Below are 121896 nucleotides of genomic sequence, written 5' to 3' on the forward strand. Positions count from 1 at the left end.
CTAAGCGGCAAGGCATTCGACCTTTCGCCCCAACGACGCCAGCGAACCGCGAAATGAAAATTTTATCGGCGCATCGAACCAGCAGACGAAATCTCCCGATATTACTTAATAACGAGCCACGATGGATGAGAACGCCGGACGTTTGCAGCTGCGCGGAGAAATGAAAAGGCCGCCGTGAATTAAGTCTCGATCGTCGTTTCTCTATCCTTCCGTGTGCTCCGATTCAGAAACGTTCGCAACTATATAGAATTTTTCTGATTTGCATTTGAACCATATGTACGGTAGATTCTTAAGCAGTTTTTTATTCAGCTTCTATAAAACTGATATTAACGAAATATTACAATTTACAAATTAGAAGTTAATTATTGATTTTCTCATAGGATTGAAATAAATTCGATAATAGAAGAAATGGAATGTTTGCAAATGACAAACCATCCGATTATATCGTTAGGTTGTCGGAAAAGTGTCTTTCTTTCGCAGACACGTGTTTTACAACAATGCATCTTTATACAAACATGAAATCTATCTAATGTTGTGATCTTTATCTTGATAGAAGAAAATGGATCATACGTAATTCGATAAAATAATATAAAACGGAAAATGTTGTGCATTCATTATTTCTTTATAAAACGAAAGAAACTTTCCGGACGACCTAATATTCAACATATAACTGTGCAAAACAGTCTAAAATCTATAATTGAAATTTGTCAATACATTGTCAATACACTGATACTGTTTAATATCCATATCTTTTCATCCCTCCAGAGATACTACATGATACGAGTTTTTATATTCTCCTTCTTTTTTTTGCAAAAACACGAGTAGATAATTATATTTGCCCGTTTCTAAAAGAAACGCATTATAATTTCCTAAATGGAAGAACAGACACGTTTTGCTTTAATGCATGCTGCAATTACGGCTCTTTCATAACGAGATCACTTCGGCTGTTAACGTTCCGAGAATTATATAGGTGACTCGTATCGCGTTTTTCCCGTTCGTATCTCAAATAATCGGTAGAATACAATTTCGTGGCTGAGCGACGAGCGACAAAACAGGATACGCAAAAACCTGCTCGTTAACATAATTTTCAATCGGACGTATAAATCAGTGACCATCCTCCATTCGCCTGGCCTCATCGCCACCAGACCTTATCGAAATCAATGGGTATTTTGTATCGGAATTAAACGCGTGTTATTTGCCTGTGACTGATAATTTAATTTCGCGGTTTCAGCTACTTTATGTTGCGATTCCTATAACTCGATGCTCGTAAACTTTCTCCTAAATGTCGGGTAATTTCATTACACACGTCGAATCTCTCGCTGAAAAACAAGCAACACGATATCCGATTATTAATATGGTGAAACACAATTATACAGTTTCACGCAATTGAGTCAAGCTACAACTCTGAAGGGATAGAAGACGCTATGTTGTAATAAAATAATATATTCGCTACAGAGGTGGAGACGTCTCGAAGATTTTCAAATCAGACTTGTGGCCTTTTCGATGCAACTAAATATTTTCTTACAGATTTTTCACGATAAATGCGTCGTGTTCGTCTCTATAAAAAATATATCAAGGCACTTAGCTTGAAAATTCACTAGTTTAAAAGGTACTTTGCAGAACTTTTCACGGTACAACAGATGTACGTAAATTTGAATTTTAAAATTTAAATCGCAATTTAGACTGACATAAGAATAAATAAAACAGAAGGATTAATAACACGGGTAACAGAATTGGTTAAAGCAATGCTCGAGGCACATGATGGATGCAAACGAGAAGAAATTTAACGTTGTTCGATGTCACGAAATCAGCTGATGATCTCTTAAAATATATTTTCCAAAAGGTATTTTTATAATTTTCCAATCATTTCCAAGATTTATCTGATTTTTTGTAAGTTTCGGATACTTATGAACCGGAAGGTATGTCGATGTATCTCAGTGTTCCTCTGCTACGTAATTTCGATGGATCGAAATTCGTTACAGGAGCGTATCGTAAATCTGTTTCGCGGTGGTTACGAGTCGAATTGCAATCTCCGCGAAAAATAAAATGTTGCGGTAGACAGAGACGTTCTGTTGCTTTCGATTATAGGAGAACGTCCGCGTTTTTCGTTCGGCCCATAAATCGCACGGGAATTGGTAATTGGCTTCCAATCGAACACGGAACCAACGCCACAGGGCCAAACGGATTCCAAATTTATTTTCTTCCCCCACGCTTCTCTGACCAACGTGATTTTCTTTTCTATTTCATATACATATTATGTATTTTGGCGATTCATGGAAAAGCTGCGCCAACAAAATCGTGTGAATGAAATTAATCGAAAATAAAAATAAACTGTTTGAAAGTACTAAGATCAGAATAACAGAACAGTCATTCGATAGAAATCAAATTTCCTTAAGTAAATTGCCAATAATCTTTGAATTGGAAGATTCTTAAGAAACGACAATAAATTTAGAATCAACAATATTATATATCTCTATATTCATTCATGGGAATTAAACATTTCTATTTGATAAATAGTCTAAAACTTGCATACAGTATTGTATATTCTTTGTCAGCGGAATATAAAAGGCAGAATAAAGATATAAATAATGTATCAGCTGTGTGGTACATAGTAGAAAATTGACTTGTTATAAAAGGATACTGAGAAAAAACAAGGATTTTATTTTATTTTCGCGCGAAAGCTTCCTTTGTAAAAAAATTAATTAAAAATTTCGCTCTACACTTTCCGCTTATTTCCCGACAAAGAATAGCCGCTCGTTCTTTGTGCGTTGTAGATACACGAGAAATAGAGAAACTCGTACGAAAGAATCGCAGGACGTTCGTCGATAGATACAGAAACGGAGAACGGTTTATGGGTACGCGGTGACGGAAAGAAGCGTGGGCGACATGGTTTATGCAGACGCGTGGAAACGCTGAAAACGCATAAATATGTTGGTAGACGCGAGCAAAGAGAATACGTGCTCGGCGGAAACCAAAAGCGCCACGTTCACGTCACGATTCTCGCATTGCCTCGTCTTCCTGTCTCTTCTTGCCAACTACCTTTCACCGTACCGATTTACGAAACTTCGACTTTAATTTATGAATTAAATGTAGGTGTCCCACCGCTAATTTTTTGCAATGATTTTCCGTTACTATGTGTCACGATCACGCTTAATCGTTACAATTTTCGTTACAATTTTGAAAGCAAATTGAAACCGTGTAACTAACCCGGTAGATATCCACTGCAGTTTCAAGAAATTTTGATAACAAGAGATCATGGCATTATGTTGATAAAAATGTTTAGCATTTTTTTACATTGTTATTATTGAGATATGTATAATTTTGTGTGCTAGAGTAGATTGGCCGCGTAGTAGTTACACATGTATATGAATATGAGTGTGTGGAGTAATGTGGTATGGAAAATGGTGTGACAAAGAAAGTGACATGGTGAGACTGAGACGCGTGCAAATGTATATCGACGAAGATCCTGGAAATCGTTTATTAAATAAATCTAAAACTATTTTAATATGAATTCTAAGTGTAACATTAGTATTCCTTTACTTTTATTTCGGCAATTAAGATCCACAATTCTCAATAGTTATATTCGTTGGAAAGTTAGTGTAACAATCTGATTTGGAAATCAACGAGAGTTTCAAAAGAATCAAATATTATCTTGAAAGGTATTATTGAAATTTTGTTAGGAAATATAGTGATATTACTTTACTTCAAAAATGTCTATAGTATACACTCGATCTTTCACGAGAATCTAGTATAAAATTTGACCGCGTGAAAATGATGCGATGCTAGAAAATATGATAGAATCTATCATTTATCGTAATACACGAAGATCGGTCCACGTAGAAGCAATATAAACACGTCGGTCGTAAAATACGCGAGTATTCCGTACGTGCTTACGCGGACACCAAAAATGGCCATTTCGTGGCTGGATTCAAAGACCACAGTGTGAGATTGGCCTTATCTACGTGGCCAAGTTTCCAAGGTCGATTTACAGAGGTCGAAGAAGAGGTTACTTCCCTTCGCCGCAACATTCCGCCCATTACGACTCGTAAAACAGTCGAAAGGGATATTAAAAGAATTTACATGAGAAACTGATCATAATTCTTCGGTATTACAGGCAATAAAGATTTTCGAAATCGAAGCTCTATTCGAACATAAAATCAGACCAGTGGCAAATATTCGCACGGTATCAAGATCGAGCTAACTATACGAGCGATTTAATCGTCTCTAACACCATCGATGTTCTAGGTATAAACAATTAATAATTATAAATATAAAATATATAAAAATATATAAATATATAAAAATTATAAAACGTTTCTCCGCATGTGAAATCGAAAGCTGTGACTACGTAACAAATGTAGATGTCAATTTATGTTTTTATGAATACATACATACAGGATGGTTCAAAAAGTTGGTCAAACTTCAAGAACACGTAGTACTCATCAAAAGGAACAAAAGTGTCTTAATAAACATGGGATCAAATATCATGAGTTTCGGAGTTAAAAGACGTTAGCATCAGTCAAGTGGATACTATCCCTGTTTACACAGAGGTATATCTGTACAGATCAGTACTGTATAGTATACTGTATAGTATAGATATATAATTCTTATATTACATAATCTTACATAATACATACGAGAGTATCTGTAATTATATCGTAGAACTACATGAAATTGTAGATCCCACGAAAGTACTTTTGAAATTGTTTCATTTTTGTTCGACAACAAATCACGATATACAGTTGTTCATGAAAATACGAACACGTGTAGAAACTTTTTTGAGTATGTGTATTACGTATTTTAATATTTATAGTCGGAGGTGTACATTTTTAGATTTGAAATTTCAAAATGTTTTGTATAATATCTACAACAAACGATATGCGAGCCTTTCAGGAGTCATATGAGTCACGTCTGTAAATTGAAAATTGAATAAAAAATGACGTTACGAACACTGTTTCTCAAATTTGTCTTGGTGTTATCTATGTCTTCTACCAATTAACGAAGTATAGTGGTAAATTATTTGTTTCTTAAGGATTGAATCTTAATCATATATTAAAATTATGAAAGATATGTAAAGAAATTAAAAAGCCACTAAAAAGTAGAGTTAATCATTGGCTTCTGAAAGGTTCATATATAAAAGTTGTCTATGGTAACCGTCCGCACACTTTCTAAGTTGGAGATATTTTTATCTACTTTTACTAAGAGTTTTTATTTATTTGAATTTGTACTACGCGCTACTGAAAATTGCTTCCAATTCTATGAAACAGCCTGTATGTAAATGTACACAGATGCAGATAGGGTACGTTTAGCACGAGCATGGGCGGTGTGTTTCTTTTCAACTTCGCTACTTAACGGAAGCCCCTCGAGCGCGATTCTTAAAGGGACACTCCGAAGCGAGACATTTGTTCTGAATTCGATGCCTTCCTGCCAGAACTTCTTACAATGAAACGCTTCACTATGACACCTGTTCGGGGTAAGTAGGTCCCTTATCTCGAAAATTTTTTACGTCGACGTAAATGGCTCGTGTTTGGAGGATGGTAAACTCGGATAGTTAACCCTTACGTTGTGATGGTAGAGTCACGCGATGATAAAGATATGCCAGAATTTATACCTATCTTCTCACTTTATTCGGTGTAAGTATTCTTAACTTGAGGATTTTTTACTTTTATGTGAATGATTCGTTGAAATCGTATTTTTTAATCATATTTTTTTTCCTTTTGCATTTGTATGACATATATTCGTATTTATATGTATTGAGAATTTGATGGTGACCTGCTGATTTGAAATTTGAATGTTAATATCTAGTTTTGTATCCACTATGTTACTCGAAATTCTGACTAAGACCTGAAACTATTTCGTAAGATCATTTGTATCATCAGTAACGTGCATGAAATGGAAAAATGTATTAGAAGAGCTAATAGTAAAGAATGAGTTTTTACTGTAACATGAATAAATGAGTACTTTATATTTTACTACGAATATTTAATATTTCAACAATATTGAAAAATATAAAACGACGATCGAATGTAAATTTATAGAATATAAATTTCGTTCGTGGATATAACAGGGAGAATAGAATTATTCAATTTTCGTTATGTTCATTGTAATGTCGATAAAAGGTGAAGGTAAAAATACAAAGGACTTTTTACAGATTGCTGATTTATTTCAGGTTTGACGATTAAATCTGATATTCACTGAATATCTGAGATATATTTAACAGGAAACAGGCATTTCAAGTATTTTATTAATTCTTTGCGATGGAAATTTTGCTTGTTTATGAAAGAAAAAAATTATTCCGTCTGCGAGTGTCCAGAAGAGATATAACAAATTACAATAGAAGTTCCATATGTCGTGCGTTTTCTTCTCTTAAAATTTTATCTGTTTTCAAAACAGCTGGACAAGTGCTCGCTTTTACACTGCGTTGGTAGAATATAGTGGTGTGGTCAATTCATATTTCATTTATACTTTTCAATCTGTACTCCAAATTCCACTGTCCATCCTTGAATCTTTGATGTAATACTTATAATTTGAAATGTCGTTTAAGAACGTATGTCGTAAGAACATATTAGATTTATATGTTTAATAATTAATTGTTGAACGATGGTATATGCTTAGAATTAAGTTATGAAAATTGATAAATTGTTATAAAATATTATGACAGATCATCAAAGTAGGAAATGTTTGTAAAAGAATACCGAAAAATCAATAATTATTACAAATTGAAATATTATGTAGATTCTTTCTCTTTGGGACTCTTGATCACTGGTCAACTTCATCTTTGGCTATTATAATATTATAATATGTTTGTCATAAACTGGTATTGAATATAGATTAAAACAGTTTTACATCAAAAAGTAGTACCAAAAAGTAGTACCAGAAACGTACATTTAATTTCAGCTGATAAAAAATATAAAAATTATAGAAATAATTATTATAATAGATTATTGGAGGTGTCAATCTACAATAAAAATTAAAAAATTATTAAATTCGATTGTGTTAAAATGAAAAAACCAACTTTTAAGATATCAAAATACCGTTACCGTTCGATTGACATTTAAACACAATGTCATATACATGCCAGCGGTATATAAAGAACACACTACTCGCGCGCGAAATCATTTGCCCTATACCTCCTCTACTGTGAGCATCGAGAAAGAACCGTTTCGAATTAAATTATCAAATTAAAACATTTAAACTATTAAGCTATAACAGTCTAACTATTTACTAACAACATTTAAACCACTAATTCCTAACATTTAAGCTAATAATTTCTAACATTGAAACTATTAATTTATAACATTGAATCTATTAGTTAACAATATTTAACCTGTTAAATAACAACATTTAAACTATTAATTAACAACAATTAAACCATTAATTTATAACATTTATACCATTAATTTATAACATTTATACCATTAATTTATAACATTTATACAATTAATTGATAACATTTAAACTATTAATTAACAACATTCAACTTATTGGTAATATTTAAACTATTAATTTATAACAATTAAACCATTAATTAACAACATTTATACCATTAATTAACAACATTTAAACTATTAATTTATAACAATTAAACCATTAATTAACAACATTTAAACTATTAATTAGGAACATTTAAACTATTACTTAAGAACACATAAATTATTAATTAACAACATTAAAACTCTTAGTTAATAACATTTAAGCTATTAATTTATAACATTTAAATTATTAATTTATAACAATTAAACCATTAATTAATAACATTTAAGCCATTAATTTTTAACAATTAAACTATTAATTATCAACATTTAAGCCACTAATTTTTAACAATTAAACTATTAATTTATAACATTTAAGCTATTAATTTTTAACAATTAAACTATTAATTTATAACATTTAAACTATTAATTAACAACATTCAACTTATTGGTAATATTTAAACTATTAATTTATAACAATTAAACCATTAATTAACAACATTTATACCATTAATTAACAACATTTATACCATTAATTAACAACATTTAAACTATTAATTTATAACAATTAAACCATTAATTAACAACATTTAAACTATTACTTAAGAACACATAAATTATTAATTAACAACATTAAAACTCTTAGTTAATAACATTTAAGCTATTAATTTATAACATTTAAATTATTAATTTATAACAATTAAACCATTAATTAATAACATTTAAGCCATTAATTTTTAACAATTAAACTATTAATTATCAACATTTAAGCCACTAATTTTTAACAATTAAACTATTAATTTATAACATTTAAGCTATTAATTTTTAACAATTAAACTATTAATTTATAACATTTAAACTATTAATTAACAACATTTTAACTATTAATTAACAACATTTAAACTCTTAGTTTATAACATTTAAACTATTAATTTATAACTTCTGAGCCATTAATTTATAACATCTAAATCATTAACTTAATATTTGTGACCGCGTGCAATGCGATCTGTAGAGTCAGTGTTTGTTACGCAATAGTTTCTTTTCAATATTTTAAAATCACGATAGTTTTGATTATATTCGATCGAATAATCACACGTGACAGTAATAAAGTTTTATTAAGAAGAGTTGTACGCGATATTAGAGTACTTGTTGGCCGATTATAATTTTAGCGGTCGTGGAAGCGTAGTCTTATTTTACATATTTTTGAACATTCGTTTCCGGTATTAGAGTCAGTGCATCTCTCAAGAGGACAATAAAGCCACTGCAGGAACTGAAGAATGTAAGTAGTTTGATTTGTTGTGTTTCAATTTGTTCAAATTTTTGTATTATGTTTAAATTATTGTTGATTACAAAATAAAAATGATCGATAATTTAGAAAGCTATAAATGTTTTTTTTAAATAAAATAAAGTGTTAAAGTATTAACATACGATTACAATAAAATTTTCTCTGATATGCATTGAAAATCACTGAATTCTCACTACTTATTACGGTTTATTAGAATTTCAATCTTTATCATTACTAAAGCTAAAAATTTAATAAACTTCCATTTTTCATTATCTCCAACTTTTTAAATAATCAGCAATCACTCATCATGTTTTGTTCTGTAACAGATTTTTCGCAACTACCATTTCCACCATTGGACTTCCAACGGTTCCTGCCTGATCTTAGACTTCCTGATGATATTCGCTGGGATATCGCAGCATCCAGGGTAACGTCCTCTGTTTCTCCGCATCGAACGGTGAGTCGCATGCATTTTTGTTCCTCCGGTCACTCAATCATGTCGTAGGATGAAAGGTCCGAATCGGCACGGGTGACCGGTTGTATTACGTAGAATATTTTGCGAGCATAGTGACCGCGGGTATTTTTTATACCCGTGAGTAGTAACATTCTTTTTTTAAATTTATTAGTTTAGGATAGGTCTTCTTTCACAGCGCGATTATAATAATTAGTTTAAACATATACACTTGAGAATATATTCGTGTTATTTCCAAATATGCATGTTAATATTCCGTATGAATATTTGCAAATGGCAAATATCTACACGAATATATCTGTTTGACACAAATATACTTGATCGTAAGCAATGAATTCATCGTGACAATATTAAGTCACGTTCGTTTATTTCACTTTGACTAGAATTTAAAATATGAGTTAAAATTCATTTTTTTCCGTACAAGAATGTGTGAAATTTTACGTGCAAGAAGACACTTCGCGACAGGCAGATTTTTTAATCAAAGCAATAATTTTGAACACTGCTTCTGCACTTTCGAGTATATGCTTTGATAAAGAGATCGCCTGAGATTATTTCTTTCTTAGTAATATATTTAGAGTCAATTATTCCATTTGATCGAGTCTCAGTCTTTTTCAAGTAACGCTACCTTTTTGCAATATTAAAGTTTTGTTCTAATTTATTAAATTAATAAAGTAGAGTTACTTAGTTACTATTAAATTAATAAAGTTGATTTAATCAGAAACGATGTAGTAAAATATAAAATGAAAGAACGTTAGTCCGTTAAATAAAAATTACACAAACTAATCATCTTTTTAGATCAGGATTTTCAGGTTTAACCCTTTCCGTGCCCATTGTCAGGATCTCATTCACGTGCCCAGGTGCTACTTGAATGGGAGAGAGACATTGGGCACGATGATCTAGAATTAAGTAATGTAATAATTGATCAGCGACTGACGATGTGTTAGTGTATCGTGCACGACGTATTTTCCACATTATGTGTGTGTGTTGTTAGGCCGTGGAATTGCGTCGCTTTCTCTCATTCGTTAAAACTTCAAATATTAAAAATGTCGAGACATATATCGATTCAATTTACGTCTCGATACAATCGCAATTTGTGATAATATCATCCACACGATTAAGTGTAACCACGCATGTAATATTGCCGTAAATTACATATATAATTCCAAGTTTACTTACATTTATTTTAACAATATCATTTCCTCAGACGTGTTTTATCGTGTTTTACGCAATGGTCACTAGCCTTCGTCAGTCGATTTCAGGAAAACGGTACGTACCTTAGAGTGTGCATGCTGTGTGTTAAGCTCGGGTGTCGGAGGCGTCCCGGGACGTCCTCTCTAGTGTAGGACCTTTGCGCCCGAGCGTTTGTGTGAGAACCGTGGAGCGATTGTGTTGGTGTGCCTGTTTTGCCATTTTTTAAATATAGCGCTAGGTAGGATAGGTAGTATACTTTCTGGTATGACTGTTAATTATAAGTAGATAGGGCCGGGCAGGTTGGCACAGTCTCCGGTCGGGTAGGCGCGTTTTCGTGTGACCAACCTGTTTCTGGAAATTTATTTGGAAAATTGACGGTGAAACTGGCACGAGTAGAGCATGCTTCGTCTCTGGTTTTGCCTGTCAATTTTTCGAATTTCGCGGTCGCGGTCGCGAGTAGGTTCGAAACGAACGTTTATTGCTCGAGCACGCACATGCGAGTGAGCAACGATCACCGCTGTGATCGTTGGTCAGTCCATGTGCACTTCAATCAGCTTCCGCGGTTTATATTTTTATTTTACTTTTGTAAGTTTTTTTTTTTTGTTTGCGATTTAGAAGTCTCGAGCTTAGATTTAAGTTTCAGCGGGCATTGCGCCCGAAGAAAGAAGAGGCTATAAGCCGAAGAGGCCCGGCAAACTGCCACTCAAGAGGGCAACTACTAATGGCTCCCTATCCTCTGGGTCATCCAGAGCATGGGAAGTCATTATTGTTACTACTTTGTCACTATGCTCGCTTTTAGTACTTGTAGTAGTAGTGGTAGTACTAGTAATAGTAGTAGCAGTAGTAATTTTTGCTTTTTTGGCCGATGTATATGTCGGTCCACCGTCCCATTGGACGCGGTTTTTCTTATTAGTGTCGCGGGAAATTAATTACGGGTTGAATTAGAGTTACGAAATAATATCGCGGCTTTCTATTAGTGTGGCGAGAGAATGATTACGGTTTGTATTAGAGTTGCGATAAAATGATAATCGGGTTTGCTTTAGAGCTGCGAATTACGATATCGCGATTGTCTTTTGCAATTTTTATTATGGACTTTTAGAATTTTTCCTGTTTTCTATTGTTTAAAATTAGATTATAAAAGTGTTAGTTTTCAATTAATTTTATAGTATTGCAAGTAGCAATACCGGAATATTTTAGCTTTTTCATATAGTAAGTAGTAATTTTTATTAAATTCATTTTAAGAGTTAGCGTTGCGATATTGTACCATCGCGAGTTCTATTAATTTTTCCCTTTAGCGTTGCGATAATGAATGATCGCGTTTTGCTAAGTAGAGTTGCGTTTACGAAATGCCTAAATGCCCTCCGACTGCATTTGTTGGACACTGTTCCTGGATCACACGTACAGCTACAAGAGCTGTACAAGTGTGATCGTTCATCGGCAACCTCCTAAATGGTTGCACTGCGATATGCCCACCCTCCACTCGCGATTTTTCTTATTAGTGTTGCGACAAATTAATTACGGGTTGTATTAGAGTTGCGAAATAACATCGCGGCTTTTCATTAGTGTAGCGAGAAAATGATTACAGTTTGAATTAGAGTTGCGATAAAATGATAATCGCGTTTGCTTTAGAGTTGCGAATTACGATATTAATCATATTAATTAATCCCAAGACAGATACCTATGTTAAGTGCATTGTGAGCCCATTCTGCACAACGATACTTATCCATCTTGGGACGAAAAATGAAAATCTCTTCTCTCTTGATCCCCACGCTTACCACACAGGAAAAATTGTCCTCTCGATTTATCGGTTCGCGATTGCTCAGTTCTTTCAAATTATCGTGTGGCGTAGTCGCTCGCGCGTATTCCGGTTGTGTGCGAGTCAACGTGCACTGGACAACTCTTTGGATTCGTAAGTAGCCCCAAGGACACCTCTGTCTTGGTGACCTCTCGACGACTGTTCCATTTTTGCATCGGATCGCGGCAGCTGTCGTCACACCGGTGATGCTTGCGAATCTGCAGTCCTGTCGATTGGTACTTCGGTACTCGGACAGGGACCTGCAATTTCACGTCCTCCGTAATCCTGTTCGGCCCCGCGGGGTGAACCCCACTGTTCAGTTGGGGTATTGCCATCGTAATCCTGTTCAGCGGTCCCTCCCCGTGAGTGGACCTCATTGTTCAGTTGGGGCCTCTTGCCTTCGTAATCCTGTTCAGCGGTCCATCCCCAGGTTCCACTTGTTCAGTTGGAGTGTGTTAAGTTGCTGGCCTATGTGCTGGATCCACGGCTGTATTACCAGTGGATCACTGGCATCATCGGTCGGCGCCATCGACCGCGACTCGTGTAAGTTTCGAATGGCGAAACAGGAATCGAGTTACGGTCAATTCTTGGGCTTTCCGCTGAACCTCGGGGTGATCTCGTGTACGGGGGTACGTCGCGTAGGTTTAACATTTAAGCAATTAATTTATAATATCTAAACTATTAATTTATAACATTTAAGCTATTAATTTACAACATCTAAGCCACTAATTTACAACATTTAAACTGTTATTTTATACATTTAAGCCATTAATTTCTAACATTTAAACTATTAATTTCTAACATTCAAACTATTAATTTATAACATTTATGCTATTAATTTACAACATCTAAGCCACTAATTTACAACATCTAAGCCACTAATTCATAACATTTAAGCTATTAATTTTTACATTTAAACCATTAATTCCTAACACTCAAACTATTAATTTATAACACTTAAGCTATTAATTTATAACAGTTAAGCAAATAATTAACAACGATTAAACTATTAATTTATAACAATTGAAACATTAATTGGCAACATTTAAAACATTAATTTATAAGAATCAAACCATTCTTCGAGGAATCAGTAAGTCTCCCGCTAATAGCCTAATACATCGATAGATTTAAGGAAGAAATACCTAACCGCGATTACAGCCAATTAGATCATATTATTTGCTACATAATTAATAACTGTATCACGCATTGCGATGCAGGCGGGATTGGAGAATAAAAGAAATTTTATGTTACAACTATGACGAGTATATTTACTCGTTTAACGTGAGAGGAACTAAAAAGGTATGTTAAACAAGCATTAAATAAGAATTTTAAGTATCGCAAACAGTGATGTAGGTGTTATTCAAGAAAAAAGAACATTTTATTTTTTAATTAGCACGAGTAAATGAACGAATATCGATAATATAATATAACGCTTAATATGAATGTTTTCTGTCTGATTATTTAATACCTTAATTAATTTCACAGTAACGTTATCGACTGCCGTTAGGCTTTTTTCCCCCTTTTCGTTCAAACTAATTGATAGTAGAAAACTAGTATTAAAGAAGTGTGAATTTAGTCTTAGCTTGCAGAAACTATTAAAATGATAAAAAAGGATATCGTATTAAATCGTTAAAGACGCCAATTTACGATAAAAATTAAGAAATTGTTCAATTCGATTTTGTTATAATGGAAAAACCGCCTCCTGCTATGTCAAAACATCGTTACCGTTTGATTAACAAACCGACACCTTGCCAAGTTATATAAAGAACACGAAAGTCGCGCGCGAGCTCATTTGTGCCTGAAATTCCGGAGAGTGAACATCGAAGAAGAATTTAAATATAAGGTAAATAAAGAAAAAATATCAAATAACAACATTGTAAATATTAATTTATAACGTCTAAACTATTAATTTATAACATTTATGCTATTAATTTATAACATTTAAGCCATTAATTTACAGCATCTAAGCCATTAATTTACAACATTTAAACTGTTATTTTATACATTTAAGCCGTTAATTTATAATATTTAAGGAATTAATTTATAACGTATAAACTATTAATTTATAACATTTATGCTATTAATTTATAACATTTAAGCTATTAATTTACAACATCCAATCCATTAATTTACAACGTTTAAACTGTTATTTTATAACATTTAAACTATTAATTTTTAACATTTAAACTATTAATTTATAACATTTAAGCCATTAATTTACAGCATCTAAGCCATTAATTTACAACATTTAAACTGTTATTTTATACATTTAAGCCGTTAGTTTATAATATTTAAGGAATTAATTTATAACGTCTAAACTATTAATTTATAACATTTATGCTATTAATTTATAACATTTAAGCTATTAATTTATAACATTTAAACTATTAATTTACAACATCTAAGCCATTAATTTACAACATTTAAAATGTTATTTTATACATTTAAGCCATTAATTTATAACACTCAAACTATTAATTTATAACATTTAAACTACCAATTTCTATCATTTAAGCTATTAATTTATAACGTCTAAGCCATTAATTTATAACATTTAAGCAAATAATTAACAACGATTAAACTGTTAATTTATAACAATTGAAACAATAATTGGCAACATTTAAAACATTAATTTATAAGAATCAAACCATTCCTCGAGGAATCAGTAAGTCTCCCGCTAATAGCCCAATACATCGATAGATTTAACGAAGAAATACCTAACCGCGATTGCAACCAATTAGATCATATTATTTGCAACATAGTTAATAACTGTATCACGTACTGCGATGTAGGCGGTATTGGAGAATAAAAGAAATTTTATGTTACAACTATGACGAGTATATTTACTCGTTTAACGTGAGAGGAAATAAAAAGGTATTTTAAACAAGCATTAAATAAGAATTTTAAGTATCGCAGACAGTGAGTAGGTGTCATTCAAGAAAAAAGAACATTTTATTTTTTAATTAGCACGAGTAAATGAACGAATATCGATAATATAATATAACGCTTCATATGAATTTTATCTGTCTGATTATTTAATAGCTTAACTTATTTCACAGTAACGTCATCGACTGCCCTTAGGCTCTTTTCCCTTTTTGTTCAAACTAATCGATAGTCGAAAACTAGTATCAAGGAGGTGCGAATTTAGTCTTAGTTTGTAGAAACTATTAAAATGATAAAAATGGATATCGTATTAAATCGTAAAAGATGCCAATTTTCGATAAAAATTAAGAAATCGTTCAATTTGATTTTGTTACAATGGAAAAACCGCCTCCTGCAATGTCAAAAAATCGTTACCGTTTGATTAACAAACCGACGCCTTGTTAAGTTATATAAGGAACACGGAAGTCGCGCGCGAGCTCTTTTGTGCCTGAAATTCCGGAGAGTGAACATCGAAGAAGAACATACATATCAGGTAAGTAAGAAAAAATATCAAACAACAACATTGTAACGAGTAATTTGTAACGTCTAAACCATTAATTTACAACACTTAAGCTATTAATTTATAACATTCAAGCCATTAATTTATAATATTTAAGGAATTAATTTATAACGTCTAAACTATTAATTTATAACATTTACGTTATTAATTTATAACATTCAAGCTATTAATTTATAACATTTAAACTGTTAATTTATAACATTTAAGCCATTAATTTATAACATTTAAGCTATTAACTTACAACATCTAAGCCACTAATTTACAATATTTGAACTGATATTTTATACATTTATGCCATTAATTTATAACATTTAAACTATTAATTTCTGACATTTAAGCCATTAATTTCTAACATTTATACTATTAATTTATAACACTTAAGCCATTAATTTGTAACTTTTAACCTGTTATTTTATATATTTAGCCGATAATTTATGACATTTAAACGGTTAATTTATATCATCTAAGCCATTAATTTATAACAATTAAGCTATTAATTTACAACATATAAGCCACTAATTTACAACATTTAAACTGTTATTTTATACATTTAAGCTATTAATTTATAACATTTAAGCTATTAATTTACAACATCTAAGCCATTAATTTACAACATTTAAACTGTTATTTTATACATTTAAGCCATTAATTTATAACATTTAAACTATTAATTTATATCATCTAAGACATTAATTTATAACATATAAGCCATTAATCTAAAACAAGTACTCCATTAATTCTTAATAGTTATACCAATAATTTATAACCACATTCTCCCATTAATTCAAAGTAATTATGTTCTTAATTTATAACAGTTGTACCGTTACTCGGGAGTAACTCTACATCCATTGATTGAAATCAATACCATCAATTCGTAGTGAGTGAATTAATGATTTATTTTGTTTTATTTTATTAACGGAATCCATCAAGTCTTTGAAGTGCTATTTTATTTCTATATAGCATTATCTTTTAATTTTAAATACAGTATTTAATCTCTCATTTCATTATTTCGTATAAAACCTGTGGTAACACAGAGTTCAATTTTAAGATATAATTTTCCATTTCTGCTGAAAATCAAGGCGACAACACCATATTCATGGAATCAAGGAAGCAAGTGCAATTTAAAAGAAGGCAACGACATCTTATAATTTGTCCATACGCGCTACAATTGGTACCTCGCATAGTTTCGTTTCTTCGATGATAAGTACAAAATTCAAGTACGATTATGCGGATCCACGTACTACAGCTATTCCAATTAATAAATTTCAATACACGCCACTTCTTTATTATAAAATAATTTTACATCTCTGCTTCCAATGCTTAGAAACTCTTTATGTAAATGGGACCCGAAAGTAGTTACCTCCTCGTGGTGGGTCCCGGTAATTGGTATCGTTTTCCAAATAATAATACACCAAGTACTATTTTGAATATTAGTATTATTATTTGAAAACGATATCAAGCTAAAAACTACATGAGTATAGTCTGCTCTTGATCATCCAAAATAGTTTTGGTGATCTAGACTGGACTAATAACCCCCCGCGGGGGCACCGTGGGACATCGTGGGACATCGCAGGACACCGTGGGATGCGAGCGTTTTAGCCTTAATTAATCATAAGATAGATACCTATGTTATGTGCATTGTAAGCTCATTCTGTACAAAGATACTTATCTATCTTGGAACGAAAAATAAAGATCTCGTCTCTCTTGATCCCCTCGCTTACCACACTGAAAAAATTGTTCCCGCGATATATCGGCTCACGGTCGCTCAGTTCTTTCAAACCGTAGCGTGACGTACTCGTTCGCGCGTATTCCGGGTACGTGCGGGTCAACGTGCACTGGACAAATCTTTGGATTCGTAAGTCGCCCCAAGCACACCTCTGTGGTTAGTAACTGCTCGAAAACTGCCCGTCGTTTGCCTCGAATCACGGGAGTTGTCATCGCACTGGTGATACCTGCGACCGCAATACTGTCCGATTGGTACTTCGGTACGCGGACAGAGACCTGCATTTCACGTCCTCCGTAATCCTGTTTAAGTGAAAAACTCGCGGGCGGGGGGACCCCACTGTGCAGTTGGGGTAATGCCTTCGTAATCCTGATCAGCGGTCCATCCTCGTGAGTGGACCCCACTGTTCAGTTGAGGCCTCTTGCCTTCGTAATCCTGTTCAGCGGTCCCTCCCCGGGTACTCACTTGTTTCAGTTGGAGTGTGTTAAATTGCAGGCCTGTTTGCTGGGTCACTAGTATCATCGGTCTTTGCCATCGTCCGTGATAAGATCCAGACTACTTGACAGGTATCGAGAGAAGGTCAATGATTGGGCTTTCCGCTGAACCTTAGAGTTATCTGGTGCACGGGAGTACGTCGCGTAGGTTTGTTAGTTCTTTCGAGTGATCGCGATCTCGTTCGTTTCGGGCGCGCCGCGATTTTTTCCTTTATCCTCTGATACATCGGGCATCTTCTTGTTTTCCCATTTTTAAGGGAAACTTATTGAAATCACGTTATATAACTTTTCAATATCTTCAATATCTTATAGCGTCGCAAAAGAAGAACGTTAAACAGTTTAGTACAGCGACTCGTATGTCCCTTCTGCAAGACACGAAATGGTATATACAGTGTCAGTAGCTTCATTTTCTTCTTTTCGTTCCAAGTTAGATAAATGTGTCTTCGATACCGAATGCTGCCAGTAGGCATGCGAATTATTGTATAATATTTGTACTGATCGATGTAACCGTTGTGTGGGAGATAGATGTTGCGTTACGTATGCTTTGTTCTACGTTTGTAAAGAATCATGTAAGCGCTGCGTTGGAGATATGTGTTTCGCAGTTAGACTACGAAACAACTATTTCTTTACGCAGGCCCATGGTCAAGTAGAGTCAAAACTGGACATTCTGCCAATAGGTTGAATGTCGAGGTCGATGTGTAGTTTTAAATAACCCATGGGCGGGTCTCGTGCGTAGTCACCTCCTCGTGGTGAGACCTGGTAATTGGCATCGTTTTCCAAAAATTAATCAGTCGATTAATCTTAGGAAAACGATACCAAGCCAAGAACTACGCAACAGTAACGTTTCGATCATCAAAAGCCTCTAAAAGCATTTTGGATGATCCACACTGGACTGCACTATTAATTTATAACATTTAACCCATTAATTTACAACATTTAAGCTATTAATTTATAACACTTAAGCCATTAATTTGTAACACTACATCCAATTAATAAATATCAATACACGCCACTTCTTTATTATAAAATAATTTTACATCTCTGCTTCCAATGCTTAGAAATTCTTTATGTAAATGGGACCCGAAAGTAGTTACCTCCTCGTGGTGGGTCCCGGTAATTGGTATCGTTTTCCAAATAATAATACACCAGGTACTATTTTGAATATTAGTATTATTATTTGAAAACCATATCAAGCTAAAAACTACATGAGTATAGTCTGGTCTTGATCATCCAAAATAGTTTTGGTGATCTAGACTGGACTAATAACCCCCCGCGGGGGCACCGTGGGACATCGTGGGACATCGCAGGACACCGTGGGATGCGAGCGTTTTAGCCTTAATTAATCATAAGATAGATACCTATGTTATGTGCATTGTAAGCTCATTCTGTACAAAGATACTTATCTATCTTGCAACGAAAAATAAAGATCTCGTCTCTCTTGATCCCCTCGCTTACCACACTGAAAAAATTGTTCCCGCGATATATCGGCTCACGGTCGCTCAGTTCTTTCAAACCGTAGCGTGACGTACTCGTTCGCGCGTATTCCGGGTACGTGCGGGTCAACGTGCACTGGACAAATCTTTGGATTCGTAAGTCGCCCCAAGCACACCTCTGTGGTTAGTAACTGCTCGAAAACTGCCCGTCGTTTGCCTCGAATCACGGGAGTTGTCATCGCACTGGTGATACCTGCGATCCGCGATACTGTCCGATTGGTACTTCGGTACTCGGACAGAAACCTGCATTTCACGTCCTCCGTAATCCTGTTTAAGTGAAAAACTCGCGGGCGGGGGGACCCCACTGTGCAGTTGGGGTAATGCCTTCGTAATCCTGATCAGCGGTCCATCCTCGTGAGTGGACCCCACTGTTCAGTTGAGGCCTCTTGCCTTCGTAATCCTGTTCAGCGGTCCCTCCCCGGGTACTCACTTGTTTCAGTTGGAGTGTGTTAAATTGCAGGCCTGTTTGCTGGGTCACTAGTATCATCGGTCTTTGCCATCGTCCGTGATAAGATCCAGACTACTTGACAGGTATCGAGAGAAGGTCAATGATTGGGCTTTCCGCTGAACCTTAGAGTTATCTGGTGCACGGGAGTACGTCGCGTAGATTTGTTAGTTCTTTCGAGTGATCGCGATCTCGTTCGTTTCGGGCGCGCCGCGATTTTTTCCTTTATCCTCTGATACATCGGGCATCTTCTTGTTTTCCCATTTTTAAGGGAAACTTATTGAAATCACGTTATATAACTTTTCAATATCTTCAATATCTTATAGCGTCGCAAAAGAAGAACGTTAAACAGTTTAGTACAGCGACTCGTATGTCCCTTCTGCAAGACACGAAATGGTATATACAGTGTCAGTAGCTTCATTTTCTTCTTTTCGTTCCAAGTTAGATAAATGTGTCTTCGATACCGAATGCTGCCAGTAGGCATGCGAATTATTGTATAATATTTGTACTGATCGATGTAACCGTTGTGTGGGAGATAGATGTTGCGTTACGTATGCTTTGTTCTACGTTTGTAAAGATTCATGTAAGCGCTGCGTTGGAGATATGTGTTTCGCAGTTAGACTACGAAACAACTATTTCTTTACGCAGGCCCATGGTCAAGTAGAGTCAAAACTGGACATTCTGCCAATAGGTTGAATGTCGAGGTCGATGTGTAGTTTTAAATAACCCATGGGCGGGTCTCGTGCGTAGTCACCTCCTCGTGGTGAGACCTGGTAATTGGCATCGTTTTCCAAAAATTAATCAGTCGATTAATCTTAGGAAAACGATACCAAGCCAAGAACTACGCAACAGTAATGTTTCGATCATCAAAAGCCTCTAAAAGCATTTTGGATGATCCACACTGGACTGCACTATTAATTTATAACATTTAACCCATTAATTTACAACATTTAAGCTATTAATTTATAACACTTAAGCCATTAATTTGTAACACTACATCCAATTAATAAATATCAATACACGCCACTTCTTTATTATAAAATAATTTTACATCTCTGCTTCCAATGCTTAGAAATTCTTTATGTAAATGGGACCCGAAAGTAGTTACCTCCTCGTGGTGGGTCCCGGTAATTGGTATCGTTTTCCAAATAATAATACACCAGGTACTATTTTGAATATTAGTATTATTATTTGAAAACGATATCAAGCTAAAAACTACATGAGTATAGTCTGGTCTTGATCATCCAAAATAGTTTTGGTGATCTAGACTGGACTAATAACCCCCCGCGGGGGCACCGTGGGACATCGTGGGACATCGCAGGACACCGTGGGATGCGAGCGTTTTAGCCTTAATTAATCATAAGATAGATACCTATGTTATGTGCATTGTAAGCTCATTCTGTACAAAGATACTTATCTATCTTGGAACGAAAAATAAAGATCTCGTCTCTCTTGATCCCCCCGCTTACCACACTGGAAAAATTGTTCCCACGATATATCGGTTCACGGTCGCTCAGTTCTTTCAAACCGTAGCGTGACGTACTCGTTCGCGCGTATTCCGGGTACGTGCGGGTCAACGTGCACTGGACAAATCTTTGGATTCGTAAGTCGCCCCAAGCACACCTCTGTGGTTAGTAACTGCTCGAAAACTGCCCGTCGTTTGCCTCGAATCACGGGAGTTGTCATCGCACTGGTGATACCTGCGACCGCAATACTGTCCGATTGGTACTTCGGTACGCGGACAGAGACCTGCATTTCACGTCCTCCGTAATCCTGTTTAAGTGAAAAACTCGCGGGCGGGGGGACCCCACTGTGCAGTTGGGGTAATGCCTTCGTAATCCTGATCAGCGGTCCATCCTCGTGAGTGGACCCCACTGTTCAGTTGAGGCCTCTTGCCTTCGTAATCCTGTTCAGCGGTCCCTCCCCGGGTACTCACTTGTTTCAGTTGGAGTGTGTTAAATTGCAGGCCTGTTTGCTGGGTCACTAGTATCATCGGTCTTTGCCATCGTCCGTGATAAGATCCAGACTACTTGACAGGTATCGAGAGAAGGTCAATGATTGGGCTTTCCGCCGAACCTTAGAGTTATCTGGTACACGGGAGTACGTCGCGTAGGTTTGTTAGTTCTTTCGAGAGATCGCGATCTCGTTCGTTTCGGGCGCGCCGCGGTTTTTCTTTCATCGTCTGATTCATCGGGCATCTTCTTGTTTTCCCATTTTTAAGGGAAACTTATTGAAATCACGTTATATAACTTTTCAATATCTTCAATATCTTATAGCGTCGCAAAAGAAGAACGTTAAACAGTTTAGTACAGCGACTCGTATGTCCCTTCTGCAAGACACGAAATGGTATATACAGTGTCAGTAGCTTCATTTTCTTCTTTTCGTTCCAAGTTAGATAAATGTGTCTTCGATACCGAATGCTGCCAGTAGGCATGCGAATTATTGTATAATATTTGTACTGATCGATGTAACCGTTGTGTGGGAGATAGATGTTGCGTTACGTATGCTTTGTTCTACGTTTGTAAAGATTCATGTAAGCGCTGCGTTGGAGATATGTGTTTCGCAGTTAGACTACGAAACAACTATTTCTTTACGCAGGCCCATGGTCAAGTAGAGTCAAAACTGGACATTCTGCCAATAGGTTGAATGTCGAGATCGATGTGTAATGTTAAATAAGCCATGGGCGGGTCTCGTGCGTAGTCACCTCCTCGTGGTGAGACCTGGTAATTGGCATCGTTTCTCAAAAATTAATCAGTCGATTAATCTTTGGAAAACGATACCAAGCCAAGAACTACGCAACAGTCCAGTTTGGATCACCAAAAGCCTCTAAAAGAATTTTGGTGATCTAGACTGGACTAACAACCCCCCGCGGGGGCACCGTGGGACATCGTGGGACATCGCAGGACACCGTGGGATGCGAGCGTTTTAGCCTTAATTAATCATAAGATAGATACCTATGTTATGTGCATTGTAAGCTCATTCTGTACAAAGATACTTATCTATCTTGGAACGAAAAATAAAGATCTCGTCTCTCTTGATCCCCTCGCTTACCACACTGAAAAAATTGTTCCCGCGATATATCGGCTCACGGTCGCTCAGTTCTTTCAAACCGTAGCGTGACGTACTCGTTCGCGCGTATTCCGGGTACGTGCGGGTCAACGTGCACTGGACAAATCTTTGGATTCGTAAGTCGCCCCAAGCACACCTCTGTGGTTAGTAACTGCTCGAAAACTGCCCGTCGTTTGCCTCGAATCACGGGAGTTGTCATCGCACTGGTGATACCTGCGACCGCAATACTGTCCGATTGGTACTTCGGTACGCGGACAGAGACCTGCATTTCACGTCCTCCGTAATCCTGTTTAAGTGAAAAACTCGCGGGCGGGGGGACCCCACTGTGCAGTTGGGGTAATGCCTTCGTAATCCTGATCAGCGGTCCATCCTCGTGAGTGGACCCCACTGTTCAGTTGAGGCCTCTTGCCTTCGTAATCCTGTTCAGCGGTCCCTCCCCGGGTACTCACTTGTTTCAGTTGGAGTGTGTTAAATTGCAGGCCTGTTTGCTGGGTCACTAGTATCATCGGTCTTTGCCATCGTCCGTGATAAGATCCAGACTACTTGACAGGTATCGAGAGAAGGTCAATGATTGGGCTTTCCGCCGAACCTTAGAGTTATCTGGTACACGGGAGTACATCGCGTAGGTTTGTTAGTTCTTTCGAGAGATCGCGATCTCGTTCGTTTCGGGCGCGCCGCGGTTTTTCTTTCATCGTCTGATTCATCGGGCATCTTCTTGTTTTCCCATTTTTAAGGGAAACTTATTGAAATCACGTTATATAACTTTTCAATATCTTCAATATCTTATAGCGTCGCAAAAGAAGAACGTTAAACAGTTTAGTACAGCGACTCGTATGTCCCTTCTGCAAGACACGAAATGGTATATACAGTGTCAGTAGCTTCATTTTCTTCTTTTCGTTCCAAGTTAGATAAATGTGTCTTCGATACCGAATGCTGCCAGTAGGCATGCGAATTATTGTATAATATTTGTACTGATCGATGTAACCGTTGTGTGGGAGATAGATGTTGCGTTACGTATGCTTTGTTCTACGTTTGTAAAGATTCATGTAAGCGCTGCGTTGGAGATATGTGTTTCGCAGTTAGACTACGAAGCAACTATTTCTTTACGCAGGCCCATGGTCAAGTAGAGTCAAAACTGGACATTCTGCCAATAGGTTGAATGTCGAGGTCGATGTGTAGTTTTAAATAACCCATGGGCGGGTCTCGTGCGTAGTCACCTCCTCGTGGTGAGACCTGGTAATTGGCATCGTTTTCCAAAAATTAATCAGTCGATTAATCTTAGGAAAACGATACCAAGCCAAGAACTACGCAACAGTCCAGTTTGGATCATCAAAAGCCTCTAAAAGAATTTTGGATGATCTAAACTGGACTGCACCGTGGGACATCTTTGGACACCGTTGGACACCGTGGGATATGTCTTGACTATCTCGAATCCATTCTGAGCCCATTCTGTACAATGATACTTATCTCACTTGGAACGAGATATAAAAATCTATTCTTCTTTTCCACTGAATCTTGCAGTTATTTTGTGCAGAAGAGTGCGTCACGTGAGTCCATCGATTCTTTTGACAGATCCCGATGTATGAAATTATTCTATTATTTCAAATGAATTTTGAACGTATTATCTTATTGTTTCAAATTGAGTTATAACGTCATAAACTTGCAAGTTGGTAACAGTTATATTTAAATACCTCGAAACAAGGTTTCGCGCGTGTTTGTGCAATATTCTTTAAGTATATTTAAGTGGCGAACTTTTGAATTCTTTCAAATGTTTTCCAATATTTATAACACAAGACTATAGTATACTAGTGGAATGTATATTTCGTATTCTAATAACGAAAATTCAGAGTATATATTCTAATTGCGAACAGTATAATTCTTGCAAACGATTGCATTGCATTCACGATATTCGTAAGCATTTGTTCGCTACCGAGAAATATCTCACAATTTTCAACTAAATAATATTTTTCAAACTTGTTCCATTTACTCAATAATAATTTTTAAGTGTAAAAAAATAGCAGTATTTTCTAAATAAACGTTCGATAGGAAAAAGAAGAAAATTGTCGAAACGACGTTTCGCTTCTTCCTCACCACCCCCCCTCCCACCCGCCCTTAAACAACCATCATTTCCACCACTGGACTTTACACGGTTCCTGTCTGATGTTAGTCTCCCAGATGATATTCGCTGGGATGGCGCAGCATCCAGGGTAACGTCCTCTGTTTCTCCGCATCGAACGGTGAGTCGCATGCATTTTTGTTCCTCCGGTCACTCAATCATGTCGTAGGATGAAAGGTCCGAATCGGCACGGGTGACCGGTTGTATTACGTAGAATTTTTTGCGAGCATAGTGACCGCGGGTATTTTTTATACCCGTGAGTAGTAACACTCATCTTTTCAAATTTATTAGTTTAGGATAGGTCTTCTTGCACAGCGCGATTATAATAATTAGTTTATTAATAATTAGGTTAAACATATGCACTTGAGAATATATTCGTGTTATTTATAAATATGCATGTTAATATTCCGTATGAATATTTGCAAATGACAAATATCTACACGAATATATCTGTATGACATAAATATACTTGATCTTAAGCAATGAACTGATCGTGACAATATTAAGTCACGTTCGTTTATTTAACTTCGGCTAGAATTTAAAACATGAGTTAAAATTCATTTTTTTCCGTACAAGAATGTGTGAAATTTTACGTGCAAGAAGGCACTTCGCTACAGGCAGATTTTTGAATCAAAGCAATAATTTTGAACACTGCCTCTGCATTTTCGAGTATGTGCTTTGATAAAGAGATCGCCTGAGATTATTTCTTTCTTAGTAATATTTTTAGAGTCAACTATTCCATTTGATCGAGTCTCAGTCTTTTTCAATTAACGCTACCCTTTTGCAATATTAAAGTTTTGTTCTAATTTATTAAATTAATAAAGTAGAGTTACTTAGTTACTATTAAATTAATAAAGTTGATTTAATCAGAAACGATGTAGTAAAATATAAAATCAAAGAACGTTAGTCCGTTAAATAAAAATTACACAAACTAATCATCTTTTTAGATCAGGATTTTCAGGTTTAACCCTTTCCGTGCCCATTGTCAGGATCTCATTCACGTGCCCAGGTGCTACTTGAATGGGAGAGAGACATTGGGCACGATGATCTAGAATTAAGTAATGTAATAATTGATCAGCGACTGACGATGTGTTAGTGTATCGTGCACGACGTATTTTCCACATTATGTGTGTGTGTTGTTAGGCCGTGGAATTGCGTCGCTTTCTCTCATTCGTTAAAACTTCAAATATTAAAAATGTCGAGACATATATCGATTCAATTTACGTCTCGATATAATCGCAATTTGTGATAATATCATCCACGCGATTAAGTGTAACCACGCATGTAATATTGCCGTAAATTACATATATAATTCCAAGTTTACTTACATTTATTTTAACAATATCATTTCCTCAGACGTGTTTTATCGTGTTTTACGCAATGGTCACTAGCCTTCGTCAGTCGATTTCAGGAAAACGGTACGTACCTTAGAGTGTGCATGCTGTGTGTTAAGCTCGGGTGTCGGAGGCGTCCCGGGACGTCCTCTCTAGTGTAGGACCTTTGCGCCCGAGCGTTTGTGTGAGAACCGTGGAGCGATTGTGTTGGTGTGCCTGTTTTGCCATTTTTTAAATATAGCGCTAGGTAGGATAGGTAGTATACTTTCTGGTATGACTGTTAATTATAAGTAGGTAGGGCCGGGCAGGTTGGCACAGTCTCTGGTCGGGTAGGCGCGTTTTCGTGTGACCAACCTGTTTCTGGAAATTTATTTGGAAAATTGACGGTGAAACTGGCACGAGTAGAGCATGCTTCGTCTCTGGTTTTGCCTGTCAATTTTTCGAATTTCGCGGTCGCGGTCGCGAGTAGGTTCGAAACGAATATCTGACATCGGATCGACTATCAGATTGTATGTACAGTTATTGTTATAGAATTATCAAAGTGGTTAAAATAATCAATTGATAGCGAAATTTATAAAATTGTGATTGTATATTTTATAGATTTACGATATTGGGATTTGAATGATTTTTTGTAAAATATATGAACAAAAATATTTCTGCTAGATATATTGTTTTCAATTTTTCATTCTTTTGGTACAAATATCAAACTCGTATTTTGATGGCCTGTGATTCCATTCCTGAAGGGAATTCGTTTCACCCATTAAATGTTATAACAAATATTTTATTTTAGGAATATTACATATCTTTTCATTTCACGAATTCTAAACTTTCTGCAAATATTTACAAACTCCCGGAAATGCAAAACTAAACCAGCATCTAATTACATATAACATCAATAATAATTCTTCAATGTTGCCACTATTTAATTTTCCGGTTATTGTACGAAGAATCATCTGCATTAAATAAATAAACTGTTATGTTTCTATTAACCGCGATAGGTATTTTAACATATTAAAAAGCAATTACTTCGATAACACTGTTATAAACAAACATATAGTGCAATAATATCCGGAGTATTGTAATGTTCGAATATTAATAGAAATCGATGTACATTAACGTCCATAAAAGATTCCTAAAGTTCTTTTACGTTTTGCTTCTCAAAAATCTACCTGGAATTCGAATACATGAGAAGCACGTCGAGAAAGTCCGCTCTTTGCATTCTATGCAACGCAGGCTTTTTAAGTGCACCATCTTTTTGGTGACACGTTCGACGTGTAGCCAAGAAAATGCGGTGCTTCGAGTTTATACCAGCGAATTCATCGGTATCGTCCTCAAGCAGCAAGCCAGACAATGGAAACCGTGGAATATTCGTCGCCTTAGAAACAATGGCACGCGCATTTCCCCGACCACTTCAACGAAATACAAAGGTCGTAGCGATTCTTCTTTTGCATATCAGCGTGACTCCTACTTATTGCATACCTTTCAACACGCCATGAAGAAATAATATTGATAAAGAGAGACGAGAACCTTTATTCATCCACTATTATGACGTGTGAAGCGATTGAAAAGTAGTCTCGAGAATTCTACAGGTGTGTTTTCGAATCGAACGAGTTTCACTTGATATTTAATGTTCGAATTATAAAACGATATGTACGAGACACTTTAGTGACGTTTAATTTGCATGTGTATTTAAGCATTTAACGATTCCTTAAGCTTCATATTTTCTACGAGATCCATCGATATCCTGATACCATTAATCTGCATCGATCGTTGCCACGTTATTGGAAGATCTATGTTTTCGAATATATACGAAAGATTTACGAAATGCACGACAAGCAAGTAAACAGAAGAAATAGAAGTATCGAAAGAATCCAAATACATTGCGAGCTGAATGATACGTCGCTAAAAACTTTTTTACGAGGCTTCTCCCTCGAGCTAGCTTTCACGTTGGTAGTATGTCAAATTGCGCGCGAAAACTGTCGCGAAAATGCGTCGCAACAGCCTCGTAAATCTCGGGTATCTACGTGTTTCGTGTGTACTCGCATCAAACAGCTCGTGGAATCGTCGGAAACGAGCAGAACGTTCTTCTCTGCTATGATACGTCTTTTGAACTTAATTGAGTCAATTACATGTCTAATTCTCATAAACCTTCATTAACTTTCGTTTATTCTGTGATATCATATTTCACTCTGTATTCCTAAATACACGTGTTTTTCGTGTTATTATTTTTCCATATTAATACGATGCATTAGTATTATAACAATATAATTTCAAATTAAAATGCAGAAATTCTACACGGAAAATGTCATTCTTAACTTAAGTTGTTTAGCTAAAATAATAAAACGTCATAGAAAAATTTATATTTTCTAGTAAAAAATAAGGAGAAAAGAAATATTCTACAGCCATTTATATTAATTAGAGATATAGATTAACGAAATTTCAGGATTAACACGACTATGGGATAATCGAATTTGTGAAGTCGATTGGTGAAGTTGAGAAAAATATTGAAAAATATTTAACAACTACGCGTCGATTACATTTTTTCAAATTCCTCACTCGTGATTATTTTTTTATACCTTTTAATGTCGCCGCGAGAATTTTATTAAACTGCAACACGTAAAAACTTTCATTTTATAAGGGAACACTAAATGCACATTTTTTGTTCTATATTATTTTATTGAATTATGTATGATCCATTTAGTATGTTCCATGATTCAATAAAATAATATAAAACAACAAACGTTGTACATCTATTATTTCCTTCTAAAACGAAAGGAACTTTCCGGACAACCTAATACGTATAACTGTTATTTAAGAGATGGATAATTTACAATACTAGTGTGTTTATGGTTGCCGCGTATAAATTGCGACATGGTTCGTAAAACTTGAAACGGAGAAAGAAACTGCCGTAACAGGATCGCTGGTAGAACTGTCGGTAAATCAATGTACATGTAGATTAAAGTGTAATGGGGGATGAGTAGTACAAAAAGAAAGATAAATAGAGCTAGCCAATTTAAAATTCCAGTATTTCAACCGTGAGACCATTACAAACTTCACAATTCAAAATCTTGTTCGTTAACATAATGTTTTTCCCAAACACGAGAGAAGGACCGATCGATTCAATTAATTAAGTCGAACAAGGATCTTGCGGTATTCTATTCCCTCATACGCCGTATGGGATCCGACGATAAAACGGGATCGCGGTAATTAATTGAATGGCTGCAGGCTTGCGGGCATGTTGTAAAATTTATTAGGCCGACCAGCTGAGAAAAAATGTTGCCCTCCCCTCCAAGGAAATTTTTCTCCCGATTAGCCGGCCAGGATTTTATTTCCCGCACTGGATTCGTGCCAGGATTTCGGAAAACCTCGGCCTGTCGTAAAAATACTCGGAGTCGAAGCCGAGCTTGTCCAGTACGAATTTTATCGGGACGACCCACTGACCCATATCCCACGGAATTTCTCTTCTTCATCGAAGATCTACCTTGTAGAGTGAAGCCAACGAAGAGATGGAGCAAAAACGTTCGTCGACTAGATGTGATTAATCATCCTCGGAAATCTAACGTGTAACGCGAGGCCTTTCTCTACGCGAATGTCCACGTCGACAGGCTAAAACGAACGAGAATGTCTCCCCTTAATGCCCCGGCTATGGCTCCGGTTTACGTTCTATTTCCGTTCGCGGTAGTAAAGCGACCAGCACGAATAAAATACGACCGTGCTTTCGCGAATCTGAAAACCGATACCACGTGGTGAACACACGGTAGTCCAACGCGAGGTGGCCTCACGTGTGAAATGGCAAAATGTGACTCCCTCGAGTCCACTGTGCGTTCTTCTCTCCTTTAAGACTACGTCCACCTCTATTCTGCCATTTCCGTCTCGGTCTTTCGTATACAGTTGGCTTAACGAAAAAGTACTGCTCAAATAAATCCCAAGGATTATCCAGGACGAACGTGTTCTACCTTTGGTTCGATTTCCTTTCCTGTCTACTTTCTTTGTCGCCTCCGCGCGGCAGTAAAGGGACCGCTGTTGTGTCGGCCAGTGGAAATGGTCGACGCTGGTCAGACGCTAATAGCAAAGATCCGTGGAACAGCGGATACCGGTGCTGGAAACCACAACTACTTTAGTTCCTGTTACCATCTTCGATTCGTTGGAAATCATTTCTACGTTATACTTCTTTCTCTTTTGCTTCTTTTCTTTTTTTTCTGGTTCTTCATTCGCCGTTTTTCGAAACATACTCTGACACACGGTATTTGTCTTAGCCGTCATTTTCTTTTAATTCCTTCTGCCTGTTCCAACTTTTGTACGGGTTTATTTGTAAAGAATAAATGCGTTCTTTTATTCGCGTCATACGTGTTCTTTAATGTAAGAGACACTAAATAAAATGAAACTTGTAAACAACAAATCTAAATGTTTAATATTTATAGTGGGCTAGATAGATATTTATTTGAATATCTATCACAATCTTATGAAAATTTCATTGCATAGCATAATGATACTAATTTAGAAGTGAACGATACATATTTCGCGCAAAATTTATCGCCACTCTATACACGCTATACACGCACAGTGTTCGCGATTTCACGCGTTTCTTCTCCCTATTAACCCGTAAACGAGCTCGCGAGTAAAACAGCAAAAAAAGATGCTACCAACTTGTCTGTCTACAACAGAACAAACTACTAGAAGTTAGAATGATTATGCGTCCCTTTACGTTCCGCGATGCTCCAAACTTTTTAATTCCGCTTTTGATCTCTTTTACACCTTCCTGCTGTCTGAGTACAGACGTTCCTCGCCCACACCACTTTTTACACGTTCACCGACATCCCACAAACTTTTTCTACGCTTCTCAAATACGTTCTAACTACCTCGCCTCTTACGGATACATTCTCCCTCCACTACGTTTCAGATTCACGACCAGAATCAGGTCGAAATTAATTATTCCAGCAGAAGCAACGCGCGCGCGTTTCGACATTCATCAACCATGAAAGACACGGCATAACAGAAAGCCTGAAGCGGGGCGGAAACTGCAAAATCAGCGTGAACCAAGGCGCCATACAGTCACTGATTTATCTGTTTACCGAGCTCCTTCTCGCGAGCAAGATTTCACGGATGAACTACGATCGACCTGCGACAAAAATTTCTCCAGGGTACTGGCGCAACTTTTTCAAACTTTGCCAAGTTTTCGCGCGTCGCGAGTTCCGCGAATCTCGATTCTCCTTGGCCTTCTATCTTTCTTCGATTCGACTGCCCTTCGTCCGAGAGATCTTCGATTCCTTGGAGACGAGTAACATTCTGTCTCGAGATTTATCGTTTCGTTGATCGTAACCCAGTTTCAATCGCCCTCTCTCACTTTCTCTCTCTCTCTCTCTCACTCTCTCATACTCCTTTCTCTTTCTTCTTCTACTCTGAGTCGTTGGAGTTTGCTGAATATCTGTAATGGATCGTATCCGGAACTTCCATTAAGCGCTCTCGCGTACCGCGTTTTGTTCCGCGAAACAAAACTCTCCCTTCGCGAGGAGCATGAGCTTGAGACTACGGTTTTTACTCTCGAACGCTTCCAACTTGAGATCCACCGTTCTGCGGCGATAAGACCCGCTTAGTGCGGGAGTGGAAAGTTTGCCGCGATTTTTTCCCTGCTTTTCTCGATCGACTGTTCTGTGTTTGATATCCGTTTTGCTTGGATTTTTTCGCCATCGAATATTTATTATTGTGATTTTTCTTTTTTTTTTTTACGAATTTTGGAACATGCGGGAAATTTTGTTGGGTATATTGGAATCGATAAAAAATATATGGTCAAAGTATGCATATAGTCGAAATGCTATTGGAAATATTTTCTCTCTCGTTGACACATTTAACATGGTATTGATAGAATGAACGAACAAATCTGTATTTGACAGCCAATATATACACTATCATACTGTTCATTCTTCACTTTATCAGAATAATTTTACGATTTATTTACATCAAGTAAAGAGAAGATTTAACGTATACTGTATTTTAAGTGCAATGTAATCTTACAGACAAACAAAATTTAAGTCCCTCTTGACTGTTAAACGAGGTATAAGGCTATAAGTTAGAAATTTTGGTAAGAAGCTTAGACGAGATAAGGTGCATTTACAATTAAAACTCTTAGTTGAATTATGGAAAACAGATTGAAATCTTATTCCATTTGTCCTTCTCTCTCCCCTTTCCTTACATCTATCTCTATTTTCTCTCTCTTTCTCGTCTTTTGCTTTTTTTCATTCTCATTCCAGTTCTCTCCTCTCTCGCCTATCGTCTCTTTCAACTCTTTCCCTTCCAGTCTTTTTATTCCTTTTTTCCTATCCTTCCTACCTTTTCTTTCATTACTCCTCCCATCTTTCCCTGTTTCCAACTATTCTGTATCTTCCCTTCCATACCTTTTCCTCTTTGTCCACTAAAAATTGCTCTTCTCCTTTTGTTTCATGCTCAATTCTTATTCCATTCTTCCTGGTCTTCCAGTTCTTTGTTCCTCCTCACCTTCTTTTTCCATATATTTCCTTTCTTTCTTCTTCTCGGTTCTTTACTGCCCTTTCTATCTTGTAGTCCTACGCCGAAAATGACATTACAATGATCATATCTCACAGATAAATGACATAACGTCGTGAAAATTCGAAACACGTCGGTTAATCGTGTCGTGGCCAATGTGGTCATGCGAAAATCCTTGCCGAGTTGTTGCCATATCATGGAATTTTCACGGTGTAGGATGAAAGACTCTCGTGGAAATCGAGACTAGCGTCTGACGAAATTTCCAACGGAGGATAGGAAAAGTTGTCGGCGGTGGTGAACGTTTTAATCGTGCTCGCTGCTCGCCTTCGGCCGTCGGCGTTTTCTATTAAAATTAGCGTACATCCTAGAATATTAAAAAGCGTCGGATAATCCGCAAGATTCCCCTGAAAATTCCATGGAGGGTGGAACGTTTCCATTAGCAGTACGGGCGGTGAGCAAGCCGCAAAACTGCACTTTCTACCCCCTGCTACCGTTAGATTTCTCTTCGCTTGGCTAGCCTCCAGGATTTTTAGGAACATCGAGGACGCCGCTTCTACTTACTCCACCGGTTATACAACATCCTCGTTGTGCCGTTTTACAGTTAATTACACACGAGTATATTACTTGGCGAAAATCAGGTGATCGTCTTTTCCTAACACCAAATTCAACATCTTCGTCACTACCATTTTCGCCTATTGTAAGATATTTTTCGCATTTTACGTCCTATTGACGTTTGATTATTAAACGACGGATTTTTAAGAATTTAGCAGAAATTTAAAGAGGCGAACGTATACACAGTATACACATAGTCCGTAAAATTGTATAAAATGAATTATCGAAAATATATACTATTCGTTGGAATATTTATCGATTGAAACGAATCTTTCTATGTTTTCCGATGATTTTAAACTACACAAACTGGTAGTAAACCAATTGCCAATTTGTCACTGATCTCCGTAATTCGGTGTGTTCACGTCGCTGTAGTAACATTTGAACATAAATTGAGTCGTACAACAAGATTTTTCAGTTTCTTTCGACACTTGGGAAATCCTCGATCCCTGAATCACGTCAGCAAAAAAATTCAATCTTCGATTCCAGAATCGAAGTCAATTCGTTCGAATCTGACCGCAAAAACTTTGTCGCGATCCCCGATGGAAGAAGATACCTGAATCGGGAAGAACATCGGGAATTTCAATCTCGACGAGTCGATAAACGGAAGTCGGCACTGCGACGCGGAAGTTCACCGGGCGAGGACCGCGTGTTGGAAACAATGGCAGCGGAGCCAACCGACTTCCCACCACCTCTGACAACTTCGACAGTTAATACGATTTCTCGCGTGATGGGCTTCTTTGTGAAATTCTCCTCATGCTCCTGACAATTATCGCTGGATTCGCGAATTATGCGAACCACGGAATGCTTTCTATGAGGTTCGAGGATCGTCATAGAGTAATTCGGAGAGTAATTCATTTTTATATTGCGTTTCATTCAGCATGAATTTGTTTGAATATTACTCTTGCCTATATAATGTATCGTATCAGGACAAAGTTAAAATTGACTGATTCAGGCTAATGAATATTGCAAGGATTTTCTTTCTTTCAGAATTTTATTGCACAATAATTTATCAATTACTGATATCTGTAAATCGACAAATTACGAATTGTAGGTTTTACATTTGCAATTTTACAATTTTGTATCAAATAAAATAACCAAATGACTAAGTAATGTTTAAAATTTACTTGCAAAGATGAATATTATTTTCTGAGTTTTCGATGTAACGGACGTTTTCTTAAGTGAAATTAAAGATTTTTTTGTACCACAAGATACACATGTTGTATATACTTGAATGGCGCCAAAAGTAATTGTTAAAGAACTGTCGTTGTTTTGTTTTTTTGTTTTTTTGGGTAAAGAATATACATTTTTACAAAATATATTTTTATCTTGAAATGTAACTGTATTATTTATTACCTCCTAGGATGATGATAAATGACGTGTTAGCGAAGGAGACACAATTTAATATGACGAGAATGAAAACGAATAGTAAATGCAAAATGTAATTAAAAACACGTATGTACGCTAGAAGCAATAAGCGACGAGCGCGTAACGGTTATCCAGATATCGAAAATATCGCATTATCGTATACACTACGTTCCTGTTATTACCGGACGACTGACAAAGTAAAACGCGCCAACGAGTATTTATTAGCTGATTGTACATATACGTTGTTGTTATATCCGACCGATCGTCAATCTCGACAGAAAAAAAGAAAACAAACAACCGCATACATTTGACGCAAGCTTGAAATAATTATACAGATAAAGATGAATCTTTCAATCTCAATTTATAAAAGCCGGATGTGAAATGTTTCCCATATCGCACGTTGAGCCGACAACAGAAAAGAGAACACGCTGCAACGATGAAAAAAAGGAAGACGAAAATAAAAAAAAAAAAAAAAGAACGGGGCACTTTTAATAAAACGTCGCCCTCATCCACGTCACGAACGACCGAACTCGCCATTAGAACATAAATCACCGGATTTTTCCACAGCCGCGCGATAAACGTCCTTCATACGCGATTACGTAACGCTAATGCAAACTCAATTCGCGAAAGCGTGCTACAAAATATCGAAACATTAACGAATTGAAGAAGAGGCAATCGTTTGGTAGCCATTTGTTTCTCGTATCGTTTGTCACGAGCACCTCTTCGAAGCCATTTTCCGTTTAATTGAAACGCGATCGAGCACGCCTGTAATTAAAGCGCCATGATCATCGAAATATTTTTTCCATCTAAAGCGATACGTTTCATCATTGGTTATTTCGTGCAAGCCAGCTTCCCGTGTTCGTTGCCATCGTTACCATTATCGCAGCCCGAGCAATTATACTTTCTCCTTGTTTTCTAGAAGGAAACGACTGGTCCGTGACACAGAAATCGCTCCAATTTCCACGAAATTTAATGCTTCGAGACACGCCACCATCACCACGGCCAAAAATACCTTGCCAGTGGAAAAATAAATCCTCGTTTCGACTTCGTCGCACACAGCTGTGGTCGATGATTCTTCAACGACGATTTGCATCAGTAACGACTATTATACATTGATAACATATCTTTACTCCGTGTTATCAGTATTAACTGTATTCTATTGTATCTGTTCTGATATACTGGATGAAAGGAGAGCTACGAGTTCGAAAGGAAGTGTCGATAACTGATATTTCCCAAGAGTTCTTATAGTGACAAACCAGAAGACAATCGAGTAAATTCGAACGGGCAAGAGATTGACTTATTTATTTGCCTGCACGAAAGACGCGAGCAATCGGATTTCCGTGGAAAACGTTAGTACGTTCTGTCGCATGGTTGCCTTCCCTTTTTTCTCTATAGCGTGTAGCAGCTAAAATTGCGTAATGCCTTATACTCGAACAGATTGCCTAGTGCGTAATGGCACTTTAATTTTAACGAACGAGCGCGCGCTACTGCGCTAGTACGCCATTATGTCATTCGCTGAAATAATTTCCTTCTTAATTTCCTTACCTCCTTCTTTCCTTGTCTCGTCTACGTATTCAATTTCTTTTCTTCTTTTTTTTTTGTTTCTTCTTTTTTTTTCTCTCTCTACAACGTATCAATTTCATGGAACGAGAAACATACAGTTAAAAGCGACAAGGGCGTAGCAGTTCTGCAGTCGCCAGTTGAATTCGTAATTTCTACCATCGCATTCCACGTTAATAACATTTTCTTCTGTGTTATTTGCAATGTTTCTGAACCAATTTCCTGCTCCATTAACGATCGTGTCCGAATTTTCTCTCTTGTTTTATTTAATTAGTATAGAAGTACAGTGATTGAGATACATCTGACCACTAGCGTGCCTAATCTACTGTGCTGACTGCCACTTTCGCGATCGATGATAACACCCGTGAACCACACTTATTGCAAACAATTATTTAAGATTTCGTGCTGTAACCGATCAAAGGCGTTATGTTTGAAATTTTGTTGAAAAAAAGACTATTTCTTGTAAAGAGCAAAATAGATTGAGTTCTAGGTTGATCGAGACATACACGCGATGAATGAATTCTAAAATATTTTAAATAACGTCTGTTTCAACTCTGTTTTATCAGTGTGTTTTATCAATATTGCTACCTAATTATTCTTCTATCCATGTTTTTGTGAAGCTATCTTATTTTACGATTAATCTGTATTTTGATTACTGTCGTTTTAGTGGTTCGATAGAAGGAGAAAAAAATTTGTGTCTTTCCCTTTAACAAAGTTTAGTTCGTATAAATATACGTGGTGACAGTAACATAACGTAGCATCAAAATTATAATTTCCGATCACGCGCAGCTTACCTGACCAAAGACCTAATTATTCAGGTTTAACTAATCCACTAATCTAACTACTTTGAAGTCTATGAATGTTAATGATGTCAAGTGACTAAACGGCCAAGATTGTCCTACATTGAAACGAGATATTTTAATTTCAGATGATTTAAAACAAAAAGTCAAATATTCTTACCGAAACACCAAGGAATCCGAGGAGATCACGCGTCGAACGCCTCCGAAACATCAAGAAATACAACAGGATGTCGTATTTCGGACCTCGTTGTGATAGATTTCTCTTGATGACTCGCATAAATTACGAGCACCTTTGTTCTTGTCGACACGGTACGTGGTCGGAGTCACGCTCGACGATCCTGTGATTGGAACTCGATATTCCAACGATATTATCGATTATCTCCCCTTGTCTTCGGTAAGATTAATGGAAATTAGCGCGCGTCTCACAGTTCGCTTCCCTGTCAGTTCTCCATATAACTTCGACTTCGATGAACAATGTACCCGTTAACGTATACGTTTATTTACATTTTCTGGTCGACGTACACAGGCTTACGAAAGTTTTCGAGTACCTGTAGACACCGTGAGTGGACGTATTTTATGTGAGATATTTTGAGATTTCATTAACCCTTTGCACTCCTATGTCGAGTGTGACTCGACATCAGTTTTTATCTCAGGAACTTCTTTGTCGAGTCCACTCGACATTCTTTCAGTCCCACTTTTTTTTGTGGAACGTGCGAAAGAAAACCAGGATTGCATCCTGGAAATTGTTTCAAGATATATCATAGACTTAAAAATTACAACAATAGTGTGAACAAAACTGATATTTAAGTGAATTTATTTCTTCCTTTATTTATTTAAATTGTCTTATTTTTTAGTTAAAATAAATTTCAAATAAAACACTTAAAAGCGTTGGAAGCTGCTGGTAACGAAATTGAAATAAAATTCCAAGAGTGCAAAGGGTTAACGCTATTATGAGACTGGATTATCACGATTACACGAGTAAAGTTTGAAAATATATTATAAATATTTATTTAGTGCGAGTATACGCATATTTTACAGAAATCACAAAAGTATTTAAACAGAGAATTATTCGCTGTAATGACAAGTCTCAATTTTCAGTGAGATCATCTCTGTCGTTGAAAGAAATTTCGAAATAACATGTATGACATAGACGTACAAGTTTTCTGTGATGAATGTACAAATACTTTCGTAGTATATAAAATGTATATGTTTTAAATTATCCTTTCAAACTATCGTATGCAGAGTAACGATGTTTATACGTGTTTATATCCAAACGAAATTTTGACACTGTATCCAAAAAGAATTCTTTTAATCGAGTGCCACCGTTCCGTGCTGTAAGTTTCATGAATATTAAACGAACATGAATATTTATAACGGTGTTGTAATTATGTTGACGAAATCGCCGACGCAACTAAATACTGCGAATAATTACTTCGCAAATAGCCGATTTAATGCATGCTCTACGCAACTGTATTCAACATACTCTTTGTATAATTATGTACATGGTACATAACGATAAACTGGCATTGTCGAACATTTCAAGCGCGTCTATTAAATGTTCCTCCTAAGCTGAATAACTTGAACCCTTAATTACTATTCTGTGGCTCTGAAATACCAAACACCGCCATAATTTCAATCTCTAGTAATACGATGCTATATCTTAACACACATTCCAAAACATGATTAACATTTTAAATATGGAAAATGAAGTTTGCTAATTCCAATGACTATAATAACGAATGATACAAATGACAACTAAACAATTTTGGAAACTTTAATAATTATTTCAAGTGTTTTTGCTATATTTCACATGAACAATGAGAAATTATATCCCGTGTGTATCGTAGAAGTGACAAATTATTCGGTCAGACATAGGGTCCATAGTAATAAGTATAATAAACGCACGCTATCAGACGTCCTAGCGCTGAAAGGGTTAATCAAGTAGTCGATTTTTCTCGAGATCTTACAATGAATAGACGTGTACTGCATAATTATATAACTTTATACTTCAAAAATATTAATCGTTGGTACATTTATTTCTGTAAATATGTATGTTCTCCTCGTACTCGAAGATACGCAATCATTGCAACAATATTTTTATTTCACCGTAGCTATTAAGGCTTAGCCCTCGTTCTAATATTATCGTAGTGCAATAATATTATCGTAATGTTATTTACAACCATGCAAACGGTAACTTTTTCATCTTTGCTTCATAGACATTCCATCGTTCTTTGCTCTAGTTGGTTTCTAAAATAAGAAGAACGTACTATTGCGTAAAATTTCACCTGTGGCAACATTAACCGATTAATTTCCTTCGGAAGCTCTTTTTAAGTGATGAAAAAAATCAGTAAAAGGAGAGAAAAAGATATGTCACTATTTCTGAAGCATGAATTTGGGAATAAAAATCACACGTCGATTTTATGGGTCGAGACCCAGAAAGCTGGAGATCGGCCATCGTTCTTGAAACAGATTCCAAGAATTACGAGGCTTCCGGAACGAGGCTGTGCCTCGTAAATTTCCATCGTGCCGCTGGCTAGCCTCACTCTCCCCTGCAATTTCCATCAAATTCGTCTCCTTCGCGTGTAGCCGACACGAATTCAATGAATCTCGTGGCGATCGAACGTGCCACGTGTAATTGACGTTCGGATACTTTTCTATTTCCAACGTGATAAACAACCATCGAAGCTTCGGGATGTTGCACACTGTCTATTTGCAACGTAACGGAGAAATATCGATTTAAACAGGACAAGTTTTTAGATTAATTTGTACATTCTCGATATTATAGAGAGGCAATTGTAAATTGCTGGCTATAGACGCTATAGATACGCTTCTCAATATTTCGTTGAATGTTATTTAAACTAACTGGAAACGACTACCAATTGAATCTAATACGTATACCAGGTAAATATGTAAATATGAAACCGGAATTTTTGTATAGAAAATACACGTTTATTGTATGAAAATGATTAAAAATATTTTATTCGAAGTATTGCCCATCGCTAGCTATACATTTTTCCCACCTGTCTGGCAATTGGTGGATATCATGCCAAAAAAACTGTCGCTCTTTTGAGGCAAACCAGTCATCGAGCCATTTTCGTACATTTTCGTAAGAAGTGAAGTGCTGGTCAGAAAGTGCGTGTCCCATCGATGCAAATAAATAGTAATCGGATGGAGCCAAGTCTGGTGAGTAAATATTTCCCAACTGAACGCTTCGATCGTTTCCTTGACCGGTTTTGCTGTATGTGATGGTGCATTATCACGAAGGAAAATTGCTTTGTGTTGCCTTTTTTGATATTCTGGTCGTTTTTCACGCAAAGCTTGATTCAAATCAATCATTTGTTGTCGGTAGCGCTCAGTATTAACGGTTTCGCCAGGTTTTAACAGCTCGGTGGTCTTTTTCGGCGGTCTTTCACGTTCTTCGTTCCTCGCGTCAAAATTGCCACTTCTGAATTTTTTAAACCACTCAAAGCACTGTGATTTACCAAGAGCATGCTCACCGTAAGTTTCGACAAGCATTCGATGCGATTCTGCAGCAGTTTTCTTCAAATGGTAACAGAAAATCAATGCTGTCCGCAAATCGTAGTTTCCAGGCATAAAATTTGACATGTTCAACGCTATACAAACTATGCTGTTGTATGAAACTTGTACTGTTCTGAGTCGAAAATGTTTGTGAGATGTCAACAAAGACTTTTGGCATCAATGATGCAGTTTAGTGATAACTACATTATCAGCTAGGGCCATCCATAGGCAAATTCCGGTTTCATATTTACATACCTGGTACTCGCAGCGTAATATTGAATATTTAACAAAACGAAATATTTACACCGCGTATAAATAATATTCCGTGAATCTCTGCTTTACACGCGAATGAATAACAAAGTAAAAAGATTAAAGGATTACAGCCGGTTGCGTAATTCCAGAATTTATTTTAGCTATCGAAAGCAGCAGCTACACAGTTATACAACTCCGATGGCGAACGAAGCGTCGAATAATACGAAAACGAGGAATTTCACGCAAAACTCTGTTCAACCCCGAACGATGAAATATCAAAGGCCTTCCCGAAGGAGCATCTCCAACACAGATCTCGCCGCTTCATCGACGTAAACTCGATTCCAGAATATAAAATCCAAAGTACGAGTATTTTGCATGAAGGTTTTACTACCAAATGGACGGGAGGAAATAGAACGAACGTCCTTTATGCAGTTCGACCGAGGTCTCTAGATCTACGAGGTCAAACGAACATCTTCGCAATCTCTGATTCATCCAAAGAGAGAGCGAGAGAGAGAGAGAGAACATCCAAGTAACTTAAACGAACCGTCCCTTGTTTCTTGGCTCCGAAAATGAATTCTTCCTTAAACGTAAAGTAGCTCGCGGTCTAACATTCCCTGAAGACTTATCAGGCCACGAAATCAGTGGGTACGACACAGGACCTTAGGAAATCTAGTTTCCGTGGGATCTACGGGATTTAAATAAATTCCATTCGCACGGGAGTGGCAGTTATAGAACGGACCCTGGGTAAAATGCAAACGCGGCTGAATTATTCTTTTTTTCCAGGAGAGAAAAACGACAGGCAAAAAGAGAGGGAGAAAGAAACGTGGAGAAAGCAAGGAGAGAATAAAGAGAGAAGGGCAATTGTATTCTATCTACGGTGGGGCGGCGCACCTTCCGCTGTTTCATAAGCAACAATTTCGTTTTCGAGGCTGGGAAAAAAACCTTTGCCACCTTCGTAATGCGGACAAAGCAGGCGGACAAAGCAAATCCCACGCGAACCGTCACGAGAGCGGTCGAGTTTTCCCTCTAGCAAGACGCATCACGCTCGCTCGTGCGGACCGCGTATACACGTCGGTTAAACGCGAAGCCTACAACGCACAGAACGACGCGAGTCGACTACGAAATTCTACAGTACAATTTATGCTGATTTATATGCATCTAGCGGTCCAAATCGGTACCCCGTACACACGACCCTCCACTGTTCTCTCCATTTCTACCCGCTGCCTGTTTCCACGCATTTCGTTTCACACGATTTCTATTTTTCTTCCTTCTTCTTTTTACTACAAATGTATGTTCTTCGTTCGAGAGCTAACATCGAGTTTCGAAGCTTCTATTCCGCAGTGATATTCGATGAGGAGAATGATAGAAAGTGATTCTCGTATAGGATCAATAGGAAAAATAACGCGGTTAGTGATATGGATCTAAAAGTGAATTAATTTTATTTAATTTCGTCAATTACTCAGTACGTTCTATTCGTCTCTTTGAATTTGTGGTTTCGCTTTAGAAAAGAATGTTGTATATGTTATTCGACTTCCTGCCACTTGTTTATATTCGTTTAAATAATTTTTCAATGTGCAAAAATGCGTGTTTACAGAATAGGGAAGATTAAGATTGAAATTCAACTTATATTTATGTGTTTTCAAAATTCGTAAAACAATGTTCTCTTGAACGGAGATGTACGCGTAATTCAAAACTACTTTTCTCAGTAAGATTTCGAAATTAACGTCACTTACGCAATGTAAAATTCGAAAAGATATTTTAAATACCAGTAGAGACATAAAACTATCACTTACCGTGTGCTTCTCCTTTCCGCCCTTCTGTTTTCAAGCTCCGTTTTCCGCGAAATCTCCGTCGCCAAACTTCTCCTCCTATCACAACACACTCGCGAACTCCGACAAAACAATCGACCAATGTAAACATCCATACGAATATGTATATCCACCCAAATTTCGCGAAGAAAATCTTCAACATTAAAGTTTCTCGAGACCGTGTCGCACCGAGGACGTTTTAATCGGCACGCTTTTTACACACATCTACCCCGTGTCTTTTTTCTAACCCAGTTCGCGTCGCGCTGTCTCAGCTTGCCGGGAAACTTAAGCAGTTACCTCGTTGGCACGACTCCGCGATTCCGGTACTGACTGTCGGCACAACAAAGGGCGAGCTTCCCCCGTGAATGCTAATCGTCGCTGGGTCGTCGGATTAAAGCGAACTCCGTTGATCCCCGATGTCTTTTCAACGTTTCTGCCCCCTTACAAGGGATCAAACGTGACTGACGAGAAAACGCTTCGCCTCTCTCGTCTCCTTTTTCTTTTTTCTCTCGTGCAGAAAAGAGCGTGGTTTCTAATCAGAAGTAAGCGACGGGTGGAGGGAGCAAACGATGGATAGAAGTTCGACTGCTACGCCATAGAAGAGACAGCTTCTATTGTCGATGACGAACAAAGGCTTGGGAGTCGTGTGGTTGTAAGATGGTCACGGTATCGTAGGTGCATTGTTGAAATAAAGCCGACCTGAGAGTTACGCGATTATGAACTTGCTCGGGCCAAAGTTTGTTAGACTGTTGCGCAAATCGGAACGTAACTACCAAGTAACTCGACCGCAACGCATCGGTCGAAGACCGACGAGAACCGAACGATTTCCTTTCCGTGACCTTCCGATTAGAAGTCGAAATGCACGGAATTTTGAATGTTATTGGTCTACGGAACGTTTCTACAAAGTTTCCTGATTGGTTATCGTCGACCGCGTAAATGTCACGAGTTTCAAATCGCCTTAAGCGACACGTTGCATGGGGCCTGGAACATTTACCGCGATCGATGGACCGAATAACCTTTTGTATTATATTTTAACGAGAAGGGTTTTAATATTAAATCTACCGATTTACAATGTGTATGTAAATGTACTATATATATCGGGATGATTATGATTAAAGTAATATGATGAAGATAAATAGGTACAGTATTATGTAAAAGTCTTAAGCTACTTAAAATGCAACGGTATTTTCTTTTTATGAATGAATATAAGGATACTTGATATTATTATTTTAAATTTATTTCAAATCCGTTGTTGCTTCTTAATAAGCGTAATATTTCGCAAATTGTTGGTAATTTAATAAAAAAATGATATCGATTAATGTCTTGTCGTTCTTTCTGGGATCTTCTCAAATAAATTTTCAATAAACACACGTTATACTATACAATATTTTGTTTCTAGTATTTCAGGCATTTATGTATGTCTTTAACTTTCTTTTTTCTCATTGTAAATCGTTCGACGTATATGCCGTGTTACGTAACATTTATTTTACCCTTCTACCTGTTGAAATAATTTTCAAAGATCTGTGAACCGGAAAAAATTACAAACGAATAGCGTCACAAAAGAATTGGTTTCTACGTAACGTTGTATAAAGATATTCCCTTGCTGGATCATCTATCATAGGTAATCCAAGACTTTTGCACGATACTAATGCAGTTTCGATGAAAATCAACGTTATTTCCATCGGAAACGCTGTCATGCTGTTATCAATTGCAAAAACCAGAAAAACTTTGTTAGTTCCAGTGTTAAGAACTATTGAGATATGTATAATTTTGCGTGCAAGACTAGATTGGCCGCGTAGTAGTGACACGCGTATGTGAATATGAGTGTGTGGAAGTATGTGTGTGTGCGCGGTGTCTCGAAAACCAGACGAATGTAACTGTTCCGTTGATAGTGTGTTATGGAAGATGGTGAGACAAAGAAAGTTCTGAGACGCGTGCAAAAGTATATCGACGAAGATCCTGGAAATCGTTTATTAAATAAACCTAAAACTATTTTAATTTGAATTCTAAGTGTAACCTCGGTGTTCCTTTACTTTTATTTCGATCTAATTAAGATCCACAATTGTCAACAAGAACGTTTACACTTTGCCCGTTATTGTCCATCTCGCGATAACTCAGCGCAGGAAAAGAACCGGAAAGTAAACGATAACGGGCTATCGAAGAAAATTCCACTTCACGAATACGTGAAGCACGATATGTAAGACAGGGGCGGAATACGATTAAAAGGGGTTACGAGCGCGCATTTCCGTTGTTGGACATGAATTATTCGCAAGTGGCGCGAATAGATTCCAGCGAGCCGATAAGCGATAAAAGGGCAAAGCAACGTTTTATCGGGAAAACGTTACTAATGCGGTTTACAAGGCGTTAACGACGATGCCGCGTCTCTCCTAATTATCCCTTTTCAACGGGAAGCGTGAGCAGCAGCGTCGAGCTGCGTGTCTCGAACAATTAAGACGCGACTGCTCTCCCTCCTTCTATTTCTCTCGTCCTCCTTCGTCCTGTATTCTCTCGCGATGCTCACGTTGCAGCCAGCACGAAAACTCGATGGAATAATTTCGCAAGTTCCGACGCGTTATACACCTGACAAGCTGCGCTCTTCCGCTCTCTAACCCCTCTACTACTCAGCCCCTTTCCCGGAGTAATAAATCAGCTTTCCTCCGTGTTGGAAACTTCTTTATCCTGCGTGCAGCTTACCTCTGTTCGCTCGCTCTGTATTCGATGAAAACACGCATGGTTGGTGTTTGTCACCCCCATCGACTCGACCCAATCATCCAGCTATGTACGTACTTACGTTTCTTTGTCGCGTGATGTACAAGTTTCTTGAAAAACTACCGTACATCGCGAACTTTGCCGAAGCAAATGGGGTAGCGTTGGTCCAACTTCACGTTCGTTCGTGTTCCTCAAAACGCGTTCGTTTAACACCATTTTAAAGTCCTTCGATCAAGTTGCTGGTATTAGGACGCGTCGTTCGAACGAAGACTCGAGACAAAAATCAAAATTCGCGGGCCACGTGTTCTCACGTTCGACGAGTCGCGTACATTTTATGCCACGGTACAAAAAAAAGAGAACGTTGGTCGTTGGAAGAAAAATTTTATAAATAGAAGGAAAATGGAGAATATGGATCGCACAGATAACGAAGAAAGTGGATTTGTTGGAAAAACCAATCGGAACGCTGATTTTTCACAGCGTATCGAAAACACGCGCGTCTTTTAATTTTCGCGCGAACAAACAGCAGGTGATAAACCTGATGATAAACGTTAAAAGCTTCAGCGGATAGACGCAAGTTCCGCGGCGCGAATAAATGCGTCGCCGAGGGATATAGATTATAAATGGGGAACAAAATGGATGAAACGGAACGAATTTCACAATTTTTTTCGGTGACCGCTCCCACCGAAAACTGAATTCCCCTCGCCGCCCGTTCATTTAACAAACTCGTGCGTACTTTTTTTCCACTATGGTTTCATTTATTTTGTATATGACAGCAGTACGATCTGCTTCGTTTCTTCTTATAACAAGAAAAAAAAAGGCGAAAAACATTAATACTTCCTCTTTGTCGTCATACTGTCTGGAAAATCGCTTGTATAATTACAACTCGACACGCTTTCGATATATGAACAAAAAAAAAAAAAAAGAAAGGAAAGGAGACGAAGAACAAAAAACGAAAGAGAGAAAATAAAATGAAACACACGCTGCTGCTTTCTTTCGCCGTTTCACAAGACACACGCGTGTTGAACCAAGCGATCGTCGCTCGTTCACGTAGATACTTTTGTTTTAAGATCTCTGCCCTTAAGTTACGCTGGCCGCAGCCTTAATCTTAAGCAACGATTTTTCGATATCTTTTACACACTAGAGGTTATCCCTCTTTCTCTCTCTATCTATCTATCTATCTATCTATCTCTCTCTCACACTCACTCACTCACTCACTTTCATATTCATTCTGCCGTCTAGTGCTCGATCGAATTCTTACGTAATATGTATATCTGTATAATATAATAGTATATTTTCTCTTTGAAAAGTACATAATAAACCGTAAGCTGAATTTTGACCGGTACAATAAGTCTGAGATGATTTGTTCAACGAATCGAGCACCATGATCGCGATTCAAACGAGAAAGGACATCTAGAACCGTGAATTTCACTAAATGAAATGACCGTCGAAACGATGTGAAATGATCGTCATACGTCATTCAATGCGCCGATCTGATTGTACTTGTTCGTTCTCCCTTTCGGTCCGCTTAACATACAGGGTAAGTACACGAGTGAAGCACAACATCGTCGGGTTCTTCCGATCGTACACGGATCCCGGTGATCGTTGTATGCTTGATTCGCAAACATCAGAATGGCGTTTCGATCGCGAAACGCTTGTTCCTGGCTCGAACACGTTCTACATCTACTACGTTGTATTGTCACTATGTTAATAAAGCACTGTTACTTCGATCATCGGATGTAAATTTTGATCGTAGGCCTTCTTTCGATCGCTTCTTTCGAGATAAATTAAGTACTCTGCGTGGACAACGTCGTTGAAAATCCTCGTACGATCACGCAGGCGCGAGAACGCGTTTCAAGTCTTACTTCTAAATATTAATATTTAACTGAAGTTGGAAGATACTTTACTTCGTAATAGAGAGATAAAATTTCACAATAATTATTATTAACATTTTAGACAGGTGGAAAAAGTCGATAGAGTCAAGTTCTACGAAAAATTGTTATCGTCGCGCCGCGTGTTGAACGTGACCATTCAGGTTGTAAGCCTCGAGGGCAGCCGATGGAATCTTATCGCTAAGTATACCAAGTATGAAGGCACAAGTTCAAGGAAAGTATCTGTCGCGAAGTTCGACCACGGAAATCCAACCACCGCACCGGATGGACGACTTGCCGACATCCGGCAACGCCTCTCCACGCGAACGATACGCTCCTCCTCCGTTAAAACCATCCAACTTTACAAAGATTTCACGTAGTACATCCTTTTGATTCTTTACGAATCGGTGAATCGATCCGAGCCATTTCAAAACTCAACTAGCTATCCGTCTGTCACGACTTTGCTCGTCTTCTTATTCTTGATTTAAATTCAACCTAAACCCTCCCAGTTCTCTGTTTCCTCCTCTTCCCATCGCGTTCTCTATTTCTTACTATCGCGTTTTTTCTTTTTCTTTTTTTTTAGTTGAACACGGAACACGGTTGTTGCTAAGGCACGAAAATTCAACGATTTCTAGTAACGTTCGCCCGATTGACGCAATTGACACGTTGTCCCGTGGATGAATTCGTGTTTTGCGAGCAAGGCAGAGAAAAGAGCGGGATGTATCGCGACGATACGTTCATACATTTTTCATACGTTTGGACGTAGCCCGAAGATTATCGAAGTGGAGGAGGACATCGTCGAGTCGTGCGCGATGTGCCGTTTTTCGAAACACCTGTCGCCTCTTACTCGTCTCTGTCGATGTTGATCAACCCCATAAGTCGATGCGAATATCTTCCTCTCTATCCCACTTTCTCCTTAATTCAATGCACGAGTCTGACTCGCGCGTTTCTTCCATTTCTATCGTATTTATACTGCTATCCTATATAGGAATTCAAGAAACGCCTTCACGGTTTCTTTCGGATGGCTAGTTTGGTATTCCTGGCCAACAACGAATCGTTCAGGGGATCGTTCGAGGCCATGCATCGAATCTGATCGCGACTACGTGCCATTCTACGGAATCTTCTCCGTTCGAATGGATCGAGGACTATTGCGTTACTGCGATCTCGCGAGCTTCGCGTCGTAAAGGCTATGTAAAAAGGACGAAGACGAAGGAACGGGAATATCATTTTGGAAAATACAGGCTTAATGTCGATTACGTGTTATCGACAGCTACGCGTTTTATCGTTCGCGCCGTGGTGATCGTTGTTACGTAACGCGCGAATCGAAAGATCGCTGGTAATCCATCCGACGCGTTCGCGCTACGATTATTCGCTGCTGCGACGCGAAGATCTGTTCCCTGTATCGAAGTTTCGCGTTTCTTGGATCCGTGGCTCGTTCTCTTTTAGGTTGGGCGCGAGAACCGGCATGTAGAAGAGCAAGCACCGTGAAAACGCGAGTGTTTCGACGTCTAATGCACGAACAAAATATCGACGAGACAGCTAATGATATTCAGAGTCAGCTACGAACATCCTCTCCCTTCGAGTTCCTTTTATTTGCCATGTAAAATTGATTCTTAGCAATATCGAGGCACACGAAGAAATTGAAAATACGTATAAATAAAATTGTAAGAAAACTATCGTTGAAAGTCTATGACAAAGTTAAGGGCCAGCTGAGAAGATAAAAGAAGCGTTTGCCGATGTGAAAATTTACGAAAGCTCCGATACGCGTGTCCATGGACTTTCGTCCGGCGAGTCAATAAAATCTTTGCTATTCTTGTTGCCTTGCTGGAGTTCATCCATTTCTTGCTGCTAACTTCTGACCTACAGGCCTCACACGCCTCGACTGAAACTACTGTCTGCTTCGTCGTTGGACTGTTTCGCCTCCGAAGCAAGGAGCGTCGATGAGACGCGATTTCACCTTCGTCTCTACTCTATCGCGCTCTCTTGAAGTGTATGCAGATGAGAGTACAAGCCATCCGCTGAAAGTAAATCGTCGTGAGTGCCCATCTCCGCGACGGTTCCTTTTTCTAACACGCAGATCACATCGGCGTTTCTTATAGTCGCCAAACGATGCGCTATGGTGATGCACGTCCTGCCCTCCATAGCCTTGTCCAATGCCGCTTGCACGACCTATACAAAATTATCGTTGAATATTTGACTAACTTATCAAACACCTAAGTTACAGTACCGTGCAAAAGTCTTCAATTGTCTATCAAACGCAAATGTTTGACTTTTATCGATGAATAGGAAGGTATTTGATGTTTTAATTCTACGTTTATTTGTCGGAAAGCAATAAATCGAAAAAATACCGTTTGTCTCAAACGATATCGATTAACTTAAGATATGTATTTTACAAGATGTTTCGAAAATACTGTCAAATAATTTTCTAACGCTCTTCCTCTTACTGTAATTCTGTTCATTCTCTTACTTTGTATTCAATTTTTAATGTTCATTTATTTCTAGTTCAAACATTCGACCAAATATTTCCAAAAGCTAATAACTTTTACACGATACTGTGTTTTGATTTTTCAATAAATTTATCAATAAATTCGATGAATTTCTGATCAAGGTTAATATGTATTAGGTCGTCCGAAAAGTTTCTTTCGTTTTATAAGGAAATAATGGATGCACAGCATTTGTCGTTTTATATTATTTTATCGAATTACGTATGATCCATTTTGTTCTATCAAGATAGAGATCACGACGTTTGACAGATTAGGTTTCATGTTTGTATAAAGATACATCGTTGTAAAGCACGTATCTGTGAAAGAAAGACACTTTTCCGACAACCTAATATATTATTATATCTCTGAAGACCAAATAGATAACGAAAAGACGTGGTTTTTAAGGATTTCTGATCGAATAAACAACGCGTACAATGAAACCTAAATGAAACCTATTTTCCTATGGAGAATGGCACACCAAAGAGGAAAACACGGTAGTCAGTAAGCAGCCGCGAAACAATAATTGCCATGAAATTCGTTCGGCACGGGCGAGCCGCTTTCCGTCCGCGTGGACAACAATCGAACTCCCTCTCACCGGTTCAGGGTATTTCCGATTGTTACCATAGATAATACTGTTGGATTGTCCTCGATTGTTGGCGATTTTGAGAGGACCGCCACGCTACCACCAACCTAGAATAATCGATCTTCGTGGCTCTGAAAATTAAGCGTCGAATCGAGATAATCGTTCGACAGCCTTTCGAACAACAATCGCGTTTCGGAATACATCAGCAACGAAAAATACAACAAGCGACGAAATAGACATTGGATAAATCACCTTAAACTAAACTGCGAATATTTATGCATTTGTGAGAAACTATTTAACAATGCAACATATAACATGCAAAAGTATCAGATTAAGCAAAAGAGTCTGTTGTTTCTGCCTTTTGTGTTGATTTAACCGAAATATTTATCGATTAGCCTCGAATATAATATTCACTGTTACTTATCCTTGTCTCTCATCCATCTCTGACAATCTATCTATTCTGTCTATTGCCGATATTAAACATTTTATAAAGATGTACTTTATTGATAAAAATGTTAATTTCTTCGGCAATCTCGTCTCGCTTTTTCGTAGCTTATGTTTCGACTATTAAGACACGTAACGTATAAATTTGCAAATACGTAAATAAAATCTGATAGAACTTTCCGACCGATTTAACGTACAAAATATCTGAAATAAAGTACTCGTTACAACATTCAGTGTGCCAAACAATTCTCCATTTAAATTCCATTTCCTTGCTTACGTTCGTAAGAAAAATCTGGTAGAAAGTCTGACGAAAAAGATCTCCAGTGATAACATTCGCGCATGCAAATTCTGTTCCGCCTTTCTTTATCGTTTTTTCTGTTTTCCTTCATTCGCATCCGTGTATAGGTGATGGAAGGCTGTTTTTTAATTGTACGGATTGTCAACAGAGAAAGCGAACAGCAAGATATAATATCGTTGTAATGAGATACGATGGCTGAAGCAACGTTTCAATCGTTTACGGTGCCCGAAAACATATGAATTTTAATTTCGGAAAAATTAGCATGTAAAGTATGTCCGTCGCATTGCGTGATGCAGTACGACGGGAGAAACATGGCCGCGGCGTATCTTCTTTCTTTTTTTCTTTTTTCGTCGACTTTGGCTCGCGCGTTTTTTTTACTCGTATTGTTCATTAAAATCCATCAGGTTCCATTAATATTCATCAGCCGGTGCGGTATACTCGTAATACTAGCGTTAGTTTACGTTGCTTAACCTCCGCTGTTATTCACATTCGTCGTTCATGGTAACAAACTATTTTGCTGTGCCTTTGGTGCTAGATTCTCATTAAACATCGAAAACCCACGGCTGACATAAACGAGAAAATTTCGCGCGCAAACTTGTCCTGTGCCAGCTTCGTGTAACGTTTTAAGAGATTATTTAGACATCATGTTGCGAGATAAACTTTGCTAATATAAAGTATCCGCTTTAGATTAGCATCATGGTTAATGTAGTAATATTTATGTAACCTACTTATTCGGTAATACGACACAAGAAATTCCGAAGCAATTAGTTATCTCGAGCAACGAATAAATTAAACATTAAACAACACCATCTCTCTGAGTTTACGTTTCCTTTGCAAATTTTTCATAAGTATCATCTTCGGCCAAGTTACGAAGACTCATAAGCTACATCCAAAGGAGAATTTTCAGATGCTTTTATTCGAGAACGAAGGTGGATTGCTGTTCAAAGGATATTAACGACGAACGGAAATGATAACTGGGGCTTTCTGATAACTGGACATTTCAATTTCTTGTCAATTTGACAAACCGTGTTTTCCTTAGTAACCTCGAAATATTGACTCGAGGGCCTAAAGATGCAAATATAGTCACATAATACGCAAAGCGATATAAAATATTCAAAGTATAATACTTGTTATAGTATTTAATAAATATCGCAATTTGCATCTCTCCTAAAAATGTGATGTTGCATAATAATTCGCTGTCTAATGATAACGAACATCTGTATAAAATTTCTCAAATGTAATCGTACTGCTTCGATCATACAAATTTCCTGGTGGAACGTCGCGTTAGACAATGACGACGAAAAATGGCCCATCAAGTTACGAGGCTGTTAATTGGTCACGAGGACGAAACAATGCAGCGCGGTGGTAACGAGACTGGAACGCGAGGCTTTTGTCCTCGTGAGAATTCCTCGCACTTCTTCTGCCTCTCTAGAGGAAGGTTGGTCATTTTTTTCGCCGGCTTTCTGCTTCTGTCCGCGACTAAAAAGCGCCACCGCGTTCCATCGCGTATTATATTACTGAATGGGCGCCGCATCTACTTCAGCCTGATTTCACGACCCATTTTCTCGGTTTGCCTGCGGTGTTTCTCGCCACCATCTCGACGACGGTTTTCGTCCACGGTATTTCTCGTTTAAGCGATTCGCGGAAATACTTTAGAAGAGGATGAACATGCACTATGCATGCGGTAGACGAGAATTGTTGAGACAACAAGGAGATGATTTTAAACGAGCAAACTTACCTTCTCGCTCTGTGTGTCGAGAGCAGATGTAGCCTCGTCCAGAAGTAGAATTCGAGGATTCCTGACCAAGGCACGCGCGATCGCGATACGTTGCTTCTGTCCTCCGGAGAGCTGTGTTCCCTTAGAACCTAACCTAGTGTCGTATCCCTGTAACCAAGATCGAATAACGTGTTGTTACATTGCTTAATATGCAACTTTCTATCGAAACGATTCAAATTTCCATTGGAATTATTTTGTGTTACGTTGCATAATGTAAAAGTTTCGTTAATTAGTTGGTGTTATCGCGATCGCGTGATTCGAGAAAGTATTGACGTTTCAGTTATATGGAGAACTTTCGTGAATGTGTTACGCGTGTTATGCAAAACTTTTAGAAACTTCATTAACGCTGTAATGAGACACGTTTATTGTCGCCTTGGTAAAGTTTGAAACAAACCCGAAAATGTACACGCGAGTTAGAAACGATAGTTTGCAAACACGGGATTCGCGTTCAAGTCTCGCTGGATACTAAGGCTTATTAATTAATACAATGAATATTATACTATTTTTGTGGGTTATATATTTCCAATATATATGTTGTAAGTTTCTTTTTTTATATATATTTTCATATTCATTTCAAATTCGACCAACATAATTATGGTAGCAACGATGTTTCATCACAGTGCTAACGAAACTTCAACATATAATATATTTATAAAATAGTACTAGAAGAGGTGAGAAAAGAAGGGACGCAGATAGAAACAGGAGAGGAGCAAGAAAGGATGACATTAGACTAAATTATAGAAGAAAGAAGAAAGAGAGAAGCAGAAGAGAGGGGGGAAAGGATAAGGGAATCCAAGTATAATATACACTACAGAAATATAGTCAAAGAAAAATTACCAAAGTACTTAGAAGGGAGGATGAAGTGAAAGGACAGAAAAATACTGGCAAGATTCAGATGCGCAAACGAGATCAAAGCAAGGGAAGACTGGAAAGAAGAGGGGGAAAAAAGATGCAGACTATGCAGAGGAAAAGAAGAAAACCTAAGACATGTAATAGAAAAATGTGAAATAACGGGAGGACCAAAGGACATAGGAAAAACGCTAAACGAGACTGGAGAAGGTTTAGCAGAACTGAAAGCGATAATAGAGAAGAGAAGGGCAAACGACAAGAAGGAGGCACAGCAAGGAGACTAAAGACCAAAGTTGCAATAATTTTTAGTCGTTAGTTGCTAATTTATAGTTCCTAATTTTTAGTTTTTAGAGGTAGAATAAGCAAGGTAGTGCAATAGAATAGAGTGGAAAAGAGGGGAAGTAGACATGTAAGAAGAGAAATAGACATAAGAGATGACAAAACCGAAAGTTCGTCCAAAGCCGAAAGACACCGACTAAGCAATAATAAATAAATAATAAATAATAATAATATTTATAAAAATACATCCATTGTAAATCTTCAAATCGCTGTACGTAAAAATATATTTCCTTTGGTAAACGATCGACTAAGATCTTAATCCACGACCAATGAACGAAGCACACGAAGCACTACTGTATTTGTCTTCTCTGAACAGCTAAGCTCCGAGAATACCAATATCAAACAAGAATTGTGCTACTCACTAGTGGTAGAGAGCTGACAAAGCTATGTATGTTGGACTTCTTAGCGGCTTCTATGATTTCCTCCATCGTTACAGTTCGGGAGTTGTCGCCATAAGCAATATTCTGTGCGATCGTTTTATCGAAAAGTACTGGTTCTTGACCGACCACACCAAGCTGAGATCTCAGATTGCGCAACGAAACCGACGAGATGTCACGCCTGTCCATTGTCACGGTACCAGAAATCGGGTCGTACAATCGTTGCAACAATTGGATGCAGGTGGATTTGCCACAACCACTTTGGCCTACCAGGGCGACCATCTGGCCCGGTTTCACGATTAGATTCAAGCCTTGTAAAATTTGCATCTCAGGCCTTGTCGGATAATGGAACTCGACTTTCGAAAATTGAATCAAGCCGTCCGCTTTCTAAAATTATACAAATTTCTGATTCTAGATAGGTTTTTTACTCTAATCGAATGTAAAGTGAAGAAAAAATGAAAATTCTTGAAAGATAATAACTTTTTCAAAAGCCTGTCTCGCCTCTCAATTATACTGCACTTTTAAAAATAAAGTCCCCAAACTTTTCTTTATCTAATTCTATTACACGATATCCGATATGATAAACTGCTTTTTCAATGTTTAACCAGTGATGTATTTACGTTGACACGGTTCTATTAAATAAAGCTATAGCGTGAAAGAATATGCGTTTTATGTTAAAACTGGAAAACATGAAACGAAGTTCCTATCTCCAGTCGAATCTCGTACACTTTCGCCACGTGTGATCAAATGAGAAAATGAAATTATGCATGCAAAATGTCTATGTAAATGTCGAAATCTAAATCTAAATCTAAACGTTACTTATAAATTCGAGTATCGCTATATTAATTCGTTGAACTACGTTTGTATCAGATAGAAACAAGAAAACGGATTCAACTGAATGCATTATAAATATTTGCTAATCAATCGAATTATACGTGGCAGTCGCTTGAGTAGGATAAATCCGAAACATCGTATCGTTTATTTCGTATCGCTTCATTAAACAGTTTGGAATTCTAGAGGGATAATCGCAACCCCAATCAAACAGAGTTTCCCGTTTTGAGCTTAATTAACGTGCATAGCCGGAGGCGTTGCTGTCGGTACGTCATAAATTCGTCGCTTTGCTAAACAGCCGTAATGAAACCTGTCGAAACGAGACATTTGGCCAGCTTTGCCCATCTTTCTCTATACTTTACACATGGCGTTTACTTTCTTCCTGATAAACTCGCAAAATAATTGAACTACGTTGTTTCAACCACAGCGATATAATTGATCAAACACCTTATTACTCAATATATCCAACAACGCAACATTAACTACGATAAGATAAAGCTTCCTATTTATAATCTCTTATCAATATCGCGCAATCAGAGTTATAAGCTGACTTATAAATCGTGCACTCACCCAATCCAGATCTTTGTCTTCCGAATCCGGTGGCGAGGTGATCTCCGGAACTCTGTCTAGAAGCTTGAATATCCTTCCGGCCGAAATTTTCGCGGTATTAAAATTGGGAGCGAAGGCAAGGGCTTGTCCCAACATCCAGGATCCAAAGATCAACGCTTCCGACACTTTGATCACGTTCTCGTACCTCAAACCTTCGGTAGCCACCAAAGCACCACCATAATAGAGACTCAAGGCATAACCGAAGAATGGTATGGTCTGACCGCACGAGAATACCAATCCCCTCAGTCTATTTCTAATTCTTGTCGCTTTAGCCACGAGATCCAGTTCCACACAATAACGCTGCAAGAAGGCTTCCTCTTTCCCAAGACTGGCTACAGTTCGAATGTTCGAGATTGCCTCTATGGCGATTCTCGTCGCGGCCTCCATCTTCTTCTTTTCTTGCAGACCTTGGCCGCTCATCACTCTCGCCTCGAAGAAGACTGCACCCAGCACCAAAGGTATCGAGACGACGGATACTAACGTCATCTTCCAGGTATAATACATGGATAATCCGATTCCAAGGACTAAGGTCGACAGAGCCTGAAGAATCGCACCGACACGTGTCCCCGTTGCACCCTGGACAGCACCGGCGTCTGTGGATAATCTGGCGCAAAGGGCACCCACGCTATTCGTGTCCTCGTCGTACCAGCCCATTTCCTGTCGCAGCATCGCGGTGAACGCCATTTTTCTGATCCTCGCGGTCATACGCACACCGGCCAATCCGAACATATACATTTGCAGGAAAGTACCAACACCCGTAACAACTCCAACCACCAGGAAAAGAATCGAAAACTTGACGCTCTCGTTGCGTACTTCTTCGTCATCTTGAAGACCCAATACGGAGTACACTTCACCGAAGAGAACAGCGAATGCTGGGAACGAGGCGCCCACCATGCCTGCTGCTAAACACCCTGAAACATGGCAATTATTGTTCATTAGTTTCGTTCAGTAGAACTCTTTGAATTGATAAAATTGTACGATTTATGATAGGCGAGGTATCCAATGAAGAGATGGATTATTTTTGTTGTTAGATATCATGAAGTATTGAAATGTAATTTCTCTTGATAAACGTGTTAGGATTGCAGAAGCTGTAGAAGTTAAAAGGATTTTATCAATCCATGGAGAGAGATTGATCGTTTTTATTGTTAAACATCTTGAGATATGGGAATTTCTTCTTCTTTGTCGACTTTGTTGAGATTGGAGAAATTGTATGATGTAGAAAATTTTTGTTAATAGACAGATAGATTGATTGTTTCTCATGTTAGATACCCTGAAGTATAGAGATTTCTGTTTTTCTGTCGATAAATCTGTTAGAACAGTAAGAGTTGTATGGTCTAGAAGAATTATATTCATCGGTAGAAAGACTGATCCATTTTCTCGTTGAAGATGTACGAGTGAATGGTTAAATGAATAGTAATCGAGCTAACTATACCGATCAAATTGTAAGGCCATTCCGGTTTATTGAGCCCGAATATCCTCATCATTGGCGCGTCGTACGGCTTCTCGTGTTCCTCCAGTTGATTCTCCGAGCACTCAGATGCGCCGGCTAACGACAACCGATGAGAGTGCATCGACAGAGTGGAGAATTGCCTCTTCAACGGTGGTTTCTGCTTCGGTATGGCTGCGGTGACCGTCTTTGCGGCTGATGCCGTCGCTTTCGCTGGAAATTCAATCGACACGAAAGCGTAACATCATGCCGTCCGATGTTAAGGGAAGAAAAATATTACATTTTTATTATCTTAAACTCTGGGACGCTCCCATCGCTCTCAATAATACGTGAAAGTCTATAAAACAAGCTCTTCCTTTTTTTTTTCTTTTTTTGCATAATCTGAAGATCAAGTAACGATATTTAAATTATAAACCAGTCACGATAATATAGCAACGAGACTATACAATTACAACGTTGATACTTTCTTTTTAATTCTTTTTTGGTGGAACTCTAAAAAATGAAAAAATACTTAGTTGCTCAAGCTACAGTAATACGTTATATAATACGTCTATACATTAAAAGCCTATTTATACGAATCGTATTTATTCGAACGAAATTTTGGTTGGCGATTAGATAAACTTCTGCGTGTTGAATTTATTTATTTGAACATGAATTCCTATTATATGAACGAGAAGTAACAGATGGTGGGGGAGAACGAACGAACTTTAATTATAGAAACTCTAATCCAGTTATATGAACTTCACCTATACAAACTATTTTGCCCCGAAAATTTCGTACATAAAAGCAATTACCTCTAGCAGTGGCACTGGCGTCAGCAGAGACCAATCCGTAATAATGATTTTTCAGGGCGAGCAGTTCCTCGTGCGTACCCTGTTCAACCACCTGACCCTCCTTTATAAACACTATCCTATCAGCATTTGTGATTGTCGACAGCCTGTGAGTGACGACGATCGTTGTTCTACCCTTTGACGCCGCGTCCAAAGCTCTTTGCACAGTGTTTTCGCTATGAACGTCCAGAGCAGACGTAGCTTCATCCAATAAAAGTATAGCCGGTCGTCTAACCAAAGCTCGAGCAATCGCGATCCTTTGTTTCTGTCCACCGGACATTTGCGATCCTCTCTCTCCCACGGGACTATCGTAGGCCTAGAACGAAGACCGTTGATAAAGATTCTTTGATTATTTCACAAGAGTTAATCAATGTGGACATTTTGACAACTTTAAATTTTAATTAACATGTGGAGGATAGATACTTATGTTTAATCAAGAATAAAAATTAATGGATATTTAAATGAAACAAGTTTTAGGTATAACCATGTTCGCCGATAATTATCAGGAGAACACCGTCCGCAAGTAATTTGCCTATTCGATTGCCATACTCGTGGAATTTAATTAACGAAATTACGACGTGACACGTCTACGGTGTGTACGTACCGTGTTGAGATTTAATAAATTTACGAGGTACATCACTTCGCGTACTACAAGTTAAGTCGAAAACAGCAGGAAAATATTTGGTGTTTTATTTAAATACGCATAAAGTACTTAATACGATTTAATAACAAACTACATGCTATATACTAATTTCTAATTAAATATATGTATATTGTAAATATGTTTACAATTGCTTATTTTATGATTTCTCGTGATAGTCTCGTTAGAAGTGAAATTTCAAAATGCTTCATAAAACACGTGGATATAAAAGTTTTCCATGGTAAATTTTAATATATATACACTGAGCAATGTATTCGAAAATAGATTTTCCTGTGAATAAATAAATAATGTATTTAAAAAAATCACAATGCTAATACCGTGTGTGCCGTGTAGAACCGACGTAATTTGCGTAACTATCTAATATATCTGATCTCGTAACCAAAGCTTCCATTCATATAAAACCCAATATTGTTCGTCCATCAACGTGCGTGCAGCAAACGGTGCTCGGTTTTCCCGGGTAAAATTTCACGTGCACGATCGTGCCGCATCGATCCGTAAAATAAACTGCCTGGCGTGCACCATAAACTGGAAAATGTCTGGTCCACTTGTTTCCGCGGATCGTTACGGTTCTAAACGCGTCGCGAGACACAACGGATAAAGGCCAAACACACGCGATACACATTCACGACGGTATATACCGATGGGACCGCGGATGAAACCATCGCGAGCATCGAATACACCTACCGATAATTCGGTAATAAACGCCTAATCGTTGACGCAGCCGTAATCTGGGATACCGTTATTTGCCCGGGCACGGTTTAACGGGTGTTTTATCGTCTGTTTGCACGCGTGTTTCGCGGCTTGTCGCTCACACCTGAGACTATTGTTAGCGCGTTACAACGAGCCGAATTTGTTGAGGGTCAACATGATCTCGATATACAATAGAAAGACTGATAATAGACATTGTTCGATGCTCATAATTTGTCAAATTATTAGATTGTAATATATGAATTATCTACAGTAGAACTACGTTTATTCGCAGAACTCGTTTATGTAAAGAAATTCAGACCCGAGCTCAGATATACGGACTTATAAGCGAGCCTCTATTATCCGAACTGAGTATTTCCTAAGAATCACTGATACATTAGGTTGTCCGAAAAGTTTCTTTCATTTTATGAGGAAATAATAGACGCAAAACGTTTTATATTATTTTGTCGAATTACGTACGATCCATTTTGTTCTGTTGAGATAAATACCGCGACATTTTACAGACTTGGTTTCACGTTTGTATGAAAGTGCGTTGTTGTAGAAAACACGTTTGCGAAAGAAAGACACTTTCCGGATAACCTCATATTTCGTTCTTACGTAATTTTTTCAGAATATTTACCGTGTAATACAGACATATGTACATGGTGTGATATTCAATTACAAGGTAGGGAATATTTAATTCTTAATAAGAATAAAAATCGTAATGAAAGGGTCACTTTTCACCATGGCGAAACCAAAAATCGTGTGATCATGAAAACGAATTAAAGAAACTCACATAGCCAAACGCCAGTCTCTCGCGTCCGAACTTGTAATATTAATTTGTCTGAAAAGTTTCTTTCGTTTCATAAGATGATAATAGATGAACAACAATTTTTATTTTATATTATTTTATTGAATTAGGTATGATCCATTTCGTTATATTTCCATTATTATGTTCATGCATAATTTAATAAACTAATATAAAACAAAAAACATTGTGCGTCTATTATTTCCTTATAAAACGAAAGAAACTTTTCGGACAACCTAATATAACAAATGAGGGATAATTTGTGAGCTTGTATCATAAAATCATAAAATCGAAATTCTACGAGAAAGGAAAAATTCGCAGTTTCGATCTATGAGAAAGAAGGTTTAGAAGGAGGTTTAGAAATCGAACGTTTCAAATTTGATATTCTTAAGATCAATATAACATACATGAGGATGATGATGAAATGCAACGCACACTTATATCAATGTTGTTCAGTCCGTGCCATTTTTGCATTTACGTCGGTGTGTTTTGCGTTGTTCAAAATTTGCTCGATAAATTGTTCCATTGCGAATAAAAAAGATTACAACAGTCTTCTTATCGCAGTTTAGTAATTTGCGTAAATCTTTATAAAACTTTCAGAAATATTCAGTATTCTAAATCAGACTGTAGAGACACTGATAAGATTTTGGAATTTAAAAAATGGAAAATTCAACCGCAATGGCCACTAAGAAAACGTGTCCTTCCTTATCTCCATGATTAGAATCATCACGACTGCGATGATCAACGAGATAGAAGAGATGGACGAGAGGATACGCAAGGACCAGATTAAAATTCCAAGTGAATTCACGGTTCCTGGACATGATTTTAATTAGACGACTCTTTGTGCCTGGATCCTAGAGATCCATCGGCACGGAAAGAGCACCACATACCAAGAGCAAGGAAATCTTTCGACATAGGTTTATATTATGTGAACGTAACTCCGCACGCCTAGAGGTTCGAGCGACTGGTTGTTGAAAAGTGACCGAATCAATCGGTACTCCGTCTGTCACGAACCACGAGAAGGGAAACTGAAATTCCGTTGGACCAGAGAAAACGGCAACGGAATGGAAGTACAGGTACGAAGCCACTCACCTCGGGCAGTTTACTGATGAAGTCGTGAGCGTTCGCTTCCTTCGCGGCTTTGATCATCTGCTCCTCGGTAATGCTGTCATTTCCGTACCGGATATTCTCCCGTATCGTTGTGTCAAAGAGCACCGGTTCCTGGCCGACCACGCCTATGTGCGAACGGAGCCATTGAACGTTCAACTTCGCCACGTCCACACCGTCCAGTAAAACCTGTTCGAACAGAGAGATCGACACGTGATCGTTGTGAGAATTGTCTTTGACACTGACCAATGGAGGTCCAGGAGGAACAGAACCACGACGATGCGATGCGAAGAGAAAGATAAGGGCGATCGTTCAACGTCGTTGTCGGCTGTTTTCCTCGGATGGGCGAATTTTAGGCGAAAGCCCCTTTTATCGGCTACGGCGCAACAATGCTATGGAAAATGTAAGTGGAAGGGAAAAGGAGTTCAAGAGCCAGCTCGAAAACATTATGCCAAATATACGGCGTAATATTTTTGGCAGGAGAAACTGCGACGGATGCAGAAACATGAGAAAATTTTACTACTGAGAGAACTCAGCCGCCGCGAGAAACGCTTCAAACTTGTTCCCTAAAATTCCCATTCCCAATACAGATGTAATAATGGAATATATTCACGGTCGGGATATTGTTAACTCGGAACGCACTTAACAAATTCACCCTCGCGAGTCACGCTTGCCTGGATACCGTAGAATTTAATCGAGTTGGAATTCGATGCTACGAAACGGGAATGTTTCTGTATTTTATTCCGAGCGTCTCGTGAAATCTTCATGCGAGATAAAAATTTCGATCGTCTTATTGGCATAGAAAAGTTGTATCGTTTTGAAAAATAATTCTAGCAAGAACGAACGATAATGCTCTTCTGAACGATATACACGAAAACCGTAATTGCGCGTACATCGAGCTCTCGACGCTCACCATTGCGACTTTGACCGAAGGAAAAACTTCATCGGGTTAATCAGCGAACTCATCGCTTAACCGTGCTCGTTGCGCAACGTCTGCATAAAAATATCGCCAGTTCTACATTTTAATAAACTACTCCCGTTCCCTCGGTAAACAAACAAATTGAGGAGACGAGTCTACGATTCTCGTGGGATGGAAAATTCATGGCTACCGACCGTGGACATAAAATTACTCTGGGAAACTAAATTATACGGATTAATACGAATAATAAAAATATGAATTATTATTATTATTATTTAATTAACGCGACAGCGAAAGTACCAGCTCGTTATAGTTTTCTAAATTAACAAGGGGAAATCTGATACGAGATATCATTAACAGGAGGCGCCAGCGCAACGGTTCCTATCTCGGCAGCTCCGCGATATAATTTTTTAATCGCAATTATAAAAATTTAATATGCAGTTTTTTTATTCTTTAGTTCTTTTCTTCGTCTTTTTCTCTTTTCTTTTTTTTTTTTTTTTTTTTTTTCTTTTCATCAGCTGTGTAATAAGCACGTTTCGCAGTTCTCCAATTTTCACTGACGCTACGCTTCTTCAATATCGTTCCCGTTTCAACACACACAAATGGAATGTTTCAAGGAAACCTTAGCACAGAATCGAAACGTACAAATTACGCGTATCAATTATATATTCCTTAAATTTAAGCGTCTTTTAAACAATAAAAAAGTTTGACTCAAACTAAAATAAAGAGAGAAATGCGAACGATCTAATCGCACGATCTAAACCGTTGTTTGATCCAGCGATTCTCTACCGCCGTTTTGCTTCTCACGTAAACACAAATTTTTCTTTTTACTTGCCTGTCCCTTATGAGGATCGTAGAGACGTTGAATGAGCTGGAGACAAGTAGACTTGCCACAGCCGGACCCGCCGACGAGTGCCACGGTCTCGCCCCGATTGATCTTCAGATTCAAACCTTGCAACACCTTCACGTCCTTTCTAGCGGGATACTGGAAGTGCACGTTCTTGAACTCGATCTCACCATTGACGGATGGAAGCTTCTGGCCATCCTTGCTCAAGCTATCGATCGTTGGCACGCGATCAAGCACTTGGAAAATCGCCGCGGCTGAACCACGCGCCACCGCGAACGCTTCGAGATGCGGCGATGTCAGACCCATGTTCTGAGCGCCAGCTAGCACACCGAAGAACACGATCACCAACACTGCTGGTGTATACTCCTTCACATCCTTTGGCCTGTCCTCCAGGATCAGCTGAACTCCGTACCTGGCGAACGATAATCGTCAATTTAACGTGCGTTCTAATTTTCATCTCGAGAACTTGTCGTGATTTATTACAGTCGTTCGAGATCTCTTCTTCCTTTTGACAATGAAAGATCACATAGTGTACAAAGATAGAAGGCTGACCAGTGAGGTGGCACAGAAACGAAAGGTATCTAATTTCGATGCTCTCAAAGTTCCCATTGTTTAACTTTGGCAATGCATCTCGACACGACGACAGAATAGATCGCGTTGCTACAGTGTTTGTGTTATGTTAATGGTTAAAGCTGTTTACATACACCGAAACATGTTACGATACATGCAGCGACTACGAGGTTTCATAGTGCTAGTTGCAATATACGTAAACTTGTATCAGCGTTATTATCTAGTTACGGTTTGCATCGACTCAGACGGGATCAGTGTACCATCTGATCGTATACCACATGTCTAGTCGTATGTAAACGGCTTAAAACTCTTAATCTATTCCTATCCGATTACTTTGATATTCGCATCTCTCACTCTTGGGCTACGGTTACTCTGCGAGTGTGTCTTTCGACGATCTCACTTTTTGACGAATATATCACGCGCATTTCGTTTTTCAGATGTTTCCTCGGAACACTTCCCTTTTCCATCGCGCGATCCTATATGATTCGATTTAAGATATAACAATAACAGAAATTCGTGTGCCTCATCCTACGATCGTGCGAGGGAAAATTTGATTTATTCTAACCAAACTAGTGTTCCTTCCCTTAGCCACCATTACGCGCAAACTTCTTCCCTACACTGTACGTAACTCGCCCATTTTCGAAAAGAGAAAACAACAGAAGAAAGAAGAGTTCCAAGGGAAGATCGTTTTATATCGAATTAGAGTAGCCAAGACAGCCACTTTCCATGGCAAACAAAGGAACACCCCTGCCTGATGCTTCCCTTTTAAAGCAAACAACTTTTACTTGAAACACCTCTGACACAATGCGGAAATTACATGGCTGACCCGTTTCTACCCTTCTCGTGCCTGTTTACCCGCGTCAGAAGCGTTTATTCTGAAAATACTCGTATTTCTTTCATCTATGCTATAGTACGCAAACGCATATCCCAAAAAGCGTACAAATATTTTCACACAATCTTAATATAGACATACCAAAACGCGATTGCGTAGCTGATGTATATGATGAACCACATCACGCCACCACCAACGCCGGACCACATTCCACGTCTTATTCCGGTTCTCTCGGCTGGTACTAGTTTCTCAGCGTATCTCTCCACTTCCTTTTCCTCTCCATTGAAGGCGATCACGGTCCTGATGGCGCCTAATACTTCCTCGGCCACTCTACCGGCTTGCCCATAAGCGTTCAACTCCTGAGCTGTTAAGGAGCTCTGAACTTTCGCTACTACGGCAGTGGCTATGACGATGATTGGTGCGCAACTTAGTACCACCAGCGTTAATTTCCAGCCGTATACGAACGATATGATGATGGAGGAGATGAAGGACACCATGAGGTACGTGAACACGCCCAGTTTTTCTCCTATGCCTTCCTTCATCTTGTCCAAATCTCTGCAACGTCATGACAACTTTTGGCTACATTCGTTAATCCATAAAATGCTTAATATTAATATCTGGTAATATCTCGTACCAAGAAGTGAATTATCAATTATATCGAAAAGTAGGTTTCGTTCAAAGCACGTTTATTAAATTTTGTGTGGACAATTTGGTATTCGGGTACCGGGTTACCCGTCAACCGTAAACATTTTGATCGTCCGTGCAAATGCTGCAAAATTAAATTAACGAAACGGTACACAATAAAAATAAAACTGAACTTTGACGTATGATCTTCAATTTAAATTTCTCTGGGATGAATTTTCACCCGATTGAGTATTCGAGTCGTGAATAAATTTGTGGAAAATTCTTCCTTCGTCGGCACGTTTGCCAGGCTTCTCGTCGTTGTACAAGGTGACCACCACCGTAATTAGATACGTTCGTATAGTTTGGTGTCGGTTCTATCCAAAGTACCTGACGAAAATAACACGGAACCGCGGGCAACCATTCAGAATGAATTAATTAGAGTTTGCCTTATCTTCGACGATGCAAAGGTCACCTTGCAAAAGCTCGGCGAGTTCAGTTTCAACGAATATTCAATTTAGCTTCTCGTTTGTATCGCGCGACCATATTATCCGCAGTTCCATTATCTCCTCTAATACGATTAAAGAAAACAAGCTGTCAAATAGCGATCGGAAAGCAAACTAAAAATAAAATCTAACGGTGTATAGGTTTTAGCACGATATAAAGAAATGATTCCTCAAACCGTATGTATAAATGTCAAGGAGAAGTGTCACTGTGTTCGTGGCATTTATATTTAACGTTGTTCATCCTGCTTCACGTTCTAGAATATTCGTGAAAATGTGGCGCCACGTTAAGACATTTCCGGGTGATTACACAGCATTTACGGTACAATAACACATACTCGCGAATGTCGTGTAATCACCTTCAACTAAAATCAATATTGTCTCAAATTATACGAACTTTATTATAATTCCGTCTTACCGTCATACAACGAGAAATAACGTTTTCAAACTGATAACGGCAATATGTAGCGGGAAGTTGCGACACGAGAAACATTTTTACAAAATATGATTTTTATTCCTAACGATGATAGGAAGAAACGAACGAGAACAAGTTGACGCAACTGCGACGAATGTATACGAAATGATTTACGATGATACAATGGATTACGAAAGTATTTGAACGCGTATGATAGACAATTTTTACGTATACATTGTACGTGTTATATAAAACATTTTGGAATTTCATCAGCGTTGTAACGTGACATCACTTGTCATGAGTATATTGATAAAGCTGGAAACCTACCTATATGAAAATGTACACAGCATTATTATTTCTTGTCAGATATCAAACTGTGCCAATATCTACTGATCGATTCTCATTGCCGTGCTAACTAATGAAATTTCAGAACGTTTTGTACGATACAAATAATATATTCACGAAAGGCTCCAATAAACGTTCGAATACTTTCGTCAGTTACTGTACGTAAAACCTGGCGCATCGTTGCACTCGATATCACAAAGAAAATACAGAAATCCGTGCCATTCGATGATTGCCATTTAAGACAGGTGTTAAGTCAAGTTTACGTAATAGTCGTTATAAATGCAGACTATGAGCCAAATCGTTTTTAATGCCAATGGGTCTTGTAACTACATCGATATATACGCGTATCACGATGCTATATTTACGATGCAACTAGATTTATTGTCTCTGCAACAGTGTAAGGTGGCGTGATTCATTCTGTGTTTCAATCGTCTGCTACAAACCGGAAACGCTACTTGGCGACAAGAAGAAAAATTTAGCCACCGTGCAACGTCGAATTTCTTTCATCGAAATTGCACGCGTGTCTATGCAATTATGCGACTTGCGCCACGGATATACTATTGCGGCGAACATTCTCGTCCCGAAATAAATAGATTGCACAAGGAAATGCTCTAGTGGCGACGCTTTAATTGGTCCGTTATGAATCCATCCTTGACTTTTCGATAATTACGCGGTCTGAAACGCAACCGCAAACAGAGATGGACTTTGTATCGGGTAAGGATTTCGATTCTCACGAGCGGCCACCTGTTGATGAGCAGAGATCTCGTTCCCTAAACTTTGCTTCTCGCTTCTCCGTTATACATGATCCGCGCTACGTTTATATCCGCGGAACTGAGAGAAATCGAAACCGCAATGTTCGCTTGAAAGCCGGATCGACGTAAGAAAATATGGCTACTCGAGGCTATACGTCTCCGGAATATCCTTTCAACGAGTGAAACGTGTCTATCGTCCGGACAGTTTCCATACGAATGGAAAAAATAGAATTTTCGAATAAAATGGAATTGATTTGAATTCACAGTTTAAATATTAATTAACTGTGATTTAAATTTGGATTTTAACGAAACTATTATTTTAAAGTAAATTTTAATGGAAACGGAAGTCTGGCTGTTAAATGTATTTCAAGGTTCAATCTGAGATCTTTTGTGTAAAATCTAATTGCCTTCTTTTAACGAGTTATCGATTAACAGCGAAGTATACTTACTCGGTAATTCTACTGGCGAAGTTGGTCGACGTGTTGGTATCGTACCACGTCATATCCTGTCTAAGAACAGCGCGAAGGAACATCTTACGTACTCGAGCGATTTGTCTAGAAGCAGCGATATTTAATAAATCGACCGTGAACACGGCAAAGAAAAATTGGAACGTGGATAGCGCCGCGGAGGATACACCAAACGCAACCGAGTCGTCGTACAGCGCGCTCATCCTCGCTTCGTATGTTTCATTGGGTCCCCTGCAATCATAATATTTATCTCATAAATACATTATATTATTCATCGAAAGGAAACCGTTCTTCTAGATTCTCAATTCGGAGTATCGTTCCGTGGAACAGTATCGACGTGGAAAATTACGGAACTTCGTAGCGATGTACCAAAGTAAACTAGACAGAATAAACTAGACTATATTCCCCTCGAGCGATCTATTTTCTCGTTAATGTAACGCGTCAGAGGCGAGTCTCGCGTCTCGGTTTCGTGCTAAAAATATGCAATTCAGGTAGTGTAGGCGTGTCTGAGTACGCCAAGACTTACAAGACCTTTCCTCCTCCGAACCACTTCAATATAAGCGTCGGTGTACTCGATTGATTCTCCGTATTACGATCCACCAGCAACGTGGTGAATTCACCATACTGAATCGTCGAAATAGGGATGCACAGGCCTGTCAAAGTTCCCATGATCAGGCCACCAAAAATCAGCATCAACTCCCCGCATGTTGCAAATCGAAACTGTGAACAGACATAGAGCGATTCTCGTCACTGAGTTTCGTCAAAGCTTTCACGTACGCCGCGATTAAGCTGGAATTCAAAGTTTCGGCGAAGCAGAGAGAACCGAGGGAAAGTGAGAGAAAAAGGGGTAGCACAGGAGAAGCACCGGTGGGCAACAGCCATGGCAACGGACGTATTTTAATTAATTGCGCGCGAGCATCGACGTTATGTTAATTTTCCGAATGATGGGTTCGCCGGGAATTCGCGAGATTCCGGTGGCGTCGACGGAGCAATTTGTCGCCGAACTAGTCGAAAATTTCAGAAACATATTCTCGAGTGATTTAGTGCCGGCAACTTCTGCCTTTCCGGCAGATTTAACCCTGGGGAAAATTAATGCTGGCCTAACGGTGATTAATGGACGGAGATCTGACTAGTTCTAAACAAAAACAAGCCCGATCGATCGACAGAATCGCGCTCGTTAAGTTTGTCAAAGACAAAGGGACTCGATAGCCAAACCGTTCGGCCGCTAGAAGATCGATTTCATCGTTTGATTCCAAACTAACACGGTGATATTTCAACTGTAACAGGATGTATGCGGAATGTTTGACGAATGTCGGTGACGTTCTCTGCTTTCTTTGTATTTTATTTCGTTACTTCTTTTTTTCTTTTGACCGATGATACTTACGAGTTTGAAATAAGGCACTGGTGGCAAGGATTGTTCCGGCGCAACCGGCTTCTCCTCCTCCTTCGTTTGAGGTGGCACGAATTCACTGTGGACACAAAGTAATATAGACTTTTAATAAGAACATTTTTAGATACAATTGCTCGTCGATGTGCTGCCCGTTATCCATTCTTCTACTCTTTGTAGCAGCACGAGAAAATGATCGGTTATGGAAGAGTACTTTCGGATGCAAGGGAAGAACGATTTCCCCGAGAGAAAAGAAGCTTAAGAATCGGTTACGTTTCTTTCTTCTGCCATAGAAATGCAAAGTTCCGATTGTTTAATTTTCAATCCGGAAATACTCTTACAGGATATACTTGCTACAATTAAGAAATCATCATGAATAAATTTATACGATTTTTCCAGTCTCTAGGGCGACCAGGATATCTCCTAATTAATTCCGTAAGTTCCTACAATCATTTTGACTCCCATATTTACTCCTTCTATATTTCTCTTTCTAATTATTTAACAAAATCTCATTCATCTGTAAAAATCTTATTCGTACATTGGATCGCCATTCTCTTGTAGCATATACTGAGTTTCCTCTTTATCCTTCTTCGCATCTTGGAGCGTGTCTGAAATGAAATATACAAGGTTCCGTACACTGTAGATCCTACAGCAATATTTTCTTATGCATCAGCAGGGAAGACTTAAATATACGTTCGTCTCCTGTTTATCCGATCGCGAAACCGGACTTCGAATCCGGTATCGCGTCGACGATTGCACCTCTGCGAATGTTTTCACTGATAAACGCATTATCATCGATGAAAAGTCATTTAAGATTTTCCTAATTATCTTCGTTAGATATTTCTCAATCGGATTTGCTATCGGTCAACGCTAGAACTATCACGCCAGTCAAAACGGCTGGTTCTACAATTTTATAAATATGTCAACCACTGTTTAGGGATCATGATCCCAGCCGGATTAATAATACCAAAAATATACTACATAACATGGAATTCCTTCTGTAAGAAAGTAATAAGTCAAAAAAAAATAAAAATTTTCCATTATTGCGTATTTTTTAAAGACTAGTCATATGACTGATTGTGATAGAAATAGCTTCGTGTTAATTATCGGTAATTCCAGTGTTAATTGCAAATAAACTCGTATCATCGCAATAACTTCGTAGGTTGTTTATGCAAATTATTATTTATCCGGACTTGGGGAGTTTCGAATTTCCTGATTCTTGTTCTTTTTTTTCCAAGAAGTTCCAGATTTCGAGACCCTATTCCTACTTAAGATCGACTCGACGCTCGTAAACCTAGTTAGCTGGGAATTTGTTGCACAAACGTGTAGTTAAAACGTGTGGCGAACTACAGTCGTGAAACCAGTGACGTAAGCGACCGTTCAGTTAATTCAAAGCGCGTTGCTCCTCGACAAACACCGATAACGATCGGCACGCGTTCCTGCTCGTACAAAATGAATGAAAGAAATCGAGTGGCAAAAATGTTAAAACGCTTCGCGTTCATCGACCAGCAGGATCATTTCCTCTGGGAAACGACTCAATGTGTTTTATAAAACAGCGCACTAACGTCTAAAATACAAATGGAACTTCCGCGACGAAGAAACCAACAGTTTCTCTCTTTCGCCTGAAACACCCTGACAAACGATCCAACGACTTCAGAGGAAATGGCCCCGCTAAATTGTCCAAGAATCTTTATCCTCTCGCAAATGTTACCCTACGATAATAACTCTTCTTCTTGATCGTTCATCATCATGTTCCTCTTCTAACTCTAACAAATGGTTTTTACAAATTTCTGCGTCGTTATCTCGCATGAATGCGAAATTATCGTCGTCTAATTTCCTTGACAATTTGAATTAACTATTACGTTTCACACGAAACCAGGAAATGTTCTGTTACTTATGATATCTTGAACTACTTCTCTCTGGGTTTCACAGAGCCAATAATTTATAAATGCAGAAAATGAAACATAGCAAAGAGAAACTTTTATATTAGGATTGACTTGAATTAATGTTGAATTCCAGCTGAATGAAACTTAATCCCATTGCTATCGAAGAGTCAAGGTATCCAAGCTTTTCACGATTGTACGAAGATTTAGTAACATGGTTGTTCGGGAATCGACTCCCATTATTTAGCATCGTAATAAACGAGTTAAATGGCACGCTGTATTATACGAGATCATAAATCTGCTGGGAACACTATGTAAATCGTTGGTTGGCGGATCAACGTAGACAGCCAGGACGTGAAGGATCGTCGTCGGCGTGTGAAAGGAAAAGCGAAGTTTCCGGTTTCCGTCGCGACGACCCCGGCAAGTGTCGGGCTTCGACGAAGTCTGGATCTTCCCGTAGGGGCTCCATTAGCGGAGTAATTGCTGTTCGAAACTCCTGCGACGAATCTACGATGGGTATTTTATACAAGGAACACGAGACTGCCATCGTAACAGTACGATGCATAGATGAATTTACCCCCCGGTGAACGAATCGCGCTCGACAAGTCCGATTTCGGCAGTTGAACGAGCAAACTTTTCCCTTCGATCCCTATACGTTAATTCGATGAGATGGTGTAATTGTATTTCGCAGGCTGACAATTAATTCGGATACTGTAAACCAAGTTCCAAACAGAATGAACTTAACGATTATTATCGGATTATTATGCAGAATTGTTACGTCTTGTAAGAACGTGGCAAATTTCGTAACAAACGACAAAACTATGCTAATCGAAATAATTAAAAGATTAACTCCTATGAACGACTGTATCGCAATAACCAAATGAATAGAAATAAAATCTTATACAACACACGATATGGTCACTTATGGTGAGAATTTAATGCTTGAGAAAAATCAGTATCGGTTTTTATATGTATGATGAATTGTGTATAATATATTTTTTCCAGTTTTCACTTGCAGTGATTTATCGGCGTGCACGTTTCTAAGGAGCATTAATCACGTTTCGTTTCGATCCATCTCTCAATATGAACGATTATTTCCTACACGACGAGTTTTCTTGAATTATTGCGGGCACGAAAATTCGCGAAACTATCTATCCAAGAAAAATTTGTACGCGCCTCCTTCGTGTCAGTAGTTTCCGTCATCTGTCGCCACTCGAATCGATCAATCTCTCAACTTTCTCGCCAATATCCTCCGGCTACGAATAAATGCAAATTTTGCGAAAACTCGCGAAAGAAGCACGACGGATCCAGCGTAAACGCTGTTTAAATTTTCCTCAAACTATTCTCGTTTCTATTCTAACCATAAAAAGAAGGTTTAATAAACCAACATCAGGGATGGAAACTCTGATTTTTACAAAATATCGTTGCTATAGATCGGATGGATTTTTATGCAAATTTCTACTTTTCCAATTGTTCGTTCTAATAATTCGTTCGTTTTATTATATTTATTAAAAGTTATAACAAGCAGATATAGCATCTACGCATTTTCTACACCTCTGCACTTTTAATAAACCTTCGTATAAATGTGCATAAAAATCCGCATTCTAATTATCACGGCGAAGCAACATTGTCGATTCGCGAAATCTCGAATGATTATTGGTTAGCGATCGATCAGGAATGATCGAGTGTCTGGACAACGGAACGCAGACAACGAGCGGTCGATCTTAAAGAAGGGAAAAAAACATCGCAATTTTTCATCTCATCGATCATGAACATTATAACCATCGATCAGTAACGGATAAGCTCGCCATTTATCCCCTTCTCTATTTCTCTGAGCTATTGTACAGAAACGAAGTTCTTCGAAATGTTCAGTCACCACGTTGTCGATAAAGCGGCCAGTTTGTGTAAATTAATTTTTCGCGCGGTGAAGTTTCGTCTTGGGAGCGGTTACTTTACTTTTGGACTACTTGTCGCGAAGGGGAAAATTTAAGAAACAGACGGAATCTTACGTACTTAATATAGCCGAAGAGGAAACTACGTATGTAACATGGAATTGTTATGGTACTTACACTTCAAGAATATTTTTTCCTGGCGGTGAGAGTTTGTTTTTTGGGGTTCCATTTCCATACCCTGCGCCTTCTCGCGCGGATTTGCTGTCCACTGACAAATTCGCCGTGTCATCGCGCATTCTTAATTAACAACTCTGTAATTAAAAAGAGACATTATGATTTTAAAACCTTCTACAAATAACTTTACAATCATAGATATTTCGTTCCACTCGACATTTTAATTAATATTAGGTTGTCCGAAAAGTGTTTTTAAAACTAAAAAGTGTAAAATGTCGCGGTGTTTATCTTAACAGAATAAAATGAATCGTACGTAATTCGACAAAATAATGTAAAACGTTGTGCGTCTATTATTTCCTCATAAAAGGAAAGAAACTTTTCGGACGACCTAATATACAGGGTGATTAGTAACTGGTGGTACAAGCGGAAAGGGGGTGATTCTACGCGAAAAAAGAAGTCGAAAATATAGAATAAAAATTTTTCGTTTGAGGCTTTGTTTTCGAGAAGATCGACTTTGAATTTTCGCTCGGTACGCGTGCACTTTATCACGTCTCGTTATAACGGATCTCACTGTAGATCGTTGTATCCATGGAAAAATTAAAAAAAAATTTTTTTAAAAATTTCTATTCTATATTTTCTTCTTTTTTCGCGTATAATCACCCCCTTTCCGCTTGTACCACCAGTTACCAACCACCCTGTATATTTGAATGATCCAAAAACTTCAGTGTGATACAAGATTGAGTATTTGAAATGACAACTCCGAATGAGTACGAACTGAGATTCCTTTTCGTGTTGACGACGGTGATGATATACCTTCTGTCGATTGACTGTCTTCGACCTGTATATTATGCTTAACTTCCGATTCTTGCTGTTCCTAACCCCGGTCACTGACTCGAATTAATTTAGACTAACTGATGAACTTTAACTGTTACTTGAATGTTATTGTGGAACAAGTCTAGAGCGCAAGTCAAAGAAGTTGAGTTGGCCCTCCTGATGTCGTAGAAGAAGTATAGAAATGAAGTGATTGCTCTGTCGTGATGAGAACAAGTCTAGAGGGATGAAGTGACTGCTGTGTCGTGATGAGAACAAGTCTAGAGGGATGAAATGACTGCTCTGTCGTGATGAGAACAAGTCTAGAGAAATGAAATGATTGCTCTGTCGTGATGAGAACAAGTCTAGAGGGATGAAGTGACTGCTGTGTCGTGATGAGAACAAGTCTAGAGGGATGAAGTGACTGCTCTGTCGTGATGAGAACAAATGAAGTTCGTTCTTGTGTGATTACGGAGGAAAACTCGATGTGGGGTGTGTCTTCTGAACTAAGGACGTGGATTCGTTGTTCACACTTTTCGTTAGAAAAGTGAGGGTAACGATCCGCGATGCCCATTGGTCATAGCCAACGTTAAGAAATGAAGATTGGAGAAGGAAAACTCCTACCGACGTGGCTCGGGGATGACCTGGTTCCTGTGAAAACCCGGCTTTTCCGTTAAAAAATATCCGCTTTCTCCATAATTTGTAAGAATGTGCAATAAACCTAAGGATTGTTTTAAGTACGAACTATAAACCGAAAATACAGGATTAAAGGTTCCTGCGCACTGATAAGATTCTGTCTCTGATAAGGGTCTGTATAATGGTCTTGGCGGTCAGACAATGAAGGACGTCGCACGGACCGTTCCACGCGACGTAACAATGATTATAGTCAAAATGGTGATATACAAAAATGAATGGAAGTACGTATAAAATCTGACCCAATAGAAATCAACCTTAACAGTATATTTTCAATAACTGCAAAGACAAAGATTCTGTAATCCCTTGTTTTAACTTACATTGTAACTCTAATAATAAGAAACACTTTGTGAATAAAAATCTCTGTCGGATCAGAAATAATAATTCTATAATCGTTAATTATCAAAATCGCCAATTTCCTCAAAAATCCAAATAAAATGGAAATTCAAACGAAGCCAAACGTTCGATACAACTAATCGAACCCTGTCAACAACCGCTCTCGAGGTATAGTGTTGACAAAATTCGCGTCAGTTTCTCACGCCTCTTACACCAGGGTACGCATCGGCGTTGTTCCGGTATGTTGGTTGGGAAGTGGCGTTTGGAGTTTGGAAACGTCACGCGCAACCAACGGGCCACACGTCGAGCCCTTGAGCTTTCAATAAACGCGGTACAATCGACATGGCATCAGATTGGAAAAACGCAGGCCGCGGCGGGGCAGCCTTGCAGGATCGCGATAAATTAAGCCCAGCTGACGTTTTGATTGTCGACCCGGCCTATATTTGTTGCGGTCAATATTTGCGTCGGCCGATCCATTGTCGCTGTTCGATCCGTTATAACCGTCTGTTTCGTTGGACGCGAAAGCAGGGACCCAGAGCTTTGCGCAAACTGCAATTAGCAACGATAATCCAGGGACAACAAACTCTATTTACCTCGGTCATTATCCACTGTATCATACGTTTACTATACAGGATATCCAATCTAAGCGATGACTAGAAACTCCGCTAATCCGTGTTAATTAATCGATTGACCGATAGAACCTATGATTAAGTTTGAAGGGTGGGCCTAGTAGTCACATTTCGATTACGCGTTGACAATGACGAAAACATTTGTTCGATGATTCAGCGAACATTCGCTGGTCGGATAGGCTGGTTGCCCAATACTTTAGATCGTTGCTTTTTTTTTAATTATCTTTCACGATTGTATTATTTATTCGAAATTAACGTAGGCAATAAGTTTGTTTAGTTTGATCTATTTTTGAGTAGAGAACATTCCAAGATAGTAGAATTCTAAACTCGTCTTTTTTTTCGAATTCCTGATTCCATGATACATGTAACGATTCCAAATTCTTCGATAGCGTGTGTGAATTATTAAATTACATTTATTAAAGGAATATTATTAATTGAGCGAAAGATAATAACGAATAATAAAAGTAGGACGAATTTGTGTTATGATCTAATAGTTTGTGAGCGTGAGTAAATTATTTACTGTTTAATTGCGTTTAACTGAATGCATTCCTTCAAGAATAAACGGTGACAGTTAATAGATGGTAGAAGGAAAGTTCTGTTCCCTGTTCTTGCAATGGCCGAGATCTTTCTAAATCTCCGGCTGCTCAACAGGCTATGGCGCGAACTAAAACGATAATTCAGCGCTCGAGGTGGCTATCATTTCTTGCTCGTGGTATATTACTACGTCGCTACACCGTAGAGTCGACTGCACAGGGGACCAGACAGTTCTGCCGTACGTATCAGCTCAAGTTTCAACCGAAGCTTTTGCGTGTTATTTCTCTTTCTCCCTATAAAAATTCTGAAATGTAAATATATGAGAACATCATAGTCCAACGTGTTTCAATTTCTGAAATCGAGAGAAACTCGTCAAATTCTTTTTTCTATTTGTAACAGGAAATAGTTTTCGAATGGGAGAACGAGAGTCAGAGAAAGACGAAGATGGAAGAACGAAAATATTAAACCTTTCATGTCCGAAATTTTGAAAGTTTTAACTACGTATAGAACGAATATGCTCGGTGATTCTGATGGGTCCTCGCGTAAAAATGCATGACAGCGAAACTTTGGCGAACCGGTGCAAATGAAACCGCGACAAGCGACAAAGCGTTAATGTTAAGCAACTGCAATTTGCCGCTTGCGTTCTATAACGCTCGGTCTTTCTTGCATCCAATTACTGTTCTAATTGTCGAATAAACGGCGCGATAAAAACGGCTAAGTCATTAGGTCGTGTTGCGGACTGAGTTAGTAGATGGTCTTTAATCGCGAAAGAGAGTTGCTGTTCGGTAACTTTTTTCAACGAAAAACCGGTCCACCCTTTTAATTGTACAGACACGTCTTTAATCGTCGGAAGAAGGATCTCGATGTTGCCATTGTTCGTACTTGGAAGACGAATTACATCGAGATAATTCGATCAGACACGGTACATTAATTTATTCCTAACTCCATAGAATAGTCGATGTAATATGATTAAAATCTTTTAAGATAGCGTTTTCTCCCGCTCTTTCTCTTTTTCCGTACATCAACGATGGGCGAGAGTCTCGGTACCCAGTAATAAGGATCAAAAGCACTCTAAACGAGACTTCGTTGAGTAAACGAGAGAAAGCCAATAAATGGAAAAAAAGAAGCCACCGTCCTTTTTATTCCCATCGTCCGTATCTCTCATTACTTTTGCTCTTTGATCAAGCGTTCTTTTGTTATGTCGTCTCGTCTTTCGCCGACGAATAGAGGGCAACTTTACCGTACCTTCGCTTTGGTAACATGAAGCATAACGACGCAACGTATCGATATATATATGTTTATCTTTCTTCTGGCCGAGTACTGACCATTTCTTAAAGCGGTCATCCTGTTATAACAAACTATGTATTGCACATACTTCCATTTCTAAACCCTTTACTTTTTCCTAATCATAAGAATCACAAGAGAACACAAAAGTCTGTTGTAAAAACTTGCTATGATAATTATGATTCACCCTTAATCTCTCTGGAATTAGTCACTCTAAAATAACGTAAACTCGTTTCGCTGATGTTTGTGCTCAAAGTTCGAAATAACTGCATCGTCTGTCCTGATATTCTCGGATTTATCGAACCTTTAGAAAATCTCTGTTATTCCACACAACTATGCGCGTAACTAATACTAACGCAAACAATTGTATCGACTGAATCCGAAAACAGGACAATTTCTTCTCTCGCCAACCGAAACTTATACCACTATGGGGAACAGCAACAATGAGTCATATAAGCAAAATAGAGACAACGCAAGCTAAAATTCTTAGAACGATAGTAAACGCCCCATGATACGTTAGAAACGAGGACATTCGGAAAGACCTGAGAATACCAACGATCCACCGAAACCCCCTAATCACTGGATTACTTGATACGTCGGAGCAGATCCGCAGGCTGAAGAGACACTACCCGCTAGATTAAATTCTAAATTCAATTAGTTATTATAAGTATTAACTTATTATAAATAATTAGCCATGTCACTGCGTCACGCCAGAAAAAATTACTGAAAATTCTCAATGCGAGAATTGATTGTAAATTTTAATAAATAAAAAAAAAATACCAACGGTCAAGGAGGAGATTAGCAGATGTGCAAGAAGGTACAGAGAAAGAATAGCAACGCACCCGAACCGCCTGGCAGCGGAAACGATCAACACATCAAGCATAGAAAAAAGACTAAAAAGGAAACATCCAACAGATCTCATAAAGGATATAACCTAACAAACACGAAGATGGTACCCCGCTGGGGGTAGCCACTCACATGATAATCAAACAGCCAAAAAATTCTACCAAATGTCCAAATTGGACAAATTGTGAATGTGAAATATTAAATAAAAAAAAAAAAACTTCTTCGTAGCTCGCTAAATTCTATTTAAGAGCTAAGCGAGATTTACAGCACGTAGGTTGACACTAATTTCGCACTTATCTTTCTTTATTTACCTATACCTATATCATTTATATAGGAATTTTTTATTTATCCTATGTAATAAGTTTATTGATCGATAGATCTATTTACAATGGATTAGACAAGAAACAATGGTCACTCAACGTGAACTAAATATAGTAATGTGCTATAACTAAATAGTTAATTCACAACTCACAATTGATAGTTTGCAACTCGTAACAACTCGGCAAATCGACGACTCTTCTACTCGACTGCTCGGTAAAACTGCCGGGCCCTCTTCGACCTAACAGCACTTAGGCCTTCCCGTCATATTGTTTTCTGGTTCGCCCAATACGACTGCCAGGCCTTTTTTGACCTAAAGTCACTTAAACAATATTACGGATAGGCCTAAGTGACGATGATTCACCAGATATTTTTTAGGCCATTCGTCCACGATACTACATTCACAACCTTCACCAAACGTTGTTACACCAATAAAAAGTAAATAAATAAATATTATTAATATCTTTTTCACATACGTACGACATTCTCGAATTCGATTGGATATCCTCGCGAAATTCAGCGAGAATCTAATGGGCAAGAAGCTACGAGAACAGAAAGTTCTCTGGAAGTTGAGCTTTTATTAACGAGACGGTTGCTTTCAAAGCTGGAATTGAGAAACGAGGAGTAATAAAGAGCCGCGAGGGATCGGCGACATCGGGCGACCGGTCAATTTCGAATTATCCTATTTCATGCGAACGAGAGCTTTCCGATTTCATTTGTCTCCGTTCCAATAACCCCTCGCCCTTCTCCACGGCCGGGTACACGCGATCCAATTTTTCCTTCGTTGCCCTCTCGAAAGGCAGTTTATAAAATTTCCCGTTCGTTGCGGGATCGATGCAACGATAAATTGTCTCTGAAGTTGCAAGGCCGACCCTCTCGTGCCCGGGACACGTCTTATCCTCGGTGCTCTGGCCGCTCTTTTTCGCGGCTCGTAAATCATCGATGAGCCTGTGAAACCGGAAGTCGAGCGGAAGGCCTTGCCAACGAGATATGGACTCGCATTTGCACCGTTTTGTCATACCGTTCGCAAACTTGCTCGTCGAGTATTATTAACGAAATCGAGAGATTTCGTCCTTTGAACAAATATTATTTCACCCTGAAAGTGTCCACAGTGCGAAGTCTTTCATTTTAAAAGAACGGAATTTCTTTGTCGAATAATTTCCATAATATCTCCACTGTGATACACGTTTTTGGCAATTTATTGCCAGAAGATTAGTTTCGTACAGATAATGATCCAAAATCTTGAAGAAGAGAAAATAGAGAAGGATATTCGATATTCTGGAGGATCGTCGATATTTTTCTGTAATTCTTCCCAAATCATTTTTACGTAAGAAAGTTGTCCTGTGTATGGACAAAACGAAGATCAGTTGGCAATTAAGCGTAAATCGCTGCGAACATAATGACGTATAATGTACCCAACAGCAATACCTGAAGCATTCGTGTAACGTTAAAGTGAAATAGTGAAAACCATGGAAATTTCTAGGATAATACTGTGAATTAATACTGCGAATCGATTTGAAGGTGTTTAGAAATAGTAACTAGCTCGTGAAGTTCGTAGTGATTGAAACAATTTACAGCTTCATTGATACTAATCTTGTTAGAAACGAGCAAGTTCTATGGTTCTATGTTAATTTCCCAGGGGAATCGTAATCTTTCTTTCGAATTCGCGGACCAATCTTTTCGAGATCCCCGTAACACGGCGGAGAACAAATTTCGGCAAGGAAAACAATCCGTGCGAAGTTTTGTCGCGCTAATGTATTCGCGAGTCGGTCTGCTCGGATATCGTTCGCCCTCTTTCTTTCTTTACTACCGCACCAGCAAGGCGATAAACTTCGTCAGGAGCGTGTTCCGCAGCTGAAAAATCGCGGCTAATGGGAAAAATTGCTAAAGTTACACGGAAAGTTCGCCGACGACTTTCGTCGTTCGTCGCGGCACCTTTCGCAATCGCGAAACTCCATTAAGCTTGGAAACTAATTTCCAACGGAGTTTCCGCGGTGAGCGTCGCATAATCCTTGCGTGGTCACCGATGACTCGAAAAATTTTTTCCAGGAACAATGTTTCGTGTATCTTCTAAAATTCTGCCGAAGATCGATAAATGTTTATCCGCGAAATTGCTGTTAAATCTGAATTACAGGCAAGTCGTTGCGGAATAAGTCATCGAACGATGAATTAGTGACTACATGTTTGGATAATCTTCAGGTTGCAGTTAGAGCGAGCGAACAGAAGATCCGAAGATCGCAATGCATACGTCCATTAGAATCTATACGCGCATTTGACGGTTTGACGTACTGAGTTTGTCACAGCGCCAGTTTGTGCGGATTCACGTCCGCTGTAGCTACGGTCTTACTCGTTATCCATCTGCTTAGTTCCATGTAAATCTCGATGCATCGTTAATCGCGTGCAGCTGTAACCACAGCCTATACGTCGAAAGCAATCTTACGGTAGAATGTATATGGACAGATACAGACAAGCGTAGCGATTAGCGTTGTCGGTTTCCAGTGCGTCTGACCATAGAACGTCCGTTTCCCGTTATACGCTCTTCCCTATCCTCGCTGATAAATTTCTTTACCCCGAATGAAACTGTATCTTTCTGATTTATTTAGTCGTAAAAAACGAAAAGTTAAATTTCAGAAAATATCAGATGCCAGTTAAATGTTAATTTAATAAAGTATAAAATAATCAGTACAAGCAAAAGTAAATTAACTTGTACTTTGAAATTTGTGCTTTTCCACAAAAGTTTGAGTTATTCTCATGAGAAATTGAAAACATCGTGACTTGTACCCTATTCTTTTTAAACCTCTTAATCGCGTATCCAAAAATAACAAGCTCTCGACGATTTGTTTCCTTCTGAGTCCATACTTAAATACGTTGTTCAACCTTGTTCGGAATTTTAGTTGGCCGTCCGCTTATGGCACGGACAGGCCCATTTCCCTCATTAGGAAATTCCGAATTACCGGTCCTCTCAGGGCAGTAAACGTAATGACTCGAGGCTAGGAAAAAATTAGGAAAGGACCAGCTGGAAGGGCACGGTAGAGAGAAGAGATACAACGGCGGGAGGAGAGAATGAGAAACTGGGAAACAGAGTTCAACTTCATCCATCGGATGAGTACACACACAGGACGACAGAGTCCTCACTGAGTTCAACGACAAGCAACGAAGACTACACACACAGGAAGACAAAGTCCCAACTTAGTTCGGTTAAGTGCTACAACTCATACAAATAAAGTGCCGTCTAAATCTAACACTCGAGTTATTCCATCTCCTCCACATTGAACGTTAAGTCATTCGAGGTACGCGATATCGACCGATCGGTTTGACCTGGCCGGTTGCTCTTTAGTCGATAATACGCAACAAACCTTTTCACGATGAAACGAACGAAACACCTCGTAGATAGCAACACGGGCCAGCCAGCATTGAAAAAAGGGATACCTTTTAATCCAGTGGTATCTGTCAAAAGCACGCGTAGCCAGTTGGCCGTGGTTCGCGTATTTACGATCGACGCGTAATTTACGGAGGCTGCGGCCGTTTAATTAGTAACAAAAATATTACAACGCCACGAGCTGAGATCATCTCTGACTGATAGCGGTACAAAAGGTGGGAATTTTTCAGCGGGCAGCTTTTTCGCCAGAACAGGAATCGTGAATTATAAAGCTACCGCCGACAAGATCCTCGACCGAGGAGAGTTATAATTAAAGCGATTCCGCTTTACCGTGCTCGGCTGCTTTGTGCTCTCGGAGGTTCGTTAAGTCCGACAAATTAATTTCCATTGTATTTTCAAACGGCCAGCGGGCACACTTCTCGCGGCCTTAAACCCGACTGCATGTGGAGAGTTCGAGAACCGCGCCATCGCCTAATTCGTGACGGTTGTCGGTCGCGTTTCCAGATCCGAATCTAACCGATGTCCCGTGGAAAAAAAGTTCCTTTAGAATTCGAGAATATTTTACCAATGCTCTGTTCGACTAACGATGAATGCTTGAACCAACTTTTTCCGCTCGGAGGAAACGTTTCATTGAAAAACGTTCGTCCCTTTCCAGATTGTGAATTTTTTATTAAACGGTAAAACTACCGACCGAAATGTATCATACACACAAATGATTATAATTATGATTAATAATCGTAAAAACAAAGAATTTGAAACCTGTCGAAACGATAAACGATGAATTAGTTAATTCTATAACTTTTAATTTTAATCCATATCTGAATATACTGTACCAATAAATATAACAATATACCGTACGAACGAAAATGAAACAATGGAAATAATATTGTCAAAAGCACAAAATACGAAATCCGTCACTTTCACGTTAATTCTAGTGTTAAAAAGCTAGCACATTGATATAGTGATCTATGATATTCATGTGAAAACACAAGTTAGTTTATCGTTCAAATGGTCGATCAATGGTATGATGACTTATTTTCCTTCGTCATCTGGTTTCAATATTTATCTTGGCCCGACCGTGTTATTCGAGAGAATTTATTTTAAGTATCCTTCGTTATTAACGATCACGATTACGCGTTTCGCGGCCTCCTTTTCGTAGTCGACGTCTAGTCGGCGAACCAACGAATTCCGTAATCGGCCGCCGACTAATTTTAGACGTTCCGTGGACCTACCGCTTCTACCGCTTGTACACCGCGTCTCCGACCCGCTTTGCAACGACTGGAACAATTTAATCGACGTTTACGATCTTTCCGCTTATTAAAACTATCGAAACAAACGAATATTTCGTTTCAATAGCACACAGAGGAACCTTTTCTTTCTGAGCCAACAAACCCCGTTAAATCGTAAATGTCGTTTCATTCAGACAATAAATTTCTTATAATTCTATGCGATGAGCATCCCACGAACAAGATAGAAGCGCTGATCCAATTCTACGTAATAGAGTCTCGTGAATCACCAAAAACATCCAAAATATCTGCGTATCTCTAGATTTTCTGTGAACGATAACGTTAGTCAATTCGAGCTTCCAACTGAGCGTCTTTCGTTTATTGAACGATTATTCTGGATTTCTGGCGTAAGAAGCGAATCGTGCGATATACGAGCCAAACTCTTGGCTCATTATCAATAATTCGATGATGTTTTCTCTTAGAATATGAAGGGTTGACAATGGAATTCACTATCTTCTCTTCGTGATGCGTGTGTTTTTTATATTTTGTGACTCTTCCTGATTATTTTTATCGAATATCATGTCACGAAGAAGTTCAAACAAAAACCTGATTTTGCCAGCTCCTTCGAGAAGGGACTGCGACAAGGTAATCCTCATCCGCATATTGTATATAAAACTTTGAGAAACATAAAAAATGATGAGTTGAGCACGTCTTGACATCAAACCATCCACTGGCTGAAGAATGCTTCTCCAAAATCGACGACACTAGACTCATCTTGTATATTTTGCTTCGAAGCGAGCCAAATTTCACGAGCGAAGGTTAAAAAATTATCAAAAATACAATAAGAGATTATCAATTCGAGCGGAGTTTGTTTTGACTGAGAATTGTCATTTGTTCAATTTCACTGAACTCTGTTTGCGAAAATGAAAAGGTCACGACCTAATATTTACGGTCGCGTGAATAATGTTTGCAAGACGAAGTTCGTCTGGCCGAAGATAAAAATTACAGTAAATAAGAAGCCCTATTTTTTCACTCAAATATTCTAACTAGCGAACTACATCAAACGTTGAATCTCATCTCGTGTATAACCGCGCGATTCGTATAAAATGTAGGAAAAGTATAAGAGTACGTCATAGTGGAAATTACGACTCGAGTGACGCAAACTGAGAAACAAACGCGTGCCTCGGCGGCTATTTTGAGAATAAGCCGTACACTTGCACGCGCCGAGCGGCTCAATCTCTTCGAGCATAAACGCTAAACAAAAAAAAAAAAAAAAGAAAAAAGAAAAAGAAAGAGAAAGGACTATTTCGTAAAGAATGTGAGGAGGTTGTATCATTCGCGAGCAAATCGTCTGGTCGTATTTTTATATACACGCGATCCGACGTCCACGTGCGTCGATCGAAAGGCTAAATACGTGGAGGACCTGACAGGCGAGATCGTCTGCAACCTTGGGCGAGTCTGGCCAACACCGCCCACTCTTTTGCCAACTCGATTTCGCGGAAGCTTCTTCGACGTTGGCAGAAGACGTACGTCTCGGATTCTCCGTCTCGCCCCGTCCTTTTCTCTCGCTACATCGACCTGGTAAACCGAAAATATCGCGCGATAATGGCGAAACGAGGGACGCCTCGTTCAAAGCCGCTGATTTTCTACGAGGTCACCGAGCAAAGTCTTCTTTAAGCACTAAAAAGGTACATTCTCGTTGCCAAGAACGACGATCGCGAATGGAGCTTACGTTGCCAAGAAAAGCATCTGGACATCGAATAAAGCGAGTCTGAGTCGAACTAATCAGGACGAGACGGCAGAAAAATGTGCAGATTGCTAGGAAGCCGAATTGAGAGTACAAGCGGACTAAAGTACATTTTTTTCTGAATGTTCGTAGTATTTGTTTATTCCTATAATCTGTATTAATCAAACAAAAGTAGAGGAGCATATTTTTCCTAAAGAAAATCCAGATAACGAAACTGAAGACAAGAAACGACCGTGGTCTATGTTCGCCTTTCTCCGAGAAAGCAAGGGAATATTCTAGTGTCTTTCATTTCTGTCGAATATATCGCAAATATTTTTAGCGAAATATTCATCGTATAACATAATTGAATATATGGATGTATCAGTAATTATACCACACAATATAATATCTAATTAAATCAAGAAGCTGTGGGCAAATATCGTGACAAAAGTTTTTACAAATCGATTAATTTCTACTCGAAAGTAAACATAGCTTGCGAGTACTAGAACGTACACTATTATTTAAAAGGGTGATAAATTCTCATATCGATTAGTTGCTGCACTGAATATTTGATTAGACTGATATCTGCTCTAGATAACGAAACATTCAATTTGTCGTGTATTGGGATTAATCTATTGTTGGTCGCAATGCCTCGATTAATTGATACAACTGTGGCGGCGTTATCAAAAAGTAATCCAACGTCAGACTCAGTTTACTCATTGGTGGTCGTATCTCTGTGACTAATAAGAGATACTAATAAGAGACTGTGATCGATCGAGATACGATGATTGTCGTTTATTTCAATATTGCCACAATGATTCCGAAGAAAAGTTTCCTCAGATTGTAAGCATTGGCCACCAAAGAACGTACACTTTGTACCATCGTGTTGCACCACCGATAGAAACGGACGAACGAGGATCGCGACGACGATGTGTTCCTTGACGTATCGCCGAGGAACGCAAACACACGGTGTGTTTACAATCGTCTCGTTGTTCCGTGATTTCGACGATTCGAGTTGCGCGGTGAAAAGCATCGAAGATTTCCTAGCGTCAAAATGATGTCAAAGAGAAGAAGAGGAGCGTTGCTTCTCGAACTGAGAAGCGGAAACAAATGTTAACAGAGATTTCGAGAGCGACAAAGTGGCGTGAAACGATTCATGCGACTGGGAATTCCGTAAATGATCTTAAAGATATCGCGAAATCGATAAACCATCCATCTATCATTATTTCGATTTGTGACATGATCGTGCCGCGAAACATTTAGATTCGAAACTTCATCGAATTATTCGTTTGTTTATTCTCGAAATAAATCTTTTGGCACATAAAAATAACAGGTGAAAGAAAGACGTTATTGTACGGGAATAAGTTAAAAGCATATTACGATAATATGCGCTGTTATTCACGAGTATTAAAACACTTTCTAATTTCGTTGCTAATTATTCTAAATTGACGGGAGACAGATTACACCTTTGTAGCAGATAAATTTTCAAAATACGCGGCGAGAAATTATGATAACGAATGAACAATTGTATACATAAATTACGTACAAGTTGACAGCTGTAAGATTGTTGGGTACAAACGTTATTGGAAGAATTTCGCTTGAATTAAATAGCCGAAAATAGGCCAACATTTGAATCTGACTTATCAAGTGATTTATACGTAATAAGCGCTCAGACAGCGAAGTATAAAACACAATAAAATATTTAATATAAATAAAACCAAAAACCTAGTTACAGAGTGTTAAACGCTCTTAATAGCGAAGGAGCCGGCAGAGAAAAACAAGCGCAGACGAGGGAAAACAGATTTCAGTGTTCAAAATTCGGATAGAAAGGGAAGCGAAAAAAGAGAAAGAGAAAAAGAACGAACGAGGAAGTTCGTTTTCGCGCGACTGAACTAATCCTTTTCGTGACAAATGGGAAGATATTGCCGTTCCAAGCCGAGTTCTTCTCCGTGTCCGACTCGAAACCGCTTAATCCCTTTGTAAAAATTAACTCCGTCGCAGAGAAGCTGTTTCCAATCGCTACTTCTAGGTAACGTCGATATCACAAAGCCGAAACTCGACACTGTTCCAACGCTTCTTTCCACCCTATCGTCCTATCTCCTTTCCTACCAACGATAATCGAAGGAAGAGGATCGAAGCGATAAAACGGCATAAAATAAAACCTGGAAAAAGATGTAGATCTTACTGACCAGTAATCCTTAGGACCGATAGTTTCTCTAGGATTGGCGTATTAGCTTGCTTCATAAAAGAAATCTGGGAATCTTCGACCATCGGCGCGCGATAAAGCGAGCGATATCAAGTGGAAACAAATCACAGCTATGCAAACATACCATCTACCCCTTTTACTATATCGAGATACACTGAAACGAAATCCAATCAGACAGTTGTAGAACCAATAGAAAGTTTAAAAAACACCTCGTATCAACTTTTTCGAACTAACAATTTCGATTAACACGAGCTTTCGAATCCGCAACGAATAATCCCACTCAGCGTCCGATCGTGGGTTACCATCCTCTAAAGCGCTTGGCTGCTTCGTCGATTCGCGTCCAATTCTCTCTAGTTTCGTTCCGTGTACACGAGTAGTCTACACGGAGGAAAGACGATAAAAAAAGGAAGTTTTGAAAAAAGGAATTTAAAAAAAAAGGATAAGGAAGTGATAAAAAAGAAATAATGAAAAATAACGATAGCGAAAACTCCGTGGATCGCGGGCGACGATAATTGGAAGGGGACGGCCACGTTTCACAGGAATTTCGAGTCATTAGAGTCTACACGAGGAGGTGGAGAATTCGCGTAACAAAGGAGATTAAAGCGACCGGGGATCTTGTCAACGGACGGGGGCTGGCAATCCTTTGCGCAACAGCTGCCGCTAACTATCCGCGGCTCGTCGACCGTCCAATCCAGTTAAGGGAGTTTAGAGTTTAACGCTGTTACACGAATCAACACAGAAGGTCGCGTCGCCGCGAAAATCTCCGCTCCGTATCCCTGCGCCCTGTCGTGATCGGACCCGTAAATTTCAGCGTCGAAGGTAACGAGCTTTCGAGTCTTCGAGCAAAGCCTGCCCTTTGATCACTGCCAATCGAATTTTACCACCTTTGTTCTTTGATTCGTCGATCCCGTTACGATGATACTCTCGAGGACGAATTTTTGCGAGACAACATAGAAAGAAGCATAAAGATACAAATTATTATTAGACACTCGTTAAAGTGTTTCGAACTATTTGAAATCAATTTACTACCTGACTCACGAATAGACAAGAATAGGAACAAAGGATACTTGGCGTCAAATAACCGACAGATTTATGAGAATAAAGAAATGTCGAGTTTCTTGAATTTAGATAACCTGGCTAATCTGAACAACATTTTAAGCTTTCGTGTAAGCAAATATTCATGAAAATATAATCTCATGCCGTCAATCAACCGTAGCGCATGGATCTTTCTTGCTATCTCGTATCATTGTAAAAGACTTAATTAAGATTATACACGTGGGGTCTTAATGATATATCATTGCATTCGATCAATGAATTGTTCCAATCAGAGCTCTTTAATGCAATAATTTAACAATTGTAATATGTTACAGATTGTAGACAATAGACGTCTCTTTTACAATTTCATATTTTTTCGTCAAACATAGTATTCAAATTGTTTGTAATTTGTAAAATCCGCTAGTAAAATTTAATTTTTTTTTTTTTTACTACTACTATCAAACTTGTCAATGATGTACAAGGGTGTTAGCCAATATCGATAACTTGTAACTCGTAACTGGAAAAATTTGGCAAAAGTTCGATTATATAAAATGTCTTAAACAAGTAGTGGAAAATCTCGATACCCCTTACGGTTCGTAATAAATCTTCCGCAAAACAGACGATTGTTAATTTCATATCTGCAATGAAAATAACCTGGCAACAGTGGTGGTGCAACCGGTGGTGCAACTCACGAATCAGTTTATTGATGATACCAGACAGAGACAACAGGTATTTATTTACACAACACACGGATGCACGTTTTATAATTGTCACGGTAAAGTTGCACGAGCAATTGTCGTAGACACAACGATTTCCTATAATAAATGATAATATTTTTTTTACGTGATTAACCTTTAGCGTTAATTACGCGACGAATCGATCGATAGGAGCAGATTTATCGATTCAGTTGTATCATCGTCAGCAAGCAGACTACGAAAAAGTTGTGCTGCGAACGAATCCAACCAATTTCAATTGTGAAACGGTCGTCGAAACAACTCGAAGAGGTTTGATATCGTCACCGTCGAGGCTACGCTATTGCGGTTTCGTTGCTTATATTGAGAAACACAAAAGTTGTTTGTATATCCGCGAAAACGTCGACAGACTTGTACGATCGTGTCAGAGATAATGACGGAAGTTCGTGGAACGATGATAAAAGGAGGAGTTATTAAACTTCCATCAAAATGTCAACGCGAATTCTCGACGTGTCCAGACGAAAAAGCAAAATAATACGCGATAACAACGTTACTCTTTCATCAAAAAATCTATGCTTTCTCGTAAACAATCAAAACTTCGTATCCTATTGTACACAATTGAACAAGCACGATACAGCGATTGTTTATCAAATAAATTAACTGCCAAACGATTGCTGTCCACGCAAAAGCGAAGATAGCCAGAAAAAAGTAACGAAACGGCGCCAATAATACAATCTATAATCTCATATTGTTTGACTATTGTCGTTAAGATAAGGGTCGGTGAAAAATATGACTGTGACATTATATAATTGTGCCTTTCCCACCTGCGGGTGTCTGACCTACATGAATTTCGAAAATTCCCGAAGCAGCATTACGTCACACAATTAAAAGCGGAAGGGAGAATTGCGCTGGATTCCGACGACGACTGATCCACTTTACAGATAAATAATGTCGCAGCGAAATTTTATTTTGCTTCGATAATGAGTCAACCGACATGATAGAATCGACAGAATCCTTTCGATCGTCAAGTTTCAACCAAAATAAATAAAAGAAAGCAATGTAGAGAGCATTTGCGGAGTGAGAAGGAATAACGTGGATAGCCGAACGCCATTCGTCGTCGCGATGCTGCTGGCACACACGATAAAAAGCTCGATAAAACATGGAGAAAAAATATACCGGCAACCATTCTCCGCGTGGTGAAAAGCTAGTAAATATTTCCGATTACACTTCGATATTTTGTTGCCCGGCGCAGCGTTCTATACATCTTCGTGCATCGTCGATCCTCGAGAAATATACTTTTTCGAAGACGACAAATCATCGTTCCGTCTTAAACACGCCAAGTAACTTGCACCACGAGAGATCGTGTCCCTCTTCCTTTTCCAACGACCACTTTCCATTCTGTTTACAGACAGAGACACTCGGCTAAAATTTGGCAACCTACCAGTTTACCTCCATAAAGCCAATAATGGATCAACGAAGTTTATTTCGAGTGTGATAATAATGCTACAACGCAATAGCACCCATCCGGTTTGGGTTTCGTTCTTGTTGGTAATAACCACGAGAATATAGAAGCGAGATACACGCGATTAATACGAGTATAGAATAGCAAAACCGAGTGAGCGAATTCCCGTGGAAATTGGTAAATCGTGCGATTTCTCATTCATGTAGGTCAACGAACACGACTATCCTAACAGAGCCTTGTGCCAGTTCGCAACCAACGCTTTAATAAAAGTTGCGCACGAAGATTATTTTGGTACAGCGTTTCTGTTACTAGCTGCAAGCGTTCCGTTGCTGCAACTGCCGGTCCTCCGAGATTTGTTTGGTACGTTTGAATTTTTCAAGCTCTATTCAAACGAACCCGCCTACGTGAACGTGGAAAAAAGGAACGATGAACAAATAAATAGAAACTGTGAACGAGAACTGCGGACGATAATTATAGAACTGTTGCGGAATTAATAGACACAGGGGAGAAAGGGTGCAAAAATTAAAAAAACGCTAGAAAATACAAATAAAATAATTTCAGGTTGTCCCAAGTGAAAATTTCCCTCTTAGAAACGTTATATTTTCCTGGCGAGTTCGTTTCATCGAATCGTACGAAAAAATCGGCAAATCTGGACGTACGATAGGATTATGATAAGCGAAACAGCGACGTACGATGTTCCTTCTAATCGTGGTACCTCCGTGCCATTTTGACGGCAACAGGTCGCGGAAAAAAGGTCACGGAAACATCGACGAACGGAGACGAACCCGTTTGTCGGTGATTCAATTTTAAATAGGATTAAGCGGCAACGCAGGGTTTCATTCCGTCGCATTCCAACTACTTGGTCGTTTACCTTTCGCGTATTCGTTAGGCTTCATCAAAGTTCAACGTTAAAACGTTAGATGAAACTTTATTCCGCTTATAAAATTTCTTCTGCTTCGAAGCGAAACAGTCTATCCACAAATCGTAGGAATAATAAATTAACACGGTACAAATGTGTCTGACGAGGGATCAAGGTAAAGCACGCTTCAAAGATAAGTGATTTGACCCGTGCGTAGAACATAGGTCAAAATCAATGCAGTCTATGAATTCCTGTTGCATCAACTTGATATATTCTAGCATACGCGTTTGATATCCTCCGCTGATTAAATCGACCCTTTTCCAGGATCTCACAGATAACCGCGTATTAGCCAACGGTGATTAATCGTTGCCATGTAAACGTATCATCAAACACGTGGTTCCCATATCGTCTATATGAAACATCCCATAAACATGCACGATTCTTCTCTACTCTGAGCAATTTTTAACACCCATATCTTCCAAACATCTCGCTGTTTGAAAAGTATAGATCGTCCAAAAATATCGATACTCTCCAGACGATTGCGACGACGCGATACTTTAAGCCCAGTATATTAATAGAACTCGATGGTCGCCGAAAATAAAAGAAAAATATTATCGACGAGTTCAATGATCACGATCGTCGCGCGAATTCGCCGAATCGACAAAGAAGATATCAACGTGCGATAATTAAATCCACGAAGACCCCCGGTAGCACTTTTATCACGTACCTTGTACCAAGCTACTGTTTCCAATCGTTATCCCAAATATATCTGTTCTGATCAACGATAGGCCTCGGTGCGTTGACGGACCCCTTCATAAGTGTCCCTCGCAACTTCACTAGGCTTCACTATGCGGCTTGTCAATGCACGCGTATCCCACGGCCGTGCACGAACCGCGTGATCCAACGAAGATCGATCGAAGATGTATCCAAAAGTTGGGTGGAAGCGTCGGGAGCCAAGGGGATGAAGAGTGCAGAACGACGTTGTCTATGACCTCAGACACGCACAGCACCAAACAACCTTGTGTTCGTGGGGAAGGTTCACACGCGACGTGGAACGAGAACTAAATCTGGCGGGATCGGTCGGCCTCGCACGAGTATGAATTACTGAAGCCACCTGTCGAAAGAGTCCGTCTTTTATACGCTCGAGGTGACATCGGCGAGATAACGCCGTCTCCCCGAGTTTACATGCGGCTGGGTTTCCTCGTTCTCGGTCGTAGCACCCGATCAACCGTCACCGCGCCACCGATCGTAATTTACTATGCCGTACAATTACTGATTGCCAATACGTGATTAGAGACAGCTGGGTGAAACAGGAGTTCGATTATCGTACGTATTTAACTTTCGAGCAATTTCTGTTAATCTTTCGCTATTTTCTAGGGTTGTTACGGTGAGAATATGGCAACAGTAGATCGAATCGCAGATTTATTTCGAACGTGTAATGATTAAATGATAAATAATCGTGTAGTACGTGGTTGAAAATTAACCCTTCGTATTCTACTTGTGGCATGCAATTTGTTGCGCCCTGTTTTCACCGATAAGAAGTGGAGATGTACAGAGGACCACTCTATATGAATAATTGTACTAATCTTCTTAGGATTTAGAGCGCGCAGTTTTCTCGCAGTAAAATAAAGCTAATGTAGATGAGTTTACTGGTAGTATCAAAGAATTACAACGTAAAGGAAAACGCAATGGATTAATGCAGAATAGAAATGCGATGACACACGGAAGAAACTCGTAATCTAACAAACAAATACAAAATATTTCAATCAAAACGACCTCGTGACATCAGATGAAGTAGCGACAATTTTCTTCGAATCGATCCGTATGTCACATATTATGTATGCACGTGCGGGAAAAAACGTGTCGCCAATATCGACGAAACCGTCACAAGCGCGAGAAAGAAACGAGTTTTTCTTGAATTACGAATTTCCTTATTCGACATAGCTTCGTTAAAGCTACTTCGAATACGCGTCGCGGTTCTTAATGGATGAAACAAGGAAAACACGTGATCGAACAATGAGAGATACGATCGAACAGAGAACGAGGAAATCCCGGTTTTCCCCTTAGAAAGTTCGCGGAAGACCGATCGTTGTTGCTGCAAGCTTTGCAAAACGCGACTGTTGTACCAACGACGATACTTAAGGAAAGAGCTATGATACTCCATCGGAAGAGTTATCTCTGTGTCACGAAGCTGCATGAGAATGGAAGAAACATAGGCGAATAACAACACTCGCCAGGGTACGTCACTTTGCACCGCGTGCAAAATGCAAACGTCCAAGTGCAGTTGCGCGAGTTTAATAGGAGAACCGGGTGGTGAAAAAATTCAAGCGTGGAAAATAACGCGCCACCTTAAAGCAGACCAGCCACGGTATTAGATGCCACGGTCGAGTTACGTTGCACGTGCTTCCGAATATCGGGCTATTTATTTCACGTTGTATTACGCCTTCGATTTATTCAATACGAGTATTCGAAACAAAAAGATACGATTATCTTTTATAGTTCACGAAGATATATCGAAGAGGAAGGTCGTTTGTAGATGAAGGTCACGACGAAAACAAACCCTCTCGATATATGTACTTGGAAGACGATGCCATCAATCCTTATGTAATCGGTAAACGTTTGATCAAAGATAGACGAGAGGATCGATGAATCGAAGACAATATCGTACGACTGATTCGCTGCCGGTTGATCAAGAGGCGCGAACAGAAGATCATTCGACATGGCTCCGTCCCATAATCACGTATCGTTCGCGTCGTCTGGGCGCCACCATAAAATTCGATCTCACGGCGCGGCTGCGCGCTCGTGTTCCTATTGTAAAGCGACGTACTGCCATTGACCTTGAATTTTCCACCGTCAAGGTCTGTGGCAGAGGAAGAAGCACACTCGAAATTCGTGCGGCGATTTATGCGGCGAAACGAGATGATGCGAGGCGATGTGACCTTGAACGGGAGAGGAAGCCAAGCGCAGTCGAGACGAGGCAAAGTTGAAAAGCTTCGGTGGTGTGCCGGCTTTTCGCAGATTCTTTCTCGACGGCGATTATCTTCTTGAGAAACTCACTAATGTTGCAAGAGCGAGCGCTTATTCCCTCGGATTTTTCGTGGACCGCGATGCTTAGTAGCTTTCGAACGACTGACGCAACGGTGCCTCGACGTCCAGACGCTTACGCAACGACGACGCGTCCCCTCTTTTTCATCCCTCTTGGACTGAAGCAAACGCCGCAAGTCGAAAAGGGACGACCACGGACGGACGTGCACCGTGTGTGCTCGTGAACGTGGTCGAGATCGGAAGCGAGCCAGCGGGAACCAGTGCGAACCGGATATCGTCGAAATTCTGGGGACGAGATTCGCGCCGCCTGGCACACCGTGGCGTCGCGACGCTCCTGTGATCGAACGATGACGTCTAACGTCGCTAGTCTTTTCGGCCGCCCGATGACGTATTTCGAGAACCTCTGACGTACTCGTCTAAAATGAACGGAAGTTGCATCGTTCCGGTATTTTCCATCTCGAACATCCTCTCTTCTCTCCGTCTAATCAGCGAGTAATGCCAAAAGTTTATTTTAGAGCACCGCTCCTCGTTCCGTTTCACCGCTCGATCTCGTTCTCAATGATCTTCGTTCAATTCACCGTCGTCGATCTTACGACCTCTCGATTAGGATTGGAATCGATCAGTAGATTCAAGGATTATATACGAACTGTGTAACGTTTCAATAAGAGTGTGGTATTATTTCTCGAAACAATAGATGCGTGGAAAGTAAGATCGATCGAGGCACGGACCAAACGAAAGTAGCAAAAATTCTGCGCGAAGACTGACATCCGTGGTCGGATACGCGGCCTGTGCAAAGCGCAAATACGAAAGCGCAGGCTTGGCACGAGATAAATGTGGGTTGCTGGAGCACAACGGCTACAAACATACTGTTCCCTCGATCTGATGAATGGATATAATCCGAACAATTTATCAGACGCTGGACTTCGACCGACAGGTTAAAATGTTTGAAATTAAAACCACCGCTTTAATGAGCTTCAACACGTTTGTGGATCCAAGATATACCTTTCACTTTGACAATTATATGTATATCCTATAATTAAGTATAAATACACATAATCTAAATATCTCTAATTTCCTGCAACTTTAAAATTATATAATTTATCTGTCTGCGCCTCAAAAATTACTTATACATTTGTTACTATACTATTATTTTACCATTAATTATTATTATTATTATTGTTGTAACAATCATCAGCTTCTCTTTTTCTAGAGTAAAAGGTTGAACATTTTTTATCTGAAGTGAAAGAAAAATGCAATTATAGGAAGCTAATAATTTCCATACATCTGTATCTCTATCTGCAATACAAATCAAATCATAGAAACAATCGTCCATATTCTTATCGTTTATACTATTCTGTTATATCATTGTACCAACTGATCCAATTATAACAGTCCTTATTAGCTTTTATACCATAGTGACAAATTATACATTTTTTTATCTGACAAACAAAGGAAAATTTGATTATAGTTTGTCAACAACTTCGACACACGTCTATCTGCAATATACGTTCAAATTGATAGGAACAGTCGATCGTATCTTGAAATTAATTCCTGAAAGCTGAATTGATCTATATTCAATCATCGATTGATTCGTCTCCTCTAATCCTAGCTGTTGTTTAATATCAAATACCAAAAAAGTACAGTATTACGCGTGACCTTTGGATTCTGATTGGTACAATCTCTGTTTAACGATACTGGCAATCAAGTCGAGTTCAACTGGCGTACGCCCGATTAGAGGAGCGCGCTTCGTGATAAAAGCGCGCTGTATCAGTTCCGAGTTTCTGTTGAGGGAAGTGATGCGACGATCCGCTTGCAAACATATACTCAGACATCGATTATTCGACGTCTAGCGTCTATACGCAGCGTGATCTCGACCACTGCAAAATGCAGATGCAGCGGCTGCAACGGGATCGACCTCGACGTCACGGTAGACACAGTGACCCATTTCCGCTGCCAGAAAATTTTCCAAGAACGTTCCCAAGACGGTGTTGCGCCCAGTCTATAAACGACAAAACTCTATTCGACGTGTATATCGTCGCTCCATCCTGGACATTTTCGAAAATTTTCTGGCACGAGAATATTTATGTAATGAAACTTTCCAACACGTTGATCGTAGTTGTTGAATTGCCAGTGAAGTACTATAACGCGTTTGATAATCTTAATTAAAAACCTAAATGAAGAACTGACACAAGTGTGTTTTTAAACAATACGTAATATTTATTCATGATTTTCTTACGAGTACATTCTGTAAAGTGTTTTCATCTTCAGAAGCATTATACGAGCCTCTAGAACCCACATTGGTAAAATCCAAAAATTCAAAAATAGATGAAGCTGATGCTGCAAACATCCTTCTTTATTTATACCGTCTGCTTGCTATAAATAAACTTACGAAAACAAATGATTTGTTTCTTAACGAGTGAAGATTTATCATGTATCCGTGCAATGAAATTGAGAAATATATAAAAAGTAGAGCAGAAAATTTCACTTTTTATACTCCTATATTATAGATATATAAATTTCTGTATCAAAATCTATTTTTATCCACGATTTTCTCAAATTATAGGTTTTCCCACTAATACTACTTTTCCTATCAACTCCTCCGTTGATGGTTCTTAATAAATATCCAGCTAAAATAACAGCATTCTTAAACTTGTAATTGGCAAAGAAAATTGCTCGTTATTTTTCTTTTTTTTTTTTTAGCCTTTCAATTAATTCTTGATAAACGTTTTCCTCGAGTCAAAGTATCCTTAAACTCTTAATTGATAAGTAGAATAGTATGTAATTTTTTCAGAGAACAATGACGCCGTGTTAAACCAACAATAACAACGAGTCACAATATTTTGCGATATCATCTCATTGAATGAGCTTAATTCTTACCAGTCCGTTAGTATGGCTGGTTAGGCAGTAACGAGCTATTGTGAGGCACGATTAATTGTACACCACAGGGCGATACAGTTTCCAGGTAGCTTGGAGAACAGCGACAATAGTAGAGTAACGGCAGTATTACCTGACCGGTGGTGTGGATAACTATCGACTAATAAAGCTGCGTAAACCAGCCAGCTAGAATAATCGACTCGGCGGCGAGTTCTCGGATCGCCAACAATTAGCCATCGACAAGTAAACAACATCGGTGAAAGTAGATCGAGCTATCTATCAGTGACTTCGGCAGAACCTCGAGCCTCTTTATCTTCGGTGATCGAATGCTAAATTAACGAGCAAATAACGATACGGCAACGATAAATGGTGCCATTCGAATCGTCACAGGGATTTCGTTTCTATAATACCGACCTTTATCGTTTACCAAATCCACACCGATTTGAAGTTCAAATTGTTGCGATATTACAACAGAAACGAAAACATTCGACTCCTATCGATAACGCGGCAACCTACGACTTGGTTATTGACCGAAGTGTCTGTAACAGATATGGGATACTATAGATCTTCCGTTTAATATTAGAAGATTATGTTAAGTGCATACGATATGTTGGCTTAGTGTCGACATGGATTTTAGCAGACCAGATCATCTATTAAATTTTGTCCTATCGATAACTATTGATTATATGAAGGATGGATTATAACAAAAATACGAGAGAGAGAGAAAGAAACATCAATGTCAGGAAAGTTATTGGAAACATAAATTCAGCATTTGTGAGAGATTGAGGATATCTTCTCTTTCGCCTACGCAATATTTGAATTGGAGAAATTATTTTAGAAGAAACTGTAACAACTCTATTCGAGGAATTTTACAATTATAGAACCGATGACTCTTATAAATCTAGAACAGTAGAATAAGTTAGTCATTGGAAAAGTACACTGATTCATGAAAATTATTCTGACATTTCTCATACACCGACCTAACAGCTCCAATGATATTTCTGAGTAATTCACGATCAAATAATACCTTTACACATAATTGAATATTAACCTTCAACACGACAACGATCCAGGCTCAACCATAGATTTAACGTTGAATTTTTCAACGATTCTCAAGGCTCGATCGAACTTTTATTTTTTAAAACGAAGCTGTAACGTTTCGCTATTAACTGGAAGATCGATAGGACTCGAACGTTTTGTTATAGTATCGCGATAATTTAAACTTTCGGGACACACACACAAGCTCGAGATTGATACCCGCGAATCGTTTAAAAATCCAGCGTCGATCCACGGTCGAGCATCGCAGGTCTACGTATTTATCGCAATAAATTCGTTGGCCTTTCAACGCCATCCATGTTCCATGCTCGAATTGCAGGCGCATTGTATCCCCTAGTACCTTCTTCGATTCACATCGAGGTCGCTCGATATTCTACGGCATTCAGAACCGTGACCTCGTTCGGACCGGCATTACTTGGAAATCACGGAATCTGGCGTTGGCTGGTATCGCGACAAATCACGACCTGGACTACGAAATCGCTTCGAAAGGCCAGTTTGACTATTACAGTAATACAGAGCCAAACAACAGCACGGAAAACTAGGAAGCGGTACGCAAGAGGAATCCCGACGGAGGTTGGAGAATCGAGAAAGGCCAGTAACCTCGAAACTGCAAGACCGAAAGCCGGAGCCCCGCTTCCTCCTTACGGCACGATGTCGACGACGCCCGTAATAGTTCAGTGGAATTTAATCGAGACGGCAATTGTTTCCTATTAACAGTTATGAAAGCACTCCAACGACCTCTGAACCCCCTTTGAACCGTCGCCGGCCTCGAAGCCGTACATACCCCCGGCCAGTTATTTTAATTGGTATCCATTCGAGGAGATTGTAGCCGAGCATTGGACTTCGAATCGACCCTAAAATTACTAGCAAATCCGCCTGTACGAAATACGTAAGCGATGACGATACCGTGTGTGAGGAAATTACGTTAAATTTAGGGAAAAATTGTTGGTTACAGTAGATCGAGTTAAGGTCGCGTGGAACGATAGGGTGGACAGAAATACGAGATACATGGTTAAGGGCAACGACTTGGTAAACGATGAGTGATTGATCTTCATTGAGATTTGATTGAAATTGATACGATTGACAGGATGGTTATAAATAGTATAACAGCGACGAGATAGATAGGGCAGATGGTGTAATAATAGATGCTAGCGGAGAGTTTTATATAACACTGCATAATTGTTGAAAAATAGATGGAAAGTGTTAGTGATGGATTAACTTGATTAGAGGAAGTAGATCGCCTGGGGATAAATAACGAAAACTGAAGGTGAGAATAGCTCTCGATAGCATAATTGACAAAAGTTTTACCTACAAATCGAGAAGATTTCGGGAAGAGAATAAATATTCTTCTCAAGTGGTTTGAAGTGCTTTTTCAGCTGCAAATTGCAGCGAAACTTCCAAGAAATGTCAGCAAACAAGGGAAGTTTGTTGAAAGATTATTCGTGATGTCTCTTGTTCTGTTTGTTTTACGACAGAGAAGAATCAGAAAGATAAACGTGATTTCAAGAGAAAAAAAGGTACAATTGCACAATAAAAATACGTTGTGACGAGACTCTTATTACGAAACACGTTATCAAAGTCGTCAAACGCTTCGAGTTCCCAGAACGAAGAATTTTCGTAGCAGATATCGTAACTCGAAGGACCCCAATAACGTACGTTCCACGGTGGAACAGAAGAGAAAGAAAATCTTTAAAGAGTTCTAGCACGGAAAGAGCACGTTCTAGGTAAAAAAGAACCGAGAGCAATTTACGATTTGAAAAAAAAAGGGAGTAAGTACGTCGTGCAAGAGAAGGCAAAGTGCGGACAGTGTTTTCACGGCGGAAAAATGGGAGAGGAGGCAATGAAAGATAAAAAAAAAAAGATGGAATGAAGAACAACCGAGGGATCAGACGGCGGAGAGCAAAAAAAGCCTTCGCAAGGCTCAGAAACATTACGAAGGTGTGGGTGAAGCAGAAAAAGCCATTTAATAACATCAAGATGCAACGTCTGGAGCAGATCCTTTTTCTTTTCTCTCCTTTAATATACGTTTTACCTCCTTGGCTACCACATCCTTGACGTTCTTCGGCTCTCATAACTCGACGGTATATATTTTCCGTGTCAATGTCAAACAGCTCGTTTAACGAGAATCAATCGAAAAGCTTTGTATAAACTATAAACTGTTCTCGGGCTCGAAGTAAGAAAGAAATAAAAGAACAGAGAGAAAAAAAGGAAAAAAAGGGGAAAAGTGTACGAGTATCGGTATATTGTGTCAAGAGGCTGGAGTTTGCGAAAATTACGATTCTAATATCTCGCTGTTTATGATCGTTAAAAAGAAAAACGGAGGATAAGATTGCAGCGTTCTCAAAGAACATCGGATACTCTTGTGCCTTTTTCTTTCTCGATCGTGAAAAACTTATTTCACGCTCAACTAACAGCGATCGTTTTTCCATAGAAACTCCCTTGTACGCGCTGATATCGTCGCGGCCACGCGCACGACAGATAATTCATAATTAATGCAGGGACTCGACATTGCTTGTAATTTATTCGATGTCAGCAAACCGTAAACAGAATCGATTTGTTGCGAGACACTGGATATTTACAACAACGTTAATTAGATGCAATCGAGATCGTCTATTTGCTTTCTCCGTTCAGTTTCTCCGACACTCTTTTGCTATCGTTCCCGACCAGTTCGACAAACGATTCGTGTTCGAAAAGAAATATCGACGATGCGTTGCATGGAAGTCATAAAGGAGACGTTCACTCAGACGTGGCAAAGGAATATTCTCGGTCCTTTAATTTAAATTACGATCGAAATTAAAGGGAATAATCAATATCATTAATTCCGCGTATCTCGCGTTCTCGCATATTGACGAAATCCATCGGCATGGAAACGCGAGTTTTATATTACGAAAAGAGTCGATTAACGAAGGACAGAGTGGCTCTTCTCCTTGATACGAATCAAACAGCGGCTGCCTACCCAACGAAGGTTACAATACACGCGTAGACAGCCTTTGTGATAACCCACGGCTTACGTCCGATGATTTCATGCAATTCGAACTTACGCGGTCCGTTTATACCGTTTACATCGACGAATATCTGTCTTTATTTCATCAGTCAAAATTTCTGTGTCTTTCGTACACGCGATTAACAATTTCTACGCTGTGAAACGACATATGAATTTTGAGAAATGACCCGCTATCATCTATGAACTCATATTTGAACCATTTAAAAATCGTGCTGATCAAGTTTTGAAATTGACAAATTTTGAAAAAGAATGAGAAATACGATAATAGCGCAGTGTTGAAAAGCCTTGGAATTTATGGTCAATTATGTTACCGTTTTACGATAAAAGATATTTTAAAAGTAAATATTAAGTTGGCAATTAAGTGATTGCGAATTTTGTCATTACCACCTAATGACAACCCAGTGACCAACCCAATATATTGTTTTCTTTTCAAGTGACAATTATGTAGCTGGCTGATGGTATTATGAAATTTACTGAAAGCGAAAGAAGAAGTAAAAAGAGACGTTAATTACCGTAGTCTTTGGAATAATAGCTCAATCATCATTAAATAAGCGATACTACTTCATTTTTCAGATAGAAACGAAATTAACTACAACACAATGCTTTTATGCTATAAACTTAAGAAACGTCGAGATAAACAAACTTGTTACACCTGACAACTCGTTCATCTTTATACGATTTTTTTTTCTCTAATAGAATGTCACTCAGCAAGTCTTCGAACGGCCAAGAGAGCCGCCCGCCGATCCTCCTGAGGAAAACATCGCGGGCTGGTAATGTCACATATATTAAAGCGAACGAAAGACACTTGACGTAGCTACGCTATTTAGTGTTTATCGTTAACTGCACAATTCCGGAACATAGTTCTTCTTCTTAAGACGAGCGACTGTTACCGTATACGTACTGTGCAAAATTGAAAGGAAATCTGGCTAGAAGCAAAGAAAGTACTACATTGTTTTGTTTGTTTGTATGACACTTTCGACCAATACGCGTGGCTAACTTTACGTGTTGCGTCGGGCAACACTCTACCTAAACCAGGCCACACACCGCGGGTAAGATGGCAGCCAGATGTCTTCGGATCCTTACTGCGTACCCTCAATAGTCTCAAGTACCCTCCATAAATCTCAGGAATTTCCTAGTCAAAGTCCTTCAGACCGAACAGACATTCTTTCGCTGAATTGTTCCCTAAAGTTTATTGTCCACCACGGGTTGACACGGGAAAGTTGCCTTTTCTCACGTATGAGGCTTCCCACTAGCGACTTTATCTCGAGGGCGGTTAGCATCCTTCCTCACCCACCACCATAGCAAATAACCAATTAACAACGAAGCCTATTTCCCTCACTCTCTTAGCCAAAATCGTCACCAACAAATTCGATGGTCCCGAGCGCTAGACACACCCATCCTTAGCTTTCCTCCGCCACAGCATCATCACCGAACTTCACTGATTTTTCATCTTTCAAACAGTCAACATCCTTTGTCCGGGTTTACACCCGTAGATCAGTCACTCACTTATCTTATACATACGCAACAGCGTAACTATCTTCTTGACAAAGTTGTTGGAATAAACTGTGATTTATAACTTGTTATATCAGTGTCATATTCAATTAAACCACCTCTATTATCCTAATCGAAATAGGGGATCGATCATTTCGTGGCGTCGATTATCTAATCGTAACGGGAATTTACGACTCCCGTTGGCGTGCTTCCTCGCGATCGCGTCTCTCCGCGAGTGATTGAACATTACGATTGCTTTGAATCTGTGAAAAATCAATCAGGTTGGCGTTCTTTCCAAAGGATTTTCTTCGCGATAGAAAAGGATAAGAAAGAACTTCAAAAATTGCTCTATAATGCGACCACAGAGGCAAAAATGGAAATACAATTCCACTGACTAATTCAAATGATTTTGATCAACGATGAAAAATACAGTTATCCATTGATATTTAAAAGCTGTTTTAAACTCGCGATGTCACGTCCCGTTTTATAGTACGTTTAAACGTAATTCCCTTTAAACGACTATAAAAAAAGGGGTGGAAGAAAAATCTGCAGCTTTCGCGTGTCCTTGCTAGCAGAAATGCAAAACACGTTAAAGTTAAACTTCCACAGTTTATTGCACCTCTCTTTTTTTTCAGGGAAAGCTCGTTGCACTCGTTTCGATGTTTCAGGATTTGAATCTCCGGGTCAGACTTTCTACTTACGCGGCCTGATGGCGAACACGGGCCGAGGTATTAAAAGTTCGCACGCGTCCGCAAAGCGGATTACGCGCGGTAGCCGTGCGGCGACAGGCGGAATCGAAACCCGAACCAGAAATGTTCATCTCGCATCGCGTCACTCCCTTGCGCTCTTTCCTCTTTCCATCCCTCATCCTCAAATTTTACCTGACACGTAATCCAATCCGCGTAACATTCAACGTTCGTACTATTTTTTCCAATTATGAGCGTCATGCAATCGCCCGCGTTTGCATTCCATCGCGAAGACTTAATCCTTATGTTGGCAATTTGCTACGTTCTTTTTGACACAAAACCATGCTAAATTTCCATTTCTTGGATATTTTTGTCATTTACATTTCTACAACAAGATCGTGCAGAGAAATTCTAAGTATAAAAACTTTAGATATATTTATAAACTTGTCTGGCGATGAGAATATATATCGTGAAACATAGGCAAGTTCGTAATGAAAATAACATTCCCTTCGTTAATGGACCGAAATATACAGAGCGGGAAAATTGAAAATTTTCGTATGTGCGAAAGAATGATAAGTAACTTTAGTATCAGACTATATTCATATATAGTTTTTTGACATGAATCGTTTGTTTACAACTGTACTTGATGAACTACAGAAACGAAAGACTAACGTTTTAGGGAAAATATGGAATTGAGACGAGAACTATCATTCTATATTTGATGCGTAGAAAGAATAAACTCAAGGCGCCTAATTATAATTACCAAACGAGTATGGAAATTTTGGTTGCCAACATAGGAGTTGTACAAATTACAGATTCGCGAAATATACCTCACAAAGTATCACGATAACTAATTTTAAGCGATATCGTCGGGATAATACGAAACGTATTGCCATAACTATATCAACAACTAACGACAGTACAACATTTGTTATCGATATGGCCGCGTAAAAATGATCGTCGTGTTGCGAGAGCGTTGAAATTGCAAAGCTGACTCTGAAATAACAATCAGTGACTCTGGCGAGCGAAACGAGCAGCTCTCAAAGAAAGATTCCCCTCGGCCGCAGTTTCACATTCGATTTTATTTTCGCTAGAACGCTAACCCTTCTCACTATTTCACTTCTCACGAGCGTTCCTTTCTTTGTTTCCATTTTTCTCTGTTGCTTTGTGTTTCTCTTTCTGCCCGAGGGATGCACAGGCAACATCCATAAATCGCAGCACGAGCATTAACGCGATTCACGGTTGCGGGTCCGCGAACAGCCCGCAACCAGGAACAAAACAGGGAGAACAACCCCTCGGGAACTAGTGGAGAAAAGGTGCGACACTGGAAACGTTGCTGAAAAGGGTTTGAGACGATTTTTTACACACCCTTTCGAGGGGTGCACTCTGTCGTTGCACACGCTCGTTTAATTCTACCCGAAGAACGCGAGATGGAGAACAGAAGGAGCAGAAATAATGAAAGATCTTTGAATTATCAACGACGATGATCGTGCTGTTTCTGAGATCTTTTCAGCCTCGAGCAACGTACGGTTGAAAAACGATTCTGCAGTCGAGTATCGCGATTGTTTTCGATGGTTCCATTAAGATGAAGTAGAACTTTGAAATGCATAAAATATCCACTCGTTTATAGCGGAAGAGCGCGAGACTGAGGTTAAAGTAAGAAAATAAAAGCGTCTATACTCTTGTTATTAGGATTAAGATTTCTAAAAAGTTGCGAAAGTTATGAAAAATTCGTATGACTAGCTAACACCTGTATATCGCTTCTCATCTATCATCCTTCGCTCTGCGAAACCTTGCATATACGGTACGTTTAAATTGTTCACGAAACTTCGGTATCCGTCTCTGTCAGGTCAGCCTGTTCCAAAAATACGCCAGTCATGATCGTTCGCGAAATCTCGGCGTCCACTTTTGCAACGGAGCCCACGCTGCAGTGGAACGATCGCGTGGAAAGAGCGGTTAATAGAATAAGAGCGGTTCGAATTGGTTCCGGGCGTAATCAACGTGAATTATTGAAACGAAGTCAACGCACGACAGGTCGCGTCGCTGTGGTCGACAGAAATAGAAGTCCCTGCAGACCGTCGTCGCGAAGCCATTCTTGAACGATCGACCAACGAAACGCGACCTCGGGACCTCGAACTCGACGACGACGCGACGTTCGATCGGCGACATGCAACTACGCATTCACGAGTCACGCACGGATCGTGACACGAACCCTATGAACCGATCGGAGCGTATTTCGCAACCAAATGAAATCATGACACTCGGATACGGTCGCTCGTGAGTCGATCGATCGTAAGCGATCCGCACGGGTCGAGTTCTATTGACATCGTTTAAACCAAGTAATAGCGTGTGTTCTAGGGGATAGATCAGAATTTCAACATTGCACGTTATACAACTAGTAGCATAGATGATGATAGATGATCGCCTGAACGATGGAAAATCCACGGTAATAAGAGTAATTGAATAAAATTGTTCGATTTTCCTCAGCTTCGTGAACTCCATCGTTGGATAGATTCTTAACAGACTCTTAACTGGTACGATGGTTGGATGATACGGCTAATAAAGAAATCAAAGCTTGTTAACGTTAAAGGAGAAGATATTCGCGAAAAACTATCCGATGCTTGATTTTTACTGATTTTCTTAGTGATTAGTCAAACACGATGTTTGTGTTTTGCCCGCGTTAAATAAACCGGAGTGCGCCCGAAATATAACCGCGTAGCGTTTTCAACGAAGGATTTCGTAAACCGTGTCGAGTAAATCAGAAATAGACCGAACCGAGATTCGCCGAGCAGTATCACCGTGCCATAGACTCGCGTGGTCGAGCTGAAAAATATTTATGGCGCGAATTATCACACTTCTGTAATTTTCTCGCTCGTCATCCACGTCAGTCATTAATACCTGATATGATAATAGAATAAAGTAAAAAAGAAAGTAAAGCAATGATATGCTTATGACTCATGAAAATTCAAATAAGCAAACACGGTGTTAAATAACATATATGTGACAATATGTAAACTCTTATTAGCGTAACACGGTACGAAGACGAGTTCAAAAGCTTTGTTTGTAAAATGAATCGATAGACGCAACTTCCAAATTGCTGACGAATAATTTAACAATTTCTTTTCTCTTTTTTATTGCTTTATTGCCGTTTTTAACGTCGATACTCTGTAACGATGCTCCTATTTTTGCAACGAACCGTGGTGGCAGTTTATCTTCTTCCAGAATTTATTGACGGATTACAACGGTGAAAAATAGAGGCAATGAAAACGTACGAATTGATGGCCAACGATATTTTATCGCTTGCTTAACCCGCGTCCGACGAAAATCATAGCCGTTATCGCGAAACGAACGCTCCATCTCCAGTTCACTGGGACGTTTGTGAACCGCGCATCCACTCATTATTTCATCTCTTCTATAGAAGTAGCCAACCATGTAATCATAACTCTGTAACCGAAACAAAAACTTCCGGTTCGAACGTACCAACGTTCGTTTCTCATCCGTTTCAATACGATTCACGAGTTCGCCTCGAGTCGAACACTATTCGTTGATATTTTCGGGCTGATGTAATGGCAACAGCTATCGGGAAACTTGAAATTGAATCGAGACACAAATTTGAATTTAACGAGATTACTCTATAAATTGATTAACTACCTTCCATATTTGAAGCATTGCGTTACAAACATTGATTCGATGTACGCGCCACGGTGATATCTAACAACACAATAGATCATTGATAAAGGCTCGAGCGCAATATACAGGATCGTGAAACGATCGGTTTTCTCTTAACAACACGCTATCAGATAATCCATCTTTTTATTAGAAAGTGTTGGTTATTATCGAAAACTCTATCATATATATTCGAATTAATGATCCATGTTACGGTCTATTCGAGCCAAACATGGAACAAAAAGGAAAGCTGAAACGACGGCCGTGCTAAAGCTCGGGAACAATTTTTACAATCGTCCGTACTATTTTCAAATCGCAAACACAGAGGAGAAAAAAGCGAATCTATCGACGTGAAGCGATTCGCAACGAACGATGGATCGTACTTCGAATTCAATCACTCGCTATACAAGCTGGATATAGAGTCCAGCACGGAGTTTGACACGAAACAGAATGCAGACGACTGAAACAAGTATACATATATAGAACGAAACAAACTCCAGGACAAATTGGAGGGTTTTCACTCAACTAGCCACGTCGCGTTTCCAACCTCGTATAACGTCATGCGACAAGCATGTGCTGGCTAATTAAACGACATTATCGTGGTACTCGCCGCGTACGCGTATCTTTTTCCCCCGTGCTTAATCGCCGCAGCGGCATCTATTATTTCCAAACCGATTAATACTGGTTTCGTGAACCGTATCACCGCTAATTATTCTTCACCGGTGCAGAGTTTGGAGACCCGGGTTAATCGCGCTCTCGCGCAACACCGCCGGAAAATGCGAACTACAGCGGCTAGAGATATGGAAAACCGCTGATACACGCGAGTTTTCCATGTGGTCGAGCGTTGAACGTCCGCTCGGCTGCGGCTTCATTTGCCTTTCGGATTCGGGTCACCCTCGTTTCCTCCGTATTATTGTCGCGCGTTTTCTTCTTTTCTCCCGCGAAACAGACGCCCCATTGGTCTGACAAGAATAAAGGAATAAGCACGGTTCGCTCGATGTGGTGTCGGTGAGACGCGCCTTTCTTGCGCCATATTTTCGCGCTCATTTCGAAGTGAATACCACGAAACTTATGAAACTACGATGGCGACGAGGATGTTGCTTTTTAAACGTGCCCGCTAGTCGTTGCGTTAACTGGATATTTTATTCCAGAGAAAGTACACATTTGCTGGAAGCAGCAGGATGTTAACCTAGTTTAGTATTGAATGTTATTCTCGTTCGCAGTAGGAACTTGCTGGTAATAAACGCGTTACGTGGTTCGTCTCACAATGTATCAAATTGATCGAGCGCCTCTTTACTCGTTCCTATAAATCGTTCGAGTTTAAAAGAAGAATTGTGGCGAATTAAGACTTTATCCTTGATACATAACAAGTATGATTGTAAACAACGTTCGCTGCTAAGTGGACACACATTCTTCCATGTGCTTTTTGTTGCCAATGGTTAAGAGCAATTTATATACATTAAATTATCTATGTTTTCAAATAGAACGTCGTAATGTGTACGACTTGGTAAATGAGACGTTTTGTTTCGATAATATCGACTCATGATGAAATCCTGTGATCGCTTGAATTAGACAATGAATCAACCGGAAGCGGTGGTGAATCGTAAACGGGATATAAACGCGTGCATAAGTTTCACAAGTACGCTTCGTATAGTTTGGCAGAACCATTTGGAAATTATTACCGACCTTCCACTTTTCCTTTTATTTTTGTACTAAGGGTGAATTAAAGTTTCGACTGTAAAATCAAGCGTTACAAATTGCTCGTTTCTCTGAGAAGTCGTTGAAAAGATTATGAAACGAATATTCCCTTCGTTATTAACTTCCATACTTTATAAACTTTCAAACGCTTATGCGACTATAGGCGACGAACCTGCCGCGAAAATAAATCCAGGCAACGCACAGGTCGATTCATTAATTATAATTAAGCGCGATGGACCGAGTCGAGATGCGCCGGCATCGATACAGTAAAACAATTGTGTAGCTGCCAACACATCGCCTACCATGCTGATATAAATTGAACGCTTCAATGAAAGCCTCGTGACTCTTCGCCACGATTATTATCACTTTTTCTTCTTTTTCTTTATTTGCTTTTCATTTGTGGCTTGCTACGATTTCACGCATCGTGTCCTGGAAACACTGGAGAACGCTTCGCGATTCTTTCGACACAGTCAGCGTTAACACTTATTTCCAAAACGAAGTCAATTTCGTAGCAATAAGATACGATATTTCGAAATAATACGATAAACGTTGCGCTTTTAAACGACTTCGTGATACTCACCATTTTGAAGGAAACCTGCCGATGTCGGCGCTCGAGTCGTAGAAAAAAAATGCAAAAATCTCTCTGGTGTTTAAAAATTCATCCAGTATATTAATATTCTTAATCCTCTTAAATTTTTCAACAAATACGACTCGTTAGTCACTTCTTCTCTCTTTCTCTCTCGCTTTATTTCGTTCACAATAATGGAAGAAAAATACTGCATAAAAATATCACTGGTTTACTTTGGCTTGTCCTCTATCTCTTTAGAAATACTAGAATCGCTGGAAACCTAAGAAAAACCTGCAAAAAGGATTTGGTACGTTAGTAAGACGCAATTGAAACAAGGTAGTTAGTAGGTAGGTCGTAGGTGGGTAGTACAAATAACGATTCCATTGTCGCGAGATCCTCGAATACTTGAATAACGCTACTCGGAAGACGACAATTTAATAACGAGAACTCGGAATGACGTTCGAGTGGAGTTGCCGCTAAATGATGATAAAGTGCCGTTGAATAAGCTTGACGTTAACCAATATTTAGCGGAAGGTCTCTTACCATTTGCTTCGAAAGCATATTGCGATAGAACACCATTGAGATGGTACCACGCGCATGAAATGTGAACGGGTATATTCGCCGCGTAGATTTCTTCGCGTCTTTTACCCTTCGCTATTTCAAATATCCACCCCCAGTCGGATTCTCAATCGATCGGGAATTCCGCATCGTTGAAATTCCAATTCGAAGCAAAAGGCGCAAACCTTCCCGCTTGGATGCTTATCGAGGAAATAACGACCGTTTCAGCGATTCATTCTATTCTGACCTTTATATAGTTACATCGCTTTCTAGATTCTCTTACTGTCGCTTTCTCGTGAAAAGAATTACACCCATGATAGAATCGCCAACACGCGAAAATCACGACAAACTTCTCGCCATTCTCTCGTCCGGCCATAAATTTTCCACTGTGCCTGGTCGATCGCACGAGGACGAATGTTAGCGGCACGTAATCGCCTCGTTGAGAGAGGCGACTTTCACCAGACGATTCGCGATTGATCAGGCACAGACGAGAGAGGAGGCGAGAAACCTGGCGAAAGATCTATCCCTTTTCTTTGTAGCGATCAGAGGCGTATTAGAAAGTACGTCGATGGACGTATGTACCTGTCTAACACAAAGCACGAACTCGCTGAGCAACAATTGCGTGAACGAGCATACACGGCAGCTGTATCAATAGTTGATCTTTCTTTGCAGCGCGTGTTACGAAGGACTCATGTTTTCCTCGTTCTTTGTCTCAATTTTTCTTCTTTTCTGTATTTTATCTTTAACACGCTTCCACGAAAACCTCTTCAAATTCGTTTCTCGTACGAACGCTCGATAAATCGGATCTGAAACGACAGAAACATGAATTATTCCATACTTGTACCGTGGAGGCGAGTTCAGAATATGAGCAGTTACACGAAACGTTCCACTTACCTGCGCGTGAAAATCAAACATCTCGCGAGGATTATGTAAAAATGAGAAATCAGGCTGTTATCGCAGAGGCTAATCATAACTAAACGTACGCGTATGTACGCGCCGCTGCTGTCGTCCTCTGAAATCTATCGAAGATCGTTTATTTTACATTCACTCTGGATACCTGGGCAGCGCACACGTTTTACAATTTGTCGCCTATCGGAACGTGACCGGTTGCGTCGTGGCTACGAGGCCGTGTGCTCTCCTTCAGCGGCATGCAAATCGATCCGCGTGTTCACTCGTCGTTCACTGATCCTATACACGGTGTATATGGACACGTATATATTCCACGATTTCACCTAAAAAGCCTATAAATATTCTCGTATGTTGATCATCTTGTTATTCGTATTTCCGATAAACCTCCTCTGCTTCACCATATGTCCGCCTGCCAACCTAACCTGTTCAAAAACAACATTTATATCAAAAATAGTATTCTAAATACGATTATCAAATTATATAATTTCATATTTATATGGATGTATCGAGTTGTTCGGAAATATCGACTTCGTACCGTATTGGAAAATCGATATAAAATTCTGCTCTATATTTAAGAAAATTATAGAGAAATAGAAGGATTATTAAACGAGAAGCGAATGATTCGATAAAATCTTAATTACATGGAAATATTTCTAAATTGCTTTAATTGCTTTATAAATTTCGCTATGAATTTTCCAAACAACCTAATAATTAAAGAAATGAATATACCTAATCTAAGATCTGTTTCGCCAATTAAATGCTGTAACAAATACTTTACTTTAAATATTTTCCATATTTTTGCATATTAGACGCGTTCTGTTTATTCTTGCACCTTCAAATTTGCATAAACATTGAGCAGCTAGTAATTATCAATACGTTTCTCGCGAATGAACGCAATATCTGCGTCAAGAGTCATGCGACGCTCTACCCCGGAAATTCTTTTTATTTCCACGATTATACTTACTTTGCATCGCACGATTACGCATTGTCGTGTGACGTAACCGTTCCAACATCGTTCTAATTAATTTATGTGCTGCTTATGCGGCCTACGCGGCATCTCTGAATCCGATCATTTAACCGAACTAAATGAGCGCGCCTCGGACGCAGAACCGGCCGCGTTTTATTAGACTTAATTCGACCGGATCGTTTTAATTCGATACGCCGACTCGGCTAGAGAGATGACACGACTGACTCTCGTATTTACGAAACGCCTCTCGTGTCTTCCTCGTTACATGGAAAAAGAATTGGCAAACATATGCGAAACAATCGAAAAATCGACGTTGCAACGAGCTATGTAAAAACGCGTCGAACAAACGAGCTGTCCGTGGTTTTCGCATCACGCGCGCGGAAATATGCGACGCGGCGTCTAACAATGAACTCGTACAGGTCGACGAACTACGATCAAGGAGGATAAAAACCGGAACGTTACGCGAATAACGAGATTCCACGGATCGGGAATGAATATGAGCCCGATCGATTGATACTTACACTCATCGGTTACGGGCTGTATTATCGCACTGGCAGCACGAAACTTCGTTAAACGGCTCCTAGCCGACGACCCTGGCAGCCATTAACGTGTGCGATAGTCTATATAAACAGAAAAATGCCAATGTCAATAATCCGAGTTTCTGAGAACGAGCTCGATCTCAACTCCACCCGGGTTAATAGAAAAAAATAAGGAAAGCAAGAGTGAAGAATTCAAGACAATTGAACTGTTTTGCTCGTAAGCCATAGGGATAATAAAAATGTTTTTATCTTAATTCTCGTGAACGGTGTCCAACTGTGCTACTCCATAAACACGACTAATTTCTAATATATACCAATTAAACAAGTTCTATAGTTAGCAAGACCTTCGTATTAACTTAGATCTATAGACCTACGCTGGCTCACGAATGTATTTAATTATTTACAACTCGTATCATAGACTTTTACATGCATATTGTATACGTTATGTAAAACATTTTGAAATTTCATTAACACTATAAACAGACACGCTATCGTGATTATATTGGCCGAATTTGAAACTAATCTGTAAACGTACTCGTATACAAAAGCTACGCGATATCTACTGCAAGGATCTCTTGCATATATATCTAATAAGAAATTAGTATACAGCATGAACAGCTATCTGAAGCGTATGAAAGGTGTTAAATATCTTCAGATTGGTTTCAGACTCTACACTCGTGATAGTTGAATTTCATAAAAGCGCTAATGAAATTTCAAAATATGTCGCGTAACGCACATAATGTATTCATAAAGCGCATCTACAAATGTTCGAATACGTTCTTGAGCCTGCGCGCGTACATCGAAGACTGCACAGAGCCACTGTTTTCGTATCCTTCGCGTCGTGTTACTAACCGCACCAAGAACGCGGCAGAACGAGAAAGTCTTTAAAAGTTAGTTGCACAACCAGTGTGCCTTCTGCATTTGCATCTGAATCGCACAGGTGAACGCGAATTTTATTCCAGCCAGCTTATATTTCTACCCTAGGATCACGATACGAACGTGCAACGTTGCCCGTTCCTATCAATCATTCGGGATCCCGTTGCTTGCCACCTCGAGGCTGTGTTCGAAACTTTCCTTCTCCCACCCCTTGCTTCCCTCCTCCCACCCGTTAGGCGACGACGCCGTGACGCGACGCGGACACTGGAAAAAGGGGAATGGAGTTTTGGTGCACCGTAGTCGGAGAAAATTTCAGTTTTCCCTCCGAGCGAGGAATTCCGACGACGCCTTGGGCAGATGAAACACGAAGGTACGTCTAGACATGGAGAACCGTTCGAACGAGTCTGCCACGGAATATTTCCCTTTTTAGGGTCCCGTATTGCCTCCACTTGCATTTGCATGGGAATATTTACTGGACTCTATCGAAAGATTATTTCAGTGAAACGATAATATTTTCTCTTTGAGGGCAAGAGAATGTTGAATTTGATGAAATATTTTCAACTTTTCGTATCAGAGGTTACGTATGCATAGACAATGGAAGAAGTTCGATCGACTCTTTCGTACCCATCGAGAACAGGCGTACTTACGAAAATATCTCGAAGAAAGTAGCATTCTTGGCAGCTATAGAAATCGCGAAGAAAAACGGCAGACCGGCTGTTACGCGATTTTTCTTTACCGAAAGCCTCTCTGGTTTTCTATACACTACGCGTCTACCAATCATCTAGCTTAGACCGAGTCGAACAAGAAACGCTGACATTGAACAATGAAGGCACTAGAAAACTACCGTGCAGCTTGTTTAGCTACTGTATACTGTCGAGCGCGACCGGTTTCGCAGAAGAACAGAGGGAAATCGTCACACCGCGAGCTTTCGCTTCTCTTAACTGGAAAAGGAATTCATCGAGATCGACTGATAACCTTGTTGTTATCAGGAAATTGACGACCATCGACGAAAAGATAAAAAACAACCGATCGAAACGTGTCATACTCGTGATAAGAATAGAACGTTCTAAGCTTTTAGATACGTTAAACTTTGATAAAAAGACAAGTTATAAAATTAGATTAGCGACTTCGCTAATTTTCTTAACAGAAAATTTCGTAAAGTTCTCGCGTTCGAAGTTTCGGCTCTCAGGAAGGATTATCGTGACCAGCGAACCGTACTACTCTGGCCAGCTCCTTCCAGCAGTCTCTTTTTGCTTCGTTTCATAATGAATTTTACCGCTAATTGACCTTCGCAGATGGCGTTCAATCGGTCGAACAACCGCGAGCATGGTTCAGGTTCGACTCCGATCCGACACAACGGATCGTTCGCTCTAAGAACAGGACAATAAATTGCACGAAAGTTCGAGCTAACGCGAGTACGTCGACCTCTGCAACGATCGATGGTGTATCTCCAGGCTATGTACTTAAAGGTGCACGCACACCGATCGCAGCTTTCGCTACAACGCGATCGATCGCTTCGTAGACTCCGGTGAATCTCCCGACCCATTGTGAGACCGCCAAACCGCTTGATAGTCGCTGGAACGTTTCTCCGATCTTGTTTCACTATCTTTCAAAACAACGCGTGGGTTCGGACCAACGATTTATCGACGTAATCGAAGTACTTGGAGAAACGTTTATTCAGAAGAAATTTTATTCAGATGTCGTCGATGTTTCTAAAGGCCTACGTATGCCAAGTAGATTTTTACCAGCAAGTTGCTCACACTCGTTCGACCTAGTAGATTTATCGGAAGCTTTCGCGATCGCAACGAATTCCAGCTATTGCATCGACTCACAGTGTGCTGACGTTCTGTAAACATCGCGGCACGACGCTGAAGAGGACTGACACGTTAAAACTGGCGAACGAACGAAACTCGAGCCGGAACACGTGGAGAATATGCTATACGTGGAAAACGTCCTATATATGTAGATTTATCGTAAACGAGTATTACTTCGAATATCTGAAAACAATTTGCTCTAAACGAATATCCCAGTGTCTTTGCAAGGAAATTAAAATAAGAAGTTTCACCTACACTACACCGTAAGAACGATCGAATCGGAAGTGGAAGGATCTGGTACAAAAGCGTTGAACCGCGGAGGATCGATAAGCTGTGCAAATTTTCAGGCAAGAAACGAATCGCTCGAAAGCACCGACTCGACTAGGCCGACGATCATTTTCTCTGCTTGTTTTCTGGTCGCCTGTTCCGTGCATACATGCACGCCGCGCAAATTATAGAGGCTACCCTTCCACGTGTATTAACGCGGCAACCATTAGGACGCGGTCGGAACTTCTCGATCGATCCACCTAAAATTGCGCGAGAACATCGGCAAGAAAGGAAAGCCGGGGGGAACGTAGCTAAATGGGAAGTCGTAATTGCGTACGCTGGATAATTCTGGGATGCGTGGTCGTAAACTCGATCGATTGGGCGCCATATCGACGTTTCCTGCCGACTAAATTCGTAATAGGAATAATATTCCACTTCTGAGAAACAATCTATCAACAATGAAAATCAGTCGCGTATAATTTTTTGTAAATGGATATTATAATACCAATGGAGTGAAATTGAAGAGTGTTTACGTTCGTGAGAGCCTCGAGTGACCGACAAACGGAAACCATGCGAGATATTAGAAGTCCGGCTATGTGATTACGAGTCACCAACGATCAAACTATCAAATTACCTTGCGAAAGGCTATTCCATTAATGTTCCATATATACAGTAGGTCATTAAAGTATTTAAACACTTATGGAAACTTTTTCTTAATATACTACGTGTGTTAGAGAAACGATTACAACATTGAAATACAACTGTGACGATCACACCGGTAGAGTTTAAAACAAATTCGTGAATGTACATAGAAGGTACAAAATATTTTAACGCATTCAGTCACTTTTAGCACATTTAGCAATTATATACTTAAGGCAACTGTTCATACGACATATACGATACGGTTTTATTAGATATATCATTGTAATAAACGTCTTGTAACTTTCATATACAGATCTACGTTGGTTCTAAATTCTACCACTATAATCACGATAATCGTGTGCCATTTCTATGCTAATGAAATTTCAAGAAAGATTTACATAATATACATAACGTATTTATAAAACTTTGTTACGGTAATAATTCAAATATTTTTCACAGTGGCTCTACGTATTTACAGAAATCGCGATCTTAATTGTTAACTATGTAGCAAACGAGTTTATACAAATATCTCTCGATTTAGCTATCAATTCTCTTATGTGATCCGTACCCGGTTCAAAATTACAACCAATCAAGGAATCGAGCAACTTATGGGATCACACGAGAAACTACAGATGTTTAATTTCAACGTTATTGTTGCAACGTTCAGGAAAGAGGAGCTTATCGAAATATCCAGAATAACGAGCAACTCGGAAAATCAATATCAACAGTTGCTTCACGGAACGCCATGGATGCGTCAGTGATATCGATACGCGATTCCCAGAGTCGGAAATCACAGTTGTTAAACGCATTCGTGCAATAAGTTTGCCGAGTTGTATGCAGATACGTATGCATGTGCACAGTTCACGTTAACTGGCGTTTGCATTTTTCACCTTGGAACGAAATCTTCCGATTGAAGCGAGTTCCATCATACGATCATGTTCAAGAGACTCGTTATTACCCTCCACGGGATAACGCGCCGTTTTGCAGTCGGAAAAAAGAGAGAAAGTATCGTAACTTCAAATGGGCGAGGGAAAAAAGCATCGCGACTCTACATCGATACAAAATCGTTCGAGTTGTTACCTGTTTGATAAACTTTCCTCGATATTCCCTATTTTTCATTGACTTTTTTGTTTTTCTCTTTCTTTTTTTTTTACGTGACGCTTATCGCGATTATTTTATTCCGGGCACCGGTTGTGCTATGTTTTTTTTTCAGGAATTTTAGAAGATAAAATGTATTATTCAGGTTTCGTACAATAGCACGGCGGAATTAATGTTTTATTTATTAATTGAAACATGCGATGCGTCAGTGTAAATGAAAAAGCTCGAAAGCAAGACAAAGAACCGGGCGGCTGGTCATTTTCACAAGCAATAAAACTGTTGCCCATTAACGTCAAAGGGGAGGATGCAGTTCGTATTTTTATCTACCTCCGTGACTCGGTATGCGTTATCGTTATCTGTAATAAGACAACGAAGAAACTGTCTGCACGAACGATGCAAGCGAGCTAGCTTTCAAGGCTGCACTTCTGCAGGATGCAGAATCGAGGTACAAAAAACAGGGTGAAAAAAGATAGACGATGAAACGTTGCGCAGTACGTTTATCCCTGCAGGCCCCGCGTTCCATCTATACGAGCCAGACATAGCAACAGGAAGCATCGATCTTTCGAATAGAACGTCTGACAATCTGGTAGACGATCGACGAAGGCGACTTTTGCAAAGTGTCATCTAGTTTCGATACTGAAAATTCTCCTGAAAAATTGAACACCGTTCGCTTGAATAATTCAGCTTTAAACAGATAACGAATATTTCCATTTAAAGTAAACGACAGAATACACGTCGATTTGGGTAACGCAGCGGTTTATTTCAGATCGCTGATGTCATTCTTATTATAAGCAAATGCTTACAAAACGTTGCAAAGGTGAGAGCCTCGTTTGGTCTTGAAACGTCCAAGAAACGGTCGCATATTCATCAGCCAGTGTTTCATAGAATGCAACAGTAGCGCGTCCAATACGTAAAACAAAGACGCGTACGAATTGAGTGTCTTGTATAATCTGACACGTTTAAAAACCGATGAAAAAGCGGAAGATCTGCAGAATCGTCGTATATACATAGATTGCTTTTAAGCAAAAAGAAAAACGACTGATCATCAAGCGCTTACTTACGTTAATTTATTCCTTTCGTAGAGGAGGTACGCGCCGCGCGTTTCTAAAACTAAATTAAACACGCGAACCTGCATTTTCAAAGGGAGTCGCGCACGATTGCCATAGAAAGGCCGTTTAATTACTTGTCAAGGGGCAAAATGATGCATCGCGGCCGAAACACGGGATATACATAAATTTCGCGGTGAACGGATCGCCAGGCTTGGCCCGGCAACAAATTTCATTATCGCGGAAAATATTGCCCCGTGGCCCGATTCGATCCTCTAAATAATTTCGATCCCGCTAATGCGGCCTGGACGTTGGTAGCCTTCGATGGAAAATCGCTACGAACGTAATTTGATTTGCATACTACGTCCCTGGCCGATCGGATTGTTCCAACCTAGCTCGTTTCTGTCGTGCTTTTTTATTCATCGCGCTCGTCGTTTGTGATAAACGTACTTGACTTTAGAATTCTCGCTATCCAGGCGTCTTAGAAACGTTAATCATCTCCGGTGACTGTAGTGTCACAAGCAGAGCTACACACACACGACTCGTATTTAAATGAAACGACGCGTTTCGAACGAGACACCACGGAACTTTCCGATCGACCGTGACGGGTACGCGCGGCCTCGCAACACCCAAGAGACGCTCTCTTTTCACCCATGTCTCTCTCGACTCACCTCGAGCGTTTTTATTTTTGGCCGATCAAAGAGGAGCGGACGCGTACACGCGCAAAGTAACTCGAACGTCGCAGAGAATAGCTCGTTCATGATGACGGAGAGAGTACATAGAACGGGTGTTCCCATGCGGTACACGTTCGCCAGCAGAGCAACGTTCCACGGGATATAGGGTTCCGCGAGGAAAATATGCGGCCATTCATCTGCCGGGAATGACAATGAACGGATAGAATCGCGTCCACGCGTTTCCAGCCAACTAATCGACTTCGTTTACCTTGCTCCATTACGCTGGCAGAAAAATCTCTTGCACCGCCGAGATAATGTGCACCGCCTTTCGCGTATCTTGCAGCTTACGTAAGATTTTGGAGCGCGTTCGTACGACGTTTTTCTCGCCCACGGAACATTACTCAAGCATCGCGTAAAGTGGAAAACCAACTTGAATCGATCAAGCAGACTGGCGTCAAACTCGAGACGCGGAAAACGAAACTCAAGTATGTGCAAATGGGTAATGGCAAATGACCTGATGTCATGCTGCCTAGGCCTTGAAACTTGAAACGAATGCTGTGTAAGGGTCTTGCTCGGAGTGGGGAAAGCGATAATGCTTTCTGGTAAGCCGAAGCGTCGCAACAACGCGACACTTGGCCTGAAACCTCGGTCAAGAATAGATTCTTTAGAAACTTGTATTATATATTCCGAAGAATCTTCTACTCTGTAAACAGCAGATACGTAGATATCATTCGTCCATGCAGAAGAACCAATTTGACATTGTACACCACGCGATATACTCTTTGAAACTGCAAGTCGACGTATAAGCTACGTTTGAATGTCGCGAACACTACGTTGTTGTAAAATGGGCTGGGTTTAAGATAATAACATAGTCGCTTAAGCTGGTGAATTTCAAAGCTGGCGTGCAGCTACCTTTGTACCCCGCTATCAAACTGACGTAAGATTTGTTTGTAGACCTTTAGATAAAAGCGCGTTCGACTCTGAAGGTGATTCCTTCTGTTTCGACGATCGAAAAGCTGCTCGCGAGCCTGCTATCTCGCGTGATTCACGATCGGCGGGCTATTTTCTGCACGAAGGCCATATCCACGCGCTCGAATCGCGTTTTGGAGCGCTCGACGAACGCGATACTCCGTGCTCGATACATTTAACAAAATAATATAATACGTAGGAACGGGAATCTCTCGCGCAATGTCTGTTTATTCTACTCTAGTCGAATTCTGCTGTACGAATTTCATTTTATGCGACGATGCATCGTACACGAATTCCAACCAGGTAAATGTAATGTTTACACGTTCGCTGCTCTAAACACGATTGAAGCGCGGTTTTCTACAATCCCAAACGCTTCGTTCCATCCAACGCTATTCGAAAAACGTCCATTGTATTTTGTATCACGGCCATACGTGTTCGCAAACGAATCGGCGAAACTTTTCTTTCGAAAGTCCACATACCAATAGTATACCGTGTCACCGATTACGTTTCGTGTTTAAAGCTACGCAGTACAATGTCGTCAAGTATATCACGATATTTCGTTACGTCTAATTACTTATTTTCATATAGATAACTTCTTAATTTAGGTATAAGTGTTTCTAATTTATCAATAATTATTCGTGGACAGCACGCTCGACATAGTTACGACTGCTCTCCCCACCTTGAAGCCAACCAGACGACCTTTGTTACATTTTTAAATTCCTCTGGAAACAGTCATCGGATTATGCGACGATTAGTGATAACAATGACCTCGTTTAAAAATACGAGTCACAAAGTATACGAACAACGGCGAAATGGAACGCGCGAGATTCAAACCGGAAGCGCACATGTTTCGGCCACGCGGATTCTGAAAGATCGATATCTCGTCGTAGAACCGGTGGCGTTGCGTGCATCCTTAAAGCAGAGCCAAGACTAAAACTGGTAACACTCTGTGCTACCTGGCTCGACCAGGTCAAATACGACCAATGGGACGAGTCACGCATACAACTGTACCAAAGTATTATACGCGAAGCTAACACAGAGCAGTTTTACCTGGTCGTGTTCTGCGATGGCTGGAGTAACTGGTTTCGAGGTTTCGTCAAAATTTAAATTCCACGAAAACACCTAACACGCGAATGAAAACATAAACACTCGTAACATCGTAGGGCGAACGTAACAATCAGTGTGCCCTACGCTCGAATACATTGTTTTTGAGAATAAAAAGGGGACAGGAGGGAATTGTTGACGAAAGTTTACGAGATTCGTACGGGAAAAAATTTTCTTCTACAAAGAGACGACCTTTGAGCAAAATCTAGACAACGCAGACTTCGATTTTCGACAGATTTTTTACACATGCATCGTGAATCGACAGAACGAGTATTGCGGAGAAATAAGAGGCTCGTGTTTTCAACGAAGAGAGAAGCGTGTTTCTGGAAGCTACTAGAAAGCACGCCTAATTCTGTCACCAATGCTGAGTACCGCTATACTGACCAAAGTGTCGTATGTGCTATGTCTGAATAAACAACGCTATAAGAAAAGGCTGATATTCCAATGAAATTTGAATCAAATCACGCGTTGTACGCTGTTTTCGAACGAAAATTCCAAGAGGGAAGAGATGTCTCGAAGAGACCGATAAGATCAACGTTTAACGAAATGGAGTCTCGGTTGCATTTAAAAGACGGGAATGCCGAGAATTCGTTAACAAGAGTAACGCGTTGCTTAGCAACTGGAAAAGAAGGAAAGCGGTAGAAGTTGATACGGAGCAACGTGCAGAAAATACGCGGAAATACTTTTGTGTGTGGCGCGTGTTCCGGTTCGTGGAAATCGCGATCCAGCCCCTATATATCTCCATCGATTTACCTTTAATCCTCGTACACTGCGAGTCAGCGTGTTTTATCGACGATGGCCACAACGTTTCGACACTTTCTGTCGTGTTACCGAACGACGAAACGATCCACTCCGGTTTCTAGCTGTGGGACGTGTTTGTAAACGAACTGGAGTGACACTGCGGCAACTGACTCGCTTATAGAAACGACGTTCGACACGTTGCGGACAGAAGGCCGTTTTACACTGACCCCCTGCCACTGGAACTTCTACGTATAACCATCGTCTACGTCCTGCCACACTGCCACGGTTGCCATGTTGCGTTCTTGCCTATGTGTGCGTTGCCTATAGTCTGCTCACCGCCGGTGTGCATGCCATCGCAAGTGTCAGGTTCTGCCACGAAACCGTGCACACCGAAACGCGTGGAACACAACAAAGAACATTACATTTTCTTCTCTTTGTACGTTCAACGTGATTTCCTATACGGTTGAGGATTTTCGTGAGCGAAAAAGTGGAAGACAATGATCGATCGCC

General features: G+C 39.3%; 2 protein-coding genes across 13 annotated transcripts in view; both read right to left on the minus strand.

Annotated features, from left to right (window-relative positions):
- LOC138180943 (dipeptidase 1) overlaps positions 1–44599 on the minus strand; it is a 257130-nt gene extending 212531 nt beyond the window's left edge. For 3 of the 4 annotated variants that reach the window (XM_069115323.1, XM_069115322.1, XM_069115321.1), the window contains exon 1: positions 42731–42833. Coding sequence is in view for 1 of the 4 variants with exons in the window: in XM_069115320.1 (XP_068971421.1) it covers positions 42731–42861 (131 nt within the window). In the remaining 3 variants the exon portion in view is untranslated. Of the gene's footprint in view, positions 1–42730 lie in introns of all 4 variants that reach the window. The other variant, XM_069115320.1, reaches the window with a different exon arrangement.
- A 1588-nt stretch (positions 44600–46187) lies between these two features.
- Mdr49 (Multi drug resistance 49) lies at positions 46188–121622 on the minus strand. Of its 9 annotated transcripts, none has more exons than XM_069115313.1 (19): positions 121399–121622; positions 112138–112236; positions 110724–111071; positions 110323–110546; positions 109195–109473; positions 73063–73196; positions 69649–69718; positions 69108–69192; positions 68250–68443; positions 67706–67954; positions 64762–65175; positions 63207–63630; positions 61438–61641; positions 58154–58505; positions 57345–57572; positions 55874–56823; positions 54458–54859; positions 52869–53015; positions 46188–49491 (listed from the first exon to the last, which is right to left on the minus strand). In XM_069115313.1, the coding sequence occupies exons 6-19, from the start codon at positions 73172–73174 to the stop codon at positions 49288–49290; spliced, it is 4035 nt and encodes a 1344-aa protein (XP_068971414.1). In that variant the 5' UTR covers positions 73175–73196; positions 109195–109473; positions 110323–110546; positions 110724–111071; positions 112138–112236; positions 121399–121622; the 3' UTR covers positions 46188–49287. The 9 variants fall into 9 exon arrangements, with proteins under 9 accessions (XP_068971414.1, XP_068971412.1, XP_068971413.1 ...); XM_069115311.1 differs by having other exon boundaries at positions 110635–111071; XM_069115312.1 differs by lacking the exon at positions 121399–121622 and adding an exon at positions 113679–113811 and having other exon boundaries at positions 110635–111071.
- Between the last annotated feature and the right edge of the window lie 274 nt (positions 121623–121896).

This window comes from Bombus flavifrons, chromosome 6, assembly GCF_040668555.2.
Source record: "Bombus flavifrons isolate JBK064 chromosome 6, iyBomFlav1_principal, whole genome shotgun sequence".
Lineage (NCBI taxonomy): Eukaryota > Metazoa > Arthropoda > Insecta > Hymenoptera > Apidae > Bombus > Bombus flavifrons.

Excerpts from the sequence above, each read along its gene's own strand:
- Mdr49 (XM_069115313.1), bottom strand. The coding sequence starts at position 73,174 with ATGACACGGCGAATTTGTCAGTGGACAGCAAATCCGCGCGAGAAGGCG. Across the intron at positions 63,631-64,761 it reads AGCTACGCAATCGCGTTTTG|GTACGGAGTTCAGCTGATCC; the intron begins GTATGTCTATAT and ends ATCGTTCGCCAG. Across the intron at positions 57,573-58,153 it reads CGCCAGTGCCACTGCTAGAG|CGAAAGCGACGGCATCAGCC; the intron begins GTAATTGCTTTT and ends TTGAATTTCCAG.